The 125,331-nt window shown below is 46.2% G+C and overlaps 4 protein-coding genes, 1 long non-coding RNA gene and 1 other non-coding gene across 9 annotated transcripts; 3 read left to right on the top strand and 3 right to left on the bottom strand.

Moving 5' to 3' along the window:
- Positions 1 to 16,317: 16,317 nt before the first annotated feature.
- On the top strand, positions 16,318 to 72,337 carry TFPI (tissue factor pathway inhibitor). 3 transcript variants are annotated; one of them, XM_029071889.2, is made up of 8 exons: positions 16,319 to 16,556; positions 38,186 to 38,304; positions 46,571 to 46,768; positions 49,923 to 49,952; positions 51,219 to 51,395; positions 55,077 to 55,154; positions 71,012 to 71,191; positions 71,992 to 72,337. In XM_029071889.2, exons 2-8 carry the CDS (start codon positions 38,196 to 38,198, stop codon positions 72,093 to 72,095), a joined length of 876 nt encoding a protein of 291 aa, XP_028927722.1. In that variant the 5' UTR covers positions 16,319 to 16,556; positions 38,186 to 38,195; the 3' UTR covers positions 72,096 to 72,337. The 3 variants fall into 3 exon arrangements, with proteins under 3 accessions (XP_028927723.1, XP_028927722.1, XP_028927724.1); XM_029071890.2 differs by lacking the exon at positions 38,186 to 38,304 and having other exon boundaries at positions 16,318 to 16,556; XM_029071891.2 differs by lacking the exons at positions 71,012 to 71,191; positions 71,992 to 72,337 and adding an exon at positions 62,099 to 62,413.
- A 1,870-nt stretch (positions 72,338 to 74,207) lies between these two features.
- LOC114814233 (testis-expressed protein 50-like) lies at positions 74,208 to 76,392 on the bottom strand. Of its 2 annotated transcripts, none has more exons than XM_029071892.1 (2): positions 75,893 to 76,392; positions 74,208 to 74,540 (listed from the first exon to the last, which is right to left on the bottom strand). In XM_029071892.1, the coding sequence occupies exons 1-2, from the start codon at positions 76,217 to 76,219 to the stop codon at positions 74,283 to 74,285; spliced, it is 585 nt and encodes a 194-aa protein (XP_028927725.1). In that variant the 5' UTR covers positions 76,220 to 76,392; the 3' UTR covers positions 74,208 to 74,282. The 2 variants fall into 2 exon arrangements, with proteins under 2 accessions (XP_028927725.1, XP_028927726.1); XM_029071893.2 differs by having other exon boundaries at positions 74,208 to 74,534; positions 75,893 to 76,390.
- An 8,904-nt stretch (positions 76,393 to 85,296) lies between these two features.
- POLR1B (RNA polymerase I subunit B) lies at positions 85,297 to 103,103 on the top strand. Its single transcript, XM_007671291.4, has 15 exons — positions 85,297 to 85,473; positions 86,247 to 86,414; positions 88,438 to 88,584; positions 88,817 to 88,949; positions 90,662 to 90,798; positions 91,739 to 91,962; positions 92,813 to 92,984; positions 93,749 to 93,920; positions 95,123 to 95,404; positions 96,588 to 96,721; positions 96,987 to 97,157; positions 99,781 to 99,937; positions 100,587 to 100,783; positions 101,454 to 101,707; positions 101,928 to 103,103. Exons 1-15 carry the CDS (start codon positions 85,297 to 85,299, stop codon positions 102,808 to 102,810), a joined length of 3,408 nt encoding a protein of 1,135 aa, XP_007669481.2. The 3' UTR covers positions 102,811 to 103,103.
- Positions 94,840 to 94,977, bottom strand: LOC114814375. Its single transcript, XR_003762173.1, has one exon. It is a non-coding gene; the product is annotated as a small nucleolar RNA SNORA7 (small nucleolar RNA).
- Positions 103,104 to 111,610: 8,507 nt separating the features above from the next.
- LOC100085332 (ataxin-7-like) lies at positions 111,611 to 123,881 on the top strand. Its single transcript, XM_029072531.2, has 7 exons — positions 111,611 to 111,815; positions 113,480 to 113,742; positions 116,797 to 116,879; positions 120,596 to 120,852; positions 121,634 to 121,835; positions 122,248 to 122,368; positions 123,253 to 123,881. Exons 2-6 carry the CDS (start codon positions 113,481 to 113,483, stop codon positions 122,350 to 122,352), a joined length of 909 nt encoding a protein of 302 aa, XP_028928364.1. The 5' UTR covers positions 111,611 to 111,815; position 113,480; the 3' UTR covers positions 122,353 to 122,368; positions 123,253 to 123,881.
- Positions 119,770 to 121,655, bottom strand: LOC114814334. The gene is made up of 2 exons (XR_003762125.2): positions 121,420 to 121,655; positions 119,770 to 120,860 (listed from the first exon to the last, which is right to left on the bottom strand). It is a non-coding gene; the product is annotated as an uncharacterized LOC114814334 (long non-coding RNA).
- Positions 123,882 to 125,331: the final 1,450 nt, after the last annotated feature.

The following is a 125,331-nucleotide window of genomic DNA, read 5'->3' as shown; positions in this document are numbered from 1 at the left end:
CCCACGTCCTGCCTCTGGCCTGGAATTCCCTCCCTCCTCAAATCCGACAGGGAATGACTCTCCCCTCCTTCAAAGCCTTAATTGAAGGCCCATCTCCTCCAAGAAGCCTTCCTTACCTAAGCCATCCTTTCTTCTCCCTCTCCCTTCTTGGTCACCCCATAACTTGCTCCCTTTATTCATCCCCCATCCCAGCCTCAGCGCACTTATGTACATATCTGTAATTTATATTAATATCTGACTCCCACTCTAGACTCTAAGCTCACTGTGAGCAGGTAATGTGTCTATTGTTACGTTGTGCTCTCCCAAGCACTTAGTACAGTGCTCTGCACACAATAAGTGCTCAAAAAATATGACTGAATGAATGAAAGAAGTGACTTACACAAGATTCATTCATTCATTCAATCGTATTTATTGAGCACTTACTGTGTGCAGATCACTGTAGTAAGTGCTTGGAAAGTACAATTTGGCAACAGAGACAATCCCTACCCAACAACGGGCTCACATCTAGAAAGGGGAGACAGACAACAAAACAAAGCAAGTAGACAGGCGTCAATAGCATCAAAACAGATAAAGCAAATTATAGATATATAGACATCATTAATAAATAGAATAATAAATATGTACAAATATACACAAGTGCTGTGGGGTGGGGAAGGGGGTAGAGCAGAAGGAGGAAGTAGGGATGATGGGGAGGGGAGGAGGAGCAGATAAAAAGGGGGGCTCAGTCTGGGAAGGCCTTCTGGAGGAGTTGAGCTCTCAGTAAGGCTTGCAGGGGGGAAGAGAGCTAGTTTGGCAGATGTGAGGAGGGAGGGCATTCCAGGTCAGAGGTAGGAAGTGGGCCGGGGTCGATGACGGGACAGGCGAGAATGAGGCACAGTGAGGAGGTTAGCGGCGAAGGAGCTGAGTGTGCTGGCTGGGCTGTAGAAGGAGAAAAGGGAGATGAGGTAAGAGGGGGCCTGGTGATGGAGAGCTTTGAAGCCAAGAGTGAGGAGTTTTTGCTTCGTGCAAAGGTTGATAGGCAACCACTGGAGATTTTTTGGGGGGTGGGGGGTGACATGCCCAGAACGTTTCTGTAGAAAGATAATCCTGGCAACAGGGTGAAGTATAGACTGAAGCAGGGAGAGACAGGAGGATGGAAGATCAGAAAGGAGTCTGATGGAATAATGCAGTCGGGATATGATGAGGGATTGGACTAAAACGGTAGCGGTTTGGATGGAGAGGAAAGGGTGGATCTTGGTGATATTGTGAAGGTGAGACTGGCAGGTTTTGGTGACAAGTTGGATGTGTGGGGTGAATGAGAGAGCAGAGTCGAGGATGACACCAAGTTTGCAGGCTTGTGAGACAGGAAGGATGGTAGTGCCATCCAGAGTGACGGGAAAGTCAGGGAGAGGACAGGGTTTGGGAGGGAAGATGAGGAACTCAGTCTTGGACACGTTGAGTTTTAGGTGGTGGACGGACATCCAGGTGGAGACGTCCCGAAGGCAGGAGGAGATACGAGCCTGGAGGGAGGGAAAGAGCACAGGGGAGATGTAGATTTGAGTGTCATCTGCGTAGAGATGATAGCTGAAGCCATGGGAGCAAATGAGTTCACCAAGGGAGTGAGTAGAGATGGAGAACAGAAGGGGACCAAGACCTGACCCTTGAGGAACCCCTATAGTTAGGGGATGGGAGGGGGAGGAGGAGCCTGCGAAGGAGACCGAGAATGAACGGCCAGAGAGATAAGAACCAGGAGAGGACGGAGTGCAAAATCACTCTGCAGGCAAGTAGCAGAGCCAGACCCAGGGTCCCTAACTTCTAGGCCTGGTCTCGTTCCGTTAGGCACACCAATTCTCTCTCAATCAACCGATCATATTTACTGAAGCTTGCAGTCTGGAAGGGGAGACAGACATTAATATAAAAAAAATTGTGGATATGTACGTGTGATGTAGAGTCAAGGGTAGGATGAATAAAAAACACAAATCCAAGTGCAAGGGTGATGCAGAAGGGAGACAGAGAAGGAGAAATGAGGGCTTAGTTGGGGAAAGCCTCTTGGAGGAGATGAGATTTTAATAAGACCTTGAGGTGAAGCAAGTGACTGTCTGTCTGATATGAAGGGAGAGGGAGATCCAGGGCAGAGGCAGGATGTGAGAGAGGGAATGGTAGCAAGATAGAAGAGATCAAGGTGCAGTAAGTAGGTTGGAGTTAGTAGGACAAAGTAAGCATGCTCGTCTATTTGAAGTATCACTCAATCCACTTCTCTCCCCTCTCCCGAACCCTTCACCCTGTGACTCTTTGCAGCAAACAAAAGCTCCTTACAATGGGTTCAAAGTTCGCCACCATCTGGTCCCTACTGCACCTATCTGCTCTCTTCCCTTGCTGATCCCCAACTCACTCCCAAAGCCACTTTCTAGCTTCACCTCACTCTGGACATTCTTCCCTCCATTCTCTCGCTCAAACTGTTGCCCCAACTTGGAACTCCCTCCCCATCACATCAGATCTCCCCTTATTTGAAGGTCAGTCTGTCACACTGCTTCTCCAAAATGCCGCGTTCTGACTTGACACCAGTGCTACCTACTCATAATACTTAGCATCAAAATTTCAGGCAGGATGACAAACAACGGGATCCTGGAAAGCAGAAAGTCCACCAGCACTGAAGGAATCTTGCCTCCAAGAGAAGCAGTGGGGTCTATTGGTGAGAGCAAATGTTCGGGAGTCGGAGTATCTGGGTTCTAATTCTGCCTCTGCCCCTTGCCTGCCTTGTGACAATAGGCAAGTCACTTCACTTCTCTGTGCCTTAGTTTTCTCAGCTGTAAAATGGGGATTAAATACCTGTTCTTCCTCCTACTTCAGACTTTGAGGCCCATGTGGGAAGTGCCAAGCACTGTACTAAGCCCTAAGATTGATACAAAGCCTTATTAAAAGCACATCTCCTCCAAGAGACCTTCCCCGACTAAGCCCCGATTTCCCCTTCTCCCTCTCCCTCCCGTATCACCCTTGTACTAGGATGTGCTCCTTTTATTCACTCTTCTCTCAGCCCCACAACACATATATGTTGTTGTGTTGTACTCTTCCAAGTGCTTAGTACAGTGTTCCGCACACAGATAGTGCTCAATAAATACAGCTGATTGATTGATGTCCGTAATTTATTTATTTACATCAATATCTGTCTCCCACTCGAGACTGTACGCTAGCTGTGGGCAGGAAATGCATCTACCGAATCTGTTATATCGTACTCTCCCAAGTACTTAGCAGAGTGGTCTGCACAGAGGAAGAGTTCCATAACTAGGACTGATTAATTCATTGATTGAAGATAATCAGGTGACTACCATAGTCGTTCATTCCATCTTATTTATTCAATCGTATTTATTGAGCGCTTACCGAGTGCCGAGCACTCCCACATGGGCTCATAGGAGGTGATTCTATTTAATAACGGCGACCTTCCTGGATTCTGTCCTTTTCCTAAAATGGCATTCCTTGGCAAGCCACATCAGTCAGCTCAATGCTGCGCTGAGTTGACTCGGCTGCCCCTGATCAAACTGTGCTCTACAACGTTGGATTCTACCAGGAATGCCAGTGCAGGAGACTGGGGAGAAAACAAATAAAGCAATAGACTGGAATTAAGACCCAGATTTCAGAACTGAGTTGGAAGGATACCAATTAAGAAAGCCTCCTCTATCAAAGAAACCACAAGGGGTCGGTCACAAGAGGCACAGATTGGATAGACTGGATACCAAGTTGTAAAGGACATTTGGAGACAAACGATATAGTCCTTTTTGATGAACAAATGTGGGTTACCTGATAAAAGACCAAAACAGTATAATCATAGGCTATAGGAACCAAAATAACGCACTCCATCACTTTGCCCCCTCCTACCTCACCTCGCTGCTCTCCTACTACAATCCGGACCCCCCACTTTGCTCCTCTTATGCTAATCTTCTCACTGTGCTTCGATCTCATCTATCTCGCCGCCGACCTCTCGCCCGCGTCCTACCCCTGGCCTGGAACACCCTCCCTCCTCATCTCCAACAGACAATTACTCTCCCCACCTCCAAAGCCTTATTGAAGGCACTTCTCCAAGAGGCCTTCCTTGACGAAGCCTTCCCTTCCACTTCTCCCACGTCCTACGGCATTGCCCTGACTTGCTCCCCTTACTCACCTCTCCCTCAGCCCCACAGCCCTAAAGTGCATATCTGTAATTTAATATTTTTAATGACTGTCTCCCCCTTTCTACTGTGAGCTCACTGTGGGCAGGGAATGTTTCTACCAACTCTGTTTTATTGTATTCTCCCGAGGGCTTAGTACTGTGCTCTGAAACCAGTAAGCACTCAATAAATATGATTGTGTGATTGATCTATTGATATTTTTAGAGAGTAAGCCAATGATACTGACAAATAATACTGTGTTATGAATGGTTTTCATTGATACAGTCTATATAAATAGGTTGATCCTTTCAACAGGTCTTTTTCACCATGAGTCCTCAAGGTTTCTATTCCCTTAAGGATTCTCATGCAGCAAAGCGGGCCCGGGAGCCAGAAAGTCATGGGTTCTAATCCCAGCTCCACCACTTGTCTGCTGGTGACCTTGGGCGAGTCACTCTTTGTGCCTCAGTTCCCTCATCTGTAAAACGGGGATGGAGATTGTGAGCCCCACGTGGGATGGGGACTGTGTCCAACCCGATTTGCTTGTCTCCATCCAAGCACTTAGTACAGTGTCTGACACACAGTAAGCACTTAACAAATGCCATGATTATTACTGTCATCATTATTATTCTTCTCCCTTTTCCCTTTATTAAAACAGTTGCTCCCTCCCTTCTGCCCAGGCCCAGCCTCAGCTCCAGGCCCCGTTTCAGGCCTAGCTCCAACCTCAGCCTTAGCCCTAGACTAACATCCGCTCCAGGCTCAGCCCCGGCCCTTGCCCCACCTAATTCGTTCATTCATTCCATTGCGTTTATTGAGCACTTACTGTGTGCAGAGCACTGTACTAAGAGCTTGGGAGCATAGAGTACAACAATAGAGAGACACATTCCCTCCCCACAACCAGCTTACAGTCTGGAGCCGGGGAGATGGACATGAAGAGAAATAAAGAAATGACAGATAAGGACATAAGTGCTGTGGGGCTGGGAGGGGGGAAGAACAAAGGGAGCAGGTCAGGGTGATGCAGAAGGGAATGGGAGAAGAGGAGAAAGGAGGGACTTAGTCTGGGAAGGCCTCTTGGAGGAGATGTGCCTTCAAAGAGATGTGCCTTCAGTTAGACTTTGAAGGCTCCAATCTCAGCTTCAGCTTCAGCCCCAGCCCCAGCCCCAGTTCCAGTTTCAGGAGCAGCCATGGGAATACAAATGGGAATAGTATGGACCGGGATGGGAATGGCGTCAGGCCTGGCTTCCATCGCCATCATGCCACCCTTCTCTCCACTGGGGCTTTTTCTGATAGTGGGTTGGGCCGGGGAAAATGGGCCTGGAGACCAGGTATTGGGTGAAAGGAGAAAGGTTACACAATGGCAGTGACATGGGATGGTCTAGTGGATATAGCAAGGGCCAGCGAGTCTGAAGGTCCTGGGTTTTAATCCTGGATCTGCCACTTGTCTGCTTTGTGACCTTGAACAAGTCACTTCACTTCTCTGTGCCTTAGTTACCTCATCTGGAAAATAGAGATTAAGACAGTGAGCCCTATGTGGTACAAAGACCATGTCCAACCTGATGAACGTGTATCTAATAATAATAATAATAATGTTGGTACTTATTAAGCGCTTACTATGTGCCGAGCACTGTTCTAAGCACTGGGGTAGACACAGGGGAATCAGGTTGTCCCACGTGGGGCTCACAGTCTTAATCCCCATTTTACAGATGAGGGAACTGAGGCACAGAGAAGTTAAGTGACTCGCCCACAGTCACACAGTTGACAAGTGGCAGAGCTGGGATTCGAACTCATGAGCCCTGACTCCAAAGCCCGTGCTCTTTCCACTGAGCCACGTGTATCTGCCCCAGTGCTTGGAACAGTGTCTGGCACGTAAGTGCTTAACAAATATTACTATTATTACTATTATTTGTTATTATAGGAGCCATGTCTGCAATAACAGCTATTTTTATAAGTTCAAACCCACACAAAATAATAATGGGGGACAATAAGGGCTGGAAAGAGGAGGGGACTAAGTTCAAAATGCATAGGGGTGTATCCTATCTGAACAGAGGAGAAGGTCTGGTGGATAGAGCGTGGGCCCGGGAGTCAAAAGGAGTTGAGTTCCAATCCCTGCTCTGCTACTTGTCTGCTGTGTGACCGTTACAAGTCACTTCACTTCTCTGGGCCGCAGTTCCCTCATCTGGAAAATGGGGATGAGTGTGAGGCCCTTGTTTGACAGGGACTGTGTCCATCCTGATTAACTTGCATCTACTCCAGCCCTTATAGCAGTGCTTGGCACATAGTATAGCCTTAATAATGCCATAATTATTATATATTATTAAAGTGTGAAACGGGGGGTAGAGCAGAGAAAAATATACTGTGTGATTTTTGCTTCCCTACAGTTCTGGCCAACATGTTGGGGCTGGGTTTGGAATGGAACCTAATAGCCAGTCCAAGGGAAAATCTCGCCTATGAAATAAGTATCGATAATTCGGTCATATTTTCAAGGAACATACTGGATCCAGACAGGATCATAGCGTATGCCTCTAATGGCATTTCTCACTTTCTAATGTTCTAAAAACAATGAATGATAAGAGAAAGAAGATAAAAGGAGATATTTCATGGACCTGTCTAAATGACAGCAAGCAAATATTTTAGAAAGAGATATGCATCAATAAATAAATTAATTCCCACTGCGAAGCTTGATTCAGAGTTTTCCTGCTGCCAGATGTCCTTGTGTAGAAGAATGAACCAAACATTGTTTTTTGCTCTTTCAGCCCTCCAGAACTGAGACAGACTGTGAACTTCTTCCCTTGGCTCAGCTCTGAAAATTACCCAGTCCATAATCTCCTTGCTTTATGGAAAGTTTTGTCCCCAGAAGTACAATATGATTTGAAAATGCAAGGCACATGTACATTTCTTGAACCCTAGAGCAGAATAGGCAGTTGCTTTGGCTCAGACCTTGAACCAACCCATCCATAGTATTCATTGAGTATTTACTGTGTGCAGAGCACTGTACTAAATGCTTGGGAGAGAACAGTGGCATTAATAGGTACAATGCCTGCCCTCAAGGAGCTTACACTGCCCTCAGAGAGCCCTCTGAAGAAAGAGTTAGGGACCTGTATCAAACTATTCTGCAAAGGCCAAGCTTAATCCAAGAACTAGCTGAATCAATCCAACCATCTATCAGTGGTATTTATTGAGCCCTTGATAATAATAATAATACTGATAATAATAATGGCATTTGTTAAGCGCTTACTGTGTGCCAAGCACTGTTCTAAGTGCTGGGGTAGATACAATGTAATCAGGTTGTCCCACTTGGGATTCTCGGTCTTAATGCCCATTTCCAGATGAGGTAACTGAGGCACAGAGAAGTTAAGTAGCTTGTCCCAGGTCACACTGCAGACAAGTGGCAGAAAAGGGATTAGAACCCACGTCCTCTGACACCCAAGCCCGTGCTGCTTCTCATGCTGCTTAACGTGTTCAGAGCACTGTACTGAACACTTAGTGGAGTGCAATAGAACAGTGTGAGTAGATTCAATCTCTACCCACAAAGAGGTGACTGTCTAGACAGGGACAAAGTATTGAAATAAATTACAGATGGGCAAGTAGTAGAATCCAAGGATATTCTTTATAGTATTTGTTAAGCATTTTGTGTCCAGCACTGTCCTAAGGCTGGGGTAGGTACAAGATAATTAGGCTGGACATAGTCCCTGTACCCCATGGGGCTCACAGTCTTAATCCCCATTTATCCAATGAGGTAACTGAAGCCCAGAGAAGTAACGTGACTTGCCCAAGGTCACAGAGCAGACATGTGATGGAGCACAGGATTAGAACCCAGGTCCTTCTGACTCCCACCCCCAGGTCGCTCCACTAGGCCATGCTGCTTCCCAATTTGCATAAATGCTGTGGGGCTGGTGCATCAAAGTGCTTAAATGATTGACTGAACACCAACAATTTGTTATACTTTGTGCTCCTTATATTTAGGTCCACTCCCTTCTCCTGGAGCACACCCTAACTTTGGTTTTATTATTAATAATAATAATGGTATTTGTTAAATGCTTACTATCTGCCAAGCACTGTTCTAAGCACTGGGGTAAATACAGAGAAACAGCATGGCCTAGTGGCAAGAACCCGGGGTTGGGAATCGGAGGAGGTGGGTTCTAATCCGGGCTCTGCCACTTGTCTGTGGTGTAACTTTGGGCAAGTCACTTCACTTCTCTGTGCCTCAGTTACCTGGAAAATGGGGATTAAGACTGTGAGCCCCACATGGGAAAACCTGATTACCTTGAATCCTCACCAGCCCTTGGAACAGTGCTTGGTACATAGTAAGAACTTAACAAATACTATAAATATTATTATTTTACAAGGTAATCAGGTTGTCCCACATGGGGATCATTTCTACTAACTCTATTTTCCCAAGTACTTAAAGTGTGCTCTGCACACAGTAGAGACTCAAAATACTATTGAATGAACTTCTTTTGACTCGCTGATGGGCTGATTGATGTAAAAAACGATTCTCCAAGCTTTGATCCAGCAGAATGCTGTCATTATGACTGGGAATCGTTTTGGTCTCTGAAGACTGGATGTTTCACTTTTTAGGATGGGGGTGGAGGGGTGCTTTGTATTATCAATCAATCAATCAGTGGTATTTATTGAGCACTAACTGTGTGCAGAGAACTGGGCTTGAAAGAGTAGAGTGTAACAGAATTCGCAGACAATAGAAGCATCTGAATAACTGTCTGGAGTTTGGGATTTCATTGAGTAAGTGGTTCGAGTTTAATGAAATATGTGCTAATGGCATTTTCTAGGTGCTGTAGAATCACTCTGGGAAGCGTTAAGTAACGGAAGAGAAATTTAATTGGCCTGAAATCTAGAAAAGCATCTTGTTCAAGTCTAGAAGCCACAAAGTTCCCGTCTGATCACATTCAGAGAATAAAGGATCTTTTCTCCTATCTCTGTTGTACCCAAAAGTGCTCAGTACAGTTCTCTGCACAGAGTGAGTATTCAATAAATACTATCGGTTGAAAGAAAAATTAATGAGGAGCTCAAATTCTCTTACCATTTTGAAAACTGAATTGACATTTCAAATATGTACATATTTAGCCAGCAGAGGACAGCACTTAACCACGAACTGTCATCATTCATTTATTCACTCAATTCATTTAAACGTATTTATTGAGCCCTTACCGCGTGCTGAGCACTGTCCGAAACGCGGGGGAGAGTACAATACAACAATAAACAGACACAGGCCCTGCCCACAATTTTAAGGCCTAGATCAATCAATCAATGGATCCACTGTATTTATTGAGCACTTACTTTGTGCAGAGCCCTGTACTAAGCGCTTTTGGGAGAGTGCAATATAACAATAAAACAGCACAATCTAGACCTCCTCCAAGAGGCCTTCCCTGACTAAGCCCTTTTTAGCCTTTTCTTCCACTCCCTTCTGCATCACCCAGACTTGCTCCCTTTACTCATCCCCCTCTCCCAGCCCCACAGCAGTTATGTACAAATCCATAATTTATTTATTTTATATTAATGTATGTCTCCCCCTTTAGACTTTAAGGTCGTTGTGGACAGGGGATGTGTCTGTTATATTGTTGTATTGTACTCTACCAAGTGTGCTCTGCACACAATAAATAGTCAATCATTATTCATATTTATTCATTCATTCAATAGTATTTATTGAGCGCTTAATATGTGCAGAGCACTGTACTAAACGCTTGGAGTGTACAATTCGGCAACAGATAGAGACAATCCCTGACCATTGATGGGCTTACAGTCTAATCGGGGGAGACTGACAAAAACAGTAGCAATAAATAGAATCAAGGGATGTACAGCTCATTAAAACAATAGCAGTATAATAGAATCAAGGGGATGTACATCTCATTAACAAAATAAATAAGGTAATAAAAATATATACAAATGAGCGGACGAGCCCAGTGCTGAGGGGAGGGGAAGGGAGAGCGGGAGGAGCAGAAGGAAAGCGGGGGAAAAGGGGGCTATTTATAAAGCGCTTTCAGTGGGAGAGTACAGTACAAATACGACTGATTGATTGACTGATTAATTCCCGGTGAGTTTACAGTCTAGAGGGAGAGACTGACAGTAATATGAATGAATAATAATAATGATGGCATTTAAGTGCTTACTATGTGCCAAGCACTGTTCTAAGCCCTGGAGTAGATGCAACGTAATCAGGTTGTCCCACGTGGGGCTCACAGTCTTAATCCCCATTTTACAGAGGAGGTAACTGAGGCACAGAGAAGTTAAGTGACTTGCCCAAAGTCACACAGCTGACAAGTGGCCGAGCCAGAATTAGAACCCACAACCTCTGATTCCCAAGACTGGGCTCTTTCCACTAAGCCATGCTGCTTTTGCATGAGCTCTGTGGGGCTAGGAGGGAGTGAATAAAGGGAGCAAGTCAGGGCAAGTGACAGGATAAAACATTTCTTTAGTGTGGAAAGGAGTCCGAATCTAGGTTCATCACTGTCTATCTTGAAATCTCCGAAGAATGGGAGAATGGGAGAAGAATGGGATTTGGGGAAATCTTCCCTTGCTTCACCTTGCCTCTTCCATGAATCCCTCCTACTTAGACTGCGAGCCCCATGTGCGAGCCCCCTGTGGGACAGGGATCGTGTCTGACCTGATTAACTCATATCTACCCCAGGGCTTAGAAAGGTACTTGACACTTAGTAAGTGCTTAACAAATGTCATAAATCAGAAAATTAGAATTGAATCATTGGATGGAATGAAATGCTTTTGTTGGAAGCTAGAAAAAACAACAGATTCAAATCTCAGCCCTTGGGCTACAAAAAAATCCATCTTTAGATGATGGTTTGAAACGGTTAGGCATTTTAGAAAACAGTTTTCAAAAATGGTTAGGTCTGAATCATAGCATTTGTCAGGCAAAATCTAAATTGACTTTCCATCCATTTAGTAATGCTTTTCTCCTTGTCTCCTCTCTCTCATTGTCTCTTAAACATCTTCACTTCCATACACTGTTGTAGACACACGAAGTTATTACACATAACAATTACACTCAGAATTCCCCTACAAACTCTAAATCTCATGGAAAGTAGAAAATATATTAAATTATTTTTGGATCTACTGCCTAATTTCTCTTAGTTCCAACCTGATTTATTTTAGGTCACTTGTTTGCTTCCATGACTAAACAAATGCTAAAATAAGGAGGGGAAATAAGGATGGAATGCTCACAGATTATCCTATTTACATTAGAATAATATTTGTAAAGAAATAGCAGAGAAAAATGATCAACTGTGCAAATTGTAAATAAGGATACTACGTAATCATAGATAAAAATCAAAATATCCAAGTTTCTTGGCTTCCTTTTCTCAATCTGCCATCTTCAGTCTTAGTCACTTTTTATTCTTTTTTTTTAAATGGTATTTTTTTAAAGTTATAACTAAGTACTTACTGTGTGCTAGGCACTGTATTAAGTTCTGGGGGTAGATACAAGCTAATCAAGTTGGACACTGTCCATGTTCCACATGAGACTCATAGTTTTAATCCCCACTATACAGATGAGGTAATTTAGGCACAAAGAAATTAAGTAACTTGTCCAAGGTCACACAGCAGACACATGTCAGAGCCGGGATTAGTACCCAGGTCCTTCTGACTCCCAGGCCCATGCTCTATCCACTAGGCCATGCTGCTTCTCTGAACTGCATTGTGTATTGTGTTTTAAGTACGCAATAAATTTGCAAGCTTGCTGGTCTATGACTCCCATGACGAATTATATGTTTCTGAGAAAACTTGATTGTTCTGTTTACTCCAATTAAGCATTAGGTTTATGATTCCTTTCTCCCCACTCTCTCAAGGTTCAAACTTCTAGATTCTGGAAATTTGGAGGTAGATGGGAGGTCTTTGGGGTGGGGAGGGAGGGGAATTTCACTCAAGAGGATCTAAAAGGGAATTCCTGGCAGTGTTTCCCCTGCTTGTCTGCTTGTCCTGCTTCCTGTGAAAAACCTGAGCTAACCTGCTTCCTCCCCAGCACTAACCCCTCTTTCCTGGGACTGTCAAAATCGAGCTTTAAGGGAGTTGAGAAAGGGAATAATTGCTTTGTAAAACAGCCTCTAGAAATAATCAACCTCTGGAGAATTCTCCAAAATATGAGACTCACTTTCCACAAAGTTGGATTATTTCACCCCAAGCCTTTAGACTAGGTTGTACCACTAAATTTCGTTTCCATTCCCTCTGGCGCTTAATAAATACTATTATAACTCTGGCTCTAATTCCCGGGGAGTTGGAGGGGCAAGGAAGATAAAATGCTAACCCAAAGGGCAATAGTCAGGGCCCTAACCAGGCTTATAGGAGAACTGCCCTCTTGCTGTGAGGATCAAGCACTTAGTACAGTGCTCTGCACATAGTAAGCTCTCAATAAATACTAGTGAATGAATAAAGAGAGTTAATTGATGAAAATGCAAATACACTCTGGAAAATAAAAGCCCTATACAAATGCAAAGTTAATGTTATCATTATTCCCTTTGTCCCTGGCAATTCAGTAATTCCTAAGGAGGGGGTAAGGACAACTTACTTTCAGCTTAGAAAGTTCCATAATTCATAGTAAACAACAGAGATGTTATAACAGGAGAATTATAATAATCACATTTTATCAGGAGAATTATAATCAATATAACCGATTATTATATAATACTGATAAAATATATTGATGGCATGTTATTGTAATATAATAAGATCAATTTTAATAGTTAGTAATTTGCTAATTGCCAAATAGGAGCCGAGCAGTTTGACAGATATGATGTAAGCAGATTGGACACGGCCCTTACACAAGACGGGTTTCACAATCTAAGGGAGAGGGAGAACAGGTAGCGAGTCCCGATTTTTACAGATGAAGAAACTGAAAGAAGTTAAGTGACTTGTCCAAGGTCACACAGAAGGCAAGTGGCCAAGCCAGGATTAGAACCCAGGTCTCCCGCCTCCCAGGTCCATGTTCATTCCACTAGACCACACTGCTTCTAGGAGAAAGGGACAGTAGCTGAAAAAGGTTATTGGACATTTTTATTTAAAGAAAAAATAATGAATTCAAAGGAGAGGCTGTTGCTGAGAGGATCTACAACAGCTCCAGCTGCTGGGTCCAGGAAGGCTAGCTATGAAGACCGCACAATAATAAAGGTATTTTTAAGTGCTTACTATATTCAGTTGCATTTATTGAGCACTTATTGTGTGAGGAACACTGTACTTCGCGCTTGGAAGAGTACAGTACAATAAACAGACACATTCCCTGCCCACAACGAGCATGTGTCAAGTACAGTAGTAAACACTAAGGGAGATAAGAGATATTTGTCCCGTCAGACTCATTCCTTGCCCCACACAGGGCTAAAGTTCTAAGTTCACGAGATTCTACCCCGCACAAATCACCTTCTTTATGGATTTGGGTATCAATTGATTTTGATAAGTGCTTTTAGAGTTTTTCATTAATCCTTGCTTATAACTGCCCTTCGATCTGCGACCTTTGAACATTTGATATTCACCCCACCTCCAAAGCCAGAGCACTTATGTATATATCCTTAAATTATATAGTATCAATTACTTATTTATCCATATCAATATGTGTCTCCCCCTCTAGATTGTAAGCTTATTATGGGAAGGGAATGTCTCTGCTAATTCTGTTGCGTTGTACCCTCCCAAGCACTTACTACAGTGTTCGGCACTTAAGTGCTCAACAAACACGATGGATCGATTGATGATTTTTGAGTTCTATGAAGCCTTTGATGCCATTATATGAGAAATTAACTTTTTTTGTTGAATTTACTTTAGTTACAGTGTTGTTCTGAATGATTAGGTTCATCTGCTTTTGTAAGAGCTTGCTCTGTTTGGAATGTTGGTGAGTAACACAGGATCAGTTCATCATTTAGTGGAAGGCTCAAGGACAAGACAGGTCATTCTGCCTTTCAGGTTGCTTCTTTTTCCTAGACCTCTGAGGAGAAATCAGTTGTCGCATGTTAAGTAGTCTGAAGAGCAGACAGAGCTTCAGAAATGGCAGAATCTTCTTCTCTATCTTATCTTCAGGAAAGACAGCCATCTGCTAAAAAAAAAAAAAAAAAAGACTTGCTCTAAATACAGGTATTTCTTATTGATCAGATTTGGGCAAATTCAAAGCCGGGTCTAGAACTAATCCAAACACAATAGTAGTGCTATTCCTACATTGTGGAGTAGGTTAACATTTAAAATTAGTTTCTCTATCATTGTTTTGTTCCTATTGTGTGCTTAATACGTTGTCACTGAAATTGTAATTTATCCTCAACTTTGTGACTCTAAAGGCAAAATCATCTTGAGAATGACATTTCTTTGTTTCAAGTTGGGCTTCCAAGAAATGTCATTTTGCAATGTGGTTTTGAAAAATCTCTGATTCCAATTATTTCAGCTAGTAATAAAACATGATATTGTAATACTGGGGGAAAGCCTGACCATTTGAAGTTTATTTTTTATGATTTATGTAGCACTTCATAATAATGTTGGTATTTGTTAAGCGCTTACTATGTGCCGAGCACTGTTCTAAGCGCTGGGGTAGACACAGGGGAATCAGGATGTCCCACGTGGGGCTCACAGTCTTCATCCCCATTTTACAGATGAGGGAACTGAGGCACAGAGAAGTTAAGTGACTCGCCCACAGTCACACAGCTGACAAGTGGCAGAGCTGGGATTCGAACTCATGAGCCCTGACTCCAAAGCCCATGCTCTTTCCACTGTGCCACACTGCTTCTCTTCATGGCTTCATGAGGTCAAAGAACTGAGCAAGTTGGAATCATGTATCCAAACAACTCCTTGAGGTATTTATTCTTCCACCCATGTCCCCATCTAAACATTTCCTCTTAAAGAAATGGGGAAGAGTATTTAATGGAAGTCATGAGAAAGGAACCAAACAAGGAAATAACATCCGACTTGAATTTTTTTTCACCAAAAGGGTTATTTTAAACTTTACTCTGTAAGTACTTGGCAGGTATTGAACAGGTGTGGGATAAGGCCTGACCTACAGAATAAACTGCTGGCTCTTGATCTTGCAATTTCTAAAACTTTAAAATCATTATGAATGAATTAGCTTTCAGTCAGGCAGGCCCTTATGGCCCTTCCCAAAGCTCATTGTTTTCTGATTTGACTATGTCTGGTCTCAGCTTATGTTGGGATGGTGGAAAGGGAACAGATGAAAGGAATAATGAGAAAGTCAGGAAACATATCTCCAGCAATCACCAGCACCGGGAAATAGCTGTCATTTCTGGGTTGTGGGCTACTGCAATCCAGCCTGGGCTAGGCCAACTTGTGTAAACTCATTGTGGGCAGGGAATGTGTCTGTTTATTGTTGTATTGTACTCTCCCAAGCACCTAGTACAGTGCTCTGCACACAGTAAGCTCTCAATAAATGCGATTGAATGAATAAATGAGTTTAGCTAAACATCTCTTTCCAAGAAAGTCACACTTTCAGTGCAGAAATAAACGGTCTAGAGAAGACAGTTTTGATTCAGATTCCGTGCAGTCTTAGAGAAGCGTGGCTTAGTGGAAAAAGCACGAGCTTGGGAGTCAGAGGTCATAGGTTCTAATCCCGGCTCCACCACTTGTCTGCTGTGTGACCTTGGGCAAGTCACTTCACTTCTCTGTGCCTCAATTAGCTCATCTGTAAAATGGGGATTAAGACTGTGAGCCCCATGTGGGACAACCCGATTACCTTGTATCTACCCCAGTGCTTGGCACATAGTAAGTGCTTGACAGATACCATTATTATTATTATTATTATTATTATTATTTTCCTTTGGGTTGTTCTTCATTGTTCCTTTAAAATTCCCCATGTTTTGGGGGGGAATGAGAGTCAAGGGTGAGGGGGTGAGGGAGATTGTCATGAGTGCTTAGTACAATGCTCTGCACACAGTAAGCACTCAGTAAATACTATTGAATGAATTTACAAATGAAAAATATTCCAGGCATGAGTAAGTGCTCACTATCAATAATGTCATCTCCAAAAACAATGGACAGCTTGATCTGTATTTATTTTAATGTTCTGTCTTCTGCTTCTTTGTAATTAACTAAGTTACCCAGGCCCCTTGACAAACTGCCCCAAATCAACTAACAGCTGAATTTCAACAACAGCATTTCATTGATATGGCAAACAGAAAAATGACCAAACAAATTTGCCTAAACACAGGCTGCGTTGCGTTTCCCCAAACAGGAAACTCCCGTTACTCTCTGGATCTGGCGATCGCTTTAAATCCTCCCTCCTGCAAACCCCGACTGCAGAATCACACATTTTTACCTCTCCTCTCCTGGGCGAACGGGATCAGACTGCAGTTTTCTTAATTATGACTCCTTGAATTTTTTGTTCCTTTTGATAAAACAGGGAAACTTCTTCAAGGTCTGCAAGAAAGAACTGAACTGCCAGTTAGTTTTGAAACATCGTATCATTTATATGAACTTTTGATGAAGATTTTCCTGGTGAGTACACTGCAATATTCCTTCTGTTTTCTGAGGCACATCTTTTTCTAATACCAGGGAAATTAGATGTAAGTCTTCCTCTCTGAAATGAATATTTGGACTTGAGTATCTAAAGCTGCAGCATGGAGTGTGCTATCTTCATAATAATAATTTTGGTATTTGTGAAGTGCTTTCTCTTGTGCCAGGCACTGTTCTAAGCTCTGGGTGGATACAAGCAAATTGGGTTGGACACAGTCCCTGTCCCACATAGGGCTCATAGTCTTGGCCCCAAGGTGTCCTTAGTTTCCATTTTTTGCCGCAAATTGTTGCACTTTCATGATTAGGAGAATAGCATGGCATGAAAAACAACATTTCAGGAAATGGTAATATTTTAATATTGCCAATTTACCCACTTCCATAAAAATTCATTTTCTTTCATTTGACTGGTAGCTTAGGAGGAATCATAGTAACAGCTTTTAGTTGGTATTAACACTTCTGTTTAATCTATTTTCAAAAATCCTCTGATCAACTTGCCTTTTTAAAGTAATTTTATTTTGACTTTAAGCAGAATCATTTATAACAAACAATAAATGAATCTTCCTAGAACAGCTTGTCCAGATCTTCAGAGTGAAGAATTACTATAAAGTACCAAATGGGTTATATAGTTCTCACCTTTGCAGAAAAAGAAGGGGGAAAAAGCACAGAATTTACCATGCAATTTTGCAACAGTGATCGGGTTTGACATGATCCAATATGAAACTCAGAATTTCATTTAAGGACATATGGTGATAATGAAACACAATCACAATTGACCCAATTGATTCTTAGATTTTTGTCTCTAGGGGAAGGGGCCTCGCTATTATAAGTTAGAGAAAGGCTCCAAAGTTGAGAGCAAATGCTATGTGAAAAGAAGGACTCAGAGCTCTGAAACACAAAATGACTTTGGGTGATTTATAAGTATGCAAATCCAGCTTTCTTCCGCAAGCCTAAATAGGGAAGAAGAATTAGGAGTAGGGATAGCAAATTTTTTTCCAGACATGACTTTCATTGCATCAGAGACAGCCTGGTGACGCTGGCAAGATTTTTAACTCACTGAAAATACCAAGGTTTTTGTAATGTTTTGAAGATTTTTTTTCTTTCATAGATTAAGATAAATTTTGATGTCATAAAGGGGATTGAAATTGTGTACGGAGACTGGCGAGATAGAGAAGCAGCGTGTCTCAGTGGAATGAGCACAGGCTTGGGAGTCAGAGGGCATGGGTTCGAATCCCAGATCTGCCACTTGTCACTGTGTGACTGTGGGCAAGTCACTTAACTTCTCTGTGCCTCAGTTCCCTCATCTGTAAAATGGGGATTAAGACTGTGAGCCCCATGTGGGACAACCTGATAACACTGTATCTACCCCAGCGCTTAGAACAGTGCTCTGCACATAGTAAGCGCTTAACAAATACCAACATTATTATAAAAAGGAAAACAATAGAATAATCCAAAAGCTCGAGGAATGCTGAAGGAGTTAGATAAAATATGGTACTTAATGATAAAAGTCCAATTATCGTTCTGTAATCCAAATTCTCTTTCCCAAGTAATGATTCTTTGTTAGAAGTCACGTGGCCCAGTGGATAGCGAACAGGCCTGGGACTCAGAAGGATCTGGGTTCTAATCCATTCTCCACCACTTTTCTGCTATGTGACCTTGGGCAAGTCATTTCATTTTTCTGTGCCTCAGTGTCCTCATCTGTAAAATGGAGATTAAAACTGTGAGTCCCAAGAGGGCATGGACTGTGTCCAACTTGATTAGCTTGTATCTATTCTGGTGCTTAGTACCTAGTAAGCCTGGCACCTAGTAAGCACTTAACAAGTACCATTAAAAATCAGAAAAAGAGAGAGACTGTTCATCTATTTTGAATAAAAGAGTCAAAATTTATCTTGGGAGAGTGATAATTCGTACCCTCAGTGTTTCAGAGGATCCAGGCTGGTTGAAGTTTTGAGAGGGTTCCTAGGAGTCTGTGATCCTTCCCTTGCTTTCCCTTCCTTCTCTTCCCTCCCCTCCCCTTCCCATTCCTGTGTATTTTCTTTTATCAGTTTTGTTACCCATCACCCTCTCCAGCTATTTCCTTATCCAAACAACTCTTCGTGATTCAGTTGACTATCTTGGCAGACACCGACGGGCCAGTGAATACAGGAGGATTTAACAAACCCATTTAAATGATCCATATGGGAAGCCTCCATTGAGAAGTAAAAAACAAAAAAAAAAAAACAAAAAAAATCAGAATGTTTTACAGTGGTAGAGAGCTGCACACTCGATAATGGTGTAGAAAGTGTACAGGAGAACAGATGCACCTAGCGCTCGCTGTGGGCATGGATTGTCTCTCTTTATTGCTGTATTGTACTTTCCCCAGGGCTTAGTACAGTGCTCTGCACACAGTAAGCGCTTCATAAATACCATTGAATGAATGATGTAGGAGAGGGCAAAATGATATTTGGGTCCACAGCTCCAGACTGGACCCCTAGTCCTAATCAATCAACTCAATCAATCAGCCAGTCAAACGGTAGTGTTTTATTCAGCGCGGACCAGATGCAGGGCACTGTACAAATAATTTGGGGTCGTAAACTGGGTTAAAATAATAATAATAATGATAGCTGTGGTATTTGTTAAACTCTTACTAAGTGCCAATCCCTGTAGTAGATAAAAGGTAGTTGTGTCACACACAGTCCCTGTCCCACTTGGGGCTCACAGTCTTAATCCCCATTTTACAGATGAGGTAACTGAGGCCCAGGGAAGCGAAGTGACTTGCTCAAGGTCCCACAGCACACAAGTGGCGGAGCCAGGATTAGAACCCAGGTCCTTTTGACTCCCAGGCCTGGGCTCTATCCACTATGCCATGCTGAAAGCCCGATCTCTGCCTTCCACTAGCTTAGAATCCAGTGGGGTAGGCAATCATTAAAAGAAATTACAGTTAGGGTATGTGGCAGAGTATAAGGACACGTAACTAGTGCTGTGGGGCTATGGATGAGGTGAGTATCAAATAGTTCAGGCCCAAGGGCGTAGACTCTGCAGAGGGGATGGAAAACTCATGATCACAGCGGCCTGGCAAGAGAATATGGTGAATAATGGTATTTGTTCATTCATTCATTCAGTCACATTTATTGAGCACTTACTGTGTGCCTAGCACTGTGCTAAGTGCTTGGGAGAGCACAATGCAACAATTAGAATGATGGCATTTGTTAGGCTCTTACTACGTGTGAAGCACTACAGTCACATTCCCTGCCCACGATGGACTTACAGTCTAGAGTGGGGAGAGACAGGCATCAATACAAATGAACAGTCGTTTAGACTGCGAGCCCGTTACTGGGCAGGGATTGTCTCTATCTGTTGCTGAATTGTACATTCCAAGCACTCAGTACAGTACTGTGCACATAATAAGCGCTCGAAAAATACTATTGAATGAAATACTATACGAGGTTAGGTAGGCAGGGGCAAGTTGGCGGAGAGCTTTAAAGCCAACAGTGAGGAGTTTTTGTTTGAGGTGAAGGTGGTATATACCTGTATATATCGTTATTTATTTATCTATTTATTTATATTAATATCTGTCTCCCTCTCTAGACTGTGAGCTTGTTATGGGCAGGGATTGTGTCTGATGTTATATTGTACTCTCCCTAGCACTTTAGTACAGTATTTTGCACACCGTACATTCTCAGTTAAAATGATTGAAATAAAATAAAATGACAGATATATACATAAGTGCTGAGGGGTTGGGAGCAGAGAACGAAGGGAGCAAGTCAGGGCGACGCAGAAGAGAGTGGGAGATGAGGAAAAGTGGGGCTTAGTCTCGGAAGGCCTCTTGGAGGAGATGGGCCTTCAGTAAGGCTTTGACGGGGTGGGTGGAGAGTCACTGTCTATCGGATTTGAGGAGGGAGGGCGTTCCAGGCCAGAGGCGGGACGTGGGCCAGGGGTCGAAAGCGAGACACATGAGACTGAGGCACAGTGAGAAGGTTGGCATTAGAGGAATGCAGTGTGTGGACTGGGTAGTAGAAGGAGAGAAGCGAGGTTAGGTAGGCAGGGGCAAGTTGGTGGAGAGCTTTAAAGCCAATAGTGAGGAGTTTTTGTGTGAGGTGGAGGTGGATGGGCAACGACTGGAGTTACTGAGGAGCTGAGTTACAGGTCCTGAATGTTTTCTGTAGAAAAATGATCCGGGCAGCAGAGTGAAGTATGGACTAGAGTGGGGAGAGGCAAGAGGCAGGGAGGTCAGCAAAGAAGCTGCTAGTGCCGAATTTTACATTCCAAACGCTTAGTACAGTGCTCTGCACATAGTAAGAGCTCAATAAATACTATTGAATGAATGAATGATGTGGTAATTCAGGTGGGATTAGACTGTAAGCCTGTCAAAGGGCAGGGACTGTCTCTCTCTGTTACCGATTTGTACATTCCAAGAGCTTAGTACAGTGCCCTGTACATAGTAAGCGCTCAATAAATACTATTGAATGGATGAATGAATGAGTGATGTATTTAACATGATAACAGTTTGGTTGGAGAGGAATGGGAAGATTTTAGTTATATCTTGAAGGTGGGGCCAACAGGGTTTAGTGATGGATTGAATATTTGGGTTGAATGACAGAGAGAAGTCAAAGATAATGCCAAGGTTAGGGGTTTGTGAAATGGGAAGGATGGTGGTGCTGTCTACACTGATGGGAAAGTTGGACGGAGGAGAGGGTTTGGATGGGAAGATAAGGACCTCTGTTTTGGACATGTTAGGTTTGAGGTGACGGGAGGACATCCAAGCAGAGATGTCTTGAAGGCAGGAGAAGATGCGAGACTGGAGAGTGGGAGAAACACTTACTATGTGCCAAGCACTGGGCTAGATCAGGTAGGACCCAGTCCCTGTCCGATGTGTGGCTCACAATCTAATTAGGAAGGAAAACAGGTATTGAGTCCCAATTTTACGGTTGAGTAAATTGAGATGTGGAGAAATGAAATGATTTGTTCCAGGTTACACAGCAGACAAGTGGTAGAGCTGAGATCAGAACCCAGGTCCTCAGATTTCCAGGCCAATTGTGTTTCCTTTATGCCTCATTGATTCTCTGAATATTTCATTAGAAAATTCTCTACTACTGGGAGAACTACTTAAGCTCCTGTCCTCCTGAAACCACCTGTACCCTTCCCTAAGTTTCTGCAGGAAGGTGGTTCAGAATAATGATTAAGTGGATTTCAATCAATCACATAATCCAACATACTGTGCAGTTCTACTTAGGAGTTCACTGTCTATCTCAGATGCAGAAGGGGCTACAGGAGTCATTATTGTTAGTGGTATTTGTTAAGTGCTTACTATGTTCCGGGCACTGTTCAAACGCTGGAATAGATACAAGGTAATCAGGTTAACCCATGTCCCACATGGGGCTCACAGATTTAATTCCCATTTTACAGATGAAGAAACTGAAGCATAAAGTGAAGTGACTTGCTCAAGGTCAAACAGCAGGCACGTAGTGGAGTGGGATTAGAACCCAGGTTCCCTGACTCCCACGTCTGTGTCCTTTCCACTAGGGCCACATTGCTGAAAACCCTTGCCCTGCTGAATACTGAGTGTTGTACTAGGCAAATAATAATTTGGTATTTGTTAAGCATTTACTATGAGCCAGGCACTGTACTAAGTGCTGAGGCAAATGAGACCATTCAGGGAGTTCCCAGAATTTACAGCACACTTGGGTCCTGAAAACTACATCTCATATTGACACAATAAAAGTCAGAACCAAATTTTACCATAACGAACAATTTTACAACTGGTTGATGTTGGTTCTTGAACCAAGATCAGGGACCCTGGGGTAGATGTGTATTCGATCAGTTAAAGATGTGCAATATAGCTACAGTGATGCATTTTACAATGTAATTATATTGATAATAATAATTGTAGTATTTATCAAATGTTTACTAAGTACCAAGTACTGGGTAGATTCAGGATAATCAGGTCAGACAGTTTCTGTTTCATATGGGGTTCCCAATCTAAGTTGGAGAGAGAACGGCTATCAAAGAAATGCCATTTTGCAGATGAGGAAACTGAAGCCTGGAGCAGTTAAGTGACTTGCTGAAGATCGCAAAGCAGGCAAGTGTTGAAGTGGGATTCGAACCCATGACTTGTGACTCTGGCCTGAGCTCCTTCCACTTGGCCACCCATAAAATCTCATAATAATCCCTTTGACAGCTAAAAATGAAATGAATAAAGAAACAGCCGACAGCTTTTTGTTGCATTATACTGTAGAGCAGCAGCATGGCTTAGTGGATAGAGCATGGGCCTGGAAGTCAGAAGGAGCTGGGTTCTAATCCCAGCTCCACCAGCTTCTTGACGTTGGACAAGTTATTTAACTTCTCTGAGCCTCAGTTACCTCAACTCTAAAGTGGGGATTAAGACTGTGAGCCCCAGGTGGGACATGGATTAATCTGATTACCTAGTATTTACCCCAGATCTTAGAACCTAGAATCCAGTGCCTGGAATATAGTAAGCGCTGAACAAATACCATTAACAACAACAACTACTGCATTGTTTCTCCCTATAAATGATTTTTAAAAGAAGAAATTTAATCCCCTTCTTTTTATAAATAAAAACTGGCCTCAGGGTTTGCATATGATTGGGAGAGATTTTCAGAATGATCTGGAGAGACTTTTTGAAGGGTTTTTGTCTGGCGACTCTTGTCAGGAGTCTTAACCTGTTGGGTTTTTTTTCTAAAATTTGATTTGGCAGTGTTCCATGGCAGTCAAAATGTCTTTTTACTGGATAACCAAGAGTGGCTCTTGCTACACTCTCTGTGGTAATCTTTTGTGGGCTTTAACAAGAATACTACTCTTAGACTGAATACCCACAGAGTTACTGGCTGAACAGTCTAGAGTACAAGGATGGGACAGGATGAGGAAGGCAAGGAAAATATGTCACGACCAGCAGCCCACGGAGGAAGAGGTTTGGTACTTTCCGATCAGTGTCTGTGTGTTGTGTGTGTGTACGTGTGTAGAAGGATGTATGGTTAGTATTAGGGTGATCAAGAAAGAATGATTTTCCCATCACTGTAGACAGCACCATCATTCTTTCTGTCTCACGAGCCCTTAACTTTGGTATTATCCTTGACTCCTCTCTCTCATTCAACCCACATAATAGCTCTATCATTAAATCCTGTCAGTTCCAACGTCACACCATCGCTAAAATCCACCCTTTCCTCTCATCCTAGCTGCTATGTTAATCTCTGTTAATCCAGCTACTTACCCTATCCTGACGTGATTACTGTATCAGCCTCCTTGCTGACCTCCCTGGCCCTTTTTTCTCCCTTTTCCAATCCATACTTCACTCTTCTGCCTGGATCATTTTTCTACAAAGGTGTTCAGTCCGTGTTTCCCCGTTCCTCGAGAACTTTCAGTGGTTGCCCATCCTACCTCTACATCAGACAGAAACTCCTCACTTTAGGCTTTAAAGCACTCAATCACCTTGCCCCCTCCTAACTCACCTCGCTGCTCTCCTATTACAACCGAGACAATTCACTTCACTCCTCTAATGCCAACATACTCACTGTACCTTATTCTCATCTATCTCACCACCGACCCCTTGCCCACGTCCTTCCTCTGTCCCAGAATGCCCTCCCGTCCTCATATCCATCAAACAATGACTCTCTCTACCTTCAAAGCCTTATTGAAGGCACATCTCCTTCAAGAGGCCTTCCCTGACCAAACTCTCGTTTCCTCTTTTCCTACTCCCTTCTGCATCACTCTGATTTGCTCCCTCTATTCATCCCCTCTCCTAGCGCCACGGCACTTATGTACATATCCATAATTCATTTCTTTCTACTAAAGTCTGTCTTCCCCTCTAGACTGTGAACTCACTGTAGGCAGTGAATGTGTCTACTATCTCTGTAATATTGTTCTCTCCCGAGGGCTTAGTACAGTGCTCTGCAAACAGTCAGTGCTCAATAAATATGACTGTTTAATTGATTGAATGAGCTTTATTCTGACTGTGGTTTTATTTAAGAAGTGTGTGTGTGGAGGGTAGAGGAAGGTGCTGGGAACCAGAGTTGATAATATCCACGTTTGCAGAACACCTTTTAAAATTATTAAATACAGTCACATCTTGCCTCTGGCTTGGAATACCCTCCCTCTTCACATCCGACAGACACTCTCCCCATGTCTCAAAGCCTTACTGAAGGGACGTCTCCTCCAAGAGGCTTTCCCTGACTAAGCCCTCTTTTCCTTTTCTTCCTCTCCCTTCTGTATCACCCAGACCTGCTCCCTGTATTCATCCCCCTTCCCAGCCCCACCACATTTATGTCCATATCCGTAATTTACTCATTTATATTAATGTCTGTCTCCCTCTTTGGACCATAGGCAGGGAATGTGTCTATTATATTGTTGCATTGTACTCTCCCAAGCGCTTAGTAGAGTGGTCTACGCACAGTAAGTGCTCAATAAATACAATTGACGGACCGACTCTCGCCTCTGCTTCAGCGTGAGTCATCAATCAAGGGGTGCTGCTCTTCTCTGCTCCTGGTTTTTCTTCAAGGACCAAGCACTCAGCTGGAGGAGAAGGATTGTTGGGAAGGGTCTTCAAACCACAGGAGGGTGGGAAGGGAAGGTGTGGGATGACTCAAGCACAGTAGCTTGACTGACTGAGGGAGGGAGGAAAATACCAGGAAAATCTGAAAGCATCTGTTGGCTTTGTGAATACAAAAAACAACTGGCTCACTTGTAAGTGTGGAGAGATGGCCTGCGTATTCATTCAATAGTATGTATTGAGTGCTTGCTGCTTGCAGGGCACTTTACTAAGTGCTACGCATTGTACTGGAATACCCCCTTCTCCTTCTCCAATGGGAGAAAATCATGGGGCTGGTCATCGCTACCGCAAGCTCCTGCCCTGGTCAGGCCTGGCTGAGGAAGTGGGCGAGGGAGAAGGATTGGCCGGAGATTTCTGCAGCTGCTGCCGTTGACTCTAGCGAGCTCAGAAAGGAGCCTGGAAATGATCCCTCCTGCGGCACTGGCCCCCTACTCAACCCCTCTCACCCTTGTAAGCTCCTCCACGCTGAGGATCTCATCTACCAAGTGTATTGAGTTGTGCTCTCCGCACGGCTTGGTACAGTGTCCTGCCCGTGGTAAGTGCCCAACAAACACCACTGATTGATTGATTGATTGATTCCCAGGCTAGCGGCCCCTCAAGAAGGCAGCAGCCATGACAGGAGCCGCTCTGACGGTGCCGGGGGAAGATGGAGTTGGAGGGGGATGACTGCAGACAAGTGCAACGAGGGATGGGAGCGGGTGGGGTGGAGGGAATTATGCAATAAGTGCATTAAGGTCTGTTTTCGTGGTCAGTTTTGCTGTGCCTCAGTTTCCTCATATGAAAATGGGATTGAAACTGGGACCCCTATGTAGGGACAGAGATTGTGTCCAACTCGGTTATCTTCTATCCACCCCAGCGCTTACTACAGTGTCAGGCATATAGTTAGCGCTTAACAAACACCACAATTGTTATTACTGTCATGACGCAGAAACTGGGTTGAAATTTCGAAATGTTAACGGTGTCACTTAGACCGTCATAAATCAAAGACCTCCAGTAGGGGACAAGCTCTCTGCCCTCAGGAGTTACCATTTGGAGATATTCCTCCTTCTGGGGAGGGTGCCTTCCTTCAGAGCAGGAGCACTGCTCCCTCTAGACTGTAAACTCAGTGTAGGCAGGGACTGTATCTGTTTATTGTTCCATGTACTCCCCCATTTGCTTAGTACAGCGCTCTGCGCACAGTAAGTGCTCAATAAATACAGTTGCCTGACTGACTGTGTTTTCGGTTGGAGAGCTTAGGCCATTTTGGTTCCTCTCCCCTCCTCATCAGGTCTTTCTTCCACGTCCCCGGTCTTCTTCTCCACCAGCGAGTTACCCCTGGGCACACATGCCCGCACTCTCGCCATGGGGTGTTGCTGTCTGAGCTTGCCTGGACACTCTGCCAGATCTTGGGATGACTGATTTTTAAGCTCCATCTCTCCCTCCCTCTGCCCTGCAGCAGGACATCCTGGAATTTGGAATGCAAGATCTCTATTAATAATACTAATGACAGTAATGTTATTTGTTAAGCACTTACTATGTGCAGGCACTGTATTAGTGCTGGGGTTAAATACAAGCAAATCGGGATGGACACAATCCCTGCCCTACATGTGGTTCACAGTCTCGATCCCCATTTTACAGATGAGGCAGCTGAGGCACAGGGCAGTGAAGTGACTTGCCCAAGGTCACACCGCAGATGAGTGGAGGAGCCGGGATTAGGATCCGTGACTTTCTGACTCCTAGTCGTGTGCTCTATCACTACACCATGTCTCCCCTTCTCCAGCCTCGCTTGGGATCTAGTGCCGTGTTTGCGTGTTTAAAATCATATTTCATTAATAATAATGATGAGATATAATGATGAGATTTGTTAAGTGCTTACTATGTGTCAAGCACTGTTTCAAGTGCTGGGATGGATACAAGCAAATCAGGTTGATCACAGTCCCTGTCCCACAAGGGGCTCACAGTCTTCATCCCCATTTTACAGATGAGGGAACTGAGGCACAGAGAAGTGAAGTGATTTGACCAAGGTCAGTCACATGACAGAACCAGGATTGGAACTTGGGTCCTTCTGACTCCCAGGCCCATGCTCTATCCCCTAGGCTACCCTGCTTGAATATGACACTTGACAGTCTCTTGCATTTTTCCTAGCGCAAGTTGAAGCAGTTTTGAGGACGTCAGTGTCACATGCTTTTGATGATAAAAATCCACAAATTACGAGACTGCAGAATGAGCAACTTTTAAGGGAATCCATGTAACGGAGCAACCTTATCCTACACTTCCTGCCGCTCGTCTCTGCAGGCATTTCATTTTGTAGCTCAGTCCAGAATGTCCACATGTATAAAATGGAAAAAGATCGTTCTCAGTACAAATTCCGACTAAACGAAATGTTTGATTCCCTTAGTCTCGAACTGGTTGAAGCCAAAGGAACACACAGGAGTTAAAATCGACTAAGAAAACCTGGGTGGGGCTTTTTTTTCCCCATTCCTAAGAGGAGAATCAGGAGATAAATGAGCTCTATCTCTGGGGAAAACTTGACTGATTGTGCCTTATTGTAATTCTTTCCTGATTTTGAAGGTTATTTCCGGAAATCTCTATTCCCTAAAAGGCAGTCAGTAAAAGAGGGCTTTCTCAGCCTATCAATCCCAGTGGAGAAGAATGTGAGAGCCAGATTTCTGTTCTCACACTAATTTTCCTCCTCACCCCTACCACAAACTCCTTAAGTTACAAGCATAAAATATTTAAAACTGGAATAGTTCCGAAAAATAATATTATCAAACCAAAAAACTTGGACTCTTAAAGAAAAAAATAAACAAAACAACTGTAGAGTAGTGCACTTAACAGACCAGTACTTAAATGCAGTAACAGAGACACAGCTATACCTCCAAACTTAGTAATGTTACTTTCAACTGCATTTTTTAAAGGCAGCATGATGGAAAAGACAATTCTCAGTGTGGAAAGCAGCGTGGCCTAGTGGAAATAGCTCAGGCCTGGGAGTCAGAGGACCTGGGTTCTAATCCCGGTCTGCCATTTGTCCACCGTGTGACTTCGGGCAAATCTCTTAACTTCGTTAACGCCTCAGTTACCTCAACTGTGAAAAGGAGATTAAATTCTACTCTCTCTGATTTAGATTGTGAATCCCATGTGAATCAGGGCCTGAGTCCAACCTGATTATCTTGTATCTATCCCAGTGTTTGGTACATAATTCTTAACAGTGATCCTAATTATTATCTCAGTGGGCTAAAGCTAAGACAAAGAAATCTTTCTCTCTTTTTGGATCTCAAATACACTTTAAATAAGAATAACTGCCTAGCTTCACTAATATTTGTAATTACCAATGGCCTGTTTCTGTGGGGTGGAATAGTTAGGCCAATCGTTTAGAATCTCTCTACCTCTGTCCCCTGAGTAGGAGATGGGGACACTTTTGCTATATCGTGTGTTGTGATGGGAAGACTGTCAATACCTTAAGCAGAAACTCCTGACTTTTGGCTTTGTCACACAATCAGCTCTCTCCCTCCTGCCTATCCTCACTCCTCTCCCACCCCGACCAAGTCCCACACAATTTATTTTTCTAACACTCACCTACTAACTGTAGCTCAATTTCATCTTTTTTGCCATCAGTCCTTGGCTCTCACTCTCCCTCCTACCTAGAACATGAGAAGCAGCATGTTGTAGTGAATAGATCAGTGTTCTAGGAGTCAGAAGGTCACTGGGTTCTAATTCCAGCTCTGCCACTTGTCTGCTGTGTGACCTTGGACAGGTCACCTCACTTCTATGTGCCTCAGTTACCTCATCTGTAAAATGGGGATTGAGATTGTGAGCCCCACATGGACAGAGCCTGTGTCCAGCATGATTTGCTTGTATCCAACCCAGCGCTTAGTCCACTGTCTGGTCCAGAGTAAACGCTTCACAAATGTCATTATTGTTATTATTATTATTAGAACTCCTTCCCCCTTCATAACTGACAGACCACCACTCTCCCCATCTTTGAAGTCTTATTAAAATCACACCTCCTCCAGTAAGTCTTCCCTGACTAATCTGTCCTCTCTGCACACTATCTTCCCTCCCTCCTATGTCACTTCTGCATCTTATAACAGTGATGATGATGATGATGATGGTATTTGTTAAGTGCTTACTATGTGCCAAGCACTGTTCTAAACACTGATAATAATAATACAACTAATAATAATAATAGCTATTGTTACTTTTGGAGAAGAGGCACGTGGCTCAGTGGAAAGAGCCTGGGCTTCGGAGTCAGAGGTCATGGGTTCGACTCCCATCTCTGCCACTTGTCAGCTGTGTGACCGTGGGCAAGTCACTTAACTTCTCTGTGCCTCAGTTACCTCATCTGTAAAATGGAGATTAACTGTGAGCCTCACGTGGGACAACCTGATTACCCTGTATCTACCCAGTGCTTAGAACAGTGCTCTGCACATAGTAAGCACTTAACAAATACCAACATTATTGCTGCCAAGCAGCGTGGCTCAGTGGAAAGAGCCCGGCCTTTGTAGTCAGAGGTCACGGGTTCGAATCTAGGCTCTGCCACTTGTCAGCTGTGTGACTGTGGGCAAGTCACTCAACTTCTCTGTGCCTCACTTACCTCATCTGTAAAATGGGAATTAAGACTGTGAGCCTCATGTGGGAAAATCTGATTACCCTGTATCTACCCCCAGCGCTTAGAACAGTGCTCGGCACATAGCGCTTAACAAATACCAATATTATCATTATTATTATTATAACTGTGGTATTTGTTAAGTGCTCGCTGTATTCCAAGGTATTATATTGAGCGCTGGGATGGATATAAGCAAATCAGGTTGGACACGGTCCCTGCCCCTTTTGGGGCTCACAGTTTTTATCCCCATTTTATAGTTGAGGTAACCACGGCCCAGTGAAGTGACTTGCCCAAGGTCACACAGCAGACAAGTGGCAGATCCGGGATTAAAACCCAGGTCCTCCTGACCCTCAGGCCCGGGCTCTATCCACGAGTCCATGCTGCTTACCTTATAGATTCTTGCCCGGCCCTTTCCGCTGGCTTTGAAACTTGCCTTCCCAGCCTGAAATCTGTTTTAATATTTGCCTCCCAAAGCTAGAATGTAAGTACCTTCAGATCAACGACCATGGCTATTTATGCTACTGTAATGTTCCAAGTTCTTAGTACAGAGTTCTGCACAGAGTAAGCCCTCAGTAAGTATCCTTCATTGATTTATTGATTGACTGATTGATTTCTGACCAATCAGAAAGACTCTGAGGAATAAATCATTCATTGTTAATGCGATTTTAAGAAGGAAGCTCATCCCAGTGAAGCGGGCGTGGGCTAAAAAGGTTCAGCAGTGTCCGATTCACTGGGGTCACTAAAGTGAAAGTCCTCTTGGCTGTTTGAGATGGACTTTTCCACAAGTTCTGTGAATTTCCAGGAAGAACTAAAAAAGACCCAGGTTTTCCCAATCGTTCCTTGGTATCCGTTGAACTCTTACTATGTGCAACACCCTAGACTAAGCGCCTAGGAGAGTCTAACTCAGTTGGTGGATATGATCCCTGCCTCCTACGAGTTTTCTGGCCTGTTAGTTCTCTGAAGATTTGTCCCCCAACCCACTAAAAACATTACATAGCTAGAAGCTGCATGGTATAGCGGATAGAGCTGTGTAATCCTTGGCTTCTGTCATTTCTTTCCTGACTTTTGGCTGCAATCCTGTAGCCACCTGAAAATGCTGATCTGTTCTTTCTCTTTCCCTCACTACAGCCCCCCCCCCCAGCCAAAGCATACAGTCCCTGACGTCCACAGGACAAAGAAGGAGAAATTCAAACAGCTTTAACCATTTTTATCATGGTTGTGAATCCTTCTTCCTGTTTAATTATTGCCACTGTTACACAGTTTCCACTGCAGTGGCATTCAGGGTCGCTCTGACAGCTCTTTAAATAAGATCAGCCGCACAGGAAAACTGATGGGAATCCGGAAACTCCGGAAACAGCTTGGGGGAGGCAGGAAGTGCTTACCGAAGGAAACCGAACAGATGTAGGGCAGTTACTTTGGCTTCCCTGTTCTTCAGCAAGATTGTCCAAAATAGAATATGAGCAGAAGAAGTGAAAACCAAATTTGAAAGCTATCAAGAAAAAATGGGGACTAGCCCCCCGCCCCTGAAATAGTGAAGTGAGGAATACTGAAGGAAACACACTAAATAGGTGACAGAAAATGAAAAATGGTAACACGAGACATGGATATGGATGGGAAGAGAGGAAAAAAAGATGCTAGACAAAGGTCTCCAGAGAGCACACATTCTAACATTGAACTTACGCGATATAATTCTTTGTTCATTTTTAACTGGGTACTATACCATTTCAGCATGCTTCTATATTAACTCTTCAGCATGGACAATATTTTGAAGGATTTAAAAGATTCCATTTCTTTATTTTTTTTTCTTTTGGAAGGTTGCTTTTTTCCTGTTATCCAACCTAATAGGACTGGAAGTCACAAGACCTGGATTCTAATTCTTGATCTAATAATTACAAACGTGGTATTTGTTAAATTCTTACTATCTGCCAAACCTGTCTGCTGTGTGATTTGGGGGCAAGTCACTTTAATTCTCTATGCCTCCGTTTTCTCATCTCTAAGACTGTGAGCTCACTGTGGGCATGGATTGTCACTGTTTATTGTTGTATTGTTCTTTTCCAAGCACTTAGTACAGTCTCTGCGCACAGTAAACATTTAATAAATACAATTGAATGAATGGGGATTAGCAGCAGTGTGACTTAGTGGAAAGAACCCGGGTTTGGGAGTCGGAGGTCGTAGGTTCTAATCCCAGCTCCGCCACTTATCAGCTATGTGACTTTGGGCAAGTCACTTAACTGCTCTGTGCCTCAGTTACCTCATCTGGGAAATGGGGATTAAGACTGTGAACCCCACGTGGGACAACCTGTGAGGTTGTGCTTACTATATGAACAGCAGTACTAAGCACTTGGGAGAGTACAATCCATCAGAGTTGGCCCACATTCCCTGCTCACAACAAACTTGTAGTCTAGGGGTGGAGACAAACATTAATGTGAAACATTAAATATATATGATTTATCATATTTACTTTAAATATATGTTCATAAGTGCTGTGGGGTTGAGGGCGGGGCAAGTAGCAAATGTCAAAAGGTCATGGATCCAGGTGCATAGACAAGGCAAAGGGAGAGGGGAATGAGGAAAGAGGGCTTCAGCGGGGAAGGCTTTTCGGTGGAGATGTGGCTTTAGTAATGCTGTGAAGGTCGGAAGAGTGGGGAGATGTAGTTTTGAAGAAAAATGATCTGGGCAGCAGAGTGAAGTATGTACTGAAGAGAAAAGAGACAGAAGGCTGGGAGGTCAGCAAAGAGACTAATGCAGTAATCAAGTAATGCAAGAAACTTTGCCCAACTGAATCTGCTTGTGTTTTAAAACACAGTGATTACGATGCGTTTCCTCCCTCTGAGGAACTTCTTTCTCTAGGAATAACAATTGTCAATTATCTACCTTCTAATGGTTTAGTCGTCCATGTGCTCAGAGGTAGGAAGCTGGGCAAGATGAGCCGCTAAGGCCCCTTGTAGTGCTAGACTTCTGTTACTCCTGAATTACACAGGAGAAAAAGCATTAAAATTAGTAGTAGTAGTAGTAGTAGTATATTTGTTAAGCACTTACAATGTGTCGAGCACAGTTCTAAGCACAGGGGTAGATGCAGACTGTACTTCAGTGTGAACAGGAATAAAGAGGTTATTTGAGTGAAGAAATAAGATGCATAGCTCTTGCAAGCTGTGGACTAAATAATGTTAATTTCTACTTGGAATTTCTGGGACATTGGCTGCAAAATCAGTATAGTGCCAGATACTTCTCAGTTTTGAAATTATATATGTGCATACACATATATATATATATATGCAAAATACATAATGTCCATTTTATAGATGAAAAAGCTAAGACCAGCCTCCAGCTGGTCTATATACAAATAGAGGGCAATATTAATGAGGCTAGTATATCTGGTTGTCTGGGAATTGAAAAAGTAAGATCCTCCTCTACTCTGCAGGGATTGTATCTACTTACTCTACTGTATTGTATTCTCCCAAGAGCTCTGTACAGTTTTCTGTACCTAATAAACACTCAGTAAATACATGGGAAAATTAATTAGAAAATGATCACAACGAATAAGAAAAAATTCTCCATAATCTGTTTTAGTCTGTGTTTATGTGTGTGTGTAATTTTGAATACATAGAAACAAATTCAGTCCTCATAACCTGCTGATGATATGATTAATATCAGTATTAGTAATAATACTATTAATAACAGTAAGCACTTATTATTTGCCAAGCACTGGGGCAGATACAAGTTAATTAGGGCAGACACAGTCCGTGTCCTACATGGGGTTCCAAATCAAAGGGAGAGAAATAATAGATATTTAATCTTCATGTTTCAGATAAGGAAACAGAGGCACAGAGAAGTTTAGTGACCTGCCCAGGGTCACACAACAGGCAAGTGGTAGAGCCAGGATTAGAACCCAAGTCCTCTGATTCTCAGTCCTGTGGTCTTTCCACTAGATCACTGGCTATATCTCCACAGTGCATTTTCCTAAAGGAATTATCTAGTGGGACATTTATTTTATTTACCCTATAGGTATTTAAGTGACTGATTTACACTCATTCACTGTGAAATAATAATCATTGTGGTATTCGTTAAAACCTTCCTATGCACCAAGCAACATACTAAGTGCTGGGGTAGTTACATGATAATCCCATCCCACATGGGATTCACCGTCTAAGTAGTAGGGAGACTAGGGAGAAGAGTCCCCATTTCTTTTAAAGATGAGGAAACTGAGACACAGAATGTTTCATGACATGCCCAGGGTCACAACGGGTTGGTATTTGAGGAGTAAAGTAAGAGAGCTGAGATGAATTGGGAGAGGAGCCAAGATAACTAAGTGGGGAGATGATTGTTTAAGTACCTGAAAGCCAATGGTCAGGGGTTCTGCTTGATGTTCAGGGGATGGGTGATCATTGGAGGCATTTGAGGAGTGGGGAGTTGTGTAAAATTGTGTTTTTAATAATAATAATAATTATGGTATTTGTTAAATGCTTACTGTGTGCCGAGCACTCTTCTAAGCGCTGGGGTAGATACAAGGTAATCAGGTTGCCCCACATGGGGCTCACGATCTTCCTCCCCAGTTTACAGATGAGGTAACTGTGGCACAGAGAATTTAAGAGACTTGCCCAAAGTCACACAGCTGTCAAGTGGTCAAGCTGGAATTAGAACCCACGACCTCTGACTCCCAAGTCTGTGCTCTTTCCACTAAGCCGTGCGGCTTTTGAAAGATGGCATGGGTGATTACAAGCTGATGTAGGAGAAATGTAAGAGAGTTAGAAATCTGCCAGGGGGGACCATTCATTTTAAATAATAATAATAATAATGATGATGGTATTTGTTAAGCACTTACTATGTGCCAAGCACTGTTCTAAGCACTGGCGGGGGGGGGGGTGCCATGGAAAGTGAAATTTGGGTCCGGGATTTGTCCGGATTGTTGAAAGTTATAAATTATAGAGATAGAGGAAGGTGTTTTTTCTGAGTTTCTACTGATTGCTACTGAATAAGAAGAACTCTTTTATTTCCTTACAGCCCAACTAACTATTATACCCACTGGGAGATGACATTGTTATCTTTTTTTCCTTTTGGAATTGAGGAATTACACAATAGTGTCTGTGTCCATGTGACCACAACATTCCTTTCAGCCATAGGAATTTAAAACTCAGGGTGGCAGCAAGAAGGAGAATTTTATTTCTCTTGAGAAACAGAAAAGTCAGATCCTCACAGCAAATTCAGAGGTTAAAAAAGATTGAAAAAGTTCAAAGATAATAATTATGGTATTTGTTAGGCCCTTAGTATGTGCCCAGCAATGTACTAATCAATGGGGTGGATACAAGCAAATCAGGTTGGACGCAGTCCCTGTCATTCATTCATTCATTCAATCGTATTTATCTTAGTACAGAGCACTGTGCTAAGCGCTTGGAAAGTACAGTTCAGCAGTAAAGAGAGACAATCCCAACCCTCACTGGGCTTACAGTCTAGAAGGGGGGGAGGCTGGATTTGTCATCTATTGGAGGTCCAGATCTCACAGCCTAATAAAAATAATAATAATAATAAGGGTACTTGCTAAGCACATACTATATGTCAAGCACTGTTGGGGGGGTTGAACACCACCACGACCTCACAGACCCACAGCTTGGCATGGAACCTGATGGCTTGTTCTTGCCACCCTTTAGCCACCTGCCCAAAGCCATGCTCTTGGATTTCATTTTCTGACTCTTTATTTATCCCTTCATTGGTGACAGCTTTTAGTTCCATATTGCTTTTATGAAAACCCTTGGTTTGGATGTAGAGTTTCCTGGGATATGTAAGCTCCATCTTCTTCAGACTTACTGTCAGTCTGTAGGGCTGTGTCAACACTTCAAAGTGATTCAAAGCAGTGTGGCCTAGTGGAAAGGACTGGACCTGGGCCTGAGCTTTCTCCTCCCAGCTCCTCCACTGCCTGCTTGCGTGACCTTGGGCAAGTCACTTCACTTCCTCTGTGCCCCAGTTTCCTCATCAAAATAGGAATTAAATACCTGTTCTCCTTCCTACTTAGAATGTGAGCCCCAGGTGGGACAGGGACTACGTCTGAACTGAAGATCTTGCATCTGCCCGATGCTTAATTCAGTGCTTGGCACATAGCAAGTGCTTAACAAATACCACAGTTATTATTACTATTATTTTTAAAATCCTAAGACTCTCTTTGGGTGACCTGGCTCTTGCTGTAGGATGTATTGGGATGGGGCACCAATGAAGTCCATCTTGGGGAGCCAAAGAAGACTCAAATAACTTCAGCTGCGCCATGACAGACCCAGTGAAGCAAACCCTCAATGGTAAAGTAGAACTCTAGGCAGCAGGAAGATTCAGCAGTGTCAAGACGAACTGGCTGGGCAGCGTTTAAGAATGGGTTTCAAGAAGACCAGGGTGCTTAGAGGGAATTTTAAAATGGTTCTCAGAATTGCAGATTGCAAATAGATCAGCCTGGTGAAGGACCTTCTTTACAGTTTTTTGGTTTGGGTTTTTATGGTATTTGTTAAGAGCTTACATTGTGTCAAACACTGTTCTAAGTGATGGGGTAGTTACATGTGAATTAAGTTGGACACAGTTCTTGTCCCACATGGTGCTCACAGCCTGAGTAGGAGGGAGAACAGGAGAACAGAGGCACAGAGAAAGTAAGTGACTTGGCCAAGGTCACACGGCAAGTATTTGGCAGAACTGGGATTGGGGGCCCTGGTACGTCTGACTCCCAGGCCTGTGCTCTTTCCACTAGGGCATGCTGCTTCTCAGTTCTGGGTAAAATCTGGCTTTCCTTTTATTTGCCATCTACACCCACTCCCTTGGAGAACCCACTCCCTTTGGCTTCAACTTCAATCTCTAGGTAGATGATTCCCAAATCTACATCTCTAGCTTCAATCTTTCTCCTCCTCTGCAATCTCGTATTTCTTCAGGACATCTCTACTTGGATATGCCCCTGACCGTTCAAACTTAAAATGGCCAAAACGGAACTCCTCATCTTTACAGCCAAAACCTGTCCTCCTCTTGACTTTCCTTCAATATAGACAGCAACACCAACTTCCCTGTCTCACGAACCCGTGAGCTTGGTTGTTATCCTTGTCTCATCTCTCTCATTCAAACCGCATATTCAGTCTGACACCAACCTTAATATAGCTAAAATATATTCTTTCCTCTCAATCCAAACTGCTACCATGTTAATCCAAGTATTTTTCCTATCCCACTTTGGTTACTTTGTCGGCCTCCTTGCTGATCTCCCAGCCTCCCATCTCTCCCCACTCCAGTCCATAGTCCATTTTGCTGCCCGGATCACTTTTCTCCAAAACCATTCATTTCACGTCTCTCCACTCCTCGAGAACCTCCAGTGGTTGTCCAACTCCTTCAGCATCAAAGAGAAACTCCTTACCATTGGCTTTAAAGCACTCCATCTCCTTGTCCCCCGTTATCTTACCTCGCTAATTACCTACCACAACTCAGCCCGCACACTTCGCTCCTCTAATGCTAGCCTACTCACTCTACTTCGATCTCAACTAACTAGCTGCGTACCCTTCACCTATATCTTGCCTCTCTCCTGAACTCTCTTCCTCTACATAGCTGACGGATAATCATTCTCCCCACCTTTAAAGCCTTATTAAAATCACATCTTCTCCAAGAGGCCACCCCCGATTAAGCTCCCTTTTCCCCCTGACTCCCTCTCCCTTCCGTATCACCCTCGCACATGGGTACCGTTCATTCACCCTCAGCAGCACAGACCTTAGGTACATAACTGTAATTTATTTTAATGTCTCTCTCCCCCGCTACACTGTAATCTCCTTGTGGGTGGGGAATGTGTCTGCCAGCTCCATTACATTTTACTCAGCACTTGGTATAGTCTCTGCACACAGTGAGTGCTCAATAGATGCAATTGACTGACTATATACATTCAATCCACTTCATACACATCTTGTCGATCACACTTGTCCTTGTGGATAAAAAATCTGAGGGTCCGTGGCATCAGCTTTCATTCATTCATTCAATCGTATTTATTGAGCACTTACTGTGTGCAGAGCACTGTACTAAGAGTTTGGGAAGTACAATTCAGAAACAAATAGAGGCAATCCCTTCCCACAACGGGCTCACAGTCTAGAAGGGGGGAGGCAGACATCAAAACAAGTAAACAGGCATCAGTAGCATCATTATAAATAAATAGGATTATAAATATATACCCATAATTAATAAAAAATAAATGGAATTGTAATTATATATATGTACAGATATACACAAACGCTGTGAGGTGGGGAGAGGGATAGAGCAAAGGGAGCGAGTGGGGGTGATGGGAGGCAGAGGAAATGGGAGGCTTAGTGTGGGAAGGCCTCCTGGAGGAGGTGAGCTTTGAGTAAGGCTTTGAAGGGGGAAAGAGTGCTAGGCTTCAAACCCAAAGGACATTTAAAATGATGTCTAACTGTTTATGTTTCTATTAGGCTGATTTCCTATCATTTTCTACTAGAATTGCAGTTTACATGATAGGATTGAAATGTATTTCAGAAATTATAAGATGAAGAAAGGAAACTTGTTTGTGGCTTCCATGTTCCTGCTCCAGAGCTGTGAGTCTTTGCTTCCGATTGCTAGCTTTGAAAATGGAGAGGATCACGGAGATGATACAGGTAAAGCATTAATTACTGACACCACAGATGTTGGGGTGAATTTCTCAAAAGCTATCATGGTGATCAGTTCATTGACTGCCATTTGACCAATTTTAGACGGGTGCCACATACCTCTTAGCAAATGCCACAATTATTACTATAATTATTGTTATTAGCAGTATTAGTATAACACTCTATGCATGGTAAGCACACAATAAATATGGTTTATTAAGAAGGGAGTAGCCCCCAGTGACAAAGGCAACAGGGAGGTCAAAGACTCAGATGGAGTAGAGGCTGTTGGCTTTGGCAAGAAGGAGGTCATGGGGGACCTTAGAGAGGGCAATTTCTGTGGAATGAAGGAGGCAGAACCAGATCGCAAGGGTTCGAGGAGAAAATAGGAGGAAAAGAAGTAGAGGCCATGAATGTAGACAACTCTCTCAAAGAGTCTGGAGAGGAATGGTAGGAGGGAGCTAAGGCCATAAATGGAGAGAGCCATGGGGACAAGGAAGAATTTTTTAAGGATGGGGGGATTCATGGCATGTTTGAAAGAAATGGGGAAAGAGCCATTAGAAAGCTAGCAGTTGAAGTTGGCGGTCAGGGAGGGAAGAAGGGAGTAGCCAGCTGGAAAACTGAAACAGCCTCTTCAAACTTCCCTCCTGAACTTCCCTTCCCTTCTCCCCTCTCCACTTTATATAGCTCCTGCATCATCTTCTTAACACGCCATTCAGAATGTCTCACGTCCTTCCTCCTAAACCACCGATGATGATCAATGGCTTCTTGCATAAACCAAAATTCCTAACCTTTGATTTCCAGGCTTTCCATTGTCTGGTTCCCTTTCCTATCAGCTCTCTGCTCCAGTTCAACTCCAGAGTGTTTAACTATATCCTACTTTTGACTTTCCCATCTCTGACTCATTGTTCATGCCTTTCCTACTGCACAAAACCCCCACCCCCTCAAATCTGCCGAACTATACCCTTCCTTACAGTCAAAGACCTCGTTAAAAAGTTAACTCCTCCAAGGGGAAATTCCCTGACTAATTCTCTCCATTCCAGACCATACCACCCTATTCTAACCCATCATCCACTTAACACTCCATGGCTAAGAAGGGTAACTTTTTGAAGAGGTCTTTGATTGTTAAGGAAGAAAGTAGTTTGACAGATTTGAGGAGATGGGAACTTCATTCTGTGGGAACTCTGAGTCGGCGAGGGGAGGGTCAAGAGCAGGATACAATTAAACACTCTGGAGTTGATCTGGAGAAGAGAACTGATGGGGAAGGGAACCAGACAATAGAAATCCTGGAAATCAGTGGTTAGGAATTTTGGTTTATGTAAGAAGCCATTGATCATCATTGGTGGTTATGAGGTTATGAGATGATTTTTCATATATGTTTTATGTACATATATATACACACACACATATATAGTGTATATATGTACACAGTATATATATGTGTGTGTGTCAATTCTAATTCATTAATTGCTAACTTTTCATTTTTATCATTTTATCTGTGTCCTTACTCTTTTATATATGACATATGTGGCAGTTGAATATTAATAATTATTATTTGCTAAGTGTTTACTTTGTGTCCAGGTACTGTACTAAGCACTGGGGTGGATACAAGCAAATCGGGTTGGACACAGTCCCTGTCCCACGTGAGGCTCAATCCCCATTTTACAGATGAGGTAACTGAGGCACAGAATAGTTAAGTGACTTGCCCAAGGTGACACAGCAGAAAAATGTCAGAGCTGGGATTAGAACCCATTACCTTCTGACCCAGTCCCTTGCTGTATCCACTCTGTCACGCTGGTTCTCTGTGTCATTAACACTCATGCCCCCATATGAACATTTCCTCTTGCCTCCAGGACATCTCCATTTGAATGTCCCACCAGAACCTCAAGTTTAAAAAGTCTCCATCCCATCTTCCCACCCAAATCATCTCCTTCACCTAACCTTCCCATCTTTTTCAATGACCCCTCCATCCTGCAAATCCCAGAAGTTCACAACCTCGGAGTCAGTCTTCCCTTCTCGCTATTTTTAACTCTCACATTCAAGCCCCTACTAAATCCTGCTGGTCCTTTCTACAGAACATTTTTCTCCCTCTGCCCATTCCTCCCCACCCGATTGACTACCACCTTGATCTAAGCTCTTGACATATCATGAGTCTCCTCTCTGATCTTCCTGTCTCCCTTTCTCCAGTTTCTCCCCTACTCCCATCTACACTGCTTCAAGGTCATCTTCTTGAAGAATTGCTCATCTCACAACACCTGTCTCCTCATGGGCCTCCAATGGTTTCCTGTTCCCCTTCGCATGACAAAAATTCCTCACGATCGGCTTCAACTTCCATCAACTCTCCCCATCTTACATTTTACCTCTCTTCACCCGCTACCCTCCAATTTGCTTTCTTCATTCCGCCCAAAACAACCTTCCAGCTGTACTTCGCCCTCAACATCTCCGCCTCAAACCCATAGGTCCCACAGTTCCTCCAGCCAGGAAATCTCTCCGCACACTCATCCAAGAGACCTCAGCTCCTCTGGCCTTCAAAGCCCTCCTAAAACCCCACCTCCTTCGACAAGCCTTCGACAAAGATTGTGAACCCCTCAAGGATCAGGGTCCGTGTCTAATTCCCACTGGAATACTTTTTCCCGGCATGAACCTGCTCACTCTATCTCGATCTTGTCTATCTGCCACTGACCCCTTGCCCACATCCTGCCTCTGGCCCGAACTCTCTCCGATGGAGGATCACTCTCTTCTCGTTCAAAGTCTTCTTATTACAATCACATCTCCTCCAACCTTCCTCGACTCGGCCCTGATTTTCCCTATTTCCTCTCCTCTCTGTGTCATCTCTACACCTGGTTCTGTACCTTTTGTTCCACGACACTTATTTAGCAGCATGGCATGTAGAAGTAGCATGATGTAGTGGATAGAGCACGGGCCTGGGAGTCAAAAAGTCATGGGTTCTATTTCCGGCTCCTCCACTAGTCTGCGGTGTGACTTTGGGCAAGTCTTTTCACTTCTCTGGGCCGCAGTTCCCTCATCTGTAAAGTGAGGATTGAGACTGTGAGCCCCTTCTGTACAGTGGGACAGGGACTGTGTCCAACTTGATTAGTTTGTATCTACCCCAGCGCTTAGAACAGTTAGAACAAGATATATGAGAAGCAGCGTGGCTCAGTGGAAAGTGGCTTTGGAGTCAGGGCTCATGAGTTCGAATCCCAGCTCTGCCACTTGTCGGCTGTGTGACTGTGGGCAAGTCACTTAACTTCTCTGTGCCTCAGTTCCCTCATCTGTAAAATGGGGATTAAGACTGTGAGCCCCACGTGGGACAACCTGATTCCCCTCTGTCTACCCCAGCGCTTAGAACAGTGCTCGGCACATAGTAAGCACTTAACAAATACCAACATTATTATTATTATTATTATATGTAAGACTGAGTGAGGGTTTAAATAAATAAATGTTCCTCTCCTTGCGGCAGAACTCCTCAAGAATGCAATCCCACAGTGTAGGAGAGCTGGAATTATTCCTGCCTAAAGCAATAGCAAATATGAAAAGCATCAACATGCCCCAGCTTGTAGTAGTTGTAGAAGCATTTATTGAGCACCCTCTAAATACGATGCACTGTACTAAGCACCTATGTTTAGGATTAGTGAGCCAACAAGTTCAGACATAAAACACTAAGGCTTTTCCCTGACCGAAAAAAGTCTCTGAAGGACTCACAGTGCATAACGAAATGTGACGTTTCATCTTAGCCTTTGTTCACATCCTCTGATTGTGTGTTTGTCAGGGTTAGAGTTCCTTTTCCGAACTTAGTGTGGGTATTTTATGTTTTGGTTGCCCTCTCCATGGGGTTTTGCACAATATGTGGATGTTTGTTTCTGTGGACATCTCAGAGTCAGCAATTCATAGTTTATTGTTTTGTTTTTTCACTTTGTTATTCCCCTGCAAGATTAAAGTTCACCAAGCATGCTTCCTTGGTCAGCTAATTTTGAGGTTTAGGGTATCTTTTCTAATCTGTCCCCCACTGAGGGAGAGAAGTGCATTCATATGTTGACATCCATAGGGATTCAGTAACCAATATTCTGAGACATTGTGGGCATGTAAGATTTCAGCAGTAATAGTAGTAATATCATATTTGTTAAGTGGTTAGTACGTGCCAAGCACTATTCTAAGCAGCAGGATAGACACAGATTAATCAAGCTGGACATAATCTCACATGGGGCTCAACATCTAAGTAGGAGGGAAAATGGTTATTAAATCCCCATTGTACAGATGAGGAAACTAAGGCACCAAAAAGGCACAGAGTTTATTGCCAAAGGTACAGAAGGGAGTATCCCGCTGTCATGAGGACATGGGTCGGAGCCATCTGCACTTTCTCATCCGTTCCTCTGGAACCAGCAGCAGGCATGGTGAGGCAGTGGGTATCCAAACTGTTCAAACTCTTTCCAAGCCCCGTACATCATCAACCCGTCAATCAATCGATGCTATCGATTGAGCGCCACTTTGTACAGAACGCTCTACTTAAATACATGGGAGAGTACAACAGAATTAGCAGACACATTCCCCGCCCATGACAAGCTTACGGTCTAGACCCTCATCTCCTTCCATTCCTGTAGACTGTGAGTTGGTTGTGCGCAGGGAATGTGCCTGATGTTCTACTGTACTCTCCCAAGCGCTTGGTATAGTTCTTTGCATACGGTAAGCGCTCAATAAATATAATTAATAAATAATCCAATCTCTCCCCACTCCTCGGATATCCCCTCCCCTATCCTGTCTTTCTTTCCCGGAATCACCCCTCGTTCCCCTCCCCGTGAGCCGATCCTATTCAGCTCACTCCCATCTAACCCCTTCCCAGCCTTCACACCGTCTCCTCTCCCCATATCCCACCCACAACCTCAACCAAGTGCCGCCTTGGAGCCTCTGCTTATCAAGGGACGCTTCCCTTCATCTCTGACCTGTTCCTGATCCAGGTCCTGCTCCTCCTCACCATCACTGAACTCTGGCTCTCCCCAGATAATAATGTTGGTATTTGTTAAGCGCTTACTATGTGCAGAGCACTGTTCTAAGCGCTGGGGTAGATACAGGGTAATTAGGTTGTCCCACATGAGGCTCACAGTTAATCCCCATTTTACAGATGAGGTAACTGAGGCACAGAGAAGTTAAGTGATTTGCCCACAGTCACAGAGCTGACAAGTGGCAGAGCTGGGAGTCGAACTCATGACCTCTGACTCCGAAGCTCAGGCTCTTTCCACTGAGCCACGCTGCTTCCCTAGCCACGTTGCTTCCCTATGGCACAGGCTCCCCTGCTGCTCTCTCTAGAGAGGGTCTCATCTTTACTCACTCCCCCAGACTAACTGGGAAAGGGGGGAGGAGTGGACTTCCTTCACGCTTCCCCAATTTCATCTCCCCCATCCCTCTCTCTTCCTTAGAACCCCATATCATCCTCCTTTACCTGCTCTTGACCCCACTTCCCCCTCCAGTTATCGCCCTATCTCCCTACTACCCTTCCTTTCCAAAATCCTAGAACGAGTCGTCTACAATCGATGCTTAGAATTCCTTAACTCCCATTCTCTCCTAGACCCCCTCCAATCTGGCTTCCGTCCCCTCCACTCTACCGAGACTGCTCTCTCTAAGGTCACCCGTGACCTCCTTCTTGCCAAATCCAATGGCTCCTACTCCATTCTGATCCTCCTTGACCTCTCTGCTGCCTTTGACACTGTCGACCATCCCCTCCTCCTCCATACCTTATCTCACCTTGGCTTCACGGACTCTGTCCTCTCCTGGTTCTCCTCTCACCTCTCTGGCCGATCATTCTCGGTCTCCTTCACTGGAGCCTCCTCCCCCTCCCATCCTTTAACTGTTGGAGTTCCTCAAGGGTCAGTTCTCGGCCCTCTTCTGTTCTCCATTTACACTCACTCCCTCGGTGAACTCATCCGCTCTCACGGCTTTGACTACCATCTCTACGCAGATGACACGCAGATCTACATCTCCGCCCCTGTCCTCTCCCCCTCCCTTCGGGCTCGCATCTCCTCCCGCCTCCGGGACGTCTCCACCTGGATGTCTGCCCGCCACCTAAAACTCAACATGAGCAAGACTGAGCTCCTCATCTTCCCTCCCAAACCCGGTCCTCTCCCAGACTTCTCTATCACCGTGGATGGCACGACCATCCTTCCCGTCTCTCGGGCCCGCGATCTCGGTGTCATCCTTGACTCATCTCTCTCGTTCACCCCACACATCCTATCCGTTACCAAGACCTGCCGGTTTCACCTCTGCAATATCGCCAAGATCCACCCTTTCCTCTCCACCCAAACGGCTACCTTACCGTTACAGGCTCTCGTTATATCCCGGCTAGACTACTGTGTCGGCCTTCTCTCTGACCTCCCTTCCTCCTCTCTTGCCCCGTTCCAGTCTATTCTTCACTCCGCTGCCCGGCTCATCTTCCCGCAGAAACGATCTGGGAATGTCACTCCCCTTCTTAAACAACTCCTGTGGTTGCCTATCAACCTCCGCTCCAAACAAAAACTCCTCACTCTAGGCTTCGAGGCTCTACATCACCTTGCCCCTTCCTACCTCTCCTCCCTTCTCTCTTTCTACCGCCCACCCCGCACGCTCCGCTCCTCCGCCGCCCACCTCCTCGCCGTCCCTCGGTCTCGCCTATCCCGCCGTCGACCCCCGGGCCACATCCTCCCGCGGTCCCGGAACGCCCTCCCTCCTCACCTCCGCCAAACTGGTTCTCTTCCCCTCTTCAAAACCCTACTTAAAACTAACCTCCTCCAAGAGGCCTACCCAGACTGAGCTCCTCTTCTCCCTCTACTCCCTCTGCCACCCCCCCTTTACCTCTCCGCAGCTAAACCCCCTTTTTCCCCTTTTCCCTCTGCTCCTCCACCTCTCCCTTCCCATCCCCACAGCACTGTACTCGTCCGCTCAACTGTAAATATTTTCGTTACCCTATTTATTTTGTTAATGAATTGTACATCGCCTTGATTCTATTTAGTTACCATTGTTTTTACGAGATGTTCTTCCCCTCGACTCTATTTATTGCCATTGTTCTCGTCTGTCCGTCTCCCCCGATTAGACTGTAAGCCCGTCAAACGGCAGGGACTGTCTCTTATCTGTTGCCGACTTGTTCATCCCAAGCGCTTAGTACAGTGCTCTGCACATAGTAAGCGCTCAATAAATACTATTGAATGAGTTTACTACCCACTCCAGATGCTAGTCATAGTCACCTAGGCTCGCCAGTCCCCACCTTCAATTTTCTGAATTATTTTGATCCCTTTCTCACACTTCTCTCTTTTTCCACCCCTATGCTGATCCTTAAGGAATTCAATATCCCATGTGGATTTTCCCAGCAATGCTTCTGCTGACCGCCTTCTATCACTCCTCAACTCCAATTATCTCCTGTTCCACCCTTACCTCACCCACACACCAACTTGGACACGCACTTGATCTCATCATCTCTAAATCACTGTACAATCTCTACCTTAACCAACTATGAAAACCCCCTAGCTGACCACAGCCTCCTCACCTCCCTTCCCTCCCACACACCCCTTCCCCAAAAATATCTCCTGTTCCCCCAAAGAGACCACCAATCTTTCAACAAACTCTAAATTTCTAAAGTCATCATGCCCCATTTAGTCTCCATATCCCAAATACCTTCTTTTGTTGCACAAATTGATGCCCTCCACACCTCCCTCTCTACTGAACTCAACTTGCTCGCTCCCTAACAAATTAGCCCACGGGCCTGGATCACCCCCCGGTCTGCTTTTTCCACTCTGGTGCCTGCACTATGTTGACAGAAATCCAGATTTCAGGGTGACCTTGTCCATCTCGGTTTAATCCTCACCAGAGTCACTTAACTTTTCTGTGCCTCAGTGACCTCATCTGTAAAATGGGAATTAAGGCTGTGAGCCCTACATGGGACAGGGACTGTGTCCAAACTGTATCTACCCCAGTGCTTAGAGCAGCATTTGACATATAGTAAGCGCGTAATAAATATCATTATTATTGTTAAATCTTTCATATCATCAAGAGCATCATACTTAAAAATGAAGGCAAAGTAGACTGTATATATATATATATATATATATATATATATATATATGGAGAGAGAGATCTAATAAGCTCTCTTTCAATAAATAAGATTAAGTGAATGAATCTACCTCAGTGCTTAAAACAGTGCTTAATGCATAGGGAGAGCTTAAAAAATGCCATAAAATGAATAATTATGAAAGGCTTTGATAAAAGATCATGGCTATGAATTTCATCCTTCAATTTTCCTTTTTCTTTCTTCCTTCAGGCATGGCTTTATACCCCTTGAAGATCTCCCATTCAAGCTGCGCTTTGAAGGCTGATGGAGGGCCTTGCAGAGCAATGCTCAGGAGATATTTCTTCAACATTTCATCACGGAAGTGTGAAGAATTTGAATACGGAGGATGCGGAGGCAATGAGAACAAATTTCTCATGTTGGAAGACTGCCAGAAGAAGTGCATTTCAGGTCCGGTATCCGTCTCTCTTTTCTTCGATGATCTCCACACTTCAGAAACATTTCATGAGCATTAGTACTGCTAATTCTGACCGGATTCTCTTCTCCTCCCTTCTCAATTTATACCTGCTCTCTCGGGGAGCTCCTCTGCTCCCAAAGCTTCAGCTCCCTCCTTTCCCAAACCTAATCGATCCATCAGTGGTATTTATTAAATGCCTTACTGCCGGACCACAGTGCTTTCCTGTATCTACAATTAATCAATAGTATTTATTGAGCACCTACTATCAGAGCAATATGCTTCAATCTTACTGTCAAACCATAGTGCTGTTCTGTAGTTACAATCGATCAACAATATTTATCATTTTATTTATTACTGTTTCTGATGGGGAAATAGGCAAAAACACTAGCTAAAGAAAGCCTACTCTCTCTCATCTTTAGCAGTAAGGCTGACAAACTAATGTACTGTAAAATAGCACTTAGATACTGTAAAAACATTATGCTTTGCACAGAGTAAGCGCTTAACAAATGCCATCATTATTATATGCCAAGCACTGTACAAAATGCTGGGATATCTAGCACCATCTAATCTAATCAGGATATCTAATCAGGTTTGACACAGTCCTTATCTCAAACGGGGCTAATAGCCTAAGCAGGAGGGAGAACAGGTATTTAAGTCCCATTTTCAGATGAGGAAACTTAGACAAAGATCATTTAGGTGACTTGCTCAAGGTCACAGAGCAGGCAAATGGCAGAACTGGATATACACCATTGGTTAACATGACCAGTGAAGACTGCAGCGGCCAGAAAGGCATCTGTTGGCAGAGTTATGGTGTTGCGGTCCGGCGACTTTGTCCGGAATAATGAGGAAAGTTCCAGGCAGGTGAGCGTGAAGTCAGTGGTGAGAGAACTGAGAACAAAGCACCGTGAGTAAGCTGGCTTTCAAATTTCCACTGGATGTGAAGTCACCCCTTGGAAAGTTTGGATGCATAAAGAAGCAGTGTTTTCGAAAAATAAGTCGAATATGGAGGAGGGAGTTCCAAGCTGGAAGGAAGTGGTGAACGAGGAGTCGGGAGCCAGAGGTGAAGCCTAGCTACGCACCATGTCTCTCTACTCTGTTGTACTGTACTCTCCCAGGCACTTCGTACCGTGCTCTGCACACAGTAAGCACTCAGCAAATACGTAGGTTGGTGTTAGAGGAGCAAACTCCTCCCCTAGGCACTTCGCACGGTGCTCTGCACACTATAAATGCTCAATAAATTTGATCGATTGATTGATGAATGCACCCCTACTTCTATAGGATTTTTTCATATTTTTCCACTCCCAGTAGGGTTGTTGTTTAAATTGTTTCCCAGAGTGGTGATAAGTTGCACCGAGCTGTATTTTTTCCTTGGTATTTAATAAGAGTTTACTATGTACCAGGAACTGTCCTAAGCCTGGGGTGGTTACAAGCAAACTGGGTTGTTCACCGTCCATGTCCCACGTGAGGCTCACAGTCTTAAACCCCGTTTTACTGATGAGGTTACTGAGGCCCAGGGAAGTGAAGTGACTTACCCAAGGTCACCCAGCCGGCCAGTGGCAGAGCCAGGATTAGTCATCTTCATTCTTTACCTCTAGACTTGAAACGCCCTGTGGGCAGGGATCATGTGTATCCACTCTGTTGTATTGCACTCTCCCAAGCACTAAATAAAGCAGTGTGTGCATACAGTAAACACTCAATAAATACCATTAATCAATTCACTCCATCCCAGCTGCCAATGGCTAATAATAATAATGTTAATAATAATGTTGGTATTTGTTAAGCGCTTACTATGTGCAGAGCACTATTCTAAGCGCTGGGGTAGATACAGGGTGATCAGGTTGTCCCACGTGGGGCTCACAGTCTTCATCCCCATTTAACAGATGAGGTAACTGAGGCACAGAGAAGTTAAGTGATTTGCCCACAGTCACACAGCTGGCAAGTGGCAGAGCCAGGAATCGGACCCATGACCTCTGACTCCCAAGCCCATCCTCTTTCCACTGAACCACGCTATAGTGAATTGGTTAACTTGGGTAAGAGCGCCGATTAAGGAAGAAATATCTCTGTGAATCCTCCTCAGCAGGACCTACTCTAGCTCCCTCATGCTATTCAAATGCTGCTTCTGAGTGAGACAGCATAATATTGGAGAATATTTACTAAATCTATGCTTGCCTGCATTGTGTAATTGCTCCGCACTGTTATGGGGGTTTTTTTGAGGAGGAAATTAAAATTTAGTTTTGGTTCCACATAACTGTAAGCAAAGATGGCATCATGTGCCAGAGGGGAAAAAGAAAAGGGTCAGAATGTGATAAGGAAGCAGAGATGGCTTGTGTAGGGAGTTTCTTCTTTGGATGGGCACGTTTCTGTGGAGGAAGAGGAGAAGGTCAGAACATGATAACGCAGCAGATCTGGTTGTGCCAGTGCAGAGGAGTTTCTTCTTTAAAATAGGAAGAGACGTGCTAAAATGAAGTAATGCAGCCAAGACAGATCTGCCCCTTAGAGGAGAATTCATTAAGATAAGCCTTTACTGGAGAAATAAAAGGAGAAGAAGAGAGAAGAGAATTGGTTTATTCACTGTCTATTTTATGTAATTCGTGGGAGAATACATTAGAAGTAAGAGAGACAGTTTCAAGTTACCTCTTTTTTCTCCCCTCTCCTCCTCTTCCTCTATTTTTTTCTCTCTCCTCTGCTTATTTCCAGACTTGATTCTTAGTTGATCCACATAATAGTCCCCACCCTGTTTTAAACTTCCAAAAATTATGCCAAAAGTGAGGAAATTATGTAAGCAAACATGATGTTTACATAGGACAGCAACTTACCGAATACTGTGATTTTTTTAAAGAAATGTATGTTGGACAGTCTAATGTACTTTATTTCAAAGGATCAATCTAGATCTGGAAACCTGACATTTTTTTATATATATTCTAGATCAAGGTCAGGATATGAAAAATGTTTCCAGAATTCCATTTTTATCTTGTGGAGGTCCGTTAACTTTTTATAGCAATAGACAACTCTTCCAAAAGAATGAAAGTAAAGCAATTTTCACTCAATATTTAATGTTTCATGTTATACTGATTTTGATGTTTGCACAGCTTTGTACTCATTAACTTTTTGATGCATATTGACATCTTGTGCTTGTTTTTATTGCAGAATATTCACCGAGGACAAAAGGACTAAAAGGTGACTTTTAGTTTTAAGTAAAATTTACTCATGCTTTAAAGGGATGTGACTTCAACTGAGCACTTACTCTGTGCAGAGCACTGTTCTAAGCGCCTGAATTTTCAGGGGGAGTGATGTCCAAAGAGCTTTTACAGATGAGGAAACTGAAACCCAGGCACATTGGTCCTGGTGGAAAAGTTTTGACCAACAGCAAGTTTGGAACTTGATTAAGTTTAGTGCCTTTCTTCTCAACCTTCTAGCACTTTGTGTGTCCTCTTATTAGTAATACAAGCATTTTTGCACTTGGTACGTGCAAATATTTTTCACAGATAATCATATTTATTGAGTGCTTACTGTGCAGAGCCATGTCCTAAGAGCTTGGGAAAATATTATATGAGTAGGTAGATGTGTTCTCTGCCCACAAGGAACTTACAGTCTAGAGGGGGAGACAGACATTAAAATAAATAAATGAATTATGGATTTGTACATAAGTGCTGTGGGGCTGAGGGAGGAGTGAAAAAAGTTTGCAAATCCAAGTGCCACCATGACACAGATGGGAGCACAATGGAAATGGCACAGGTCTGAGAGTCAGAGGATCTGGGTTCTAATCCTGACTCTGCTATTTGCCTGCTCTGTGACCTCTGCCAAGTCACTTAACTTCTCTGTGCCTCAGTTTCCTCATCTGTGAAATGATGATTGAATAACCATTCTCCCTTCCATTCAGACTGTGAGCACCATGTGACACAGGAACTTTGTCTGATCTGATTATCTTGTATGATGATGATGTTGGTATTTGTTAAGCGCTTACTATGTGCCGAGCACTGTTCTAAGCACTGGGGGAGATACAAGGTCATCAGGTTGTCCCAGGTGAGGCTCACAGTCTTCATCCCCATTTTACAGATGAGGGAACTGAGGCACAGAGAAGTGAAATGACTTGCCCACAGTCACAAAGCTGACAAGTGGCGGAGCCGGGATTCAAACCCATGACCTCTGACTCCCAAACCCGGGCTCTTTCCACCGAGCCACGCTGCTTCTCTGCCCCAGAGCTTAGTACACTGTGTGTCACCATAGCAAGTACTTAACAAATGCCATGACGATTATTATCGTTCTCAAGTGAACTAGAGAACAGCAGTAAATTTTCTGAAGTCAGAAATCTGTTTGATTTTACTCCAGGCCTTTCCCATAAACTTTTGCGGCTTGGAATATTTTATGCTGTTTTATACTGTTTTCTGAATTCATGACATACACCTGTGTTACTTTATATCGTGTCATACTTATCGTTCTTAGAAAAACCCGAATTTTGCTATTTGGAGGAAGATGTTGGAATTTGTCGAGGATTAATTTCCAGGTATTTTTATAACAATCAATCAAAACAGTGTGAAGAATTCAAGTATGGTGGGTGCCTAGGAAATGAAAACAACTTCGAATCACTGGAAGAATGCAAGAGAACCTGCGGAGATGGATGTAAGTGGGTTTTTCATTTTGTTTTCTGTCAAATTTTATGTCAACAGTTGGCTTTTTTGATTTACTATTTGATTTACTATGAGACATTTACAGCATTTTAGTATTTTTATATATTTGAGTATTACATATGTATATATAAATTCAAAAATGAATATATATATATATTTATATATACATACATTTATTAGAGTTTTCTGTAGACCATCTCCCAGTTAATTCTATCCCATAGGAAAGCTAACTCCATTTTTTAACAGCAAATATACTTTCCCCTCTCCAAGTCTACACTTCATTCTCCTTCCCGGATCATTTTTTCAAAGTGTCATTCCACACATGCCTCTCCCTTCCTCAAAAAACCTTCAGTAGTTATCCATCTCTCCATTTTCAAGCAGAAATTCCTGACCTTCAGCTCTCTTCCTTTAATTTAGAGCCCCTCCTCTCATTCTCTTCATTCCTTCTCACCTACTCACAGTGCCTTGTCTTTGTCTCTCCCTCCCCCGATCCCCTCGTTATGAACTTCCTTAGTGGAACTTCCTAAACCCTTCAAATCTGCCAGATCACAGCTGTCCTGAAATGATTGGATTTCTTCTCCTCAAGTCAGATCCTCCCGAGAAGTATCTCAGCACTTTAGTGCCATCTCTGCACTTCCACCCTCACAACAACCTTTAGCACTTCGGTACGCATCCACTTGGAGATGGTCTAGTGGATAGATCATGGGCCTGGGAGTCAGGAGGACCTGGGTTCTAATCCCAGCTCCGCCACTTGTCCCCTGTGTGAATTTAGGCAAGTCATTTCACTACTCTGGGTCTCAGTTACCTCATCTGTGAAATGGGGGTTAAGACTGTGAGCCGTGTGTGGGACAGGGACTACGTCCAACCCAATTAGCATGAATCCACCCCAGAGTTTAGAACAGAGCTTGCCACGTACTAAGCGTTTAACAAATACTATTATTATTAGTATTATCTTAGGCTATTAAAGCACATATCCATATAACCGTCTTGTCATTCTTTTCTCCTGCCAATCCGCAATCTTTGATCAATCGATCAGCGGTATTTATTAAGCTCTTACTATGTGCAGAGCACTGTACTGAGCTCTCGGAAGAGTACAAAGCAACAGAATTAGCAGGTACGTTCCCTGCTCATAGCAAGTTTACATTCTAAAGGGTGATAGCAGGGAGTATGCTTTCTAAGTTTATTGTACTCTCCCAAATGCTCTGAAAAGACAGTACAGTGCTCACCACCTGGTACATGCTCAATAAAGGCTATTGAGTGAGTGATCATTTGCACCCACCAACCCTGGAACCAAAAGATATTAGATATTAGCACAGCCGTGAGAGTTAGAAGGAACTGGGTTCTAATCCCGGCTCTGCCACTGATCTGCTGTGTGACCTTGGATGACAAGTCACTTCACTTCTCTGTGACCCAGTTAATTCATCTGTAAAATGGGGATTAAGACTGTGAGCCCCATGTGGGACAGCGTTTGTGTCCAACCTGATCAGTTTGCATCTGTCCCAGCTCTTGGAAGAGTACTTGAAACATAGTAAGTGCTTAACAAATACCATCATCATCATTATTATTATTACTTTCCAAGCACTTAGTAGAGTGCTTTGCACACAGTAAGTGCTCGATACATATGATTGACTGCCCGAATGACTCAATCACCTTGCTTCCACATCAAACAAAGACTTTTCACCATTGACTTTAAGGCACTTAATCACGTTGCCCCCTCCTACCTCACCTCGCTACTCTCCTACTGCAACCAGTCCACACACTTCACTCCCTAATTCTAATCTTCTCACTGTACCTGAATCTCATCTATCTCGCCACCAACCTCTGGCCCACATCCTGCCTCTGGCCTGGAACGCCCTCCCTCTTCATAATAATGTTGGTATTTGTTAAGCGCTTACTACGTACAGGGCACTGTTCTAAGCGCTGGGGTAGATACAGGGGAATGAGGTTGTCCCACGTGAAGGTCACAGTCTTCATCCCCATTTTACAGATGAGGGAACTGAGGCCCAGAGAAGTGAAGTGACTTGCTCCCAGTCACACAGCTGACAAGGGGCAGAGTCGGGATTCGAACCCATGACCTCTGACTCCCAAGCCCGGGCTCTTTCCACTGAGCCATGCTGCTTCTCTTCATATCCTACAGACAGTCACTCTCCCCAACTTTAAAGCCTTATTGAAGGCTCTTTTCCTCCAAGAGGCCTTCCCCGACTAGGCCTTCATTTCCTCTTCTCCCACTCCCCTCTACAATGCCCTTATACTTTATTCACCCCTCCCTCAAACCCACAGCATTTATGTACATATCCATCATTTATCCATTTATATTAACAATAATAATAATGGTGATATAATAATATTATTATTATTTAATGTCTTCTCCCTCTCTAGACTGTAAGCTCGTTGTGAGCAGGGAAAGTGTTCACCGATTCTGTTTTACTGTAGTCTCCCAAGTGCTAAGTGCAGTGCTCTACACAAAATAAGTGCTCAATAAATACAAGTGATTGACGAATTCATTATTTTTCTAAATCAATGCATAGGAAAACTATTCGGTCATTGCTTCATTTCTCACTTCGCTTCATGCCGAGAGTAACTCTTAATCAACCAAGTAATAGCATTTACCGAGGGGTTAATGTGCTAAGCACTTGGGAGGGTACAATGCAGTAGAGTTAGTAGACATAATTCCTGGCCAGAAGAAGCAGTCTAGAGGGGGAGATGGACATTAAAATAAATTGCGGCTGGGGAAAATAGTCAAGCGTGAGTGCTTAGTACAGTGCCTGGCACGTAGTAAGCGCTTTAACAAATACCATCATTATTATTATCCTCATTATTTTTATGCATAAGTCCTAGTAAGTAGCTAAGTGTACCAGGGATATTCCACTATATCGCCCTAACTCGCTCCCTTTGTTCTTTCCCCCTCCCATCCCCATAGCACTAACGTGCATATCTCTACTTTATTTATTTGTATTGATATCTATCTCCCCCACCCTAGACTGTAAGCTCGTTGTGGGCAGGGAATGTGTCTGTTTATTGTTGTATTGTACTCTCTCAAGCACATAGTACAGTGCTCTGCACACAGTAAGTGCTAAATAAATATGATAGAATGAATGAAAGTGCATAGAGGGGAGGGGAGGTAGGGAACGGGATGGTTTAACCAGCAGAGGCCTCTTGAAGGAGATGTGATTTAAAGAGGGATTTGAAGGTGAGGAGAGGGTGCATTCTGTCAGATATGAAAAAGAAGGAAACTCTAGGCCCAAGGGATGATGAGGACCAGCAGTGGGGTGGATGAGATAGAGACACAGAGAGTACGTTGGTGTTAGAGAAGCAAAGTGTGCATATTATATTGTAGTAAGACATCAGCGAGGAAAGGGAGGAGAGTGGGAGTTGATCGAGTTCCTCAAAGTCAATAGTGAGGAGTTTCTGTCTGATGCAGAAATGGATGGACAACGGCTGGAGGTTCTTGAGGGCTGGGGAAGCATGGCCTGAACAGTTTTTCCGAAAAACGATCTAAGCAGCAGAGTGAAGAGTGGCCTGAAGTGGAGAAATACAGCAATAGGGGAGTAGGCGAGGAGGTTGGAAGGTGGGAAGAAATAATAAGGGTTTGGATCAGCAGGGTAGCAATCTGGAAAGGAAATGGTGAATTCAGAGATCATACAATGTTCATATTTCTCCTCTCTTTCTCTAGTGGATTCACTGCAAGTTGACAAAGAAGAAATTCAGCCTGATATAATAGTTAAACCCAGTCAGTTACCAAGCGATTTTGGTAAGAATTACCTTTAAATTCACAATAATGGTGATGACGGTACAATGAAAATACTTTTTTAGCAGATATGATGAAAGATGTTTGTTTTTATCCTAAATTGGAGAAACGTTTTCCTTGTCTAATTTGAAGTAGACTTTGGAGAGGGATAAAGATTAGTCAATCAGTAGTATTTTGGAGTGGTTTCAGTGAGCTTGGAAGAGTATAATACGCAAGAGTTGATATGGACAATCTATGCCGACAAGGAGCCTAAAGAATAGAGAACTATTCTCCCCATCCTCTTCCACTGGGCACCTGTGTCCTTCTCTCTAGCCTGGGCCTGGGTTATTCCCTACATAAGTACTGTTTCATGGAACCCCTGAGCTCCAAAAATGTCCCCAGAGCTCCATAATGAGGAAGAGGGAAAGAGCTTCTGCTGAATATGCTGTATTTCTCTTTGGCACCTCCATGAGGAGGGTGGAATTTTTCTTTCATCTTGCTATCCGAACAAGCTATCAGACTACTAGTAAATGAGCTCTTACTATTAGTCGATTTTAGCAGCTACCCGGCAAGTGGATGAAAAATCACTTCTAGTACCAAAGCGATTACCTCAGAAAACTCTGGTCTCGGCAGGCTTGCTCTCCCCATCACCTCACTGAAACCTTTATGAGCATTACTTTTCTTTTTAATGGCATTTGTGAAGCGCTTGCTATGTGCCAGGCACTGTACTAAGCACTGGGATAAAAACAAGCTAATGAGATTGGACACGGTCCGTATCCCACGTGGGGCTCACAGTCTTAATCCCCATTTTACAGATAAGGTAACAGAGGCACAGAGAAGTGCAGTGATTTGCCCAAGGTGATACAGCGGACAAGTGGCAGAGCCAGGATTAGAACCCAGGTCCTTCTGACTCCCAGGCCTGCGCTCTATCCACTAGGCCTCACCGCTTCACAATCCCCATTGTTGTACAATAATGGAAGAGCGAGCCCTTGATCATTAGCTACCCATTCCTATTTCACCGGAGGGCCTGGTTTGGGCAGGGCGCTCCCATTTTCCAGCTATAAAACTATCCCTCTTTTTAAAAATTTGAGCTTTATAGCCCTGCCTTTCAGTTTTCTAAAATCCTCTCCTGACTAGAAAAAAATGTCCTTTTATTGAAAAGCATAATAAATTACCTGAAATAGATAAAAAAATGATCTTTTATGATTAGAAATACGTTGCTTGTTGGTATATAGTATTGCGTTGAGAAGACCGAAATTTAGCAGCGGCTAGCTGCCGAAACAATTTGAATTCCAGATAGAGCCCTAAAGGTGGAAAGTAAGACATTAAAATGAATTTCCGATGTTTGAGGGCATTCGATACGAAAGGTAGCACCTTCTGGGTGCAGAGCATTGTACCAGCTGCTTGGGAACACGCGCTAGTAGTAAAAGATGCTGCCTCAGCCCTGGAGACTTTCTTCCAGTCTCTTGGGAAAGAAGTTGAAATGAATAGCAAACACAAACCAGGAAAAGGAATCAGAACAAAGCTAGAAGTGGCAACCGCGAAAGTTAGCGCAAGAATAGTGGATAAATAAACAGACTGCTAAGGGTGCCAATGAAGTCTCCTTTTAAGGAAGAGGAAATAAATGCAGCCAACTCTTTTGATTTTGTTCTCTTTCCTTCCTGAGTCAAACCCCACCTTTATAACCCAGAACATCTGGAAAATCAAACAATGCCTCTCTTGGTTTATGGTGGTTGGTTGTTTTTTCAGCTCTGTTGGGTCACTGCTTCACTGTTGGGTGGGAGGGATCTGAGCAGGAAGATTTGAGGCCCTGTCGAGGGAGAGAGCTTCTGAAATGAGCTTGGCCTAGTGGAAAAAGCCCAGGCTTTGGGCAAATGACCTCGGGCAAGTCACTTCACTCCTCAGTACCTCACTTCCCTCATCCGCAAAATGGGGATTAAGACAGTGAGCCGCACGGGGGGCCTGGATTGTGTCCCATTTGACTACTTTTATCTACTTCAGAGCTTAGAACGGTGCCTGGCACATAGTAAGCGCTTAATAAATTTCATTTTAAAAGAAAAACAAGCCTCACCGTATAACGTTTCTGTTTGGACGTGCTGCCCAGACTGTTGTAGAAGAACAGCGTGGCACGGGAAGGAAAAGGAAGCAGTGTAGTGTAGTGGATAGAGCAGAAGCCTGGGATTCAGAAGGTCCTGGGTTCTAATCCCAGCTCTGCCCCTTGTCTGCTGTGTGAACTTGGGCACCACACTTCACTTCTCTGTGCCTCAGTTACCTCATCTGTAAAATGGGAATTGAGATGGTGAGCCCCACCTGGGACAGGGACTGTATCCAATCTGCTTTGCTTATATCCATCCCAGTGCTTAGTATAGTGTCTGACACATAGTAAGAGTTTAACAAATACCACAATTATTATCATTATCATTTCTATTATTATTATCGGCCAAACTGCGTTCTCTCCAGCCTCATGGGACTGGCTGTCGCAAGTTCTGTTCGCTCTACAAGCCCTGCTTCGTGCTGTACCTCTCCAAGAAGAATGAGGTGATGCCTCTGTCATCTTCCCCCAACCCCCGCCTTCGGAGCTCAACGGCAGAAAGAAGTGGAAAAGCAGCGTGGCCCTAATGGAAAGCGCACAGGCCTAAGAGTCAGGGGACCTGGGTTCTAATCCCAGCTCTGCCAGTTGCTTGCTTTGTGACCCTGGAAAAGTCACTGTTCTGTGCCTCAGTTCTCCTGTTCTTCCTCCTAATCAGAGTGTGAGCCCCATGCAGGGCAGGGACTACATCCAACCTAATTCACTTCTAGCTACCCAGCATTTAGAACAGTGTGTGACACATAGCGAACACTTAACAGATATGGCAAGTAAATAAATAAATAAATAAATGTGCACAGGTGATCGGCACTAGAGCACTGAAGTGAATTTTATTATAGATTGTGGGCAGGGAAAGCGTCTTCCAACCCTCGTGGTCTCCCAGGCGTTTAGCATAGTGCTGTGCACATAGTAAACACTCAGTAAATACCATTGATTGATTTCAGAGAAAGCTAATTCTAAAATTCCAGTGTTAAGGTAGGGTAGAAATTGATGTGGGTGTGGAAAATCTGACAAACAGCTTTCTATACCTCCCTCTTTCCCTAGGTAGAAGCAGCATGGTTTAGTGGATAGAGCACGGGCTCGGGAGTCAGAAGGTCCTGGGTTCTAATCCCAGCTCCTCCACCTGTCTGCTGTGCGACCTTGGGCAAGTCACTTCATTTCTCTGGACCTCAGTGACCTCATCTATAAAATGGGGATTAATAATAATAATAATAATAATAATGTTGGTATTTGTTAAGCGCTTACTATGTGCAGAGCATTGTTCTAAGCGCTGGGGGAGACACAGGGAAATCAGGTTGTCCCACATGGGGCTCACAGTCTTAATCCCCATTTTACAGATGAGGTAACTGAGGCCCAGAGAAGTGAAGTGACTTGCCCACAGTCACACAGCTGACAAGTGGCAGAGCTGGGATTCGAACTCATGACCTCTGACTCCAAAGCCCATGCTCTTTTTAGCCCCAAAGGGACAGGGACTGTCCACCCTGATTAACTTGTATCTACCCCAGTTCTTAGAACAGTGCTTGGCACATAGTGGAAAGAGCCTGGGCTTCGGAGTCAGAGGTCATGGGTTCGATTCCCGGCTCTGCCACTTGTCAGCTGTGTGACTGTGGGCGAGTCACTTCACTTCTCTGTGCCTGTTACCTCATCTGTAAAATGGGGATTAACTGTGAGCCTCACGTGAGACAACCTGATTACCCTGTATCTACCCCAGCGCTTAGAACAGTGCTCTGCACATAGTAAGTGCTTAACAAATACCAACATTATTATTAACAAGTACTGTAATTGTTATTGTCGTTAGGGAGAAGAATGGAAGTAGCTTAGGGAAAATGACGCTCAGGTAGGTTAGAGGAAAGAGCAGATCTCGTCCCGCCGGAGGTTGGAAATGAATCTACCATGGATTTTCTTTAGGGGAGGGGATCATGTCTGCTAATTCTGTTATATTGTACTCTCCCAAGCACTTAGTACAGTGCTCTGCACATAGTAAGTGCTGAATAAAAACCACCGACTGACTGATTAATTGATTTGATCCTCCCAAGCCAACTTACTCTTCTGCCTCCAAACCCTTGTCCATGGTCTTTTCCCTTGCCTGAAATGTCTTCCAGACAAGATGAGATTGAGTCAGTCAGTCAAGTGTATTTATTGAGTGCTTGCTGTGTACAGATGGCTGTGCTAAGCCCTTGGGAAAGTACAATATAATGGACACATTCCCTGCTCGCAACCAGCTTACAGTTAGTGAATAGGTTGGCATTAGAGGACTGAAGTGTGTGAGCTGGGTTTCGGTAGGAAAGTAGAGATGAGAGGTAAGGGGACGAGGTGAGTGCTTTAAAATCGATGGTGAGGGGTTTCATTTGATGCGGAGGTGGACGGGCAGCCCCTGTAGATTCTTGAGGAGTGGGGAACTGTGGACGGAACGGTTTTGTAGAAAAATGATCAGGGCAGCAGAGTGAAGTATGGTCTGGAGTGGGGAGAGACAGGGAGGCAGGGAGATCAACAGAGAAGCTGATGCAGTAATCAGAGCCATCTTTTGCCACTTAGAAAGCCTTTCCAAAGTCACATCAATCAGTCGTACTTAGTGAGTGCTTATTATGTGCAGAGCACTGTAATAAGCACTTGGGAGAAGGCAGTATAACAGAATTAGCAGAAACGCTCCCTACCCACAACGAGCTTACAGTCTAGAGTTGAGCTTTCATATAAAAATAGTAATTATGGCATTTGTTAAGTGCTTACTAGGTGCCAGGCACTGTACTGAGCGCTGGTGTGGGTATAAGCAAATCAAGCTGGACTTTGTCCGTGGTTGGACAGTCCACAGTCCAGCTGTGGAAAAATCCCCATTTTCCAGATGAGGTAACTAAGGCACAGAGAAGTTAAGTGACTTGTCCAAGGTCACACAGCAGATAAGTGGCAGAGCCGGGATTAGAACCCATGACCTTCTGATTCCCAGGCCTGAGCCTCATCCACTATGCCATGCTCCTTCTATATATACCTATCCAACTACCCAACATCACCTCCAGTAGGACTTCCTGGATGAATATTTGTTTTCGCCAGGATGTATTTCCCCCCCAACTACTATTTCGGTCCTTCTGGGCCAGCGCTCCTTCACTGACACCCACCAGTACATAATTCTGCTGTCCCATATCTACAATTTTTATGCACTTATATCAAACAATTAGTCCTATTTATTGAACACTCACTATGTGCAAGGTCTTGCACTAAGCACTTGGAAGAGTACAATATAACAGACACATTCCCTGCCCATAATGAGCTTAGGGTCTAGAGAGGAGCTTTCATATACCTATCCAACTTTTCTTTTTTCTATCTGTTAATTATTTTGCTCCTGTCTCACCCCCTAGATTGTATTTTACTTGGGGATAGCTCTATTCATCTTTTAGTTCTATTGCACCCTCCCAAAGACTTAGTAAAGTGCTCAGCACAAAATAAACAATAAACGCTATCGATGGATTGATAATCGATAACTTACCTCCGCTACTGTCAAATTTATCTTTATTAATTGTATTTATTGAGCACTTATCATTGCACAGCAGTACTTAGTGCTTGCTCTACCATTGACTTTTAAGACCAATATTATTAAGAACTCTTTGCCTTCCGTCTCCTATTATTATATCTAGCACGGGCCTGGCAGTCAGAAGGACCCGAGTCCTAATCCTGGCTCTGTCACTTAACTGCTGTGTGACCCGAGGCAACTTCTCTGTGCTTCGGTTACCTCATCTAAAAAATGAGGATTAAGACTGCGAGCCCCATGTGGGACAGGGACTGTACCCTACTCGATTACCTTATATCTACCGGAGCACTTAGAACAGTGCCTGGCATATAGTAAGTGCTTAACAAATACCATTTTTAAAAAACCTAGGAATACTGCCAATATGGGGCTTCTTTGAAGAATATATAAACTATCTCCATAAACCACATCATATAATAGCAGTCCTTTTATTATTGTTACTTTAGTGGTATTTGTTAAGAGTTTACCACGCACCAAGTACTATACTAAGTACTGGGGTAGATACAAGGTAACCAGGTTGGACGCAATCCCTGTCCCACATGGGGCTGACGGTCTCAATCCCCATTTTACAGATGAGGGAACTGATGCACAGAGAAGCGAAGTGACTTGCCCAGGGTCACACAGCAGACAAGTGGCAGAGCAGGGATCAGAACTTGCCAGACCCATACTGTATCCACCGGGCTAAGCGGATAGGACATTCCTATTGTTATCACGGGAGAAAGAGCACTGCTCAGGGAATCGGGAGGCCAGACTTCTAATCCCAATCCTCTCAGTTGCTGGCTAAAATGGGTGAAGATCATCCACGTACTTCACAGTGTGCTGCACTTCTGCCGACTGGCTCGCTTGTTGCGCTCCCGGCTCCAGCGGGAACACGACCGCAGGGAGGGACAAGTGTAAACGTCTCCGTTCAAACCGCCAGCACTGGAATTAATTCCCCTGTGTAGGTTCTTGCTCCTGAAATTTCAGGACTGAGGGTAGTCAACTGTTTCTCCCTCAGAAGGTCTCCATCTTCACTGAGAATATGTGTTGGGGGAACTTAAAAAAAAGGAAGGCATGGACCCTTCGTCTTGTTCAGAATTCGAATTTTGTTGCAGCGAGTGACACGTCTCTGTGATGTACGTGATCTCAAAATCCCAAGCTGAGAAAATTTGTCTAGACAAGACGGTCATTTCTGTGTGTGCATGAAATGGTGATTTCCACCTAGGCTTAGTGTGGTTTCTGTGAAAACAGGCTAATTACGGTAGAAGATGACTACCGATTTAGAGACGGGCTGGAGATGGGATTAGAGGGTGCCCGAGAATATTGGAAATGGAGGGTGAAGACTATCGCTTTGACACTGAGAGATATTATTTTTGTGATTCGCAGTTGTGAAGGAGAGTTCAAGTCGTGGTGGGAAGAGTGCTGATCAATCTTACCGAGTCTTTCTGATCGCCTTCTGCATTTATACACAAATGTCCTTTCTAGGATTGGGTGACATTTATAGATTTGAAAATTCACTTTTTTTAACATAACCTTTGCACGTGCTAAATGTGGCTGGGCCTGACACGAGACACAGGGAAGTTAACCATCCGAACATGATATATTTACATGATTTTACTCTTTTCTATAACGTGATGGATCACCACAGTGATCGTTATCAGTCACACCTTGTTAATAAAGTTTGGAGATTTATTTCTATGACCGCTCTCTGTCTTTCATTCATGTTCATTCACGTTCCACATTGACCTCCACACTCCGCGGTGTTCCGATCAAGTTAAGTGACACAGATCTTCTAAATACCGTGGTGCATTTAAGGCAATTACTGAGGCTAATTCGTGGTCAGAGAGGCGTATCTTTTGGCATAGATAGAATGCTGTAGATGGAAGTGAATAGATGGTTGGCACCTGAGAAGCTCTGAATGGCAACGTATCTTGTTTTCTTTTCCGTCTGCAGCACAATTGTTCACTTCCCTGATTGATTCATTTATTTGGTAGAAGAATTGTCTGAGGGCACAGCTTCTCCAAGAGGCCTTCCCTGACTAATCCCCCCTTTCTTCTTCTCCCACTCCCTTCTGCGTCACCCTGACTTGCTCCCTTTGTTCATCGCCCCCCTCAGCCCCACAGCTTTTACGTACATATCTGTAATTTGTTTATATTAATGTCTGACCTCCCCACTCTAGAGTGTAACCTCATTGTGGGTAGGGAACGTGTCTGTTTATTGTTTACTGTACTCTTCCAAGTGCCTAGTAGAGGGTTCTGTACACAGTAAGCACTAAATGAATATTATTGAATGAATGAATGAATGAATGAATGAACTATCAAATGAACTTCACGGCTCAAGTACCAGTATTAAACCCAAGATATAAATCAGGGTAATGTGGTTTCTCAAGGAGGCTTTTCTTTTTCTGGTTCCTATTTAGAAACAAGAAACAGTTGAGACTTGGTCTCTGGCCCAAAAGGGGATCAGAATCTAAATGATGAAGGCAGACACACCAAAAATGCAGTTATAGAAAAATATTTTTTAACCATAGTAGAAGCGCTTATTATGCACCAGGCACTGTATTAAGCGCTGGGGAAGATACCAGATAATCTGGTTGAACAGTTCTCTATCCCACTTAGGGCTCACCCCATTTTACAGATGAGGTAACTGAGGCACAGAGTAGTTAAGTGACTTGCCCAAGGTCATGTAACAGACAAAAGGCAGAGCTGGGATTAGAACCCAGGTCTTCTGATTCCTACGTCCGTGCTCTTTCCAACAGAGCATACACATCTCCCACTCCCTTCCCCATCTCCCACTCCCTTCTGTGTCGCTCTGGCTTGCTCCCTTTGCTCTTCCCCCCTCCCAACCCACAGTACTTATGTACACATCTGTAATTTTTTTATTTGTACCAATATCTGTCTCCATCCCTCTAGACTGTGAGCTCGTTGTGGGCAGGGAATGTCACTCTTTACTGTTGTGTTGTACTTTCCCAAACACTTAGTACAGTGCTCTGCACACAGTAAGTACTCTATAAATACGATCGAATGAATGAATGAATGCTTCCTGTGCTGCCTTTTGGGCAGAAGAGCCAAACAAAATGAAACCTTGGAGAAATCGCTGCACAAAGAGCCAACTGTATAATTTAAACCCTTATTAACATTGTAGGCAGAGGGAGAAAAAGAGAGGGAGGGAGAAAAAAGAAGGGGGAGAGGAAAGACAGAGTAGAGAATTAAAAGGGGGGAGAGGAAAAGCAGAATAGAGAGGTAAGAGGGGGAGAGAAAAAAGGAGCGAGAGAAAAGGGGGGGAAGAGGGAGGACAGAGGAGGAGGAGAAGGAAGAGGGAAGGGAGGAGGAACGAAAAAGGGGGCAGAGGAAAGAGAAAAAGAAGGAGAAGACTGACAGAGGAGAGAGAGAGGAAACTTATTCTTGACTTCTTTTCATTTGGGAAGGAAGGAGAGCAGATGCCCTAGATGTAAAGCAGGAATCTGCTTTTGCCATGTTGCTCTCATCCCTACTCCAGATCGAGCATTTATTCATTCATTCAATCATATTTATTGTGCACTTACTGTGTGCAGAGCACTGACTAAACGCTTGGGAGAGTATAATACAAAAATAAACAGATAATTCCCCACCAACAAAGAGCTTATAGTCTAAGATTGGGAAGTAGGTGGGCGAATCTCCCTCTCAAGAACATCGGAGGACTGTGAGAGGTGAAGCCCAGTATCGGCCTGGACCCTACCTCAGCAGCCCTGCACCCACCCCCTATCGTCCCTGACTGGCTTGGCCGAGAGCCACTGCTGCTTTCATTAATAATAATATTAATAATAATAATGGTGGTATTTGTTAAGCGCTTACTATGTACCAGACACCGTTCTAATCGCTAAGGTGGATACAAGCAAACTGGGTTGAACTCAGTCCCTGTCCCACGTAGGGCTCACCGTCTCAATCCCCGTTTTAAAGATGAGAACACTGAGGCCCGGAGAAGTGAAGCGACTTGTCTAAGGCCACACAGCAGTCAAGTAGCCGAGGCGGGATTAGAACCCATGACTTTGAGACGCCCAGGTCCGGGCTCTATCCACCCCTCGAGTGCCAGGGGTGGGGCCGGGAGGGCGAAAGCAAGTCGAGCTGGCCATCTGGGGAGCCCAGGGGGCAGCCCTGATGGTCTCCAGGCCTGGATTCCATAGACTGAGGGCGTAGTCCGGTGCTTTGCAGACACTAAATGTTCAAGAAATACGACGGAATGAAAGCAAGGCAAGGAGACCCCTTTTGGCATAACTCGGAACCTTCTCTGCTCAAAGGGGCAGCCTGGACCAGTTACTTCCTGTCCAGACAACTGTGAGATCTAAGCTACCAAGCATCGCTCGCTCTCTCTCCATCTGAGGGGACACTTTGACCCTAAGGGCTGAGCACCAGTTCTTAAGGGTGTTAAGAAGAGTGAGCTGTGGTCCAAATCCATAGTTGAGTGACCCCCGATGTTTATTCACATGTGTTTGCCCCCTAGAACATGCATAAATGCATACATGTACACAAACATGCACATAAACATGCACATTACAGCCAATAATAATAATGTTGGTATTTGTTAAGCGCTTACTATGTGCAGAGCACTGTTCTAAGCGCTGCGGTAGATACAGGGTAATCAGGTTGTCGCCCGTGAGGCTCACAGTTAATCCCCATTTTACAGATGAGGTAACTGAGGCACAGAGAAGTTAAGTGACTTGCCCACAGTCACACAGCTGACAAGCCAATAAGAAAAACAGGTAAAGTTCAACAATTCCAAAATACCAACGGTAACCTAACGAAGGGTTAGTCAGTGTTGGGAAGAATAAGACAATCTATGGAGAAGCAACGCAATGTAGTGGCTAGAGCACGGGCCTGGGAGTCAGAAGGTCATGGATTCTAATCCCGACTCTGCCGCTTGACGGCTGGATGACCTTGGGCAAATCGTTTCACTTCTCCGGGCCTCAGCTCCCTCACCTGGAAAATGGCGATTGAGACTGTGAGCCCCACATGGGACAGGGACTGTGTCCAACTCGATTTGCTTGTATCCACCCCAGCGCTCAATACAGTGCCTGGCACATAGTAAGCGCCGAATAGATACCATCAGTATTATCATGATCACCCCTCTGCAAAAGCAGCGTGGCTTAGTGGAAAGAGCCCGGGCTTGGGACTCAGAGGACATGGGTTCTAATCCCAGTTCCGCCACTTGTCTGCTCTGTGACTCTGAACAAGCCACTTAACTTCTCAGAGCCTCAGTTACCTCATCTGTAAAATGGAGATTAAGACTGTGAACTCCACGTGGGGCAACCTGATTACCTTGTATCTACTCCAGCACTTAGAGCAGTGCTTGGCACATAGTAAGCGCTTAACGGATCCCATCATGAGAATTTATTATTATTACTGTCATCAAAAAAAAGGGGTCACACTTTTTAAAGGCGGCACAGAGGGGCTTTTGATGATGATGGTGGTATTTTTTAAGCGTGTACTATGTGCCAAGCACTGTTTTAAGCACCGGTTCTGTCCACCGGCTGAAGTTGGGGATCCCTCCTGTGATGGCCGGGAGCATGATGGGGTTGGGGGTGATCCAGTTCTCAAAGCCCTCTTATAGGCAGGGAAGTTGGACCTGATTTCTGCCTGTCATCTCTATTCTACTAGGCTTTTCTCACCCAGGAATGAGCAGGGGGCTTCTTGTGTGGGTTCTGATCCTCAGGATCCCTCCTGCAAGCTGCGGGAAAAACATGTTTAGATCAGGAAACTACCCCAGTTGTCTGGCATAGAACATGTCTACCAACTACCATCCCTATGCGCATGATACCCAAATCTACACCTCCGGCCCTGATCTTTCACCTTCTCTGCAGTCACACATTTCCTCCTGCCTTCAGGATATCTCTACCTGGTTATCCCTCCGACAGCTCGAGATTATCGTGTCCAAAACAGAATTCCTCATCTTTCTACCCAAAACCCTGTCTTCCCTGTGACTTTCCCGTCACTGTAGACAGCACCACCAACCTCCCTGTCTCACAAGCCCACGACGTTGGCGTTATCCTCCACTCATCTCTGTCACTCAACCCATACATTCGATCTGTCACCAAATCCCGTCGGCTTAACCTTCACAACAGCGATGAAATCTGTTCTTTCTTCTCCATCCGAATTGCTACCATGTTAATCCGAGCACTTTCCCTATCCTGCCTTGATTACTGCATCAGCTTCTTTGCTGACTTCCCAGCCTCCTGTCACTCCCCAGTCCAGCCCATACTTCACTCTGCTTCCTGGATCATTTTTTCTATTGAAATGTTCAGTCCATATTTCTCCATTCCTCCAGTGGTTGCCCGTCTACCTTCTGCATCAAACAGAAACTCCTAACCGTCACAATTAAAGCACTCCATCACCTTGGCCCCTCCTACTTTACCTCACAGCTTTCCTATTATGACCCAACCCACACACATTTCTCCTGTAATGCCAACGTACTCACCGGACCTCAATCTCATCTCTCTCAACCAACCATTCCCTCACATCCTGCCCCTGGACTGGAACATCTTCCCTCTTCATATCTGCCAGACGATCACTCTCCTCAACTATCAAACCTTATTAAGAGCACATCTCCTCCAAGAGGCCTTCCCTAACTAAGCCCTCATTTCCTCTTCTCCCACTCCCTTCTGCATGGCCCTTGCACTTCAATCTGCACCCGATATTCACCCCTGCCTCGGCACTTATGTAAATATCCCTAATTTATCCATTTATATTAATGTCTGTCTCCCCCTCTAAACTATAAACTCAGTGTGGGCAGGGAACATATTCACCAACTGTTATAATGTCCTCTCCCATAAATAAGCAAGTGCTCCATAAATAGGTGCTCCCTAAATACAGCTGATTGATTGTTATATTGTACTCTCCCAAGTGCTTAACACAATGCTCTACACACAGTAAGCCCTCAGTAAAGACAATTGATTGATTGGTTGAAGAGAACAGAGAGAGAACTGGTTCCAAGCCAAAGACCAAGAAATAACCCTTCGATATTTAGATTGCCTCCAGAGAAGGAACATTCTTACAATAAAATCAGGTCAGATCCTCATTTGATAAAGCCTATGTAAAAGATCCCGGGTATAAATATGGGCCAAATATCAAAACAGTTTTTCTTCTTTTCAGTTTCCATCCTTTCATAATAATCACGGTATTTGTTAACCACTTACTATGTGCCAGGCACTGTACTAAGCACTGGGGTGGATACGAGCAAATCGGGTTGAACGGTCCCTGTCCCACATGAGACTCACAGTCTCAATCCCCATTTTACAGATGAGGGAACCGAGGCCCAGAGAAGTGAGTTACTTGCCCAGGGTCACGCAGAGGACAAGCAACGGAGCAGGGATTAGAACTCACGACCTTCTGATTCCCAGGCCTGTACTCTATCCATTACACCATGCTGCTCTATAGGGTAATATGCCACTACCTATTTTCCACTCAGCAGTCCCTCAAAAAATTTCGTACTTTAAACTACTTTGAACAATCCAAAAGGCAGTGAAGTATCTGAAAGTCTCACTTCATCTGTAAAATGGGGATTAAGACTGTGAGCCCCCTGTGAGACAACCTGATTACCTTGTATCTATCCCAGTGCTTAGAACAGTGCTTGGCACATAGTAAGCGCTTAATAAATGCCATCATTATTATCTTTATTATTATTATTAGTCCCCTCTAGCCTCCCGGGAGCCTCACACCCTCTATCTTGGGCACGGAAGCTATTCACCCCAGTGGAATTGGGGTGAAATAGTCGCTCCAGCTGAGTTTGGATCGGCCATAGTATGGCCACACCAGCTCTGCTCTAGACTGGAAGCTCCTTGAGGGCAGAGATCGTAGCTACCAATGCAACTGTACTGTACTCTCCCAACCTCTTAGTACAGTGCTCTGCACCCAGTAAGCACTCAGTAAATAATGACGGTGTTTGTTAAGCCCTTACTACGTCTCAAGCCACACTGACTGACAAGAGCAAGTCTCGCACTCAACACATCTGGCAATCAACCCTGTCTACTGAGAGTTTGCTGGGTGCAGAGCACTGTCCTAAACGCTTGGGAGACTGCAGTGCAAGAGTTGGTGGATATGTTCCCTGCCCACAACGAACTTACTGTCTGGAGGAGGAGACGGACATCAAATCACAGGTACTTACATACATGCTGTGAGACTGAAGTTTCCCTTTCTATCAAACCACATTTAATCCTGACAAAAACGTATGACATTTTGCAGGATTTTCATATGCACAGATGTTTGTTTCAGGAAAAAAATGCACCGGGCCAGGATGTCTTTCCATAATTATAATCCCCTTAATTCCCACAACATCATGATGATGATGGTATTTGTTGAGCGCTTACTATGTGCCAGGCACTGTTCTACGCATTGATCACAGTGAGGGTGGAAGAAAATAGAAATTATACCACATATCCCCAAACTAAATTTCGTTCTCTATAGATACCCAGAATACCTTTTAAACCTGAAATAAAAATGTAGTCATCATTCTTAACACAGATACTTTAATAAACTTTAAGGTAAAGCTATACTTTTTCATTTAGTCTATTCTATTATTTCTTCTTATTTCTTCTATCACCTTCCTTCCAAACCACGCTCCTCTCTGCTTTATTCAATTTCCCCAATTAGTTAATTAATTGTACAGTAGATTTAATAGGAAAGAGATACTATATGGAAAGCTGAAAGCATTCGCATTTTTTAGCCCGGAAGAGAAGTTTGGTTCCATGAGGGGTTCTAACACTTTTGAATGTTTCAGGAGAACACTGCGTGGCTCAGTGGAAAGAGCCCGGGCTTGGGAGTCAGAGTTCATGGGTTCAAATCCCAGCTCTGCCATTTGTCAGCTGTGTGCCTGTGGGCAAGTCACTTTACTTCTCTGTGCCTCAGTTCCCTCATCTGTAAAATGGGGATCAACTGTGAGCCTCACGTGGGACAACCTGATTACCCTGTATCTACCCCAGTGCTTAACAAATACTGTCATCATTATCATCATCAACACCGGCATGATGATCTCCAGCCCCCCAGAAGGAATGAATTGACATGATATCAAGAGAGACTTGGGTTAGACTTAAAGAAGAACTTTCTAATTGTAAGTTTGGAGTTTGTTCCAGATGGATTATTTAATAATCAGTCCATAGATTAGAGTATCTTGAATTTCACTCAATTTTGGGGGGATGGGGAGGAGGGAGGCAAGGAATGGCACATAAAATTTCTAAACCCACCCAAATCGTCTCATGTTTCCCCATTTTTTGCAGCTATCTTACCTGGGTTTTCTCCTCAACAGCCCCTGACTTCCTATCCATCATGCCTCTGCCTCCTCTGGTTCTTTTTTCTATCTACCTGAAAATCTGGCACTTGACCTCACACTACATTGTTGCACAAAGAGCCTCTCAGTGACTCCTCATCATCTCAGTAGCTGGTCCAGAAAATGGATTTTCTTTATAATACAGTTAATTTGCCAATTTTATTAACAGGTTCTATCTTCCCTTCATCCTGGAGATGATCTGCCAAAATTGCTACTGAACTTCAGCCTTGACTTTACCTGCAGGGAATATTTGTATGCCACTCTATACCTTCCATTACATTGCCTCATTTATTTTGATGGGCATTTGGAGTCACCTATGGTCTAAAGTGTTCTCGTAGCATTGACTATTCTCCAACTCTTGCTCATCCCGGTAACAATCCACACCAAGTCATCTCGTCCTCTACATAAAAAATGTACCTGTGATTAAAAAAAACCCCACCAATCTGCTCCGAAATGTAAAACATTTGAATCAACATTCATTTCCACAAATCTTAGCTCCTTCCCATGATTGTAATATTGCTCTCATTTTCGGTTTACCTGGTTGATTTGCTATTGCTTCAGCCTCTCTGTATCGTTTTAGGGGACTAGTATATTTTATACATCTATAAATTTAAAAGATTTTTTGGCTGTTTCTTCAAAGAATGTCAAGAGCATGGACCATGGATGTTCACAAACTATTAGCACTTGTATGTTTATTTTTTCCAACGTTTTAAGAATTCTTGATATTTCTAATTTTTATGTTTTTTGGTGGAATGGTGTAGGGAGCATTTTATATTAGAGCATGTATATGTTGTGTGGTCATGAAGTGAAAGGCCTGTTTTAATACATAGACATTGTAAGGTGAGGCTAAAAGGATTTTCTTTAAAATTCTAGCACTGAATATACTGAGAATATGAATGTTTTGCTTAATTCATAGATACAGAACATGCTACTGACAACCAACTGTAAAATTAAGTTAAAAAAATTCACATTGGTCTTATAATAAAATTTTCTCAATGTTATTAGAATTCTCCAGCCCTTCTTGGTGCAGGACTCCGGCAGAGAGAGGTTTGTGCCGTGCAAATGAGAAGAGATTCTTCTACAACGCAGTTATTGGAAGATGCCATCCATTTAACTACAGTGGATGCGGAGGGAATGAAAATAATTTCACCACCAGAAAAGCATGTCTCCAGAACTGTAAGAAAGGTATGAAACCTACTCATGTTTCATATCTTCAGTGTTAGTTGTCTTCTAACATTGATTGATCGATTGCAAAGCAAAAAATTGTATTACTGTTGTTAGGCATCATATCCTATTTGGTTCCCGAACCCGAACTAACCTCCCTTGTTTCACAAATTGATGACCTCTCCTCCACCTCTCCAGAGAACTTAACTTACTCGCTCCCTTCTCCCTTTGCCGATCTCATATCACTAAGTCAGAGCCCTGGATCTCCTCCACAGTCTGCTTCTCGGGCGGGAGCAGCAGAGCGATGCTGGCGAAAATCCAAACTCCAGGCCGACCTTGTCCACCTCAAAATCATTCTCGCCTGCTTTAAATCTGCCCTCTCCTCCACCCGGAAACATCATTTCTCCATCCTTAAGGACTCCCACGCCCCTGGCCTCACCAGTCATTTCAAACTTTTAACTCCCTCCTCAAACCCTCTGCCCCGCTGCCTACCCCATCTCGTGGCCTTTGTGATTGGATCACGTACTTTATTGGGAAAATTCAAACCAACAATTAATCGATCATTCAACGGTATTTGATGTGCTCTGGGGTTGGGGGTGAGTGTTCTCAACCACCTTTCCACTGCGGTATTATTCTTTGGGGCACGGCGGTCCTTTTGGAGTTAGCCCTCCTTCACAAGAACAATCAAAAGAGCTTCATAGATGAGAATCTGGTTTGTCCATATCAGAATGGATTAGCTCACAATTATGAAGTAGCCTAGCTGTGTTTTTCTGGAGTAAAAGATGTTCTATTCACAGTATTCATTGCTCTTCTTCTTCTAGGTTTTAATAGAAAAGTAAAAGGCGGTTTAATCAAAACCAAACGAAAGAGAAAGAAGCTGCCAGTGAAAATAACGTATGAAAAAATCCTCATTGGAAAGATATAATTTATAAAAGAATATGAAACACATGCTACTGCATCACTGACGTTTTACAGTGATGCGTCTTTTTCAGCCAGGGATGTCTATTTCTAATATTTTCATTTCATAGTAGCTTGGGGCAAATGTAATTGTGTTTTTAAGGTTTTTTTAAAGTTTTAAATATCTTTTCTGTTAAACATGTGTTACCCACGCATATTGTAACATCTTCTTAATTACATTAAAATATTTCATTTTCCCGTAACAGTCAACGCACGAGTATCCGGCACCTTTTGATGCATTTAGTTGATTATCCAGGTACTTGGCTCTTCGATCTTCACCCAGTACACTAATTTTTTTGACTGGGTCATTTCTCATATACCTCTCTATCACAAAATAGTCACAGGGGGATAAAGGAGAGGAGACGCAACTCAACTCTCATTTTCTATTTGTTAACAATTCTTCCAAATCTCTCGTTAGGAAGGAAGTTGAAGCCGTGGTCATAAATGAAGTCTGGTATTATCTTTAGATTTCACTTGGCCATATTCATTTAGCCTTCCTAACATTACCCCCAAAAGTGACGTGAATGTTTTAGGCATCGTATTCTCTTCCGCTGCCTCTCTCTGTGTTAAGATATGGACGTTATAGATGTTATATATCGAGCCCCATCGTAGACAGAAGGTAGAGGCCTATCCCATGATAGAGATCCTTGAAAACATGGTTCACGAATGCCATATCATGGGATATGCTTCCCTATAGACTTCATGAAATAGATGAGGGGCCATTCCATAATTTTTGGAAAAATAATACAAACTTTCTTTACGTGCTAAATGTTGGGAATAGACTGTGAGCTCACTGTGGGCAGCGAGTGTGTCTATCATTCTATTAATAACGATGGCATTTGGTAAGCGCTTACAATGTGCCAAGCACTGTTCTAAGCACTGGGGAGGATACAAGGTCATCAGGTTGGCCCACGTGGGGCGCACGGTCTTCATCCCCATTTTACAGTTGAGGGAACTGAGGCACAGAGAAGTTAAGTGACTTGCCCAAGGTCATACAGCCGACAAGGGGCGGAGCTGGGATTTGAACCCATGACCTCTGAGTCCCCAGCCCGTGCTCTTTCCACTGAGCCACGCTGCTTGTCCCCCCCTAGCACAGTGCTTTGCACACAGTAAGCTCTCAACCAATACGACTGAATGAAATACACTCAAAACAATGAATGAATGGATATCCAGTTGGATGAATCTCAATCAATAAATCAACAGTACTCACTGAGGGTCTAGTAAATGTGAATTGTACTTTCTGAGAGCTTAGTACAGTGCTCTGCACACAGTAAGTGCTCAATAAATACGATCGAATGAATGAATGAAATGCAGAGCATCGCACTAAATGCTTGAGAGACCACAGTGGAGTTAGTAGATAGGATCTAGTCTTCCAGCATCTTAATATCTAAAGGGAGAGACAGATGCTAAAATAATACACAAATAGTAGGAAGAAGAAAAAGAGGCTACGGATATGAGTTAGTGCTTGAGAATACAGGTTTATAAGTCCGAAAGGTAAGGAATACAATACAGGATGTGAATAAGGGGCAGGATGCTGAGGAAACTGATTTACAGAGATTGGACCAAGGAGCCAGGGCATGGGAGTCAGAGGACCTGGGTTCTAATCCCGGCTCCGCCACCTGTCTGCTTGTATTCCCTTGTATCTAGCCCAGAGCTTAGAACAGTGCTTGGTACAGAGTAAGCACTTAACGAAGACCACAATCATTATTATCATTATTATTGTTGTTATTACAACGTCAGGGGCGGGGCCTATGTCTTCTGGGTTATAACAGCAAAATAAATAGTCTGTTATCGTTGGGCTTTACATTTATGGGGTGCTCAGAATCTGGGGTTCACTTCTACCACAGAAAGGGGTGGTTCGTCTGATGACATTTACTGGATCTGTAAAACTGGATTGTGACTGTGACTCCAACTATTTTTATCCCCTGCTTTTCTTTTTCCAGGAACAGTCCTCTTCGGGATTTTGGAATTGGCATAAACCAAAATGTTTCTCATTGCGTTTCATGGGTAGAAAAACATGAAGGAATAAAGGGTGGAATTTACACGGTATCTTACATTACTCAAAGTTTAATACATCGAGTCAGATTTAGTCCACCTAAAATTTATTAGCAATAAACTACACAATAAATAATTTCAACGATACACTTGTAGGCATTCAAGAGCCCGGTTTGGCGTGGACCGACTCCAAGCTCGGCCGGGGAGTGGGAGGGCAAACGGGAAGGGTGAGGGAGGTCCGCCGTTCTCCCTCTGCTTCGGCCTTTCTGTCAGCGTAGCTGCATCTGCACTTTCCTTTTCCATTGTTTTTGTTCATCTCTTCCACTTGACGTTTCAACATGACCACAGTAGTCAGTAATTCTGCAAGAATCTGCTCCATTCCGGGGATGGACCGACCCTGCAGATGTTCATCCTCAGACAGAGAATAAAGGAGAAAGAGACGAAAGAGTAAGGCCTTTCTGTTTTCTTTCTAGAGGGCCAGACCTAGCTTAATTTCCCGTCTTATCGATGTCATCGCGCCGTTTCACCCAAAGAAGCAGCATGGCCCAGGGGAAAGAGATCCGGCCTGGGCGTCAGAGGAGCCAGAGGACCTGGGTTCTAATCGCGGCTCTGCCGAACGCGTGACGTGCGTGACCTAGGGCCAGTCGTTTCAGTGCTCTGTGCTTCAGTTCCCTCATCTGTAAAATGGGGATGAAATCCTCCTCCCTCTTACGTAGACTCGGAGCCCAGTGAGGGACAAGGACTGTGTCTCACCCAATAAACCTGTATCTACCCCAGGGCTTAGAACAAGGGAGTACTTAACGATTGCCATCAGGGTTTTGATAAAGATGTTATTTATTCAACACTTACTGCTTGCCCATGTCCACCGAGGGCTAAGCAAGCGCTGGGGTGGGTATAAGATAATTGGATCAAATTCAATCCCTCTCCCACATGGAGTTCGCAGTCTAAGAGGGAACGAGAGTAGGAATCGTATCCCCACTGTCAGATGAGGATCTGAGGCACAGAGACGTTAAGTGGCTTGCCCGAGGTCACACATCAGGCGAGGGTAGAAGTCGGGATTAGAACCTGAATCCTTCTGAATCCCAGGCCCGGGCTCTTTCCCCTTAGGCCACGCTGCTTTACCTTAAAGGTAATCTGGTTACATCATTCTATCATTTGTGAGATCCTGAAATTACCTTTCTCTCTTGGCCTGGCCCATGACTTTTAACTGGTCAGTCGATCAGGCGATCCATCAGGGATATTAATGGGGCGCTTACTGTGTGCAGAGCACAGTGCTAAGAACTCTAAATCCTGATGTTGTCTCTTTCTACATCGAATCGAGCAAAGAGCTTATGTCATCCTCCCCTCTAGACTGAAATCTCCTTGTGGGAAAGAAACACGTCTACCGATTCTGTTGTATTGTACTCTTCCAAGGGTTTAGTCCTGGGCTCTGCGGGCAGTTAACTCATAACAATTACCACTGATAGATCTGATTTTTTTTCACCTCTTGATAATTATAACAATCATGGTATCTGTTAAGCGCTTACTATGTGCCAGGCCCTGTGTTAAGCACTAGTTCCAGCACTTAGCACCGTGCTTGGAACCCAATTAGTCGCTTAATAAATGCCACAATAAAATAAGCTCCCCAAATGGGAGGCAAATTTTTCAAGACCAAACTTGCCTTGTTTCATCACAACGCATTAGGAATTTGCATTCTCGATCCCTGCCACGGGCAGATACGCCCCCAATCTATCCATTTATTTTCACCTAACATTTGCATCACTAATTTACCGTTTCCACATCCCGCTTCCGTTTGGTCCAACGACGATATGCAGTCCAGAAAAGCACCATAAGAGTCAGGCTTATCCCAAGCGTAGATAAGAACAGCATCGAGTTGTTGATTCGAATGAAAGTAGAAAGACTGCAACAGACTTTCTCCAGAGGAAAAGGCAGGCAGTATCGTGGAGGTGGACTTGGAAGCTTCAATTTGGGTGTTTCTTCTGGGAGAATCTCCCAGCCGATTCTGGCCCACAATTCCTTTTCAGAGAAAATTTGGCTCTCCTCCACCAAGAAGGAGAGCCAGATGCCGATGGCCAGAGAGAGCAGTTGAATAAGCATCTTTCCACACGGGGGGAAAGAATAACTCCAAAATCACTGACCCACGGAAAGCCTTTTAGGCCAGAAGAGCGAAAGGTATCCGGCAAATCGACTTTTCAAAAGTAAAGTGATCTGCCCTAGACACGCTTCTAGTCAGACTGCTGTGTCTGCCTGAGAGTAGCCTGTCTTTTGACAGCTACCGTCACCAGTAACAGCAAAGCTGCAACTTAGCGTCCACTGTGACATCATAAACCAGGTTGTTTCCTCTCCAGAACAGCTCTGTTTGTAATGTGAAGTTTTCATACCTTCTTGGACGGTAACGTTAGAAATAAAAAGGGTCACCCAAACTCTTATAATAGTGATAATATTAGTGATTATCAACAGTTTGGGCATTATGCATTTAGTATTCCTATATTTATATTATTTATATATTATATGTGTTCATTCCTCTCTCAGGGTCGCACCTGGAGGGTTTCCAGTACTCTACCATGCTCGGCTATGGGAGGGAGAGTCAAGCAGAGGCCTGCCCATTCCATTCCTAGTTTAGGGAGTGGCTAGCCAGTGGAAGGCGATCTGCTACAAATCAAAACTCACCCGGGCAGGGCAGCGGCGGCACGGGAGAGGGTCGAGGGCGGAGACACAAGTTTACTGCGCCCAAGGAGGCGATGGGAAACCACTTCGGGATTTTTACCAAGAAAACGCTACGGATCCATTCCCGGAACGATTGCGGATGGAGAGCGGGGCGTTCTGGGAGAGACGTGTCCACGGAGTCGCTGTGGGTCGGAAACGACTCGACGGCAAGGGCAGGACAAGATATATGTTCGTAGTAGAAATTTTCGCACTATATCGTTTGTATCGTGGTATAGTTACTAATATTATTATAATGATGGCAGTAACAATATTACGGTTGTCGTCGCTGTGTGGTGCTTGTTGAGCGCTTATTACTGAGCACAGGCACGGGTGGTGTGGGTGATAGAACACCCTAAGATCAGACAAAGGTCCTGTTTCACAAAGGGTCCAGAGTTTAAAGGGGAGGGAAACCAGGGATTTAATCTACATTTTACAGGTGAGGAATTCGAGGCACAGAGAGGTTGAATGACAAGGTCACGGGGCAGGCAAGCGGCAGAGCTGGGATTAGAACCCAGACCTTCTGACCCCCACCTCTGGGCTCTTTCTAGTAAGCTCTGCTGCCTCCCAGGGCCTCGGGTACTTTAAAAATGTCATCTTAATTGATAATTGCCTTTTGACTCCCTTAAACACAGAAAAGAAAACAGAATGACATGATTAGTATTAATAGTATCGCCGATTTGATCCATCAAAGCAGTAAATTATCAATGTTCCCCATATTTTACTTATAATACGTTTTAGACTATCGGAGCATAGGGGGTTGACTGTCATCCTGTCTTGCCAGGTGCTGTGAGGTGAATATCTTTGTTATGGTTTTTGTTAAGCACTAATTATGTGCCTGCGCTAGAGACAAGTTAATCAGGTTGGACAGGGTCCCTGTCCCCCATGGGGCGCTCAGTCTTAATCCCCATTTTACAGATGAGGTGACTGAGGCCCAGAGAGATGAGGTGACTTGCCCAAGGTCTCCCAGCAGACAAGGGGCAGAGCCGGGGTTAGAGATTTGTAACCACTCCAACCACTCGGCCTCTCCCTCAATCTTCAAGGTTTGGTGGAAGAGACACCCAACGTACGCCAGCACATAAAATACGGTCACTTAGGATCATGTTCCAAATTACGGTCAGTCCAAAAAGTACAGAAGAAGCTTCGCGTACCCCTGTTGAATAGATCGAAGGTGGAAAGACGGCAGCAGAATTTCTCCGGAGGGTAAGGCGGACGGTAAATTGGAGGTTGATGTGGAAGCTTTGGTTTGTGCATTTCCTCGGGAAGAATCTCCCATCCAACTCTGGCCCGCAGTTTTACTAGTTTGGCAAGTTGTAAAGCGTTTCAAACCCGCCGCCACTTTGCAAGGCTGCCGAAGCCTGCTGAAGTTTTCCAATTCATTTGAAAATTCTCGTGTTTATCAGCGGCTTCCAGGGGCAAGAAGATATCTGAAAGGTCCCGTGAGGTCGACTCCCGTACTGAATACCCACGTCGGGTTTTCGGAGTTCAGTGTGATTTTGGTTTTTAGAGCCCTCTTGTCTAATGCTATTTTAACGGACATGAGCCAAGGCTCCAACTTTCCCTGTCATTAAAAGGGGAATGCAAGAGATGTTATAAATTCATTCACTCTTTCAATCGTATTTATTGATCGCTTACTGTGTGCAGAGCACTGCACTAAATGCTTGGAAAGTCCAATTCGGCAACAGATAGAGACAATCCCTACCCAACAACGGGCTCACGGTCTAGAAGGGGGAGACAGACAACTAAACAAAACAAGTAGACCGGCATCAATTCCATCCAAATAGATAAATAGAACTGTAGATGTAATAATAACGATGGCATTTGTTGAGCGCTTACTATGTGCAAAGCACTGTTCTAAGCTCTGGGGGGGATACAAGGTGATCAGGTTGTCCCACGTGGGGCTCACGGTCTCAATCCCCATTTTACAGATGAGGTAACTGAGCCACAGAGAAGTAAAGTGACTCACCCAAAGTCACACAGCTGATAAGCGGCAGAGCCAGGATTAGATATATACATCATTAATAAAATAGAGTGATAAATACGTACAAATATACGCGAGGGCTGCGGGGAGGGGAAGGGGGTTGAGCAGAGGGAGGGAGTCGGGGCGATGGGGAGGGGAGGAGGAGCAGAGGAAAAGGGGGGCTCAGTCTGGGAAGGCCTCCTGGAGGAGGTGAGCTCTCAGTAGGGCTTTGAAGGGGGGAAGAGAGCGAGTTTGGCAGATGTGAGGAGGGAGGGCATTCCAGGTCAGAGGTGGGACGTGAGCCAGGGGTCGACGGCGGGACAGGCGAGGACGAGGCACAGTGAGGAGGTGAGCGGCAGAGGAGCGGAGTGTACGGGCTGGGCTGGAGAAGGAGAGGAGGGAGGTGAGGAAAGAGGGGCCCGGGTGATGGAGAGCTTTGAAGCCAAGATTGAGGAGTTTTCATTTTGTGCCAAGGTTGATAGGCAACCACTGAAGGGTTTTAAGGAAGGGAGTGACATGCCCAGAGTGTAGAAAGGTAATCCGGGCAGCAAAGTCTAGACTGAAGTGGGGAAGAGACAGGAGGTCGGGAGATCAGAAAGGATGCTGATGCAGTAATCCAGTCGGGGTACGACGAGAGCTCGTACCAGTAAGGTAGCAGTTTGGATGGAGGGGACAGGGCGGATCTTGGCAATGTTGCGCAGGTGAGACCGGCAGGTTTCGGCGCCGGACCGGAGGCGTGGGGTGAACGACAGAGCCGAGTCAAGGACGACACCGAGGTTGCGGGCCCGTGAGACGGGAAGGATGGTAGTGCCGTCCACGGTGACGGGAAAGTCAGGGAGTGGACAGGTTTGGGAGGGAAGATGAGGAGCTCGGTCTTGGACACGTTGCGTTTTAGGTGGCGGACGGACAACCGGGTGGAGATTCGTTCATTCAGTAGTATTTATTGAGCGCTTACTATGGGCAGAGCACCGTACTAAGCGCTTGGAATGGACAATTCGGCAACAGATAGAGACGGTCCCTGCCCGATGACGGGCTCACGGTCTAAACGTGTCCTGAAGGCAGGAGGAGACGAGAGCCCGGAGGGAGGGAGAGAGAACAGGGGAAGGAATGAACAGACATCAAAGGGCAGGGACCGTCCCTATCTGTTGCCGACTTGTACATTCCAAGCGCTTAGTAGAGTGCTCTGCACATAGTAGGCGCTCAATAAATACTGTTGAATGAATGAATAGTAAGCGGTCAATAAATACTATTGAATGAATGAACATCACAGAGGACTCTGAAGGATTTACTGAAAGTAACCGCGCATCCCGACTCTTCCTTGCTTCCAACCCTTATTGAAGGCACATCTCCTCCAAGAGGCTTTCCCTGGCTGAGCCTTCCTTTCTCGGTTCCTCAACTGCCGTTCTGCTTTGCCCAAGCTTGTTCCCTTTATTCATTCGATCGTATCGACTGAGCACTCACCGCCTGCAGAGCACTGTAATAATGACCTCTGTATTTGTTAAGCGCTCACTATGTGCAGAGCGCCGTTCTAAGCGCTGGGGGACATACGGGGTCACCAGGTGGTCTTCACTCCCATTTCACAGATGAGGTCACTGAGGCACAGAGAAGCGAAGCGACTTGCCCAAGACCGCACAGCTGACAAGCGGCACAGCCGGGATTCAAACCCATGACCTCTGACTCCCCAGGCCGGGCTCTTTCCGCTCAGCCACGCTGCTCATTCCCCCTCCCAGTGTCAGACCTTATGCCCATGAGAAGCAGCGTGGCAGAGTGGATAGAGCGCGGGCCTGGGAGGTCATGGATCCTAATCCCAGCTCGGCCACTTGTCAGCTGTGTGACCTTGGGCAAGTCACTTCACCTCTCTGGGCCTCAGTTCCCTCATCTGTAAAATGGGGATTGAGATTGGGAGCACCATGTGGGACAGGGACCGTGTCCCACCCAGTTTGGTTGCATCCACCCCAGTGTTTAGTACAGTCCCTGGCACCTAGTGAAGCGCTTTATCGGATACCATGATTATCATTATTATGATATGTAATTTAGTTATCTTTGTTATATCCACCCCAGCGTTTAGTACAGTGCCTGGCACATAGTGAGCACTTATCAGATACCATAATTATCATTATTATAATATATAATTTATTTTTGTTGTGTGTCCCCCGCAGCGTTTAGTACAGGGCCGGGCACATAGTGAGCGTCTAACAGATACCATAATTATCATTATTATAATACGCAATTTGTTTATCTTTGTTGTATTCCCCTGAGCATTTAGTACAGGGCCTGGCACATAGTGAGCGCTTAACAGATACCATAATTATCATTATTTTAATATGTAATTTATTTATTTTTGTTGTATCCTCCCCAGTGTGGTACAGTGCCTGGCACATAATGAGCGCTTAACAGACACCATAATTATCATCATTATGATGTGTAATTTGTTTATTTTTGTTGTATCCCCCGCCCACCCCCCCAGCGTTTAGTACAGTGCCTGGCACATAGTGAGTGCTTATCAGATACCATAATCATCACCCTATTTATTTTGTTTAATGAGATGCACATCACCCTGATTCTATTTAGTTGCCACTGTTTTTATGAGATGTTCTTCCCCTCGACTCTATTTATTGCCATTGTTCTCGTCTGCCCGTCTCCCCCGATTAGACCGTAAGCCCGTCAGAGGGCAGGGACGGTCTCTATCTGTTGCCGATTTGCACATTCCAAGCGCTTAGTCCAGTGCTCTGCACATAGTAAGCGCTCAATAAATACTATTGGATGAATGAATGAATGATTATAATATGTAATTTATTTATTTTTGTTGTATCCCTCCAGCGTTTAGTACAGTGCCTGGCACATAATGAGCGCTTAACGGATACCATAATTATCATCATTACAATGTGTAATTTGTTTATTTTTGTTGTATTCCCCCCCCCCCCAGCATTTAGTACAGTGCCTGGCACATAGTGAGCACTTATCAGATACCATAATTATCATTATTATAATATGTCATTTTTTAATTTTTGTTGTATCCCCCCCCAGCGTAGTACAGTGCCTGGCACACAATGAGCGCTTAACAGACACCATAATTATCATCATTATAATGTGTAATTTATTTTTGTTATAATAATAATAATAATGTCGGTATTTGTTAAGCGCTTACTATGTGCTGACCACTGTTCTAAGTGCTGGGGTAGACACAGGGGAATCAGGATGTCCCACGTGGGGCTCATACTCTTAATCCCCATTTTACAGATGAGGTAACTGAGGCACAGAGAAGTTAAGTGACTTGCCCACAGTCACACAGCTGACAGGTGGCAGAGCTGGGATTCGAACTCATGACCTCTGACTCCAAAGCCCGGGCTCTTTCCACTGAGCCACGCTGTGTTGTATTCCCCCCCCCCCCCCAGCGTAGTACAGTGCCTGGCACATAATGAGCGCTTAACAGATACCATAATTATCATCATTATAATGTGTAATTTGTTTATTTTTGTTGTATCCCCCCAGCGTTTAGTGCAGAGCCTGGCACACAGTGAGTGCTTAATAGTTACCATAATTATCATTATAATGTGTAATTTGTTTATTTTTGCTGTAACCCTCCAGCATTTAGTACAGGGCCGGCACATAGTGAGCGCTTAACAGATACCATAATCATCATTATTATAATATGTAACACTTATTTTTGTTGTATCCATCCCAGCGTTTAGTGCAGTACCTGGCACATAGTGAGTGCTGAACAGATACCATAATTATCATTATGTCATTTATTTATTTTTGTTGTATCCCCCCAGCTTTTAGTACAGTGCCTGGCACAAAATGAGTGCTTATCAGATACCATAATTATAATTATTATAATATGTAACACTTATTTTTGTTGTATCCATCCCAGCGTTTAGTGCAGTACCTGGCACATAGTGAGTGCTGAACAGATACCATAATTATCATTATGTCATTTATTTATTTTTGTTGTATCCCCCCAGCTTTTAGTACAGTGCCTGGCACAAAATGAGCGCTTATCAGATACCATAATTATAATTATTATCATATGTAATTTATTTATTTTTGTTGTATCCCCCCAGCTTTTAGTACAGTTCCTGGCACATAATGAGCGCTTATCAGATACCATAATTATCATCATTATAATGTGTAATTTGTTTATTTTTGTTGTAGCCCCCCAGCGTTTAGTACAGGGCCTGGCACATAGTGAGCGCTTAACAGATAGCATAATTATCATCATTATAATATGAAATTTATTTATTTTTGTTGTTCCCCCCCAGCGTTTAATACAGGTCTGGCACATAGTGAGCGCTTAACAGATACCATAATCATCATCATTATAATATGTAACACTTATTTTTGTTGTATCCATCCCAGCGTTTAGTGCAGTACCTGGCACACAGTGAGCGCTTAACAGATACCATAATTATCATTATTATGTCATTTATTTTTGTTGTATCCCCCCCGGGTTTAGTACAGTGCCTGGCACCTAATGAGCGCTTCACAGATACCATCATTATCATTATTATAACGTGTAATTTGTTTATTTTTGTGGTATCCCTCCCCAGCGTTTAGCACAGTGCCTGGCACCTAATGAGCGCTTCACAGATACCATCATTATCATTATTATAACGTGTAATTTGTTTATTTTTGTGGTATCCCTCCCCAGCGTTTAGTACAGTGTCTGGCACATAATGGGCGCTTATCAGATACCGTAATTATCATCATTATAATGTGTAATTTATTTTTGTTGTTACCCCCCCCCCCCCCCCCCGTTTAGTACGGTGCCGGGCACACAGTGAGCGCTTAAGAGATACCATATTCATCCTTATATGCAATTTATTTATTTTTGTTGTAACCCCCAGCGTTTAGCACAGGGCCTGGCGCCTAGTGAGCGCTTATCAGACACCATAATTATCATGCTTTTTCTACGTAATTCATTCATTTCTATTTCCGTCCGTCTCCCCTAGACGGGAAGCTCGCGGTGGGCGGGGAATGTGTCCGTCCGGCGTCGTAGTGGACGCCCCCGAGCGCCGAGCGCTCAGTAAAGAGGACCGGCTGAAAGGAGAGGGGCGGATTCGCCAAAGACTACATTTCCCAGGAGGCCCCGCGCCGGCCCCAGCGAGCCGCCGCTCCGTCTCCCAGACGCCCCCGCGGCGGGGCTCCGAGCGACCTGAGGACTACAACTCCCAGACGCCCCCGCGGCGGGGCGTCGAGCGGCCTGAGGACTACAACTCCCAGACGCCCCCGCAGCGGGGCGCCGGCTCGGGTGCGGGGAGGAGGGCAGAGCGGCCCGAGGACGCCATCATCTCCCAGACGCCCCCGCGGCGGGGCTCCGAGCGGCCTGAGAACTGCATCTCCCAGACGTCCCCGCGGCGCGGCCTGAGAACTACAACTCCCAGACGCCCCCGCGGCGAGGCGCCGGCTCGGGTCGGGGGAGGAGGGCGGAGCGGCCTGAGGATTTAGAGAAGAATAATAATGCTGGTATTTGTTAAGCGCTTACTATGTGCCGAGCACTGTTCTTAGCGCTGGGGTAGATACAGGGTCATCACGTTCTCCCACGTGGGGCTCACAGTCTTCATCCCCATTTTACAGATGAGGGGACTGAGGCCCAGAGAAGTGAAGGGACTTGCCCCCAGTCACCCAGCTGACCAGTGGCAGAGCTGCGGCGAGGCTCGGTGGAAAGAGCCCGGGCTGGGGAGTCAGAGGTCACGGGTTTGAATCCCGGCTCCGCCACTCGTCAGCTGGGTGACTGGGGGCAAGTCCCTTCACTTCTCTGGGCCTCAGTTCCCTCATCTGTAAAATGGGGATGAAGATTGTGAGCCTCACGTGGCACAACCTCACTCCCCTGGGTCTCCCCCAGCGCTTAGAACAGTGCTCTGCCCGTAGTAAGCGCTTAACAAATACCAACATTGTTATTATTACATCATCTCCCAGCCGCCCCCGCGGCGGGGCTCCGAGCGGCCCGAGGACTACAACTCCCAGCCGCCCCCGCGGCGGGGCTCCGGCTCGAGTGAGGGGAGGAGGGCGGAGCGGGCCGAGAACTCCAAGCACTCCCAGCCGCCCCCGCGGCGGGGCTCCGAGCGGCCTGAGAACTACCAGCCCTCCCAGCCGCCCCCGCGGCGCGGCCTGAGAACTACAACTCCCAGCCGCCCCCGCGGCGGGGCTCCGGCTCGAGTGAGGGGAGGAGGGCGGAGCGGGCCGAGAACTCCAAGCACTCCCAGCCGCCCCCTCGGCGGGGCTCCGGCTCGAGTGAGGGGGAGGAGGGCGGAGCGGGCCGAGAACTACCAGCCCTCCCAGCCGCCCCCGCGGCGCGGCCTGAGAACTACCAGCCCTCCCAGCCGCCCCCGCGGCGCGGCCTGAGAACTACAACTCCCAGCCGCCCCCGCGGCGGGGCTCCGGCTCGGCTCGGCTCGGGTCGGGTCGGGGGAGGAGGAGGAGGAGTCGGCCATCTCTTCGCCGCCGCCGCCGCCGCCGCCGCCGCTTGGGAGGGGCGGGCGCCTTCTCGTCCCGGCCGGGCGCTGCGGGGATGGATCCCGGGCCCAGCTGGCGGGCGCTGCCGTCGGGGCCGAGCCTGCGGCACCTGACGCGTCCGGACGGCGGGGCCCCGCGTGCGCGCCAGGCGGCCGCCCTGCAGGAGCTCAGCCGGGCCCACGTGCGCTCCTTCGACCACGCGGTGCGCGAAGGGCTGAGCCAGGCCGTGCAGGTGATGCTAAGCGCTGTGCTAGGCGCTGTGCGAGGGGCTGGAGTGGGGGCTCCCGGCCGTTCCCGCCATACCGACGTGAAGCAGCGCGGCTCGGTGGAAAGAGCCCGGGCTGGGAGGCAGAGGCCGTGGGTTCGAGTCCCGGCTCTGCCCCTCGTCAGCTGGGGGACTGGGGGCGAGGCACTTCACTTCTCTGGGCCTCGGTTCCCTCATCTGTAAAAGGGGGATTCACTGGGAGCCTCACGTGGGACAACCTGATGACCCTGGATCCCCCCCAGCGCTTAGAGCAGTGCTCTGCACGTAGTAAGCGCTTCACAAATACCAACATTATTATTAAAATGCAAAGGGTCTGGGCATTGGAAGAACTAGATTCTAGTCAAGGCAGGCACCTAATCTCTCTGGGCCTCGAGTTTCCTCATCTGTAAAATGGGGATGATCATTCTGGCCGGCTGCTGCTGCTGCTTCTTTCCCCACTGGGCCGTAAGGAGCATAAAATTAGATGACTGAGATGAAAACGCTAAAGATCGTAAGCTCCACTCTTAATTTCGTCCCTCTAGACCGTAAGCTCGTTGTGGACGGGGAATGTATCCGTTCTGTTATTTTATTGTACTCTCCCGAGCGCAGCACAGTGCTCTGCACACAGTAAGCGCTCAGTAAACACGACTGACTGACTAAAGGAGAAAACGTGCTTTGCCATTCAAGGTAGGAGGGTTTCAGGAAGGAGGGGGTTATTGCACCGCAAAATGATAAGACTGTTGTTTTTCATTGGGTTGCAGGCCATCCTTCCCTTCGAGTTTGCTTTCAGAGACGAGCGCATTACTCTGGCCATCGTGGATGCCGTTATTAGCCCTCCGATGGTCCCCAAAGGTTCGATCTGCAAGGAACTGAAAGTCTTCCCCGCGGAATGTCGGGGGCGAAGAAGTACCTACCGGGGAAAGCTGACGGTGAGTAACCCCGCCGGGTCACGCGTCTTCAAAAGAGAAATCTCTGAGGTGTAGCATGAGATTCCGTTGCCCCGCGTGGCCCTCCCAGAAAGCTCCCGTCACCCAACCCGATATACAAAGATAGTCCGCTTTTTCCGTTTACCCACTTCACCACCTTGAGACCGAGAGGAAAATTGGGAGTAAAATCCATCAGTCCAACAATGGTATTTCTCGACCGCTTACTACGTGTAGATCGCTGTACTGAGCCCTCGGGAGAGGACGGTACGACAGCCGAGCTTGGCCTAGTGGGGATAGAGCACGTGGCTGGCAGTCAGAAGGATGTGGGTTCGTTCATTCGATCGTATTTATTTTCTAATCCCGGCTCCGCCACTTGTCTGCTGTGTGACTTCAGGAAAGTCACTTCGCTTCTTTGGGCCTCTGTTCCCTCATCTGTAAAATAGGAATTCAGATTGTGTCTACCCCAATGCCTGGCACGCTTAAACAAATACCATTTAAAAAAATTTAAAGTAGCAGGCATACTCTGTGCCCCTAATGAGTGTGCAATCTGGGAAATACTTTTTTTTCTAATTTGGGAAATGGTTTTGGTCTGGCCCCATTAAAGCATTGAGAAAATAAAGGTAAACTGCTAAAAGCCTTGGTACTTTTACTCCTTTTATGGAGCACTGTGCTTAAAATGAATTGGAGTAGTATTTTGTTTATGACTGCAAGGTTCTGCTCTATTCTCTCCATCCAAACCACTACATTAATCCAAGCGCTTATCCTATCCTGCCGTAATTACCGCATCAGCCTCCTTGCTGACCTCCCTGCCTCGTGTCTCTCTTCAGTCCCTACCTCACTCTCCTGTCCGGATTGTTTTTCTACAGAAAGGTTCCGTCCATGCTTCCGCACTCAAGAACCTCCATTGGTTGCCCATCCACCTCCGCATCAAACTGAAACTCCATACCTTAAAGCACCTGATCACCTTACCCCCTCCTACCTCACCTCGTTACTCTCCCGCTACAACCCAGCCCGTACCCTCCGGTCCTCTAATGCAGACTTTCTCACTCTACCTCCGTCCCGTCTATCTCTCCGCCGACCTTTTGCCCACGTCCTGCCTCTGGCCTGGAACGCCCTCCCTCCTCATATTCAACCCCCCATCACCCTTTCCACCTTCAGAGTCTTACTGTAAGCACATCTCTCCACGAGGCCTTCCCCTGACTAAGCCCTTATTTCCTCTTCTCCCACTCCCTTCTTTATCACCCCTGCATTTATACCTTCTTCATCCCCCCCCCCCAGCACTTATGTGCCTATCTGTAATTAATCTATGTTAATAGCCATCTCTCCCTTTAGACTGTAAATTTCTTGTTGGCAGGGAGCATGTCTGTAAACTCTGATATCTTGTACTCTCCCAAGTGCTCGGGACAGTGCTCTGCACACAGTAAGCACTCAGTAAATGCCGTTGACTGATTGATGATTGTTCGTTTGTACAGTACGTCCACTTTATACCATGAGCTCCTGAGCACTATGCCTCTACTGATCCAAACGGCTCTCTAAGAGATCTGCAGTTCAGCATTGCACCTTCCTAGGTCACCCCGTTGTGCCGTTTTCCTTTACCTATCAGTCGGTAGTATTTATCGAGCACTCGGTGTGTGCAGAGCGCTGTACTGAGCATTTGGGGGAGTGCGATAAAAGAGAGTTCTCACACCCGTTCCTTGAGAGCTTAGCTTTCCCTCCAACGTACATCAAGTGAAAAATGTTCTAGAAAAAGATGGTCAACGCTGTTAACGATGATATCTTAAGAAATAGGACAGGCTTTACTGTGCCTCTCCACTGATGTTGTCCTCATCGCGTGCCCAAGCACTTTTCTTTTGTTGCCGCGTCCACCATCGTGCAGAAGTGAACTGTCAAATGAACAATCCCCTCATTCTACCGTTTTGTTTCGCCGGAACGCGTGTTTTCGTTGTGGGTTCTGGGTAGAGCCGAACGTATTCTCGTTTTATCCTTTCTTCTCTGAAAATAAACCCTTTCGACTGTTTTCGTCTAGGCCGATATCAGCTGGGCAGTGAACGGCATCCCGAAAGGGATTATTAAACAGTCCCTCGGCTATGTTCCCATAATGGTGAAGTCTAAGCTTTGCAACTTATATGACCTTCCGCCAAAAGCTCTCATTGAACACCACGAGGAGCCAGAGGTAACTGTGGAAGAATAAGGCGGTTTAAATCACAAGATGAAAGGGGGACGTTTATTTGGGTCCTACGTTTAAAAATATGGGCCGCGTACCTGTCGTGAGTTGAGATCTGCTCTTTACTTTTCGGGGAAAAAATCAAGTGGGGCGTGGAGACTCCCATCGTCTTTCTGACATCATTAAATAAAATGGTCTACGTGCTCTCTCTCTAATCCCCCCTCCCCCCCCCCCCCGGCAGGAAATGGGAGGCTATTTCATAGTCAATGGCATTGAGAAAATCATCAGGATGCTGATTATGCCTCGGAGAAATTTTCCCATTGCATTGATACGACCAAAATGGAAAAGTCGAGGCCCGGGCTACACACATTTTGGTAAGTGGTTTTTGTCTTGATAATAAATGAAGAGTTCAGTCCATAATTGATGCTTCTGAATTGACTCCTGCTTTGTTGTGTATTTCCCAAGGCCTTTATTTTGCTATTAAGCACTTCCTGTTACCATTTTAAAGAGCATTTACGCCATTATTAAGTGGAGAGAGAGCATTAATTCTGGAAAAGTAAAGCCCCAAAGCGCAAATGGCACGTTTCTCAAGTCTCTTATAAAATCTCTGCTCTTCTAAATGTATATTCCCCGAGCTCAGGAATCGTGAGACTTGGCGATCATTCAGAGAAAACAGATTCGAGTTGCTCTAGATTCCGAAGCCTTTGCTTCCGTGAGATCGAGAGGAGGGCCGACTAGCCGTTTAACCCCAAAGGAGGACCAGAGTTAGCCAGCTGATGTTTAGAACAATCCCAGGAAGATAAGTGGCCGACGACTCCATCCAGGACCCAGTTGAGGCTCTTGAAGGCTCCAGGCATCACGCCCGAACCAGGGTCCCAACAGGGAAGTGCTCAAAGTTGAGATTTAATCGGTCCTATAGATTGGAAAGCAGTAGCGGCGGAGAAATACCAAAGAGGAGGTTTACAAGAGGGAATCGAAAACCGGTGACGTTCAAAGCTGCAAACGCCAGACGAGATGGCTTGAACGTCAAAGCCATTCACAGGTGTTTGGTTGCATGGCAACCTGCAGATTTTACTCGCTGGGGGGAAAAAAAGATCGGATTAAAAAGAACTTCTTCCTCACCCCAAGTGTGGCGGCTGAAGTAGAGAACATCTGATTCTCTTCTTATGGTGCAGAAGCGCAGGAAGCCAAAACTGAATTTCCTCTCACTGAGGAGAACTTGGTCTGTCCCTGAGGTAGCGAGGCTTTCCTACTATTGGCAGAGGAGCCAGCTTCATCACAGAATGCCCCACTGGGGAAGCACTGCGGCCTAATCAGAAGGCCATGGGACCGACTGGGCGTCAGAGGACGTCATCATATTCTCCCAAGTGCTTGGCACAGTGCTGTGCACACAGTAAGCGCTCAGTAAATGCAGTTGATCGATCGATGGGGTTCTGAGCCCAGCACCGTCACTTGCCTGCTGCATGACCATGGCAAATGGCTTGATTTCTCCTGGCCTCATTTTCCCCATTATTCTCCTACCTCCTTTGACCGCGAGTCCCATGTGATGCTCTTGTGGCTACCCTCAGTGCTTAGCACAGTACTCAACCCATCGTAAGTGCTTCAAAACCCCAATTATGACTATTTGGGGGCTTCTGACCCCTTCCTTGCAATTCCCCTGTCAGACCTGCTGTGGAAGGATTTGAAAGCACAATACCCCGGACGTCACCCTTCTGTCTTTACAAGTTACAGGTAACTTAGCTGGGGAAGAAATTGTCTGGAAATGTATGACAAAGCCAAGACTCCTAAATTAAGAGGGAGCGCAACTTGGTGTGACCGGTTCTTGCAGCGGGCTTGGCAGTCTACCACGTTAAGCCCTTTCTTTAGCCTACTTCCCAGGAGGGGAAGGGAAAATTCCCATCTCATTCAGAAGATTGGGTTGTAACCAGTGCTCCAAGAAGGAATTCTGAAGCTCTGGAGTGGACATTTTGGTTTTTCTTCAGCCTCCTTCTTTGTATTCCAGCTTGTGAAAGGTACCATCCCGTTTTCCCTGTGTTACTGTATGCCGGCTGAATGCTCGTCTGACCCTTTTTGTTCATATTTACAGGTGTGTCGATGCACTGTGTTAGGGATGAACACACCGCTATCAATATGAACCTTCATTATCTGGAAAATGGCACCGTGATGGTCAACTTTATTTATCAGAAGGAGCTGTTTTTTCTCCCTCTCGGGTTTGCCCTTAAGGTAAAGCATGGCCCATAGTGGATTGTGATGAGATTGGTTGTGGAAAAAATTGTTCTTGGACTAGGGAGAGTCCCGATCTGGAAAGATGAAGTCACTCACCATGCAGGTTCTCCATTATTGGACTGGGGAAATGGGATGAAGAAGCCTTGCCTATACGTTCCGGAGAAGGGTCAAGGGTCTGTTATCCAGGGAGACGAGATGAAGAGAAGGGTGTTTAGGAGAGTTCATTTCGTTTCTAGGGCAATAAAATAACTTTCCATTCCCCAATTAACTCTGGGCACCCTTCAAGTTGCATTTCTAGTTGCTTAATTTCTTTGCTTTGTCCCTATGATTAATTTCAACTACCTCTTCTAGGTGAATCCCAAATTTATATCCCCTACCCTCGCCCCTCATTTCTCTTTTCATTTTTCCTCCGGTCTCTGGGAGAGCTGTACTTGGCTGTCTAAATTGTATCAGTCAATCTATCAGTGGTATTTTTTATGTTATTAAGCCCTTAATATGCGCCAGGCACTGTACTAAACGCTGGGGTAGATGAAAAAAATCTAATACAGGATTCAAGCTGTAGGATCCCTCCACCTGGACCGTGATATAATAATAACTACGGTACTTGTCAAGTGCTTACTATTTACCGAGCACCGTTCCAAGTGTTGGAGTAGATAGAAGGTTAATCAGGGACACGGTCCCTGTCCCATAAGGGGCTCTGAGTCTCAATCCCCATTCTACAGATGAGGTAACTGAGGCCCAGGGAAGTGAAGTGACCCTCGTCCTGAAGAAATAGAGCGACGCGTCCGTGATTCGATCGGTCGGTGTTTTCATCTTGCTGGGAGGGAACCTGCGTGCCCGCTTTGTTCTACTCTCCCAAGCTCTCGGTCCAGTGATGTAAACTCCGAATGCACCCAATGAAAGTTTTGGATTGATGGCAGCATCTCTTCTCTCCTAGGCCTTGGTTGGTTTCTCCGATCACCAGATCTTCCAGGAGCTGATCAAAGGAAGGGAGGACAACTCTTTTTATAAGAACTGTGTGTCTCAGATGTTGAGGATGGTGATGGAAGAGGGTTGCACCACCCAAAAACAGGTCCTGAACTACCTGGGGGAACGTTTCAGAATAAAACTCAACCTTCCCGAGTGGTACCGAAACGAACAAGCCGCAGAGTTTCTGCTGAAGTACGTGTCCGCTCTGTGAATGCTCTCGGCAATGCTGCCTATCTTTTAGCGGGATGAGTGTCAATTAAGGGCTAGGAGTGTACTCCGATCGTCGAATTGTAGGGGATTGTCTGGGAATTCTACTCCAAAATGGAACAGTTCTCCCCCAGTTACTCTGGCAGCTCATGTCTTCTGAGCTCTCGTGGATAAATGGGGTTAAGAATGTGAGCCCCGTGTGGGACAGGGTCTGTGTCCAACCTAACGTGTATCTACCCCAAAGCTTAGAATGGTGCTTGACACACAGTAACCGCTTAACAAGTACTGTAATTATTAGAAACCGTAGGAGAAACGTCTTAAATGTCACATCCAGTTGGATTCAGTAAATTCCTCAAAGTCCCGTGGCCCTGTGATCTCTGCCTGACGCTTTAGAGTCCATTTCGTCTAGAAACTTGTCGCACAAAGGAGGCATTTTCTCTTCTCTCTTTCCCCCATTGGACTTCATCCGAAATAATTGAACCTTCGATGTAAAAGCCACTACATCGAGGTCTGAAGAGAATTAGTCTTTTCTCCATCACCGTTGCTTTTATTTCCCCCTCCCCCAAATCGTTCAATACTTTTTCAGGGTCCTCAGTTCAAATAACCAACACTTGAATACCCAGTTTTTCCCTTATCCTTTGGCTCTGATAAAAGCGGAACTCACGCCAAGCACCGAGCCCGCCAAGAAGGGCGACGTGTGATTTTCTTGTAATTGGAGGGGTAGAATTCCTGGGGTTGTACAGTTTTACCAGTGAAAATTGGATTTCGTAGGGTGGTACATCAGGAGATCTCAGCCTTCAGATTATTTTGTGCTTTTCCCCTTCCGCTTCTTCAGTCAGTGTATCTGCATTCATCTGAAGTCGAATACAGAAAAGTTCTACATGCTTTGTCTCATGACGCGGAAGTTGTTTGCCTTCGCCAAAGGAGAGTGCATGGAGGAGAGTTCGGATAGCTTGATGAACCAAGAAGTCCTCACTCCGGGGCAGCTCTTTCTGATGTTTTTAAAGGTAAACCTCTCCCGTTCTCTCAGACGGGTGCCCGTCCGAACAGCACCTCTCTTAGCTTAAGGTGATCGATAACTTTTTCGGTTCTGATGCGTCACTGCCTCCCTGTTGGTGTGAGGGAACCTGAGCAGGAAGGTTCGAGGCCCCTTGCGGGGAGAGCCCTGCTGGAGCCTGAGCCTGGGAGTCCGGATGGGGAGAGAGACATTCATGCAAATAAATAAGTAGTTTATAATCCATAATTGAAAGATATGTACAAAAGTGCTGTGGGGTTGGAGAGGGGTGAACCTCAAATGTCCCAAGATCACAGGTCCAAGTGCATAAGGAGAATGGTCCTCACTTAGAATGTCACATCCAGTCAGTCATATTTATTGAGCGCAGGGCACTGTACTGAGTGCCTGGGAGAGTACGTATAATAATATAGCAGAAATATTTCCTGACCACAATGAGTTTACAGTCTAGAGGGTGAGGCGGACGTGAATATAAATAAAAAAAATTACAGATAGCTATGTGTTGTGAGGCTGCGGGAGGGGGGTTAGGTGGGGATGAATAAAGGGAACGAGAGAGGGCGACCCAGAAGGGAGTTGAAGAAAAATAAAAAGGGCCCGAGTCAGGGAAGGCCTCTTGGAGGAGATGTGCCTTCAATAAGGCTTTGCAGTGGAGGGAGGGTCACTGTCGGTCGGACAACTGGTTACTTCCAGGAAGTGCTTCTGAGTCCCCTGTGATCTCTGACCTTTATGATATTTCTGGCATTCCCCTTTTCATTACAGGAAAAATTGGAGGCTTGGCTCGTGTCTGTTAAAATAGCGTTCGACAAGAGGGCTCAAAAGACCAACATCTCACTTAACTCCGAAAATCTAATGAAGGTGTTCAGTATGGGATTAGACCTCACGAGACCTTTCGAATACCTTCTTGCCACTGGGAGCCTACGATCTAAAACAGGTGATTTCCCCCCCCCCCCCCCCCCCCCCCACAAATGAATTGGAATACATCAACAGTCTAGATGGCTTGGATGGCTTGCAAAAATCGGTGGTGGGTGTGAAACATTTCGCAGTTTGTCGAACCAGTAACTACAGCTAACTGTTTCAAGTCATGGGATTTGGAACCAAATCCCAGGTACCATATTTAATGTGTCGACATATGTTCTATTCTTGTTCCTCAAAAGTCTTGAAGATCGAGGGAGAGGCCAGGTGTAGTTTGAAGACTACAACTCTCTAATCCCGGCTCTGGCCCTTGTCTGCTATGTGACCTTGGGCAAGTCACTTAACTTCTCTGTGTCTCAGTCACCTCATCTGTAAAATGAGGATTCAGACTGTGAGCCCCTTATGGGACAGGGACTGTGCCTACCCGATTTGCTTGCATCTATCCCAGCGCCTAGAACAGTGCCTGGCACAGAGTAAGTGCTTAAAAAATACCTCAATCATTATTATTATATTATTATTACTATTGCTGTTCAAATCAGGAGCCCGGAATCATCCCCGCAGCGACTCAGGCTTTAAAATGAAGCGTATCCGTCGTGTTTCTCCCTAAAATAGTATATTTTACAGAGTTACTAGTTATTAAAATGGTTGATGGGACCCACGAGTATACTTTTTTGAAAAAATTACTTTCAGCCACGTTAGCCGGTAGTACTTTGTCTTTTCTTATGCTGTCGGGTCATCTCCGACCCGCAGCGACTCCGTGGACTCATCTCTCCCAGAACGCCCCACCTCCATCTGCAGTCGTTCCGGTACTGGATCCGTAGAGTTTTCTCAGTTAAAATACGGAAGTGGTTTACCATCCCCTTCTTCCGCTCGGTAAATCTGAGTCTCCTCCCTTGCCTCTCTCCCATGCCGCTGCTGCCCAGCACGGGCGAGTTTTGACCTGTAGCAGATTGCCTTCCTGTCGCTAGCCACTGGCCAAGCTAGGAATGGAATGGACAGGCCTCTGCTTGACTCTCCCTCCCGTTGCGGAGACCGGTAGAGAAGCGGAAACTCTCCAGGTGCCATCCTGAGAGGCACCGATCCGGAGAGTATTTGGGTTTGGTGACCTATGCGATCCTTGCCCTGAAACTGCCACTGCCAGTCGGGCATTGACTGAGCAAAGCCCCCCGAAAGAAGAATAAATGAAAGTGTCGTGTTTGACGCGGATGTCTGTGGTTCCAGGTCTGGGGATGCTGCAGGACGTTGGCCTGTGCGTAGTGGCGGACAAGCTGAATTTCATCCGCTACCTCTCCCACTTCCGCTGCGTGCACCGAGGGGCCGCCTTCGCCAAGATGCGGACCACCTCGGTGCGCAGGCTGCTGCCGGAGTCGTGGGGCTTCCTCTGCCCCGTCCACACCCCGGACGGCGAGCCCTGCGGCCTGATGAACCACATGACCGCCGTCTGTGAGATCGTCACCCAAGTCGCCTACACGCCCACCCTCCCGGCACTGCTCTGCTCTTTGGGTAGGTGACCCGAAGCCTCTCTTCGGGGGGTCACGGCGGCTACTGGTTTGTGCTTCTGTGTGGGGCTTCGCAGGACCTTTCCTCCTGGGATTCGGTCCGTCTCGTCCGGCGTCGCGGGCCTGGGATCCCGGGCCCAATGCCGGCTCCGCCACTTGTCTGCTGTGTGTGACCTTGGGCAACTCACTTTACTCCTCTGTGCCCCAGTTTCCTCATCTGTCAAATGGGGATTGAGACTGTGAGCCCCACGTGGGACAGGAACTGTGTCCAACCCAATTTGCCTGGATCTACCCCAGTGCCCAGTACAGTGCCTGGCACGTAGTTTAAAAGCTTAACAAATACCGTGATTATTGTGATCTGTCGTGGCCTAGTGGGAAGAGCACGGGTCTGGGAGTCAGAGGGTGCGGATACTCATCCCGGCTCTGACACGCGTCTGCCGTGCGATCTTGGACAAGTCACTTCTCTGGGCCTCAGTCGCCTCATCTGGAAAATGGGGATGAAGACCGTGAGCCCCGTGTGGGACGGGGATCGTGTCCAACCTGATTACCTTGTGTCTACCTCAGCGCTTAGAAGAGTACTCGGCACACAGTAAACGCTTAGGAAATACCACAGTTATTATCTGTGTGGGGATTATTCTTGTGTCTCCACCTTTTGCACTGGGACCCAGAAAAAAAAGTGCCCGAGGGGCATTTGAGGCCGGGTAAGAGGAATTCATCGTAGGTCCAAAGTATTTTTGTGCTTTTTGGTACTATGCATATTTGGAGAAAGAGAATAATAAATGCCCAAAGGGAGGGCTGGGGTAGAGACAGGATCATCAGGTCAGGCATTTAATCAGGCCTGAAGGTAAGCATTGCGAATTCCTCCGTGTCACGCGGTGCGGTGCGGGGTAGCGGGAAATGATAGTTGGTAAGCAGGCAAGAAGATTCGGGTGCCTCATTTCGTCAACTTACACCTTCTGCACGTAGGTGTGAAGAGATAGTAAGGGAATGGGACCCTCGGGGAGGGGAGAGTCACAGCTAAGCCGTTTCTCTGGGCTGCTCGGGGCGTTTTAGTCCCGTCTCCAGGCTGGCTTAAAAGGGGAGATTGAGGAGCCCTCGAAACCACAGACCCTTTCATACCACAGTTGAGCCTTGGCCTGGAACCTGTCCGGCCGGCCGTACGTCACCTTCTTCCTTCTCCTCCCCAGGCATCACTCCAGTGGATGGAGCGCCTAGTCAGCCTTACCGTGACTGTTACCCCGTGGTGCTGGATGGAGTGGTGATGGGCTGGGTGGAGAAGGATCTGGCTCCTGGCATTGCAGATTCGCTCCGGAATTTTAAGGTGACCGAGAGGGGAGTTGTGAGTCTTCTCAGACTCCCGGCACTTATGTACAGATCTTGGTTCTCTGCCCTTTCCCCTAACTGTCATTTATTTCAATGTCCAACCCCCCCTCCCCAGACTGTAAGCTTCTTGGAGGCAGGGATCGTGTCTACCAACTCTCTTGTATTCTCCCAAACAGTTAGTGCAGTGCTCTACACAGTAAGTGCTCAAATACCGTCGACTGATTGATTTTTTTTTTTTTCTTTTCCCATTCTTTTGGAAAAAGGTCTTGGGTGAAAAAAAAATTCCCCCTTGGATGGAAGTGGTTCTCATCCCAATGACGGGAAAACCGAGTCTGTATCCGGGGCTGTTCCTGTTTACTACTCCTTGTAGGATGATTCGGCCGGTGAGAAACTTGGATTTGGGCAAGGAAGAATTTATCGGCACTTTGGAACAGGTACGTAGCAGCTTAGCCTAATGGGCAGAGCAATGACCTGGGTTCTGATGCGCCGCTTGTCTGCCGTCTGACCTTGGGCGAGTCATTTTGCCGCTCTGTGCCTCATTTACCTCATCCGTAAAATGGGGATTAAAACTCTGAGCCCCATGAGGGACAGGGACTCCGTTCAACCTGATTAGCTTGTATGTACTCCAGCGCTCTCAACGGTGCTCGACGTATGGTGAGCACTTAACAAATACTAATTATTATTATTAATGGGCCCCGGGCTCGAGGCATGAATGCGGGCGGTCCCCGGCCATCCTCACTGCCTAAGCAGTTTCAAGGAAAGCTGATTCCATACAGATTCTCCACAGTTCAGTTATGCTATCTTGGTGGTATTTCCTTCACAGAGTTACTCTTCCCCTCCTTTCCTCTCTCTCCCTCCCAGTCTGCTCACCAAAAAATGGTCTTCGTCTCACATGTCGTTAAAGCAGAGTCTCTTTCAACGATCTTCTCCTCTCGCTTCTAATAATTGGGTCCGTTATGGTGATTATATGAGATTTAGCGGTATTTGTGAAACCAGGCCGGTAATCCTTCATGCAGCGCAGCAGCGCCTTCTGGCCCTTCTCAGTGTGAGGTTGGACTTGGAGGAGGAACGCGGTGTCGGGAATAGGAGGAGGGAGAGGGAGGAAGAGGAAGGAGCGGATAGACCCTGGTCCCTCTCCTCCTCCTCCTCCTGCTGCTTTGGGGCCTTGCCGGGCTCTGGAGCTGGGTACTGGCCTCTCGGGCTGAGGAGAGGGGAGGAAGATGGCACCCTGCGGCTGCCTCGTCGGAAGTTTGGACCCGTTCAGGTATACCCGGTTAAAGGACGCCCTTCTTTTCCTCCGGGAGCCTCCCCCGGGCAAGAGTCGCCATCCTATCGAGGCTCCAAAGGGCACAGGTGCCGTCGGTGGTGCTCGAGAAGCAGCAGAGAGGCTGGTCCGCTGCTCAGCCTTATGACCGGCCCTGCCCTGGGGCTTCCCCCGGGGAAATTCGGCCCCGTGGCCGCTCCGGTTGACCCCCGGTTGGTCACGCAGAGCCGTTAACGTGGGAATTCGGAGCGGGCCTGAGGAAAATGGCTGCGTTCTAGCTGCAGGGCACCCTCCCCGGACCTCACACCCACTCCGGTTCAGGGTTGGGGATCGATCAGTCAGTCAATCATACTTACTGAGCGCTCTCTTGGGTGCAGTGTACTGAGCACTCGGGAGAGTACAGTGCAGCCGAACCGGTGGGATACGTTCTCTCCTCACAGTAGATGGGAGACGGCCATATAAAGGAATAAATTGCGGATGTGTACGTAAGAGCTGCAGGAGTGAATAAAGGGAGCAGATCAGAAAGACACAGAACGGAGTGGAAGGAAAGCAGTATGGCATAGTGGATTAGAGCACGGGTCTGGGAGCCAGAAGGTCATGGATTCTAATCCCGGCTCCGCTCTTTGTCTGCTGTGTGATCTTGGGCAAGTGGCTTCACTTCTCTGGGCCTCGGTTCTCTCGTCTGTAAAATGAGGGTTGAGACTGTGAGCCCCACGTGGGGCAGGGACTGCGTCCAACTCGATATGCTTGTATCCAGCCCAGCGCTCCGTACGGTGCCTGGCACATGGTGAGCGCTTAACAACCATCATCATTATTATTATTAAGAAAAGGAAATGGTCAGGGGAAAAGAGAGTGGGAGGAGAGGAAATGAGGGCTTAGTCGGGGAAAGGCCCGTTGAAGGAGATGAGTCTTCGGCAAGGCTCTGAAGTAGCGGAGAGCAGTCGTCTGTCAGGCGGGGAGTTGGATGCCGACCCCTCCTTTGGGACCCCAGCGTGGAGACGGGACGGGGGCTGCCTGGCCCCCGGTAAGAGCTGGATGAGCAGAGCCCCTTCCTCCTCCGCTGCTTAGCTCGTGCGCGAGGCCAGGCCGAAGACGGCTCCGCTGCCCACGTTCACTTCCCATTGCGCCACCCGCCTGTGGCGACCCCAGCTTGGCCTGCCCCCTCTCGTTGCTGCTGTTGGGGTTGTTGGATTGTCCTCTCCCAAGCGCTCAGCGCAGTGCTCTGCCACAGTAAGGGCTCAATAAATACCATTGATTGGTTGCTGCTGCTACTTGCTGGTGATGGCAGCAGGCGTTCGTTCATTCAGTAGCACTCACCGAGTGCTTACCGTGTGCAGAGCACTGTACTGAGCCCTCTGGAGAGTACACCGGAGCAACAACCGGACACATTCCCTACCCACGATGAGCTCCGTCTGGCGTCGTACTCTCCGAAGCACTCTGCACTCTGCTGCATGGAGTAAGCTCTCGGTGCTCGGCACGCAGTCTGCGCTCGATAAATGCGATTGAATGAATCAATACTATCGATTGACCGATTAATAGTAAAGAGAATTCACCTGGCGTGGGAGGGGCCCAAGAGCCTGACCGTTTTCTGGGAGTAAAGAGAATTGGCTCAGAAAAAGTACTTCATTACCTCAGCTATTATTGCTACTATGCAGCTTTAATCTGTGATGTGAAAGTAAAACATGGTCTAGAATTCAACAGAAAAACAAGCTGTAAAGCGGTGGCGTTTGGACGGTGTTTATCCGAGGGTATGAGAGAAGTTAAAATACTTTTTTTGTACTTTCCCATGTCAGACTTTTATGAACATCGCCATCTTTGAAGACGAGATCGTTCCAGGGATAACCACACACCAGGAGCTCTTTCCTCATAGCATGCTGAGCGTGGTGGCCAATTTCATTCCTTTTTCTGATCACAACCAGAGTCCTCGAAATATGTACCAGTGCCAGATGGGTAAATCACACTGATTAAATAAGATCACCAATATGTAAGCCTTTGAAGCGGGTGAAGGTAATTGTCAGATACTTGGGAGGCTGTCCCAGGCCAGAGGCAGGAAGTGGGCGAGAGGTCAGCGGCGAGATATTAATGATTTTAGAATTGATTGAAACCTAATGCCTCAGTACTTCTATACGATCCTTGTAAAAGCGAATTTTCTCTGTCAAATAGTTTATTTTTGAAAGTTTTACTGTGGGACAAAGCACTATTAAAAAAATCGTATGGAGTATGGTACTTATTTAGTCCTTAGTGTGTACAATATTACGGTGTTTTTGGTCAACTGGAAAGAGATATTCACCATTTCCTACAAAATGCGCGTTGGAAATCATTCTTAACGGAACTGCTCTTTCTACCAGTTTTGAGAGCAGCTTCTTAGTTGAGTATCCATATGAACCAAATTCAACTTTCCCAGTTTCCTAACTGCTTTATGTGGGAAAGGGACTGTCCATCCTAGTGAACTTATATCTACCCCAGTGCTTAGTACAGTTCCTGGCGCATAGTAAGCGCTTAACAAATAACCATTTAAAAAAAAAAAAACTTTTAATAAAATCTGCCAAAATACGTTCAGGCACTCATTATACGAATGATTAAATTCCTTTCTTTTCAGGCAAGCAGACGATGGGGTTTCCACTTAATACCTACCGGGAGAGATCAGATAATAAGCTTTATCGCCTCCACTCCCCACAGAGCCCTTTGGTTCGACCTTACATGTACGATTATTACGAAATGGATAACTATCCAATTGGCACAAATGCCGTCGTTGCTGTCATCTCTTACACTGGCTATGATATGGAGGACGCCATGGTAAGTGGTGGCAAAGGAAATGGAGTTTGCCTGGCATCGCAGGAGGTCTCTAGTTTGTGTTTTCCTAAGGAATCCCTTCCATTTAACGCTACTTCAGACGCTCCCAGTCTCAGTGAAATGATAAACGTGTAACTCGCAGATTATCAGATTATCATCTTTCATCCTGGACACGCACGAGCATCTGTTAGTAGTTATTTTGGCTTTCCCCCCTGCTTTTCCTCAGCTCCCCCTCCCCAAAAATACAATCGAATGAATGAATTCGGCTTGAGGGAGCTAATATCCGGGGGGATTTGGAGAATTTGGTCTGAACCACGGTTTGGATTGAAATACTGAGCTCGAGTCTCCTACCAGCACGAGTAGGAAAGAGGTAGTCCTTACCCAGGACTCCTCTGTTGGCAGCATTTTATAGGGAGTTGGTCTGTTTGGAAACACAGTGCCAACCCTTCCCTCTCCCCAGGTCATTTTGAATCCCTCCCAGATTCGGGGAGTGTACCAGCTTCTTTTATCCACCCTGAGAGCGTCCGCTTCCCGACTTAGATGTTTCCTTATTCTCATCGGAAGTCCCTCTCTGCCCTGCCAAAAAGTGTGGCGTCAGTGGGCTCCCAGATACCCCCGTCGAGCGATGGATCGATCGATCGAGATAGCGCTGACAGTGCTTCTGCTCTCCTAGATCGTGAATAAGTCTTCCTGGGAAAGAGGCTTTGCCCACGGAACCGTCTACAAAACGGAGCGCGTCGATCTTTCCGATAAAATCAAGCAAGGAGACGACTGCCTGGTGTTCGGAGTCAAGCCTGGGGATTCCCGGGTCGCGCACAAACTAGACGATGACGGATTACCGTACATCGGAGCCGTTCTACAGTACGGGGACCCCTTCTACAGCTACGTGAACCTCAACACGGGGGAATCCTTCGTGACGTACTACAAGTGAGTCCGGATCGCAAGGTCTGTGGCCTCGGTCTCCCCCCTCTAGGCACATTCCCTGGGCACGGTGAGCTCCGGTCTACGGTTGCACTCTCCCGAGCACTGTGCTGCGTGAAGTAAGGTCTCGATCAGTACCGTCAGTGACGGATTGACCCACTGATGGGAAGGGGAATTCAGCCGGCGTGGGGGGACCCCTCGAGACTGACGGGCCTCTCTTTTCCAGGAGTAAAGAGGACTGTGTGGTCGATAACATCAAGGTGTGCGGCAACGACACCGGAAACGGGAAATTTAAATGCATTTGCATCACCATGCGAATTCCCCGCAACCCGACCATCGGAGACAAGTTTGCCAGCCGCCACGGCCAGAAAGGCATCCTGAGCCGGCTGTGGCCGGCGGAGGACATGCCGTTCACGGAGAGCGGGATGATGCCGGACATCCTCTTCAACCCTCACGGCTTCCCGTCGCGAATGACCATCGGGATGCTGATCGAGAGCATGGCCGGGAAGTCGGCAGCCCTGCACGGGGTCTGCCACGACGCCACCCCCTTCACTTTCTCCGAGGAGAACTCGGCCCTGGACTACTTCGGCAACATGTTGAAGTCGGCGGGCTACAACTTCTACGGGACGGAGAAGCTGTACAGCGGGATCAGCGGGCTGGAGCTGGAAGCGGACATCTTCATCGGCGTCGTGTACTACCAGCGCCTCCGCCATATGGTCTCCGACAAGTTCCAGGTACGAACCACGGGGGCCAGGGACAAAGTCACCAACCAGCCCGTCGGCGGGAGGAACGTCCAGGGCGGGATCCGTTTCGGAGAAATGGAACGGGACGCCCTCTTAGCTCACGGCACGTCCTTCCTGCTGCACGACCGTCTCTTCAACTGTTCCGACCGCTCCGTGGCCCACGTCTGCGTCAAGTGCGGGAGCTTGCTCTCCCCGCTGCTGGAGAAACCGCCCCCTTCGTGGTCCGCCATGCGCAACAGGAAGTACAATTGTACCGTCTGCCGTCAGAGCGACACCATCGAGACCGTCTCCGTGCCTTACGTTTTCCGGTATTTTGTGGCCGAGCTGGCGGCCATGAACATTAAAGTGACGCTCGACATCGTTTAGTCGCACTTCAGGTTGGGGACGAGCGGCGCGCGTTTGGCTCCTTCGGCGGTTCCCCCCGAGGGTCGGGAATTACCCGCGTGTCGGACTGAACGGTCTACAGGATTACGGTCGTTTGCCCTTTTGGTAAACCTGAAGGAACTTCTTCCCGTAAAGGACTTGCAGTCTTTTTTATATGGCAGAGTTCAGAACGAAGTGGTCGACGCTGGCCGAAAGACAATACTGTAGGAAAATGAAAGGAAACGGCTTTTAAAGGGAAATCCCAGAGCTGGAAGCCATAAATACTTTAAAGTCGCCTGGTGTTTTGGGCTTGTTTTTTATTGTCTGTCGTTTTTTAGCTCGGTAGTCTGACTCACCTCAAATTTAGAGAAATGACCTTTAGCCAAGTCTTCACTTTGACTGAGGGGGTGAATCCGGGCAGTGCGGGGAAGGGGAGGGATGGGGGGGAAATAGGTGAAGAGGGAGGGGTAAAGGAAGAGGGAAAAAGGTGGAGGGGTAAAGGAAGGAGGAAAAAGAAGAGTAGGAGGAAGTTGAGGGGAGTTGAACCACCTGAAATTGTACTCTTCTATACGCCTAGCTTAGTAATCGAGAGAAGTGCAAGGAATCGACTCACCCTCCTTGCCGTGTCGCCGTCTCCTATCTTCTGGCACACGCTGCCGTTGCTGAGCTCATCGTCAATCCAGCAATCATTGCAATTTATCGAATACCTACAAAGAGCTAACCACGATACCTGCTTAGGAGAAGCAGCACGGTACAGTGGATAGAGCACGGGCCTGGGAGTCGGAAGGTCGAGGGTTCTGATCCGGGCTCCGCCACTTGTCCGCTGTGTGACCTTGGGCAAATCACTTCACTTCTCTCTGCCTCGGTCCCCTCCTATGTAAAAGGGAGGTGGAGGCTGTGAGCCCTATGTGGGACAGGGACTGTCCGACTCGACCGGCTTCCATCCACCCCCGTGCTCAGTACAGCGATCCTTATGAACTGATTCGGAGCATCTAACAGGCAAGACCCACCCGTGCTCCGCCACCAAGGAGCTGGCGACTGAATGGAGGAGATGGAGGAATATTTACAAATTGCGAGAGCGGGAGGGAAAACAGATATGAAGCAAGAAGCGGGTAAACGCAACAGGATGGAAAGCTGAAATCATTTTTGGTACGGATAAATAGATAAATAAAAATAAACACACGTTTTTATGCAAGTGCTAAGTACTGAGTGTTAGGAATGGATTGGGGGAAAATTTCTGCAAGACAGGTCTGTGGTCTGGGGGGAATTTGGCAGGGGTGGGAGAGTTCCCAGCTGAGGAGACAGGTTAAGCAGTTGAGGCAGTTGCAGATGGTGAGCATGGGAGGAGCTCGGAGTGAAAGCTGGGGAATGATAGCAGGTCAAAAGCTGCAGGGGAAGAGGGAACAAACGGGTCAGGGGCCTTAAAGCAAAAGTGAGGAGTTTTTGCTTGATGTAGAGGGAGATGTGACCTCTGCAAGTTTTCGAGAAGTGCAGAGGTGTGCGTCAAATGAGACCGCGAGGTCTTCTGGGCGGGAGAGCGGAGTCTGTCAGTTAATCCGTGGTATTTACTGAGCATTTACTTTGTACAGAGCGTGGGCTGAAAAGGGAAGAGGCTGGAGGCAGACAGCCTGGCTCACGCAGTTACGATGATGGTATTGAAGCTCTTTCTCTGTGTCGAGGACCGTTCGAATTGCTCCGGTAGATAGCAGCTAATCGGGTTGGACCCAGTCCCTGTCCCACATGGGGCTTTAATCCCCATTTTACAGATGAGCTAACAGAGGCACCCAGAAGCTAAGTTCATTCGTTCAATAGTATTTATCGAGTGCTTACTATGTGCAGAGCACTGTACTAAGCGCGTGGATTGTACAAATCGGCAACAGATACAGTCCCTGCCCTTTGATGGGCATGCAGTCTAATCGGGGGAGACGGGCAGACAAGAACAATGGCAATAAATAGAGTCGAGGGGAAGAACATCTCATAAAAACAATGGCAAATAGAATCAGGGTGACGTACATCTCATTAAACAAAATAAATAAGGTGTTGAAGATGTATACAGTCGAGCGGACGAGTACAGTGCTGAGGGGGTGGGACGGGAGAGGGGGAGGAGGAGAGGGAAAGGGGGGAGAAGAGGGTTTAGCTGCGGAGAGGTGAGGGGGTAGAGGGAGCAGAGGGAAGGGGGGGAAGCTCAGTGTGGGAAGGCCTCTTGGAGGAGGTGAGCTTTAAGTAGGGATTTGAAGAGGGGAAGAGAATTAGATTGGCGGAGGTGAGGAGGGAGGGCGTTCCGGGACCGCGGGAGGACGTGGCCCGGGGGTCGACGGCGGGAGAGGCGAGACCGGGGGAAGGTGAGGAGGTGGGCGGCGGAGGAGCGGAGCCTGCGGGGTGGGCGGTGGAAAGAGAGAAGGGAGGAGAGGAAGAAGGGGCAAGGTGATGGACGGCCTCGAAGCCTAGAGTGAGGAGTTTTTGTTTTGAGCGGAGGTTGATAGGCAACCACTGGAGGTGTTTAAGAAGGGGAGTGACATGCCCGGATCGTTTCTGCAGGAAGATGAGCCGGGCAGCGGAGTGAAGAATAAACTGGATCGGGAAGGGAGATCAGAGAGCAGGCCGACACAGTAGTCTAGCCGGGATATAACGAGAGCCCGTAGCAGTTAGGTAGCCGTTTGGGTGGAGAGGAAAGGGCGGATCTTGGCGATATTATAAAGGTGAGACCGGCAGGTCTCGGTGACGGATCCGATGTGCGGGGTGAACGAGAGAGCCGAGTCAGAGATGACACCGAGGTCGCGGGCCCGAGAGACGGGAAGGACGGTCGTACCGTCCACGGTGACGGGGAAGTCTGGGAGAGGACCGGGCTTGGGAGGGAAGATGAGGAGCTCAGTCTTGCTCATGTTGAGTTTTAGGTGGCGGGCCGACATCCGGGTGGAGACGTCCCGGAGACGGGAGGAGATGCGAGCCTGAAGGGAGGGGGAGAGGACGGGGCGGAGATGTGACTTGCCCACAGTCACACAGCAGACAAGTGGCAGAGCCGGGATTAGAACCCAGGTCCTTCTGACTCCTACGCTAGTGATCATGTTGGGGCCAGAGCCCGCACCGGAAGAAGAATAATGGTATTTGTTAAGCACTTACTGTGCACCAAGCACTGTTCTCAGCGCTGGACTCGAGTGGAGAAGAGACAAGCATCCGGGAAACATTATGGAGAAAGAATGGGTAAATTCCAGCATTTGATTGGATGTTTGGCATGAAAATGGTGGTAGTAAGTGCTTTCCGTTCAGAGCACAGTACTAATCGCCGGGAAAGTATATAAGTGGGGATCAGTATGAGAAGCGGCATGGCCTAGTCGATAAATCACCGGCCTGGGTGCTTTATATTGTTCTATGTTGTTTCACCGCTCTCGACGCGTCATTCTCCCCCAGCTTAGTTTCTAGCTTAAGAGCTCCTCAAGGTGGCAGGGCCCAGGTCGAAGAATTATATGCTTAGTAGATAGTAAGCGTTTAACAAATAGCATTATTATTAGTAGTAGTATTATAATTGTGGTATTTGTAAGCGCCAGGCACTGCATTAAGCGCAGGGGGTAGATATAAAATAGTCGGGTTGGACACAGTCCCTGTCCCACATAGGGCTCTCGATCTTAATCCCCATTTTACAGATGAAGAGGCTGAGGCCCAGAGAAGTGAAGTGACTTGCCCAAGTTCACACGGCCGACAAGTGGCGGAGCCGGGATTGGAACCCGTGATCCGACTTCCAGGCCCGTGCTCTCTCCACTAGGCTAAGAACTCGCATCGTGCCCCGTGCCACTCTTCCGCTTGCTTTTACCTTTGCTTTCCACCTCTATTCCCCTCCCATTCCCTCCTCGATTCAATGGTAGTATTTATTGAGCGCTTGCTATGTGCAGAGCACTGTACTAAGCGCTCGGAATGTAACACTTCGGCAACAGAGACGATCCCTGCCCAATAACGGGCTCATGATCCTCCGAGGCCTGTTTTTTGTGGTTTCTTTATGGAATTTGTGGAGTGCTCACTACGCGCCAGTCACCGTATTAAGCACCCGGGGTAGACAAGCTCCTCAGGTTGGCCACGGTCCCCGTCCCACGTGCGGCTCCCATTCTCCGTCCCCGTCTTACGGATGAGGTGACTGAGGCACGGGGAGGTGACCTGCACCCAGCAGAGAAGTGGCGGAGCCGGGATTAGAACCCAGGTCCTTCGGGCTCCGGGGCCCGGGCCCTGTCACTTGGCCACGGGCTTTTCGGATGAAGTCCGGTGCAGAGGGAGAGAGGAGGAAACGTCTCCACCCTCGTGAGATAATTTCGAGATGAAATGGACTTGAAAGTGTGGGGCAGACATCACGGGGCCAGCGGACTTGGGGGAATCGACCGAAACCAACCGGATGTGACAGTCTAGTGAGGACAGAGGTTTGTGTGAGCTGGGCCCTACGACTGCAACTCCTCGTGGTCGGCCAATGTGTCTGTCCACTCGGATCGTTACAGGGCTTAGTACAGCGCTCTGCACAGAGCGAAGCGCTCAATAATAATAACGTTGGTATCAGTTAAGCGCTTACTACGTGCAGAGCGCCGTTCAGAGCGCTGGGGGAGATAACAGGGTCATCAGGTGGTCCCACGTGAGGCTCACGGTCTCCATCCCCATTTGACAGATGAGGGAACTGAGGCCCAGAGAAGCGAAGCGACACAGCTGACAAGCGGCAGAGCCGGGATTCGAACCCATGACCCCTGACCCCCAAGCCCGGCCTCTTTCCACTGAGCCACGCTGCTTCTCCCTTCTCTGACATTCCGCTGCCTTTATCCACCGGCCCCCTCAGGCCCACAGGGCTTAGGTCTCCGCGATGGATTTATCTTTATCACCGTCCGCCTCCCGAGCGGTTAGTATCGCCGGACGGACGGGTGGACCGATCGGTTGGAGATCTGTCCATTCCGAGCGCTTAGTACAGTGCCCCGCACAGAGCGAGCGCTCAGTAAATACTGTGGAGTGGATGAATTTCAGCCCTGCCCGGAAGCCGTCGGTTCTTCTCCGAGCCACGGGCCGTCGGCTTCCCGCGCGACGGTAGGCCGGCCTTGGCTGGGTGGCATTTAGCGAGCGCCTGCTCTGTGCGGGGCCCTGTGCTGAGCGCTTGGGAGAGGACGGTGGTTGCCCTGATGGCCAGAACCAGGGGGGAGCCTGAAGGTAAGGGCTTCCAATGGGACGCCGGAAGTGGTTGGGGTGGGTGGAAAACCACTGGGCTTCCCGATCCTTCCCCCTCTGGCCACGACCCCTTCCACCTGTGGCCATTTGTCCCCACTCCTGTCAATCTTTGGCCCCGCCCCCCCCGTGGCCCCGCCCCCCGGTCCGCGCATGCCCACTAGCCCCCTCCCCCCACCCCCCCAGAGGTGCAGGAGAAGGCCTTAGTCATCCTCCATCGTTCAGCCATTTCTCTAGCCACCCCCCACCTCCCACCCCACGGGAGAAAGGCCAAGGAAGAAAGGCCCCCTCGGGGCCCCCACGGGGGCTTGGCTTCGTCCCTCCCCGTCGACCGCCCAGCCTCCAGGCTCCGAGGGACCGGGCCGGACCCATCCAAGTTTTCCATCCGGCCGTCGGTCCGTCCCTCCATTCGTCCATCCGTCCAACCGTCCATCCGTCCGTCCATCCGTCCAACCATCGAGGATCTGTCCCCCTGTCCATCCATCCGTCCAACTATCTGTCCGTCCATCCGTCCATCCATCCGTCCATCCATCCGTCCAACCATCCATCCATCCATTCATCCAACCGTCCATCCGTCCGACCATCCATCCGTCCATCCGTCCATCCGTCCATCCATCCATCCATCCATCCATCCGTCCATCCAACCATCCGTCCATCCGTCCGTCCAACCATCCGTCCGTCCGTCCAACCATCCATCCATCCGTCCAACCATCCTTCCCACCCCCGCCTCGCCGCCGCGGCCCCGGAGCGGTGAGCGGCTCCCGGTTGTGGCCGGGGGTGGTGGTGACAGGACGGAGCCCCGCGCGGGAGGCGTCCCCCGTCACCGGCCCCGGGCCTCGACCCTGACCCGGCCCCTCGCTCTGCCGGTCAGTCAGCCACTCGTATTTGTTGAGCCCCTACTGTGTGCAGAGCTCTGTACTCAGCGCTTGGGGGAGGACGATACGATGATAAACGTCCCCTGCCCGCAGCGAGCTAACGCTCTAGAGGGGGAGACGGAGGTGAATATAAATTTATAAATGGCAGATAGGTACAAAAGGGTGAGGTGGGGGACCGCTTTAAAGCCAATGGTGAGGGGTTTGTGTTTGACGCGGAGGTGGATGGGCGACCGTTGGAGTCTTTCGAGGAGCAAGGTGATGTGTCCTAAACGTTTTTGTAGAAAAACGATCCGGGCAGCAGAGTGAAGAATGGACCGGAGTGGGGAAAGAGAGGATGGGGGCCATCCTGCCTTGCAGACCCGGCCTCTTCCTCCCTCCCTCCCTAACACCCCCATCCTCCCCAGCACCCCTTTTTCCTCCTCTTCCCCACCCCACAAGCCGCACCTCCTGCCTCTCCCCTCGGTGAGAACCTGCCACCGCAGAGCAAGCCAACCCGGAGAGATGGGGAGAGCTTTAAAGATGGGGGGTGCTGGGGTCCAGGACCTGGGGTCAGGGCAGGGAAGTCCAGGCCGGGGCCACGGCGTGAGGTCGGAGCTCGAGGCAGGAGGGTCAACCCAGCGGTCGCTCGTATTTATTTGCCAAGCGCCGACTATGAGCCGGGCACCGGACTGAGTCCTGGGGTAGGTACGAGGTAATGAAGTTGGACACGGTCCCGAGATGAAGCAGCTCCGTGGTCTGGCCTTCCCGGCCCGGCCTCTTCCTCCTTCCCTCCCTGACGTGCCCTAATAATCGGATCTGCTCAGATTATTAAAAGGGATTGAAATGATTTAATAGAGAAAGGCGGGGTAAATGCATAAAAGAAAATGATGGGTACATGACGTTCTTAGTACGTGTTGGTATATAATCACAAAGCCATTTTGATATTGCATTTTTATCCCCTGGTAGTACAGGAATTAAGGTATCGCTTGTCTTGTTTTATGCCGTCGAGTCATCTTCGACTCAGAGCGACTCTATGGATACATCTGATGATGATAATAATAATGGCATTTGTTAAGCGCTTACTATGTGCAAAGCACCGTTCTAAGCGCTGGGGAGGATACAAGGTGAACAGGTTGTCCCACGTGGGGCTCTCAGTCTTAATCCCCATTTTACAGATGGGGTAACTGAGGCACAGAGAAGTTAAGTGACTTGCCCGAAGTCACACAGCTGGCAAGTGGCGGAGGCGGAATTTGAACCCACGACCTCCGACTTCCAAGCCCGGGCTCTTTCCACTGAGCCACGCTGCTTCTCTAAGAGACACCCATATAAACAGAATTATAGATATATAGATAAATGCTTTGAGGCGGCTCTCCCTAATCCCGCCTTCCGTCCCTTGTCTGCTCTGTGACCGTGGGCAAGCCACTTCCCTTCTCCGGGCCTCAGTTTGCTCATCTGTAGAACGGGGGGTGAAGACTGTGGGCACCACATGTCTCGGGAAGCAGCGTGGCTCAGTGGAAAGAGCCTGGGCGTCAGAGTCAGAGGTCATGGGTTCGACTCCCGGCTCTGCCCCTCGTCAGCTGTGTGACCGTGGGCAAGTCACTTCGCTTCTCTGGGCCTCGGTTACCTCATCTGTAAAGTGGGGATTAACTGTGAGCCTCACGTGGGACGACCTGATGACCCTGTATCTACCCCAGCGCTTAGAACGGTGCTCTGCACATAGTGAGCGCTTAACAAATACCAACGTTATTGTCATTATTATTATTACCTCTCCCACGGTGCCCCACCTCCATCTGCAGTCGTCCCGGTAGCGTATCTGGAACGTTTTCTTGGTAAAAATACGGAAGAGGTTTACCGTTGCCCGCTTCCTTGCGGTAAACTCGAGTCTCCTCCCTAGACTCTCTCTCCCAGGCCGCTGCCGCCCAGCACAGGGGAGTTTTGACTTGTAGCCGACGGCCTTCCGCCTTCTAGCACTGGCCAAGCTAGGAATGGCATGGAAAGGCCTCTGCTTGACTCTCCCTCTCGTAGCTGAGACCGGTAGAGTGCTGGAAACTCTCCAGGCGCCATCCTGAGAGAGGAGGTTATTGTTGGGTAGAAAAAAACACCGATTAACCTAGTCATGGCAACAGAGAAGTGAAATAGTATTTCTCCGTTCTAACGGAGGTGTTTTTTCTGTTGGGGTTCGGAATCCTTGACCGCTCCTAGACTTGCAAGAGTAATAGAGAAGCAGTGTGGCCTACTGGAGAGTTCAGGGGCCTGGCAGTCAGAAGGACCTGGGTTCTAATTCTGACTCCACCACTTGTCTGCTGTGTGACCTTGGGTAAGTCACGTAGCCTCTGTGGGCCTCAGTTACCGGGATTCAGACCGTGAGCCCCACGTGAGACAGGGACTGTGTCCAACCTGATTAGCTTGTATCTACCCCAACGCCTTTCACACAGCACATGTTTTAAAAATGCTATTAAAAGAAAAAAAAAAATTAGATCGGAAAATATGAGACCAGCGTTCATATGTTTTGTGCAATGGCAGTGAATTCCAAGAAACAAACAAAAAAATGCACCAAGATGAAAATACCTTTCTTAATGACGTTGACACACTGACACAAGAAATTTCACAGTTCTCGATCACTAATTCAAAAATCTCTTATATATGGCATTTTTGTCTATATCTGCGTTCCTGTATTAAAACTAAAACTCTGTGAAGTTTCTGTTTTCTTTTACAGAAAGGAGACATAGCTCTCTCCGAGGCTTTTCTAGCAATTCCATCATCTCAGTATTTTGTGTCTTTTCTTCTCTGTCTTCAAGAGGCGAAGGTAGCGGGGTAAGTGAAAAGCCAGTGGAGGTATTATTCGTGCTTCGTTTTCCTCGTCGCCGTCCAATCCCGAGCTGTTGAAATCACCCAGAGAAAAGCTGGAGCTCCCTGGAAACGATGAGCCAACCCATCCTGTAGGGCTTAGCAGAATTTCTCGGGATAATACGTGAGTATATTGTGATGTTTTAAATCTTGTAGTAATCGGAGGGCATAAAACAACTTTCAGCGGAAGGATTTTTGGCAGTCCTGAACAATGCTCTCTTCGAGAAACAGCAGAAAACCTGCCCTGCACTTTATTGCAGCCTAAAGTTCATTTAAAATACAAGGGAGAAACCTTCCACAGCCCAGATGGTTTCTTTTTTTCTGGAAGTGGACAGATCCCTCTTCCTATCCCATCCCTGTACAGCGTTAGTAGATCAGGAAAGCAAAAAACCCAAACCAAAACTGAGTTTCCTTTCGCACCCATCTCTCTCTGTAAGTTTTACTTCCTGTCATTGGTAGTTTGAGGACTTCCATCAAATTGAGAGACTTTTTGAATGCACACCCCCACCCACACATACCTTGGTTTCCCGTTTGCTGGCCCATTTTCCACCTCCCACCCCTGCCCGTGGGTGTCTCACAAGCCTCTCTCCTTGATCCTTTGCTCTTCTCCATTTAATTGTGTTTATTAAGTGCTTCCTATGTAGGTACAAAAGATTAGATACAAAGTTCTGAGTTCAAACAGAGTCCCTGACCCCCCCGGGGTTTGCAGTCTGACACATCTCTGTTTTACAGATGAGGAAACTGAGGCCCAGAGAGGTTAAGTGACTTGCCCAAGGTCACACAGTAGGCCAGTTTCGGAGCAGGAACTTGAACTCAGGCCTCTTACTCCCCGCTCTGTGTTCTTTCAACCACTCTGCCTCTACACCCACCCTTTTGGGGAACTCATACACTAAGACGGCTTCTGGTGCCTCCTCTGTGCGGATGACTCCCAAATCCCTCTTTTGCCCCAACCCCTCTCCCGTTCTTCCCATGCTACTTCTCTTCTTGCCTGCACGATCTCTCCAATTGGATGGTCTGTTAGCACCTCAAACTCTATATCTCCAAACCGAATGAATGGCTCATCTCTCCTAAGCTTTTCCTTTCTCTCAATTTCCTTTTTTCTGTTGTTGTTGACAGCTCCACGCTCCTCCCTGGAAGTTTAGTATCATCTTTGAGCCCTCACTGCCATTTTGCTGTCATACCCAATCTTCTGACACAATCTACTGATTTTTTCCTCATCCATTCTGTAGAGCTGCACTTCCTCCCCCATATAACCAGCATCCAGTTAAATTGGACTAACATATTGACCCTGTCCCTCCTGCCCGGATCGTCTACCTGAAACGTCGCTCGGTACACGTTTCCCCTCTCCTCCAAACCCTCCGGTCGTTCGGCATCTCTCTTCTCCCTCTGTACCAAGCTAACTTGTCGTCGGCTCAAAAGTTGTCCACCGGTCCTCTCTCCATCTTATTGATTAGCTCTTCTCACTCCTCGCTTACGGTGTTTGCTGCTCCCAAGCCCCCCTCCCCATCACCAATGTCTGAGCGGAGCTCTGGGACAGGCTGTAAAGCTTGGCTTTCATTCCTAAGGTTGGAGAAAAAGCACAAGTGCTGATAAAATGAATAGTTCATTAAATTGAAAAAGGGGCACAGTTTTAGACATGCTTCAGTGGGATCTGCCGATTCAGAAAATTCTTTTGAACGTACCTTCCGTGTAGGTCCAGTTCTTCTCGACAAGGTTGCGCTCGCACGCAGCCTTTGGAGATAACACAGTACTTAGTTGATTGTTTTCTTAATTCCCCATTATTGGCAGCATGACACCATCATTCCAGATGGAAAAGATGCATCCCAAGATAGATGGTGCACTGTTGAAAACTGCTGTTGGTTCAAGTTTTTCTACTGCTGTGAGTGCCTCCATAAACACTGGCCGTAATTGTCCCTCAATACCAAAGTCATCTTTGCCCTCCCCTGGAAAGACACTGAATAATAAAGAACTTGACCCTGTGCCTCCAGTTGGGGAGAAGAAGCCAGAAGATTATTCATATAACAGGAAGGTTTTACATAAGAGATTCTCAGGTAACTATATCGCCTACTTTCGTAACCGTTTCTTCTGTCACAGATGGTTTCAAGAGTGAAAATGCGAGCGGTGGATTTGATTACCCCTAAAATTATGCCTTTGGATTCTTGTGTTAGAAAAGCAGTCCGATCTGTGAAATGAAGACGGGCGTGTCTGTTATCTAGTGTGTTAATGAACTTGATGTTAAGTCTCTGTGCTTTTCGTTTGATCACAGTCGCTCTGTGAGAGCGCTTCTTTAGGCGGTAGGGCAGCATCTCTACTGAGTATGGGGCAGAAGCAACCTTCCAGCCCACGGTTGGCGGTCGGTGGAATCCTCCAGGTGGCCGCCTACAGCTCATGGCCTGGTCTTCTAAGGTTTTGCACATTACCATCTTTCTCTCTTCGTGTGTAATAGGTGTATTCGACTTATTCATTTTCTCTTAACATGATTCTTGGATCAGGGTTTTGGGGAGAGTTGGAGGAATTTAAAATTCAACACAAACGCATTTTGTCTTCATTTGGCGAATTGCGTGCAGCCGTTCATTTTAATGTAAATCACGCCATCGTCACCTCACAGCTCTGTCCTCTCCTCGACCCAGCAACAGTGCTTCTCCCTTACTGAATCCCATGCCCATTGCCCACACCCCACCGTTTCTGACTTTTCACACCCTCCTTAAACCCCCGTCCCTCCTCGTTCCCCATCTCTCGCCTCGATGACCTTTGCCATCTATTGCAGCGACAAAATGGAAACCGTGAGAGGTGAACTCCCTAAAATCTCCTATGCACCTCTCCAGTCCCACCCTCTTCCTGCCCCCTCATCAATTCTCTCATCCTTCCCTTCCACCTCTCAAGAGATGCCCTCCCCCTTTCCAAATCTCCTCCCTACAGCTGAGCCTCTGACCCCATCCATCTTTTCATACCTTATTAAAACACTTGCCCACTCCCTTCTTCCCTCCCTGACCTCCATCCTCAACTACTCACCCTCCAATGGCTCCTTTCCCTCCTTCCCTTTCAAACATGTCCACATAACCCCGATCCTCAAAAAACCCTTCCTTGACCCCACTGCATCCCCATCTCCCTCCTACCATTCCTTTCCAAACTCCTCAAATGAGTTCTTTACCTCCACTGTCTCTTCTTCCTCTTCTCCAACTTTCTCTTTGCCTCCCAGCAATTGGACTTTCGCCCCAGCCGCTCTCCCCGAAACTTCCCTCTCCAAGGTCACCAAGATGTTCCTTCTTGCCAAATCCAACAGACTCTACTCCATCCAAATCCTCTTAGACTACTCAACTGCCTTTGACCCTGTGGACCCTTTGACCCCCCCCCCCCTTTCTCCTGGAAATGAATTCCAAACTTGGTTTCATTGGCATTGCCCTCTTTTGGTTCCCCTCTTCCTCCTCCTCCTCTGGCTGTTCCTTCTCTGGCTCCTCTTCTGCTTCTCACCCCTGATTGTGGGGATCCCTCCACAACTCAATTTTGGGTCCCTTTCTAGTCTCCATTTACCCCCAACTCCTCATTTGTTCCCATGGCTTCAACTGCCATTTTTATGCAGAAGACTCCCAAATGTACCTCTCCAGTCCCTCCCTCCTACCCCTGCAATAATGCATTTCCTCCTAATAATAATAATAATAATGTTGGTAATTGTTAAGCGCTTACTATGTACCGAGCACTGTTCTAAGTGCTGGGGTAGACACAGGGCAATCAGGTTGTCCCACGTGGGGCTCACAGTCTTAATCCCCATTTTACAGATGAGGTAACTGAGGCACCGAGAAGTTTAGTGACTTGCCCAAAGTCACACAGCTGACAAGTGGCCGAGCTGGGATTCGAACCCATGACCTCTGACTCCAAAGCCCGGGCTCTTTCCACTGAGCCACGCTGCTATCTTCAGAGCATCTCCACCGGGATGTTGCACCGACACTTCAAACTGAACCTGTCCAAAACAGAAGTCCTCATCTTCCCACCCGAACCCTCTCTCCCCCTGACTTTCCCATCACCGTCGACTACACCACCATCCTCCCCCGTCGTACCGTCCCCAGCCTCAAAGCTTTATCCTTGACTCAGCTCTGTCTCTTTCTCTTATCGAACCCACGTATTCAATCAGTCATCCATTTCTGGTTTTCTACTGTCAAAAAATGTCTCAAATCTTCCCCTTCCTCTCCATCCAAGCTGGATGGATATCCCTCTTATATAATGCTATTTATGAAATGCTTACTGTGTGTCAAGCCCTGGTCTAAGCCTCCTCACTAACCTCCCTGTCTTCAGGCTCTCCCCTCGCCAGATGCCCCTATCATTTTCCTAAAAACTGTTCTCCTCGCGTACCCCCACTCCTCAAAAACCTCCCAGGTTGCCCATCCATCCCCGTATCAAACACAAACCCTTCACCATTGGCTGTAAGGCCCTCAAACAGCTCTCCCTCTCCACCCTATCCTTAATCCTCTCCCACTCCAACCCAGCCTTTCACTGTCCTATTTCTTGAGCACGTGCTGGGTGCAGAGCACTGTACTAAGTGTTCAGGAGAGCACGTTTTTAGTCTCCAACACTAACCAACTTACTCCCTGCACCTTGCTCTCTTCTCTCACCGTCAACCACATGTTCCTGCCTGTAACTCCCTAACCACTCGTAGCCAACAGGCTACCGTTCTCCCCATCTTCACAGCCCTACTAAGAGCCCGACCCCCTCCAGGAAGGCCTCCCTGACTAACCTTTCATCTCCTCACTCCATTGTCCCTCCCTCGTTGTGTTGCCTCGGCACTCGGGGCCTTACTCCCGAAGCCCCCTGATGCTCGCCCCATCCCGCCGGCGCTCATGTACCGATCTTTATACTCCGTTGTTTCCCCTCTCATTTATTTTCATGTCTGTCTTCTCCTTTAGATTCCAAGCTCCTTGTGGGCAGAGATCATGCCTAGCGGCTCTATTGTACTCTTCTAAGTGCTTAGTATAGTTCTCCGCACCCAGTAAGTGCTCAGTAAATATTACCATTGATTTCTTGATAGTGAGTAAGCGAATTGGCCTGTAGACCGATCCCAATAGTTTTTTCAGAGTCCAAGTTTTATGTCTGTGCCCGTGTCTATTTAACAGAGAGAGAATTCGATTTTGATATTTACTGCGGCGTCACCGATGGGGAAACCAAGAAACCCTGCATGAGGACTTTGACATGCAAGGTATGTGATTTCCCCACCCCACCCCCCCAAATCCAAATCATTTAAGTGTTCAGTGAGTCAATAGAACTTATCTTGTCTGGAATTTCCTTAATGTGCAACAAGCAAAGCAAGTGAACAACCATGCCTGATTAAAGGATATTCAGGTTTCAGAGTGAAAAAATTTTCGGTTTCTGTGAGCGGAGTTCTCGTAATCTTTTCATTCAAATGGTTGTTGTCCGGTATTTTTAGTTATTGATGGAGAAGCAGAGCAGCCTAGTGGACTGGGAGGCAGAAGGACCTGGGTTCTAATCCCAGCTCTGCCACTTGGTATGTGACTTTGGACAAGTCACTTTGCTTCTCTGTGCCTCAGTTACTTCATCTGTCAAATGGGAATTAAGACTGTGGGCCCCGTGTGGGACATGGACTGTATCCCACCTGATTAGCTTCCATCTACCCCAGCGCTCAGTGCAGTGTCTGGTGCCTTGTAAGCGCTTAACAAATACCATAAAAATATTAATGAAATTTAATGATTTTTTTTCAAGTTGAGTAATAATAATAATAATTTTGGTATTTGTTAAATGCTTACTGTGTATCAGTCACTCTACTAAACACTGGGGTGGATACGAGCAAATCGGGTTGGACACAATCCCTGTCCTCCATGGGGCTGCCAGGCTCAATCCCCATTTTACAGATGAGGGAACTGAGGCACAGAGAGGAATAACAAATAATAATAACGATGGCATTCGTTAAGCGCTTACTACGTGCCGAGCACTGTTCTAAGCACTGCGTAGATACGAGGTAATCAGGTTGTCCCACGTGGCGATCACAGTCTCCCCATTTTACAGGGCTGAGGCACAGAGAAGTTAAGTGGCTTGCCCAAAGTCACACAGCAGATAAGTGGCAGAGCCGAGATTAGAACCCATGACCTTCTGTCTCTCAGGCCCGTGCTCTATCCACTAGGCCATGCTGCTGAAGACTAGGGTGGAATTCTTACCTGGCAAATGCAGTTCTGAAATAACTCTGTCCAATAGCTGAAGATACAGGTTAACTTCCTTAAAACGGGCATTCGATCCATCGATTCTTTAATTTGTCATTTTGAAATATCTGCCCTTTAGTCCTCAAAGATTCACCGCTTAGGCATATAGTCATTCGATCACATTTATTGAGCGCTTACTGTGCGCGGAGCACTGTACTAAGTGCTTGGAAAGTACAATTCGGAAGCAGATGGAGACAATCCCTATCCAACAACGGGCTCGGTACTTTAATTGTGAGGGGCAACTTTGGCCTAATTAGAGAAATATGTGACTGGAAGTCAGGTGAGTCATTTTCCAGACCTTACTTTACCATTGGCCTGCTGTGTTACCTTGTGCTTGTCACTTACCCTCTCCTTCACTTTCCTCATCTGCACATAGCGCTCAATAAATACGATTCAATGAATGAATGAGTGAATAAGGGCTTTGACCGAGAGCCCTGTGTGGGACAGACTGTCTTCAATCAGGTGAATGCCTTTCTGCCTTCATGCTTAGCACAAAGTGAGAACTTAATACCCTAATGATAATGGAACGTGGAAGGCTGTGTGCAGAAGCAGCGTGGCTCGGTGGAAAGAGCCCAGGCTTGGGAGTCAGAGGTCATGGGTTCGAATCCAGGCTCTGCCACTTGTCAGCTGTGAGACTGTGGGCAAGTCACTTGACTTCTCTGGGCCTCAGTTACCTCATCTGTAAAATGGGGATTGATTGTCAGTCCCATGTGGGACAACCTGATCACCTGGTATCCCCCAGCGCTTAGAACAGTGCTCTGCACATAGTAAGCGCTTAACAAATTCCAAAATTAGTATTATTATTATTACTCATTGACTTCGTACATTGCTAATCTGTCAATGCCAAGCATGTCATAATTCCTTCACCGATATTCTTTAGTTGATTATTTACGTTTTAATAACAGGATAGCTCAGTCTCATTGGCGTTACTGTATTACTGTGTTATTATTATCAAGTCCCGTCGAGTCGTTTCGATTCATAAACAACCCTGTGGATCTATTTTGTCCAGAACGTCCTGTCTTCTGCCATGTCTATAACCTTTCTAACGGTTCTTCCGTTATCGTTGTTATGGTCTCTATCCATCTCGCTGCCGGTCTGCCTCTTCCACTTTTTCCCTGGACTTTTCCTAGCATTAGCGTCTTCTCCAGAGGATTAGTCCTCCTGATTATGTGTCCAAAATATGCTACTCTTAGTCGAGTCATTTGGCCTTCCCAAGACCACTTTGGCTTAATTTCCTCCAAAATCTGTTTTTCAGGCGTCCATGGTATTACAAAATTACAGATAGCATAATTCCAGAATAGTGTATTTCCAGTCATTTGATTATAACATTTTATGTTGTGTTCCTTGTATATTCCTCAGGGGCAGGGAGGGTGTCATTTGCTCCTATTGATTGTCCCCAAGCACATAGTAGTGTTCAATAGAGGCTACTGCTGATGACGGTGATTTGATGATTTATAATTTTCCATGTAAAGGTATTTCTTTTAGGGACCCAGAAGTACAGTTACAAAACTCTACACCTTAAATTCCATTGAAATTTAAATAGTACGTTTTCAAATGTTAAGAAAACAACAGTTGATATTTCCACTCTTCTCCAAATTCTTCCAAAAATTTTCATCGGTACAAATTTGACTTCGTGTCACAGGTCAACTTTATCTTACTTAAAAGAAAACTAAATCACCAGAAATAGTCATAGGGTTGAGCAAGTTCTAGAAGCAAAGACCTCATTTTTAAGAGACGGTATAAGAGTGTAAACTAAGGTACTGGGCTGAGTTATGTATTTATGCAACTACAAATCATGAATAGAAACTAAATAAGCTTCTCAATGTTTTGGTTTTGTTTTTCATTTGTTCCTTGTCACTTGTGTTTTGTTTGATCTGTGTGTGTGTGTGTGTGTGTATGTCTGTTTGTGTATTCCGATCCTTTTTGATAGCTCCAGAACCCATGAAAACTTTGGATGTGTTATATTTAATTAGGGTCTCGGTTTGTGCTGCTATGGAGACTTAATTTGGGGGATTTTTTGTATTAAATGAAAGAGGTTTTTACAAATGATCCCTCAGATCAGGAGATTAGAAAAAGAGCAGCCACGAGCTACAGAAATGGGAGAGGTTAAGGGTTGCCCAAATCCTGGCTGGCTGCCTTGTCGGGGTTCACCCAAATTCATCACATAATCTGGGTGTAGAAACTGGGGTAAAATAGGATTTAAAACCCAAAGAATTCATTTTGGGCATATGGTAAAGAATGCAGAAGAATATAGCTTTCACGAGCTTTGTAAATATGTATTTTTGAGTGTGCACTTTACAGTATTGTCATGTTCCCTAGCAAAGAGAATGTATAGATTTCATAAGGGAGAAATGTGAGTCTAATTTTTTTAGTTCGGTTTCCTATTTTACCAATTACATAAAATGGGGGAGAGAGAGAATAGTTCTCAGCTTCAATTCATCTCAGATTTTATGACACTGGCCCTTTTTAAGAAATGAAAGCTAAGCTACGATGGTGGATTCCATCTCCAAATCCTCTAGCAGCTCCATCATTAACTTGAACTTGCTTGAAAGACGTAAATATATATGTATCCTGATGAATCATGTGGCTGGTCTTTTTTTTTTTTTTTCATTTGATCTCCTTCTTGGTGAGACATATGTCTGGGTAAGACATAACCAGGAATCAGCAGAGCCTCAGAAACGTGTATCTCTTTGCTTGGCAGATACATTCCTTAACCCAGAAGAGAGCTGTGCAGGGCCGAAGACAGAGATTTGACGTATTGTTAGCCAAACACAAAAGCAAAACCAGCGAAAAGAAATGGCCTCAATGTCCGGACCGGCAGATGCCGCCTCTCGGGGAATCAGCTCTCTCCCCTTTGGAAACTTCCCAAGAGCTGCACCCCAAAACTCGCAGAGTGACTCCTATTCCAAAGCCTTTAGCCGCAAATAAGCCCGAACCTCAAAATCCCAGTCTTCCACGGTAAGTCTCTGGAAACAAATAGAAACTGTCATTAGTTCATAGACTTTTTGAAAGACCACTTTCCCCTAAAGGAGCTACGACGTGTACAACAAATAACACTTTGTTACTAATTTGCAGACGTGAATTGTTACCTGCCGTAGATGAAATTAATAGAAATATGATGGGTAGTGAAGCAATGGCCTGTCCATCTCTTGAAAGATATAAATCCTTTAGGATTCACTGTTCCAAGGGAAAATTTAGGGGTGAAATGTTTTTGTAATTTTGTAGTATCCTTTTCCTTTCATCTTTTGTCTCTTGTTTCGATTGGGATTTGGGGCTGCGATGTTTTCATGCTGAGATGGAAGAGGGAAGGTGGGTAGAGAGAGTGGGGTTTCTGCTGGATTACCTGAGAAAATGCAGTTTGAAATCCATTTTTGTGGCCATATAATGCACTTGCTCACTGCCCCTTTTGATGAGCAAGCGGCATCCCGAGCTGTATGTGCCTACTGTCTGTAAGTGCTCCTTATCCTTTGCATTTTTAGCAACATCCTAATAACACCACACAGACAAACTCTGAAACCAGTTTACCTTGTGAGGAGGAGACATTTGGATTCCCATCTGCCTTATTTTCTTTGCAGATAGCCCGAGGCCCTGTGGTCTGAAAGAATCGCTGCAACTCCAATAAGGGAGTGAATGCCCTACTTTTTATGGCTAGATCAGATGTTGGGTAGGATGGTGGGTATCTCTTTCTGCATAAGTTAGAATTAAGAGCCTGTTAATGGTACATATTTTACTTCTCAAGGCCTCCAAGCTGCCCATCTCAATTCGGCAGGAATGACCCCGGCGACTCTCCTGCGGTCCACGACTCTCCCCACCCTCCCGTCGGGGCCGCGGAGCAAGGGTCGCGGTTAGACAGCGACAACCCGGGAGCAGCTGTCAAAAAAGAAGAGCCTGTTGAAAAACCGGATTGTCATTATTCAGATCGTCATCCCCGGCCAGCATCCGTAAGTGCAGAGTCAGGCGTCAGCGTGTGGTGAGCAGGACGGCGGAAGAGCTTGATCTAGTCTAGCGTGAGGAGGTTTGGCGTACCATCAGTGAACGGAAGCCGTTTTAGTGGCGAGGTTACGGTGTGAGAACGTCGCCGCAGCGGTAAAAAAAACTTCCGGACAAAAACGCAGCACCCCGCAACAACTTAGATTTTACTTTTAGTAACAGTTTCGTGAAGGTTTTATGCTCTCCCTTATGTCCCAAAATACCAGATGTAGTTAGCTATTCCTGGCATTTTATAGTCATTCCAGAGCGTACGGTAATCATACTTGAACTCCGGACCCTTATCCGGTGATTTTTCTTAAAAGCATAGAATTATTCCTACATTGGAAAAATGACAAAGTGTTGACTAGCCAATCTCTCTTCTAGTTCTGCACTTTTGGGAGTCAGAGGATTGGAAGAGGTTACTATGTTTTTGATAAGAAGTGGAACCATATCCAACGTGCGCTTCATTCGATGCTTGACGGCATCTGAATTCACAGTTGGAAAAGTGAGTAGAAACCAAGTGCCCTTCCGTGGTTTTTTTTAAGCACTGTTGTTGTTCGTAGTGGCCGTTTTTGCTAAACTTGTTGCAGAGAACCGTTCTAAAACTGCTCTTCTACACTCTTTTGAAATGACTTTAGCTTCAGCAAGTACAGTATTTCATAAAGAAGACAGGACTCCATCATAACCACAGAAACTCAAGATCATCCCCCAAACCGTATTTTAGCCAACAGTTTCAATATCCTCTTCCACCATATCTAATTACTCGGCTGCTGACAAGTGTCTAAATTAACTGACATGTTTCCTCTTTCATTTCTTCCTTGAATACTTTAAACCATCACCTTCTGCCTGGGAGTATGAATTCACTGGGAAAGTTCCTAGGGCTTCGAGCCCATTGTTGGGAAGGGATTGTCTCTATCTGTTGCCGAATCGGACTTTCCAAGCGCTTAGTCCAGGGCCGTGCACACGGTAAGCGCTCAATAAATACCATTGAATGACTAAAGCTCACAGATCTGTAGCTTTTTAGCATCAGGTCTGTTCTGCCTGGTAGTAACATTTCATTGGATTTTCTGCAGGACTGATTTGAAACGATTCATTCAATTCAATAGTATTTATTGAGCACTTACTATGTGCAGACAACTGTACTAAGCGCTTGAAATGTACAATTCAACAAAACCGGGCCTAACCCGTGTCTATCCAAAGCTTGACCATGACGGGGCCGATCCCACCCGAGTTAGCCCAAAGAAGTTATTAATTCCTTTTCCTCCTTGGGTTGCCTTCCTCAAGTCTTTGCCCTTTTGAGATCTTGAAAGTGGGGTGCAAAAACCAAGTTGTTGCCCTTTAAGAACGGGTGAGAGGAGACCTAACTCAACCAGCCTGTGTTTGCAATAGGTGAAGAGCAGAGGCGCGGAGGAGCGTCTACTCGGAAAAGGAAAAACAACCTCTCTGGGATCTGGAGCTGTTAAAATGACTACAAAAATGAAGAAATCAATGCTTTCGCAGTGGACCTAAGCTGCCGGCAGCCTCACCTCAATCTCTCGAAAGTGGGATGTGTAAAAAATGAGTTCTGGGAATGTGTTGTCTGCTTTGAGAACGAGCATCCCATGGGAAATGAGCTCAAGAATTCCTTTTGGTGGCGGATCGCTAAACCCTCTCCCACGAGACATGAAGAATTGCCACCACTTAACTTAGGAGAATTGCCCAGAGTGTTCCAGGATTCTGTTTTGCTGTCTCCTTTCGTCTTAGGCCAGCTAAAATTGTATCTGAGTGTGGGGGGCAGTCGAAGACTGGATGGAGGCAGCGTCCCGTGGAGTTCCTGGGCTCCACGGTACCGTGACATCTGGGGAGAGCAAAATAACCGTTAACCCACCGCATGGGGAATTTCAGTTTAGACATAAGAAGGAACTTCCTGACTAGATTATTTGGAACGAGTTACCCCCTTGAATGCAGGAGAAGAGCCAGGTCTCTTCTGGTTCTGGAATTGCTTTTGAAGCGTTTGAATAAAACAGTTGTTCCTCTCATCTCTGACTGTTGGAACCTGGAGGAGGGAGGGAGAAGGAGGGGAATCAACACTTTCTCCCCTCTCCCCCAAGAGAGGATTTAGTATCAGAGCCATTTTAAGCAAGTAGGCTTTTTTAGAATTGTGGTTTCTGGTGCTGTCTTCCTTGATTTGCACTCTCCCCTAAGGGAATTCAAAAGCTGTTGAATTCATTATCAAGATAATGCAACGTGATGATTTGTTAGTGCTAATTTTGAGGCACTTGCTCACACCCAGTAGTGCTGCTGGTGTGACCAAAAAAATCTTTCTAAATTGTTGTCTTCTCAACAGTTTTTCAGTTCAATTCAGAAGGGTAACGTGGTGCTCTGTTTAAAGATTTTAGGTCAGTGCACAAGGCCAGGACTGCAAGGTGGGAATACGATACCTCTTTCTGCCTGAGTAACTTTAGTTGTAATGACTGGTAATTAAATACTACTAGAATCATCCTTCCGTTTCAAGATGACACAAACGCTGGTGAGCCTGTGCGTGAGGGTGGGGGAGAGAGTGTTTCCTGTACACTTGGTATTGGAAGGTATCATTTTCTGGGACTTGGCCATTCAGGTGAGCGTTATTATAATAATTATAATACTTATACTTAATAATATTTATTATAATAATAACGGTGCCTACTATGTGCCAAGCACTGTATGCACTGGAGTAGGTATAAGTCGATCACGTCCCTGTCCCACATGCGACTCCTACTGTAAATCCCCATTTTTACAGATGAGGTGACTGAGGCCCAGAGAAGTGACTTGGCCAAGGTCACAGAGCAGGCGTGTGGCGGAGCTGCGATTGGAACCCGTGACCTCCCGGCTCCCAGTCCCACGGAAGTGCGGGCGTGAAAGTAGAGGGTGGTGAAGTGAGAGTTAATTAGAGAAGGACCGGATGTAATTTTAGGAGGGCTTTGAAGAGCAGAGGTCTTGCCGGGTGTGAAGGAGAAAGGAGGTCCAGACAGGAGGGATGGTGTGAACTTGAAGGGAGAGGAGAGAGGCAAGCTGGTTGTACTGGGAGAGAAGTGAAGATCCGCAGGGTTGTCAGTAGTCTCTTCTTCATGCCGAGAAGAATGGGAAAGCATCGGTGGGTTCTGAGGAGTGGGGAGAGAGGTAAACAAACATGTTTTAGAAAAAATGAACCCGGCAGCAGAGTGGACGGTAGATGGGAGAATCTGAAGACCAGGAGTCTAGGCGAGTTGGGAGGTGATGAGGCAGTTTAGGTGGAGAGGAAGGGGTAGATTCTGGAGGCGGTGCAAAGATAGAATTGACGAGTGTTGACGACAGACTGGTTTCTGGTGGCAAAACCTCCTGCACCGGCCTCCCTGCTGCTATCTCTTCCTCCAGTCTCTCCCTCCTCCGGTTCCTACTTAGGGGAAGCAGCGTGGCTCAGTGGAAAGAGCCTGCGCTTGAGAGTCAGAGGTCATGGGTTCGAATCCCCGC

Source organism: Ornithorhynchus anatinus, chromosome 9 (assembly GCF_004115215.2).
Source record: "Ornithorhynchus anatinus isolate Pmale09 chromosome 9, mOrnAna1.pri.v4, whole genome shotgun sequence".
NCBI lineage: Eukaryota > Metazoa > Chordata > Mammalia > Monotremata > Ornithorhynchidae > Ornithorhynchus > Ornithorhynchus anatinus.
Note: the sequence above shows the minus strand (reverse complement) of the source record. Positions and strands in the feature narration are given on the sequence as shown.

Coding starts and splice junctions, on each gene's coding strand:
- TFPI (XM_029071889.2), top strand. CDS start 38,196: ATGAAGAAAGGAAACTTGTTTGTGGCTTCCATGTTCCTGCTCCAGAGC. Junction 49,953..51,218: donor GAGGACAAAAGGACTAAAAG/GTGACTTTTAGT, acceptor TATCGTTCTTAG/AAAAACCCGAATTTTGCTAT. Junction 71,192..71,991: donor TCTCCAGAACTGTAAGAAAG/GTATGAAACCTA, acceptor TTCTTCTTCTAG/GTTTTAATAGAAAAGTAAAA.
- LOC114814233 (XM_029071892.1), bottom strand. CDS start 76,219: ATGCTTATTCAACTGCTCTCTCTGGCCATCGGCATCTGGCTCTCCTTC. Junction 74,541..75,892: donor GGAAGCGGGATGTGGAAACG/GTAAATTAGTGA, acceptor CTTTATTCTCTG/TCTGAGGATGAACATCTGCA.
- POLR1B (XM_007671291.4), top strand. CDS start 85,297: ATGGATCCCGGGCCCAGCTGGCGGGCGCTGCCGTCGGGGCCGAGCCTG. Junction 90,799..91,738: donor CTCTCGGGTTTGCCCTTAAG/GTAAAGCATGGC, acceptor CTTCTCTCCTAG/GCCTTGGTTGGTTTCTCCGA. Junction 91,963..92,812: donor GCCGCAGAGTTTCTGCTGAA/GTACGTGTCCGC, acceptor CCGCTTCTTCAG/TCAGTGTATCTGCATTCATC.
- LOC100085332 (XM_029072531.2), top strand. CDS start 113,481: ATGACACCATCATTCCAGATGGAAAAGATGCATCCCAAGATAGATGGT. Junction 116,880..120,595: donor TGAGGACTTTGACATGCAAG/GTATGTGATTTC, acceptor TTTGCTTGGCAG/ATACATTCCTTAACCCAGAA. Junction 121,836..122,247: donor GTCATCCCCGGCCAGCATCC/GTAAGTGCAGAG, acceptor TCTCTCTTCTAG/TTCTGCACTTTTGGGAGTCA.